This window comes from Lytechinus variegatus, chromosome 1, assembly GCF_018143015.1.
Source record: "Lytechinus variegatus isolate NC3 chromosome 1, Lvar_3.0, whole genome shotgun sequence".
NCBI lineage: Eukaryota > Metazoa > Echinodermata > Echinoidea > Temnopleuroida > Toxopneustidae > Lytechinus > Lytechinus variegatus.
The window spans coordinates 80,965,047-81,083,686 of record NC_054740.1 but is presented as its reverse complement, the minus strand read 5'-3'; the positions used below and the strand labels follow the sequence as shown (position 1 = coordinate 81,083,686).

At 35.8% G+C, this 118,640-nt stretch overlaps 7 protein-coding genes across 8 annotated transcripts; 5 read left to right on the top strand and 2 right to left on the bottom strand.

Annotated features, from left to right (window-relative positions):
• Positions 1-2,279: 2,279 nt before the first annotated feature.
• Positions 2,280-15,996, bottom strand: LOC121406572. Its single transcript, XM_041597580.1, has 4 exons — positions 15,749-15,996; positions 5,774-5,922; positions 3,899-4,096; positions 2,280-2,728 (listed from the first exon to the last, which is right to left on the bottom strand). Exons 1-4 carry the CDS (start codon positions 15,819-15,821, stop codon positions 2,501-2,503), a joined length of 648 nt encoding a protein of 215 aa, XP_041453514.1. The 5' UTR covers positions 15,822-15,996; the 3' UTR covers positions 2,280-2,500.
• A 160-nt stretch (positions 15,997-16,156) lies between these two features.
• Positions 16,157-17,698, top strand: LOC121406571. Its single transcript, XM_041597579.1, has 2 exons — positions 16,157-16,902; positions 17,008-17,698. The coding sequence occupies exons 1-2, from the start codon at positions 16,490-16,492 to the stop codon at positions 17,216-17,218; spliced, it is 624 nt and encodes a 207-aa protein (XP_041453513.1). The 5' UTR covers positions 16,157-16,489; the 3' UTR covers positions 17,219-17,698.
• Positions 17,699-23,492: 5,794 nt separating this feature from the next.
• Positions 23,493-29,454, bottom strand: LOC121424850 (COP9 signalosome complex subunit 8-like). The gene is made up of 7 exons (XM_041620671.1): positions 29,377-29,454; positions 28,023-28,093; positions 27,505-27,553; positions 26,377-26,512; positions 25,812-25,919; positions 25,438-25,500; positions 23,493-24,754 (listed from the first exon to the last, which is right to left on the bottom strand). The coding sequence occupies exons 1-7, from the start codon at positions 29,431-29,433 to the stop codon at positions 24,675-24,677; spliced, it is 564 nt and encodes a 187-aa protein (XP_041476605.1). The 5' UTR covers positions 29,434-29,454; the 3' UTR covers positions 23,493-24,674.
• Positions 29,455-29,702: 248 nt separating this feature from the next.
• LOC121424841 (MPN domain-containing protein-like) lies at positions 29,703-47,247 on the top strand. 2 transcript variants are annotated; one of them, XM_041620657.1, is made up of 14 exons: positions 29,703-29,854; positions 31,789-31,976; positions 32,629-32,775; positions 33,068-33,139; positions 33,678-33,861; positions 37,949-38,033; positions 39,505-39,601; positions 40,604-40,676; positions 41,396-41,641; positions 42,232-42,302; positions 43,094-43,183; positions 44,344-44,436; positions 45,435-45,558; positions 46,421-47,247. In XM_041620657.1, exons 1-13 carry the CDS (start codon positions 29,851-29,853, stop codon positions 45,510-45,512), a joined length of 1,428 nt encoding a protein of 475 aa, XP_041476591.1. In that variant the 5' UTR covers positions 29,703-29,850; the 3' UTR covers positions 45,513-45,558; positions 46,421-47,247. The 2 variants fall into 2 exon arrangements, with proteins under 2 accessions (XP_041476591.1, XP_041476582.1); XM_041620648.1 differs by lacking the exon at positions 46,421-47,247 and having other exon boundaries at positions 45,435-45,588.
• A 6,422-nt stretch (positions 47,248-53,669) lies between these two features.
• On the top strand, positions 53,670-76,869 carry LOC121424833 (cell division cycle protein 27 homolog). Its single transcript, XM_041620638.1, has 20 exons — positions 53,670-53,851; positions 58,563-58,638; positions 58,891-59,038; positions 59,508-59,633; positions 60,724-60,821; positions 61,258-61,436; positions 62,034-62,242; positions 62,744-62,846; positions 63,771-63,889; positions 64,510-64,591; positions 65,294-65,528; positions 65,759-65,931; positions 66,269-66,421; positions 67,013-67,093; positions 68,672-68,799; positions 69,213-69,330; positions 70,620-70,748; positions 71,257-71,331; positions 71,693-71,867; positions 74,207-76,869. Exons 1-20 carry the CDS (start codon positions 53,828-53,830, stop codon positions 74,308-74,310), a joined length of 2,535 nt encoding a protein of 844 aa, XP_041476572.1. The 5' UTR covers positions 53,670-53,827; the 3' UTR covers positions 74,311-76,869.
• A 2,069-nt stretch (positions 76,870-78,938) lies between these two features.
• LOC121424825 (zinc finger BED domain-containing protein RICESLEEPER 3-like) lies at positions 78,939-88,448 on the top strand. Its single transcript, XM_041620626.1, has 5 exons — positions 78,939-79,263; positions 83,753-84,133; positions 85,322-85,864; positions 86,524-86,787; positions 87,783-88,448. Exons 1-5 carry the CDS (start codon positions 79,054-79,056, stop codon positions 88,296-88,298), a joined length of 1,914 nt encoding a protein of 637 aa, XP_041476560.1. The 5' UTR covers positions 78,939-79,053; the 3' UTR covers positions 88,299-88,448.
• A 5,840-nt stretch (positions 88,449-94,288) lies between these two features.
• Positions 94,289-108,504, top strand: LOC121424814. Its single transcript, XM_041620614.1, has 11 exons — positions 94,289-94,455; positions 96,392-96,752; positions 98,806-98,989; positions 99,871-99,990; positions 101,126-101,285; positions 101,832-102,030; positions 102,639-102,711; positions 104,268-104,312; positions 104,824-104,987; positions 105,897-106,008; positions 107,115-108,504. The coding sequence occupies exons 1-11, from the start codon at positions 94,428-94,430 to the stop codon at positions 107,538-107,540; spliced, it is 1,872 nt and encodes a 623-aa protein (XP_041476548.1). The 5' UTR covers positions 94,289-94,427; the 3' UTR covers positions 107,541-108,504.
• Positions 108,505-118,640: the final 10,136 nt, after the last annotated feature.

Here is a 118,640-nt window from a genome sequence, read left to right as displayed (position 1 = left end):
CGAGATATATAATCCTGAAGTACTAAAACATCCCGTTTTCAAGTCAATATAAACCAAATATATTTCCTAGCACTTGAGTTATCATTGTTTTATGTAGTGACATATGCTTCTTTTATATGACTCAAGTGATTGCCCCATGTTTAGGTCTTCGTATATATGAAACATTTCCTGTCCGTGATTACGTTCTCATTATTCGATTGGTGAGATATGTTTGCTCTTCATGAATTCCTAAAATCAGTCCTTAAAATGTCCCTTCTTCTGATCTGAATATCAAAAATTTTCAGCTCGCGCTTCGCGCTCGCATCATTTGACTAATGGAATACGTATGGTCCCAGTTATTTAGAACAAAGAAACCTTAGAATGCCCCACTTCAAGTCTAAATTGTCTAAATTGATTAGTGAGATGCGTATGAATCATGATTGCAATGACTACAAAAAAATGTTTCATGTGTTCAGATGTAATTCTAATAAAATCAGCAAGCGCTTGGCACTCGCATTAGATGACTATGGTGAGATATGCATACTCTTAATGGATTCCTAAAATATATTCCTTAAAATCTCGCTGTTTGAGGTCGAAATATGCGTAAATTTCAGCTCGCGTTCGCGCTCGCTTTATTTAGCAAGACAGGTACCTATCGTGATTACACAAATTTGATTATAATGTCCCTTTTTAGGTGTGAATATAAAAAAAAATTCAGCTCGCGCTTCGCGCTCGCATTATTTGATCAGTGAGATACATATCCGTTTAATGAAATTGTCCTTAAAATTTTTCAATTAGGTCAGTATAACTGTCAAATGATCGCCCTTCGCGCGCTCACTCAGTGATTCAAAAATTTTGCTGGTGCCCCCATAATGCCGTGACCCACGGTACACCACTTTGGACATATCAATGACAATTCCTTGTATATCTAAATACGTGATTGCAAAAAATGCCAAAATATTTCAGTCATCCCCCCACCCATCAACACGGATTTACGCCAGTGATACCCAATGGCATTATCTGTTATAAAGTCTGTTCTTAGATTATGGAATCATATCATCGAAGCCCCAGACACAAGTATTATCAGAATGACCTATATGGATGGATTTGAAAATAAAACAACTCTCACAAAAAAATAATGAAAAACTTTTTGGTATAACAGGTTTCCCACATGTATGGGAAATCAGAATACATTCTCGGTAAAATGTCTAAAAAAAGCATTAGTTGATAAATTCAAAGAGAGATGTATAAAATATTGGAAAGAAAGTCTTAAAGAAAATAGTAATGAATGCAAGAAAAAAAACTCGGCGTACACACTCTAAAAATTATTAGGTAAAAATGCTCCAATGGGTAATTATGTGTCCAACCAACATCGGGCATTTTTATTTATCCAGTGTGATGAAAATTTTGCCTATTCTAAAGTAATAGCAGCTTGTTTATAACCTTACTGGACAATATGCTTCCATCATTGGGTAAAATACTGCCCAAAATTGGTTTGACACATAATTACCCTCGTGCTGGTTAAAATTTTACCCAATATTTTTGACAGTGCATTAAATTATAATTATGAATTTGAAAAGTATTTACTCTTGGATACTGATAAAAAGGAAATTACAACGTTCATCAAACTCAGAATAAGCGACAATGAATTAATGATCGAACGAGGGAGATACTGAGATTCCAGTAGAAAATAGGCTCTGTCCTCTTTGTCATCTTGATGTTGAAGATGAATATCACTTTATTACCAAATGCAGAATTCTCGATAATACCCGTACCAATTTGATTGACAAGATAAAAGACGTAATACCATATTTCATTAAATACAATGATGTTGAAAATTTTAAGAAACGGATAAAACTGAAATATGCATCACTGGAATGAATAAAATGTATGATTTACCATCCAAGTATATCAATAGCATGGCATCAAATTAACGCAGTTATAGTAATTCACAAATAATATGATATGCAGTTGGATAGTTAGAACGATAATAGCATTGGCGGTGGAAGCCAAAAAATTTAAGGGGGGTCCACCTGAAATTTTGTGATGGACACATGTAAAAACAAATTGACAAGCAAAAAAAAAAAAAAAGGTCATCAACTAAAAATTCAGGGGGATCGCCCCCCACCTCAAATTTAGGGGGGCCTGTCCCCCCCCCCGCTTCCGCCTATGCATGATAGTACCTGATGATTATTGTTTCGTTATGAATAATTATGCCCTGTAAATTGACAGACAAAACTAAAACAGAAAAAACCTAAGCTATATGCTGTTAGGTACTGCTTGGCTCGGCTATAGTCGAGCCAAGCAGTACCTGACAGCATATAGCTTAGGTTTTTTCTGTTTTAGTTTTGTTATGTTTTTCGTTTTGTTTATTTTTAGAAATGTTGATTTATCTATGTAAATTTGTTTGATAATTTGTAAACATTGTTTATTTTTATTTAATTGTAGTTATTTATGTTTGGATTTGAAATCAATTGAATAAACTTGAAACTTATTTAATGAAAGAAAATGGCTGCTAATGTCATCTCAAATCAACTATCCATTCGTCTGCTCGTTCTGTTTGTGTAACAGTCGTTATATAGGAAGAGCTGAAGTAGTGATGATATTGTTCCACTTCGCAATTACTTGTGGTAGTGAATACTAATTTTGTTGACTTTGCCGACACGTCACTGCAGTCAAGTTGTACAATTTGAGGAGTTGTTGTACTACTTGTAACAGACACACTGCTTCTTATCTTCCAGGATGTGATCTGATGTGGAAAAAAGCAAGAAATAGATATAGTATAAACTTGGGGAAAGTTGCAGAGACAAATTGTGGCGTACAGGACCCCCTCCCCCTCCTTAAAAAAAGAGAAAATGGAGTAAGAATCGAACGTAACATAGAAGGTTGGGCCCCGACGTTTTCCATTGTGACGATTAGTAGCTATGTAAGAAGAAGGAACAATCGGAGTTTTACAGATTATTTGCCCATTTGGGAGTTATTTCAAAGTCGTATACAAGATTTACACAGCAAAAACTGTGGTGTTAACCGGTGTACATAGAGGACCACATCAGTTATTTTACACCGGTGTTAAATTGGTGGTGTTAGTTTTACACCACCAATTTAACACCGGTGTAAAATACCTAGTGTTAAATTGGTGTTAGTTTTACACATATACGTGTTATTACAACACCTATGGTTGTTACATTTACACTCTTTGGTGTTATGTTCAATCTCTAGGGTGTTATTTTAACACCTCAGGGTGTGGTCCACTATTAACACCAATTGGTGTCAGTTTTAACACTACAGTTTTAACAGTGTAGCGAACTTCGCACCCATCTCCTGGTATCGTTTTGTCAAAATTTAATAGAATCATAGCAATGTACTATAAAATCGGGCCGAGTGTTCCTTTTGTCCGATGATCTAGTCATTGTAGTTGAATAGAACAGTCATTTGACTAAACTAAAGTCGATTCTCCCGAAAAATGACGATACTTCTCAGGGATTCTTGTCATGTTATAGGTTAAGATTCTTAACGACAATCGTATGATTTTTTTTTCCAACATGATATTTGTTGACTGTAACTCCGTCATGTCCGTGTTCTAACATTCACATGAGAATAATGGGAAATGGAAATCTGGGGCCCGTCTTATAAAGAATTGCAATTGATCCGATCAATCGCAATTATGGAAAGCCAGCAAAGTCAACATATATTTGTTCCCAAACCCTTTCTAGATATGATGTACATTCATAACTTCAACGATTTCTTGACAATTTGGTGTGTTCTCTTTTGTTTACAAAGGGAGTTTTTACAAATTTTCTTTAGAAAAAAATTATTACACTGATGGATTTCCATAGAGTTACATGTACGATTTATTGGATCATCCATAACTCTTTGTAAGACGATGCCCTGAAGTTTGATCATATTCGTACAACTTTACCAGGAATACTTTACTAAGGGTACCGTCCCCTTCCACGAATACGTCTAGATTAACAGCATGTGTTGCTACAACGAATGCGATTTCCAAAGGAGATGAATTGTAACTTGTTCTAATGATAGCAGTCATAACGCCAGTACCATCCGCAAGAGCTAGATCGTTGCTTTTGTGTATCGTCTCATCCACTTCAAAAACATGGAGCTGAAATTTAAAAAAAAATAGGAAAAATAAACAAAAATTATTTTTTAGGAATGGTAATAACTAATTGATTGGGATATCATAAATGAACACGAGAATATTTTTACTAAACTTTGTCCAAAGCTATAGACCAAAGAGGTGGGGGGATCCAGGGATGTAATATTTCAAGGAATCAAGATAAAAGGCAATAGTGATTTTTTTTTTGTAAAAAAAATAAGTATTTCTATTATAAGGTAGAAAGAAAAATAGATTTCAGTATTTGCCTATTTGTGACATAAAATACATAGTTCTTGAATTATGTTGAAAGATGTTCATACATCAGCCGCGGGTCCACGGTTTGAAATAGGATGGGCATGATGGGGTGAACTTATCCTTACCCCCCCCCCAAAAAAAAAAAGATTATCCCAATTCAGGGGATATATTCTAATCATCAAAAGATAAAAGAAGAATAATTACTTTTATCAAATATTCAAATAGGGGTAGGGACAAGCACCCCCCCCCCCCATCAGCGACAGCATACACAAATTACTCATGTTATATTTGTAAGGAGGATGTGAAGATCCGTGGAAATAGGGAATCCATGAAATAATATAATTATGACGATGATAATTATGTTAATGGTCGTGAAAGATGGAGATTGCGTTGATGATGTACTTGTTATTTATTTATTTATTACGTCTTATTTTACCAGGGTGACTCTGTCAGTGGTTTAAACACTGTAATATTTATAGGCCCTGGAATACAGTAACAAAAATACATTAGAAAACAATTACAAAACATGAACATAAAACTTATTGTATATTATAGTTCAGTGGAGTGGATTCAGCAACCACATGGATTAAGGCTCATGAAATTGTTTATTGGTATACTAAAATTGGTTAGAAATATAGATATGAGATATGTAAGATATATTTTACCGTATTTGGTGAGTGAGTCATTTACTAGAGGAATTTTATGAGGGGTGTTAACTAGTTTTGGGTCATTTCCAGAATCTTGCAGAAAATTAGTATTTGGAAGGTGCCTGCCTTACATCATGTGGTGAACGATTCCACTCCACTGTTAACAGGTTAAACTATGATAATGACGATTATGATGATGGTGGGGGTGGTGATGATGATGATGATGATGATGACGGTGGTGGTGGTGATGATGAAGTAAGTACTAAAATCCAGAAAATAGACAAAGAATCATAAAATACAAACCAAACCCAACCATACCTTTTTTTATTCAATATTTCTTCGACTGTTCTTTCATGACATATCGTCAGTGGTTGTTCCTATAATGAAGATTATGATGATGGTGGGGGTGGTGATGATGATGATGATGATGATGACGGTGGTGGTGGTGGTGATGATGGATATGATGATGATGATGATGATGATGATGTAGTAAGTACTAAAATCCAGAAAATAGACAAAGAATCATAAAATACATACCAAACCCAACCATACCTTATTTTTATTCAATATTTCTTCGGCTGTTCTTTCATGCCATATCGTCAGTGGTTGTTCCTGTAATGAAGATTATGATGATGGTGGGGTTGGTGGTGATGATGATGATGATGATAATGACGATGGTGGTGGACGTGGTGATGATGGATATGATGATGATGATGAAGTAAGTACTAAAATCCAGAAAATAGACAAAGAATCATAAAATACATTCCAAACCCAACCATACCTTATTTTTATTCAATATTTCTTCGACTGTTCTTTCATGACATATCGTCAGTGGTTGTTCCTCCTCATCATAGTACGCCGTCGTCGTCGTGGTCGTCGACGTTCTGCCATGATGGGAATCACAAATAAGCGCCTCAACTCCAAGACATGCTAGAGAAGGAAATACATCAGAAAGTATATGAAGGAAGGAACATTTTTGAAATTACCAATCAATTCCGCAAATTATTCACAATTCTTTTATTTTATTTCATTTTCTTCCTCATTAAAAACCGTCTAAATCACAGAAATAACAAGTTGTTACATAAGAACTGTACATACAGAACATAACAAAAACAGGTAAAAAATTTGGCCGGGTCTACCATGGATTCAAAGGACAAGTCCACCTAGCGGCGTACCCAGGATTTAAAAAAAAAAGGATTTCGTACCGGAAAAAAAAATTACAAGCGAAAAAAGGGTCAAGTTCAAAAGAGTGGGCATATGTCTGTTTTTATCGCATTTTTACATTACGTCTTCTCAAGGGGGGCACGTCCCCTGGATCAGTTGTAACTCGTCAGGGGGGCAGGGGTCTGTCCTTTACATTAGTTGTGGCTCGTCAGGGGGGGCAGACTGCACCCCCCCCCTCCCCCCAGGTACGCTAGTGAGTCCACCCCAACACAAAGTTGATTTAAACAAAAAGAAAAAATCCAACAAGCACAACACTTGCAATTTCATTAAAATCGGATGTAAAATAAGAAAGTTATGGCATTTTTAAGTTTCGCTTTATTTGACGAAAAAGTTATATGCACACCTTGGTCGGTATGCAAATAAGGGAACTGATTGTGTCATCCACTATATCTTTTGTATTTCATTATATGAAATGTGAAATATTCGAAATTTCTCGTCACTACCAAGGGCGCCGGAAGCGGGGGGGCAGGGGGGGCACTTGCCCCCCCAAATAAAATTTTGGGGGGGCAAAACGAGATTTTGCCCCCCCAACGTGCCCCCCTGAAAGATGAAAAATGATAAATTATTTAATGACAAAAGTAAATGAAGGCACTTTTCTGCCTGAAAATTGTCATTTCCATTGTCAAAAATGAAAAAATTTTGCCCCTGACGGGGCAAATACATTATCATAGTAAGCCTCGCATTTTTGACGAACAGTTCCTCTGTGAAACATAGCTTTGATAAGCACCTTTTCCATCTTATTACAGTGTGATAACGTTTAACATTTTAATGAATACTTTTCAGACTAAAAGCGAATGGCAAATTGATAGTGGTCCACCAATGATATAGGTTTATAATTCTATGATGCTGGCTGTGTCGTCTAACAAACGCGCGGTCGCCCAGAAACGCTCAGACCGTACCGGACACGATATCACTAACGCGCGTGAACACTAGTTACTCGAGCAAGATATGGAATCTATGTCATAGCTGTCAAGCCCAGAAACCATAACATCTCGAGAAACTTGTTTCAATTATTTCATTTTCAACTAAATATAAATTGAGTTAATACAGTGATAACAAGAGAGCGGTGATTGCTCAGTCGATAACGCGTCTGCCCGTCGAAGTCGAACCAAAGATCGTAGGTTCGAGTCCACCCTGGGCGGATGACTGAAGTCAGTGCGTTGTGTGTAAACGTCTCTCCCATGTTTCATAGATGCAGGCTATGTTTCAATGGAAAACACTCCGTCCCTCGGATAGGACGTTAAATGGAGGCCCCGTGTAGAGGAAAGTCACCACCTTTGCACGTTAAGAACCCACTGCACTATTCGTATAAGAGTAGGGGGAAACCCCGGTGTCGAGGTCCACCTGTATCCCCCCCCCCCCAATCAGTTATATCGGGAGGAGAGACCTGTGGATCATAGTGATTCAGTTCGCTTTTCGCCTCCCAGGCACAGGTGACGCCAAACAAATGATAATAACAATTCAGTGCCCTAAAGAAACTACCAAGGTTATTTCAACTCAATATAGACATGTTATCAGAAAATTACACTCAGAATAATCATGTGTAGAGGATTATAATTTATGATTTGTAAAAATGGTGAATCCCACTCGAAAGCAACTTAGAGATAATGTTTAGCATGTAAACAATAAAATCATCGGTGAAAGTGTCTTCTTGACCGGACTCATATTATCCGAGATATGAATAAAAATGTAAAGAATATAAAAGAAAAAAATAAGCGTCACAGTATACTGCTCTACTATAAAAACAAATCTTAAGATATTTTCACAGCCCCGTATTTTCCTCTATTCCTTTTCATTGGCATGATTGGAAGGCGTTTTGTCTGATACTATTTCAGCTCATATATAGCACTTATGTATTTTAGATTCCAAAACTTCTTCCCATTACCTGTTACTAATCAGATCGAGATGGCAGCTATGTTCTCTGGTTCATCCCAGCTTTTGTTATTCATGGACGTTTGCAAATATAAAAAATAAAAAACCCGGGAGTGGGTGGGGCTGCAAGACCTAAGTTTTCGAAGAAACGTAAGAGCGAGGGGATTTGTGATGGGGGAGCTTTTGCATTTTCTAGAATAAAATTGAAGGATTTCATGCACACTTCTGGTGAATTTTGTGAATTTTGCCCTCTCGATCGGCGGCCCCGGCTGCGTACGGTCATGTTTGTCATCTTAAAGTCTTTAAAAGACCGATATTACATTGGTTTGAAACAATTTCGTTTGCAATAAGGCTCGTAATTTTGCTGGAACTGCGACCCTGCATGGTCATGAAGAAACACCAGGCTGGATCAGAAGGGAGGAAACAGGAGCAAAAAGAAATCCAAGACTGTTTAATTCTCAAGACATTTATTTTTTAATGCACTTAGAAACGCAACTTTTATACTCCATTTTTACACAAAATCCTTACCGTGGGGGGGGGCCATAGCCTCTCCCGCTCGATCGCTTCGGTATCTCACGCTGTCAAAAATATTGTGCCCCCTTCAGGATTTTGCCCCCCCCAAAACTGAAAGTGTTCCGGCGCGCCTGGTCACTACCCTGTTAAACAAAGTTGTATTTCTTCCTTAAATGTGGAAGTACTATTGTTTGAACATTTTATGGTTCAGTCAAGTTGGTCCTTACTGCCAAATCTGTAAAATAGGAAATATTGTGCAATTCAAGCAAAAAATAGTGAGTGGCGGACATCATCGACTCTCTCATTTGCATGTTGCTGAGTTGTGCATATATAACTGTTTTGTAAAAAGTAATCGAAAGTTCAAAATGTTATAACTTTCTTATTTTACATCCAATCTTAATGACATTTTCAGCACTTTGCTCGTTTGATTTTTCTCTATTGATTAAAATCAACACTTTTCTTGGGTGGACTTGACCTTTGAATACTTTTAGAGGTATGTTGGTTCCATTTTAGACTTTTGTTTCTATTTTAAATGAACTGCATAAAACTAAGAATAAAATTACTGGGAATAAAGGTCTGTAGCAAAAAAAAATTGTTCATAACATGCTGTTTTCAATATTTTGGTATGGATATAACCAAGAGTATCAAAATTAAAATAAACGAAATCAACATGTCCGAACTAATTATTAAAAGGAGATTAGGACAAAATCCTATACCAGTAACTGCTGAATGTGCATTCAATTTTCATGGAACGCCAGTGCAGGGTCTTTCTCAGAATTCATATCTCATTTCATGAGGGAGATGGGAGATGGGTAAATTTTCAAGAAATGTAATCTAATGAATGAGGCGATCGATCTGACAAATCACACTAATGTTTGTGGAGGGGGATAATTTTGAAAGATAGTTCCATAATCATGATAATTCGACTGTTTTAGTGTGTTTTTTTTAACTTTTCAATGGAAAATGAGGTTTAATATTCCATTCACCCCATTCATAAGACCAAACCTAACAAACTCCAAATAATTGGGTCAAAACAATAATGATGACGAATTGACGATGGTGCACAGCATTTGTATAGCGCCATATCTCAAAGACATTCGAAGGCGCATTGGAGGAGCCAGCCAGTCTGGGTGCCAAGAAGGGCGTGCGCACAGAACAGCGAACCGATAACTGGTTGGAGGAATGCAGGTGGACCACTACACCGGGGTTTCCCCCCTACTCTTATTCGAATAGTGCAGTGGGTTCTTAATGATTCTCTTCCACGGGGCCTCCATTTAACGTCTTATCCGAGGGACGGAGTGTTTTCCACTGTAATATAGCCTATACGTATATGAAACAGGGGATAACCGTTTATACACAACGCACTGGCTTCAGTCATCCGCCCGGGGTGACGGCAGATGCTTTACCGACTGAGCCAACTTCGCTTTCTAATATATAATAATATATAATATATAACATTATATAATATTGATGATGTAGAAAATAAAGCTTCTCGCTCAGACGATAGATTGATTAAATCATAAAATGACACATACTCACAACATAATCATAAATAAATAAAGAAAGAAATATATTCTACTAGGATTAAGACGGATTGCTCCTTTTATAATAAAAACATAATCTTGGTAGTTGGTGGATTATTTTTCCAAATCAAGCCGGTGCCTACGCAAAAATTAAAAGAAGATTTCCTCGTTTTTGTTTGTCATAGTTTTGAAAAGGAATTTCTAAACACAGTTTAGGGAACCAACTTTTTTATTTCACGATGATTTAGGGGGAGGGAAAATACGAAAAAGCAACATAAAATTCAACGATTTTCTGCCCCTCCTCAATATTAAGATCCGGATCAGATCCTGAGGAAATTGCCCAACCCAAATTAAATAAGGTTTCAACGTTCAATGTTTTATTCATATCCGACATGCCACATTTTCAACAATGTCGACAACTCAGTACAAACAATATCATACAAGACAAACAATATTATACAATACAAATTATCATAGATAAGCATAAATAAATATCGTAAAATATGAAAAGTGTACTTAACAATAAAAAGAAAAGTACTATAATGCATTCTTGTAAATGGTTGTAATATAATGACAGAGGAAGAAAATATGAGGTGTGAATATAGGGAGCCAAAGGTAAAAGCAGAGCTTGTTGGTTAAAGGCTCCAAAGAATATGCAGTGAGAGTCCCGTAAAAATATCAATACGACAAGAGAAATAGAGGAATAAATAAAAGGGCAAACAAAAAGTAAACAAAAACTTGGGATACACAAATACATAAATGATGAGTAGAAAAAAAAGTGTAGAAAGCAACAAATTGAATTCGAGCCTGTAGGAGAATGGAAATAAACATTGCTAACTAATGAACAACAAAGAAATAAAGATTGCAGAAGAAAAGGTGGGGATTAAAAAAAGATGAAATTATAGACTTCAGAAAAAATCGCAACACTTCGTTCATATTATTTTCTCAAATAACCCTCAATAGCTCCAAGCTACCTGGCTCTGCTCATGACGTGCGCTCCATAATGACAATGACAAAATATGGAGATACAAACTTTATAATAAAACAGAATCATTTGAAGAATCGAACATTTGTCATTTTCGAGGACGTTGTTAAATATCGCCAAACGGTTGACAAATATTTGCATTCATCTGGCTTTTCCCCAAAACTGTGCAGCCTCAATAAATGAGTCTGGATAGTATATGTCTGTGTGAACGTGAATGGGATATTTTAGAATTGTTATACGTGTATTATGGTGACAATTATGAATAATATAAAGTTGGTCATTAATGATATTCATTGTTAAAAATGGGAGAGGAAATTTATTTAAGAGCCAGTGGTGCATAAAGAGGACATTCACGAAACATGCATTTGGACAAAAACAATTATTATATATCTGTAACTGGCACTAAACTTGGCTGGATAGTAACTCCATGTACTGACATACCCATTCCCGTTAGGTTTAAAACTGAGGACAAGATTTATATACAAATTAGCAAATTAGAGATATTACCCCCAATCCTGATACAAAATGAGATATATGTTTCATTTCTTACTCTCCACCCCCCCCCCCCCCCTTCTCTTTCATTTTTTTTTGTTGAGATTTTTAGAAACCCTTGCACGACAGTGAAACTTCAGCCCCATTATTCATTCTGCAAACACAGGCCCTGATTGAAAATATGATTAACAAGTGGGTCTTCATACAAGACTAGCACATATAAACTTTGCTGTTTCAATTTGGGCGTTCTTGTAGGTTGTGCATTCAGACCACTTGACTCGAGTGACGGGGTTGCACAGCAGACTATACTCAAAACGTGTAGCTAATCCTCTATGAACTAATTTCACCTAGTCTGTTGTGCAAGCCCTTCACTCGAAGTGGACTGCAATTAAAAGCTTATACAGTGAGTTGTAGATGTGTTAGTCTTGTCTGAAGACACAATCTGTTGATAAAAGTTTCAATCAAGGTATGCGCCTGCACACACCGCTGTTGGGAATAATTTTGATTCGAGTGACTACATTCCTAACATCACATCGTCGACTTAATTTATACTGGACAATATCGAGAAGCCCTCGTTCCTCCTATAGATAGATCGAATACAATCAGCAGGCCATACTGACCGGGGTATTATGGGGGCGTCGGTTGTCATTGTCAATGGCTCGCTGAATAAACTTTCGCCCATTCCGCCGATATTTTATACTATTATATATACTATTTATACTATTATAATATTATATATAGAAATATAATTAAAACTCCCGAGTTGAGTACCTTTCTTCTTTTTTTTTCTGGTGAAGTGACCCTTAAAATGACACACCCTGCATAGTTAAAGGATCTGAGACACCCCCCCCCTTCCTTTATATCCGGCCAACAGCCAAGTACATATAGGATGCCAGATTGATCACAAAATTTTATATTGGTAGATGAATCAGCATGGTTGAATTCATCATATTCATTTTCAATAAATCAGACAATGTCATGTGATCAGCTTCATAATGGTATATTCTTTATGGAAATATAATGCAACATGTGCAAAGGATCATTCTTTTTAAAGCACGCCTATATTATGAAAATAAGTTTGGATGGTGATGAAACAAACGCATGCACTATATGGATATTATTCATCTTGTGTAAATATATATATATTCCCAATCATGAATTATTTAACACCACCATGACCACGCAAACCATGCAGAGCTGTACTTATTGCACGTTGAGACCGATCGAATGTTGATGATTACCGAATAGGAAAAATTTTTATCTCAAAGAAATTATTGATAAGATTACAATTCTGAAAGGATGCACCTGTCGGGCCTTCAGACATATCATATCAATATGGGATGGCTTCCATGATTATATACTTTAAAGAAGTCTTTTAATCCAGAGACCACATTATTTTTTTTTCTTGGGTTGGCTTGCATACTATTATTGCATTTGCTTATCTCTGTTTGTTTTCGCCAATTTAGAATCTTTTACTCATCTGGTTAATATTTCCGTTTTTTATTGAAACATAATTGTTTATGCTTCAACGACGTGTCCATGATAGTGCCATGTAATTTCAATACTATATTATATGTATTCATGTATTTATTAATAATCCGTGTCATCGTAAGAACGATGTTTGCATCATTATTACCTTGTGAATACCTTGAAGATCGGCCTTAGCCCCAATGATATTTTGATTTTCATTAATAACCATCAAAGTACACCTGCATTCTTAAAATGTTGGGCAACATACTGTCCACACAACAATTGGTTAAAACAATTATCCAACTCTGGGTAGTTTCCAACCAATACTGTGTAGTTTCCACCCAAAGCACACATTATTGGTTTAAAACTACCAAGAATTGCATAAAGTTGTAACCAATTGTTGTATGGACAGTATATTGCCCAATATTTTTAAGAGTGTACCTTCTTATCTACATATTTATCTATCAATCTATCCACATATCTGTCTATCCACATATCCATCTATCCACACACACACCCGCACACACACACACACATATATATATATATATATATATATATATATATATATATATATATATATATATATATATATATACACGTATCTATCTATCTACCTATCTATCTATCTATCTATCTATCTATCTATCTATATATCTCTAAATTTATCTACCTATCCATCCATCCATACACGGAAGACTGCAAATCAAGTATTATACCAGTGGTATAAACCTATACTGCTCACTCTACAAGAGGAACTGCATGGTATCAAACTTGATTTTTCCATATATAGGTCTCAAGGAAGCATTTTTATTTACATGCAAAACAATTTGAGGAATAATAATAAGAGTCAGTTCTTGTATAGCGCATAACATGTCTTTATGCGCTTTCAAAGAACTTGGAAATTATTATCCTGGCTGTCATGGCTGTAGCTCAAGCAGCGCTCGGCATTTCAAGGAATGAATTTCTGCAAGGTACCCAATCACCTCACTTTGGTTGAGTGCAGCACAATGTGGATTAATTCCTTGCTGAATGAAACTACGCCGTGGCTGGGATTTGAACCCAGGACCTTCTGTTTCAAAGTCCGGAGACTAATCCACTGGGCCACAACGCTCCAGAATTGGTGCGGGATCATAAATAATATAAAAACAATATTACCTGCAAACAGTGACGTACCGTGGGTCGCGGCATTAGAGGGGGGCACCAGCAAAAATTTTGAGTCACTTAGCGCACGCGCAAAGCTCGCTAAGTTGCCAAGTATACTGACCTAATAGAGAGATTTTAAGGACAGTGTCATTAAACGGAGGATACTAGTATTTATCTCACTGATCAAATTATGCGAGCGCGAAGCGCTAGCTGAAAATGTTTTATATTCAGACCAAAAAGGGACATTATAAGCAAATTTTTGTAAGCATGATACGTACCTGTCTCGCTTAATAAACAATACAAGCGCGAAGCGCGAGTTGAAATTTTTGTATAGACCCCCAACAGGGGCATTTTAATGACTATATATTAGAAATTCATTAAGAGTATACATATATTACCATATGTTATATATAAGAATTGTAAGAGCAATTACATTAATTTCATTTAGTTATTTTCTCTTTAAGGATATTCATAGCATAGTATGATTAAGAATATTTCAGAATGCCTACACATATTTAAAGGATGAGGAATGTTGTTATTTCTTGAATTTTTAAAGGGATACAATACAGACTGCTAAATAATAGATTGCTATACAATAGAATAGTAGCAGTAAAAAGAACAATTTAGGCTTAGCTGTTTTATTGACGTTGTTAATTTCTCTGAGGTCATTCAAGAGTCTCCTAGATTTGACTGCCCAAGAAAGAAGGAGAATGTCTTTTTAATGACAATACCAGAAGCGTCCAGAATAGTGAATACTAGAAACTTCTAGAGTAGAGAATTATTTGTATATAAGCTGGCATTCTCTTCAGGGAGATCATTACATCAGATCAAGTCACAATCTTATCAGATCAGAACTCATGAGTTTCACGCCAGATTATTACCAACTGGAATATTTATCTTCTGTGGAATATTTGCATGCCATCATTGAACTGTTTGCAGTTACTTTGAGAGAGGAATTCTTAGTTCTCATCGATATCATCAACCTGTTATAATGAACGCTTTTCAAATTTTTGAAATTGACTGTTAATCGTCATCAACATCGTCTTCACACGGCGGAGCAGAGGATTATGTTTTGTGTTTGGGGGACATCTATTGCTGCGTCCCCCCCCCCCAAAAAAAAAAAAAAAACACACACACACACAAAAGATAATCCTCTGCTCCGCCGCCAATGAAAGCTAGGAAAAATAAAATCCATTAAACTTAATATTCAAAAATAAATTAACATTAAATCATAAGTTCCTATTTCTATACAAATATTTGTTCCTGGAAAATGTTAAAGTCACTGAATACTTTGGACACGGTAAGAGTAAAAGGGAGGGGGAGGGGTTGGCGAAAACGGGAGAGAAGTGGAAAGCGCATAGTTGAGTTTTTAGAGAAAATTATGACATGAATTGAAAATACTTTTGCAATGGAAAACAGTAATAAGCCGGATTGATCCGCGGTAGCTCTCTATGTGGTTACAACTTTTTAAAAAATATATTAGGGACGGCGCATTTCTCTTTAACGAAAAAATGATTGATCATATACTTACAGTTTGTAGCAAACCTGATGATGGTGAATATTGTAGTATAAACATAACATGCATGCAGGCTTAACGGTGGCATGATGGTTCTTCATGTATGACACAATTTATACCTTTACTAGCTTTCTATGATATACCAAGTGAAGCCGACTAATAAGTATTACGCGAATAATATATACAAGACGACGATCTGCAACGTGTGCTTATAGTAGATATTCACTCAACTGAAACATCCCCCTGTATGCCGTTTGGCATGTTTGTTGGTTAGATTAATATGCAAAATATGAATATCTCGTGTGACGGCAGCTGTAGTGAAAAAAAAATTATAATGGCATGAACACAATCATGACAATGGGACGGAAGGTTCATCAGTGTTTGGCACAGAGTAAAATATCAGCCACAACTGTGGGAAAGCCTAGGTCACATAGCCCGGCCGGTGTCCGGCATCGGTGGAGCTCGGTGGATTTTTGAGGTGTCGCCGAGCTCCCCTCATCGGTGGCATAGCTCGGTGACGTGACCGGGCTCCGTCCGGAAATCTACAGGCGACCGACCAAACACCGGCCGATGACCGTCCGGAGTCTGTCTCAAAAGTGGAGATTTTTTTCGGCCGATGTGGCAGCAACTACCGGCCGATGTCCGGCCGATGGTCGGCCGGACATCGGGGGGTATACGGCCGGTACCCGAGCAGGTTAAAGGACACCGTGCGATCACCGGCCGGGTTGTTAACGGGCTTCGAACACTGCCCGGCCGATGTTCGGCCGGTGTACCTCGGACTTGGGGGGCCGATGGTCAGCTATTCCATACCTGTATATATATGTCCACCCTACTTGGAATGGTCAGTTCATCACTATGGCTGCACCGAGAAGACTACGAATGGCGTTGTTAGAACACGAGCTAGCTCAGGCGAGGTTCCAGTACAACTTGGTCCTGGCAGCACTGCTCGAAGAAGCCGAGAGGGAGCGACAGAGGGCCGGCAGAAGAATAAGACGTTGGTGGGTGCGCGAGTGGATCCTACGCAGACCTCGTTTCGGCCAGTATGAGACGCTCATGAGGGAACTCGAGGCCGAGCACGCTGCCGACTTCAAATCCTACCTCCGCATGGTGCCACAGATGTTCTATGAGTTGCTTGACCGAGTTGGCCCCCGCATTGCCAAGACCACAACGTAAGTTTACACTTTATGAACCTACTGTCAAATTGTGCTGAAATGTCTTCCATCCATATTTATTCTAGTTTGATTTTATTCATATTTCACCCTCTTCTGTTGCAGGCATCGAACCCCCTTGGATCCTGGGCTGAAGCTGGCGATCACCTTGAGGTTCTTGGCGACCGGAAGCAGCTATCATGATCTGGCGTTCGCGTTTCGTGTCCCACACAACACCATCTCTCTGTTCGTCCCCGAGGTCTGTCAGGCCATCTACGACGAATACGAGGACGAGATGTGGCCACTCCCCAGACAGAAGATGAGTGGCGCCCGGTAGCCGAGGGATTCGGAGATAGATGGAACTTTCCCCACTGTTGTGGCGCGATCGATGGGAAACATGTCGCCATCAAGAAGCCCCCCAAGAGCGGCTCACTTTACTACAACTACAAAGGCTTCTTTTCCATCGTCATGCTTGCAGTGGTAAACTCTGACTACAAGTTCATCTGGGCGATGTGGGGTCACCAGGGTCGTATTCCGACGCCGGCATCTTTAACCGGTCGCGACTGGAGCCAGGTCTGCGTGAGGGAACGATCGGACTACCCCAGCCGGATCCCCTACCAAATGACGACCAGGACACACCCTACTACATGGTCGGAGACGACGCCTTCCCCCTACGGCCATACATGATGAAGCCTTACCCTCATCGGCACCTGAAACGGGACGAGCGGATCTACAACTACCGGTGTTCCAGGGCACGCCGTGTGGTTGAAAACGCGTTTGGTATATTCGCCAATCGCTTCAGATGTCTGCTAACAACCCTGGATTGAGACCGTCGAAAGTTACCAAGATCGTCAAGGCCTGCATGACCCTTCACAACCTCATGAGGACTCGTTACCACCCCAACCTTCAGAATGCTGACCTCGACCGGGAAGATGAGCAGGGTCAGATCATCGCGGGTGCATGGCGAGACCAAGCCGTGCTCGAAGATGTGCAAGCAGCAGGGCACGGGCCAAGATTGACCCGACCAGGCAAAGAACTGCGCGCATACCTCAAGAATTACTTTTGCAGTCCTGCCGGGAGTGTGCCATGGCAAGATGTGGCAATAAACCAGCAGTAACTTGTGTCTAATATTGTTACAGTATACCGGATGCAGCCACAGACATTCCATTATTCTTCTCAGGACTTAACGCATTTTTGATGTGTTATACTTTCCATTATTCAGTATGTTGTTTGCAAATAAATCTGTTATTGGGTAATCTTAAAACATTGCCTTTGCTCTTTTTAATTTGAACACTAGTAATAAATGCCAAAAGAAATCAAACCTGTTTGAAAGAATAAATCAATATTAAAATACACCAGTATGAATAAGATGAGATGTGTGTAAATAATACAACAGCAACACATTCATTGTGATTGAATTATTTTTAATCAAAGAATAATCGTCATTGTATCTTTTCTTTCACCTTTAAAAACTAACCTTTCATAAAGAAAAACACTTGTATCAACCAATATGATTAGCTTTGTAATTTTGTAATAGGCTTCAAATGATTGCCCATTAATATGTTTTCACCTTTTAAAAAGTATGTGTTTTTTCATAATGAGAAGGATCTCCATTGTTTACATATCAGATAAAGTCTTACGAAATATTAATTTTTACTTGAGTACTGTTTAACTTTTGATCTATGCAACTTTGTTAAAATTAACCAATTTTTATGGTGTGTTCTATAAAACCTTCTAAATGACATTTTCTTTCCTTCTAAATTAACTTTGTTTTACCTTTTGAGTTCTCAGTTTATTGCTCTAAGATGTTAAAAAGATAAAAACAATAAAGACAACGACAGAACTTTAGTTTTCATACCTTGGATGTTACCACATACACAATAAATATGGTAATAAACATAAACTGGCACGGGACACCGGCCGATACTCGGTCGTACACCGGCCGATGCGTATTCCGATGTGGTAAGGATGGGGCTGCGATGAGGGAGCTCGGTGAGAGCCCGTCGAATTTTTAACTCCGAAGTTAAATTTCGCCGAGCTGCCACCGATGCGGTTTTTAGCCCCAAACGCCGGCCGGTGACCACGGGAGTCCGGCCGGTGTCCGGCTAAAATCGCATCGCTGGCTCATCCGAACCTCATCGGCCGGGCTATGTGACCTAGGCACTAGGTTCTTGTTTCAAGGTACGTGCGTGGGGTCGTATCATAGGGGGGGGGGGATGTTGTAACTTCCTCGATGTACATTGCTTATGATAACGTACATCAAATCACTGACCTTTGGCTGTTTTCAAGTGCAAACTTGTTTCCTTTATAATGGGGCGGCGGAACGGTTTTCAAAGTGTGTGTGTGGGGGGGGCTAACCATGCAAAAAATCACAATCATATGGTCATTTTTTACGTTTTTGTACACCCTTTCGGAAAAAAGTGGGGCTTAAGCCCATATCACCCCCCCCCTGCGGAACCCACTTTTGCTATATTGAGAGTCAGTCAACCGATGTATTGACCTTCCAAATAAATCACACCCCTTTTCTCACTATGATATTTTCTCTTCTTTTTTAAAGGAGAAACGTACGGTGTATAGGTTCATTACGTCTGTTTCTCATACAATATTGATAATTGTGCATCAAGGTAGCCGCTGCTGCCGAAGTTTACACCAAGGTAAAATAGTGAATGAATTTATCCCGCGGGCACAGACGAGTGGATACCATGCGTCAGGGGCGGAAATCTCTCCTAAAAGGTAGGGGGGACACAGGGGCGGATCTAGCCTTCGCCAATAGGGGGGGGGGGCGGAAATTGTTTCAGCAATATTTCCCCGATCGGGCGTTCGAAGATGATTTTGTTTCTTTGAAGGGGTAGTCCTAATTAGTCACTTTTAGCTTTATTCTTATGAATTGATATAAAATATCATAATCCTTATATTTATGATTCGAGCGCGAAGCGCGAGCTATTTTATTTTGGAAATTTTATGTTATTTTTCCTAAAATTTGAACTGATTCTGGGCAATGTTTGTTATCCTGAAAAAGATGTGTATGTAACTTAATAATTACTACAAACGCAAAGCGGGAGCAGAAATGAACTGATCGAAAAGATACCTGTTAAAGTAGTATTTAACAATCAAATAATGCGAGCGCGAAGCGCGAGCTGATTTTTGTCTTTTGGGGGGGACATTTTCACCTAAAGAACGGAAATTCTAAGCACTTTTTGTAACTCAAGCAGAATAGGTATATAAGTAAACAATTAATGCGAGCGGAAAATTTCGAGATTTAGTCCTATAATATTTACTGAACGAGACACTCTATTCATGTTTTGTAAATCCTGAAAAGTAGTATTAATAATGCGAGCGCAAAGCGCGAGCAGAAAATTTTTTTATATACGTTTTGAACTGGTACCTGTTAAAAAGATACCTGTTAAGTACTGCTTGCACTTAGCCATGTAGGCGTTACACATTTTAACAATCAAAAAATGCGAGCGCGAAGCGCGAGCTGAAAAATTTTGAACTTTCTAAAGAAAGAATGGAAAATTTTAATCCGTTTTTGTAATCGTGAACAGGATAGCTATATAACTTAACGACTGATGCGAGCGCGAAGCGCAAGCAGAAAAAAAAATATTGAGACTTAGACCTAAAAATGGGCCACTCTGTTCATGTTTTGTAAATTATCAAGAGGATGAGTAATATGGGGTCTTCCTACATTAATAATGCGAGTACAAAGCGCGGGCAGAAAAAAAAATCGATATTGTGATCTGAAACTGGAAAATGATTTAAATTAGAGAACAAGTTGAGTATCTGAATAAACATGCGCGAGCGTATTTCATATTTAGACCTAGAATCTAGGCATTCTAAATACAACTTTAATCATGAAAATCATGAAACTTTGATATTCCGATCTGAAAAAAGAGTCAATTTCAGCTTTATATTTCAAGCACTTTGTAGAAAAATTGTAAGGTGGATATGGATCGCACTTAAAAAAAGAGCTGATATTATTATTACTTTAAATTTTGACATAGGACCGGGACATCCTTACGGAATGTCATCATATGAAAATGATGACTATCTTCCTATTCCTCTTGCTAAGCGCGAGATTAAACAAAAGGGACAATTTAGTTATTAAATTAATATCATATTTATTAATGCCTAATGAGGGCGCGAAATCTGATGATATCATGGCATAAAAATGGACATTTCACTTTTGTGATTATCAATAGGATGCATCAGTTATCATATTTTTAACCATTAATGCGAGCACAAATTGCGAGCTAAAATTTTTGATAAACTGTCATGAAAAGGGGATTTTAAGTAGTTTGTTGTATAATCAATATTGAAACATTTATATAACTCGACAGTCAAAATGCGAGCGCGCGGCGCGCTAGCTGATACGTCTTGACAATCAGACCTAAAAAGGGATATTTTGAAAAGTTTATGGAATACACGATAATAATAGGTACCTGATAAAACAAAATTTGCGAGCACGCAGCGCAAGCAGCAAATGTTAACATTCAGACCATAAAACTGACATTTTTACAGAGCACTTTTTAAAAAACAATTTGTAAATTACACAAAATAATGAAATTTCGATTTCCGAGGTGAAATATGTTTTGTATATTGACTTCCAAACTTGATATTCAAACTCCATATTGAACAAGCTATGTTAATCACCCAACAGGCAATGCGAGCGCGAGCGAAAATTTTATACAGTGGCACGAAAGATTCTTTTTATTTTCCAAGTCTCCGCTAAGAGGGGGGGGGGCGGGCCTCTTGGCCCCCTGGATCCGCCTATGGGGACAAGGGGCGGGAAAATTTGACAAGCAATAAAAATAAGGTTATCATCGCCAAAGTAAGGTCACCTCGTCCCAAAATACATGTTTTATTTCGATTTAGAATGATGTATTTCTTACCATCATAAAAGACCTAAAATAGTAGGGGGGACATTTGATATTGTGTCCCCCCTACTATTTTGAGTAGGGGAACATGACCCCCCTTGGATTTCCGCCCATGCCATGCGTGACCCCAAAACACGTAAAAGGGATGTTTTTCAAGATAGGGCACGTTACGTACGTAAATAATGGTGTCAAAAACATTAAAATAATGAAAAAATTGTACATATTTCGCCAGGAAAATTACGTGTTTACGGTCAAATTTACGAGGGTAAAAAAACTAAACAATAAGGATTTACATTTTGCCCCAACACTACGTGTTTAGGGTCCGATTTGAGCGGGGTGTGGGAGGTGGGGTACACTACTAAATCCAATGAAAGCAAAGGTAAAACCGACGTCCGTGACATAACAATTGTTATCGCTGTACATGTTTAGGGGGTCAATTCAGGGAATACTTGTCCAGGGTACCGTTTTGTTTCCAATACTTGTTAAGGATAGGGTTTCACACGCCAATACTTGTTAAGGGGTGCATTTTCAGAACAGAACATGGAAAATACGTGTTTAGAGTGCTTTGCGAAACCCCATGATCATGCATGGTATCCACTCGTCAATTGAAGTCCCCCCCTTCCCCCTGGGGAATCAATGAAGCATATTCACAATGGTGAAACACGGCCATGTGAAGCAGGGATGCTGGGGTCTTCAGCACCCCATGATTTTTCTTGGAGAGGGGTGGGAGGGGTATACACAATAGGTATCACCTCCTGGAATCTAGGTCAGTAGCTAGGTAATTTGACCACATTATTTGTATCCCTCTACCCCTCCTGTAATAGTTCCGGTATAGCCCTAGATTCCCCGAAGAATTTGTAACACAAGCCCCATGGGAAACCCCCCCCCCTTCCCCATCCAGATTTGCTCTCGACACGCCAGTATAGACAAATTTTAATAATGGGAGGGGAGATTTTGGGTGATTTTTCACGTCCCTGTGTAGCGGGGTGTTGAAGCACCGGCCTTCACGATTTTCTGGGGGGGGGGGGGGTGCTGCGTGTTTTGTTCTCCATAGGCAGCACACCCCAAGACTTCTGGTAGGTATGAACAAATTGATAAATGTAACAAATATGGCCTTCATTTCTTAAATGAAACCTTATTTGCAATTCCTCTAATCTTCTTACAAACACAATTATCTTCCAATGATCAAATGGCCCATATCATGCACAATGTAGTTTCTGAAAGTTATCGGCTTACCAAAAACATCAGCATACAAACATAAAACCATTTACAATTACAAGCTTAAACATATGTTTAACATATTTTAATAAATTTCAATAACATAAAATATATTTACAACTCCATTTCTTCAGAGTGCATAACAATGTCTGAAAATAATTCTCTTAGCAGTCAAAGGGTTAGGAACATGTACATTACAATTCTGATTATTAAGTCCAGCCTTGGTGCTTTTATTGGTGTTGGATGCACAATTTTGATTGCCTTCCAAAGCTCGCTCACCTAATATGAGTTTACAAAAATGGTCCAAATTACATTATCGATAGGTCAACACCAAGTAAGACTTCTTTCAAGACCAGTCTTATTTAAAAATAATAATAATAATAATAAAGGTATATTTACCCAGGGAAGCCACATCAGTGCCAAAAACTGTTCTCCCAGCGGGCCCTGCTATTATTACCGGTACCCCGCTATACTAAGCTAGGCTACCTATTCGGTGCACACAGCTTTTTGAGGAATTACTTCCTTTAATTTGGTGCTAAGCTGATACAAAAATCTTTCCAACACCAAAGGGTCAACACAGAAACAGAAAGAACAAAATCACCACATAAACATTTAGCTTAAAATTACCAGATAACGTTGAAGTGAGAAAAATATCACTGATTATCAGTTCCAAGGCAACAGTACATTCCCCAAACAGTCTTGATCATTATTCAAAAATCCATTCTTTGATATTTCTGATACAAGAGATGAGTTAAATCCTAAAGTCTATCATTGCTTATGATTAAACTATCAAACTACACATTAAAATCCTTTCACTTGAAAATGAAGATGACTCAGCTCAAAAGTTCTGCTAGCAAATGAGTTATCTGTTACTTCTGTCACCCTTCAAAAATTTATTACATGACTGCAGTTTACTCACCTGACTGGCTCTTTGCTTAGAGAATTAAGGGCACACTTTTGAATGAGCAAATACCAACCAGTTCAGAAATCACCATATGAATTAAATTTGATAATACTAGATGCAGAGGTGCCAGAACACTTTGGCCAAACAAAGGTTAGGAAGGTGAGTCATTGTGGGCCATTGATTACTTGCACATTCACTGAAAATGACTGTCAAAGCTTTGACATTTGACTTGTCAAATAATATTGAATGTACTGACTGAATATGCTTAAGCGGGTAGCACAATTTATTGAAAAAATATTGGGGAAAAAACTGTTGGGGATGGGAAACATTTCATATAAAGCATCTTGCAAGCAGATCACTGACAGCTATTTATAATGTACTGAAATCCTTGCACCTGAATGGATTGAATGCAAAAGATGCTTCATAAAACTATCACCAGGTTCCTGTTTCCATAAAGATTTACAAATTATGGTCATATTGTAATTTTAGTATTGAACACAGCTATCTTGATTCTGTTATCGTTGTTAGCACAATGGCAAAGCTTCCATACAGGTCATGTTTTTCAATGTTCTTTATGAAATAGACTCCTGGTCTCCTTGATTTGGTCACTGGATGAACGACATGTCTTCCAGGAACAGCAAAACACATCTCCAAGTAGACGTTGGCTGACTTTGAGGTCTATTAGTCTTTAAATTCAGTACATTCAATGAGTAGAACACTGGGCAAGCCTACCATGCATCCACATGATACATGGTAAGCATCCGATTCTTGCCTCTGGTGTATCCATCTAGGTCCTTTCAATTTTCTAAGAAGGCTACAAACTCTGTTAGTTGAGCTATCTGTTGTTCACTGGGTACTGGGGCTTCTCTTGAGGAAACTGCACATCAGCCAGGGAAAGAGAAGCAAAGGAAAAGGAGAATTAACACAGTGAGCACTATGCCAAGGGCAAGGGCTAGGGATTATGCAAAAAAGTTTGAATCAATCAGATTTCCTGAGAATCAAACAAACTCTTCCATCTGACTTTAACTTGGGAAAATTGTTACAGTTTGAATTTAGAGTTAGTGCAAGGAGCTGTGCATCTTCTATTACAGAAAAGACTTTCTATTGCAATCATTACAAGATCAATCAACAAAGCCATTTTTAACAGTCATAAATATTTATATAAAAGAAATCGCTCAGTTAAATTTCTTTTCCGGACCCAGACTTAAGGTTACAATCTTAACTCATGACAGAGACCTGATTTGAACAGAAGTTATTTTTTGTAATAGCCTGGGGCTTGTTTTTCTACATTACAATTCCTACAACACCCAGCACCAAATTAAGGAGGGGGGAAGTCTTGAAAAATGCTGGGAAATTTAAGGGGCACTTGGTAACAAATCAGCCTTACATATTACATATTTTAAATAATAAAAACAAGAATGGATTATTCTGTCAATATTTGCGGGTCCTCTTGTCATTTTTTTTAATTATGTCCCTAAAGTGCCAAGACAATCATAAAATGATAGATACAAACGGCCATTATTTATCGATTCCAAATTCTGTTCACCATTAACAACTTACCTGGTTTAATGGGTAAAATCATTTGAGTAGTAGAGTTGTATGACCAACCTTCTTCTTGAACAGCTGTTGACAGTTAATCATAAACCAAAATACAAAAAGGTATTCAACAAAAGTTTCACTGAGAATTTTCCTTGTATAAATTAATTTAATACAGACCTTTACATTTCAATATTGATCATCTTTCATAAGTCAGCCAAAGCAAAACCAAAAATTCTTAATAAGCATATGTTGCATTGTTATTACATAACCATTATGTTGCATTTTTTATTTTTAATGAAGAAACCATGAATTATTGTGAAACTTCCTGGCTGGATAATCGAGAAAGCTTTGGCAGTGTCCCCAACTGGCCTTCTGAACTACATCCACATGCTTACCATTAATGGCTTGCTCCTTGGACATTCCTAGATACGATGCAAACTGATCGGCTTCTATTGAGGTGTATGCATTCCCTACAAGTTGGAAAAGTCTCTGTTTGACAGAATCTGGGATCATAAGATAAATTGCAGACACAAATGTAATCAGGTGTTGCATTTCATTGATCTTTATTGTGTGATTTTGGAAGAAAAAAATTGTATTGTACAGTCTTTCTCCTACTCAGACTATAAATATCACTCAAAAGGTGGATTTAGAAATATATCCCTCTTTAATAGACCAAAAAGGCAAAAAAAATCAATTCTACAGACTTCTTGCAACAGGCTCACTTTCGAGTGATGATAATGATAATTCTTCAAAAAAACAAGACATGGGTACCATCTCCAAAGAGAGGTGGGCCTGTGACATAAGTGGTTGCAAGGAAGACTTTTACGAAGTACCGGTAATCATTATGCTCCTTCTTAATAAAAAAATAATTAAAAAAAAAAATTCTCAAATGCAGGTTTGCTTACATTGCATCCTACCCAGACTTCATGTCAGAAACTAAAGGTGGAAAAAATGTCTTACCTGAAAGTGCAGAAACTATTTCCTTGATGCCATCAGACCATTCTCTATTGAGGGCGCTGTACAGCTTTGACGATGAGAAATCCCTCTGCCACATGTTCTGACCAATATCCCATATAAATCCAAGCTCTGGGTCACCCTAGTTGGGAGTAAATAATAACAACCATACCAGGGACCCGTTTCATAAAGGACTTGCAACTGTTGTAACTTTGCCATAATGGCAACTACCATGGTAACAGGGCTCAGCAGCCAATCAGAATCAAGGTTTCCATGGTAGTTGCCATAATGGCAAAGTTACAACAGTTGCAAGTCTTTTGTGAAACGGGGCCCAGGGACGTGAGAGGGCGTCCCTGATCATACTATGAATTACCAAGAGAAAGCCGTATATTGCAAAGCTCCTCTTATTAACTAATTCAGGGCATATTTAAACTAGTTTTGACCTGGTCGGTCTAGCTCAGCAAGTCCAATCAGGTTCAAACTACCTTGATAGAGGTCAGTCTACATTATTTTGATCAAAATTGCTAAGGAATATCCAGTATTATCTACATGTAGGAAACTAATCAAGGGCAAGCGAGACAGACCCTTATTATATAGATAAGCTAGACCAATAGTACATATAGCTTGATCTGGCCAGATTAAGTTAAAGTATTAGCATATTTCCCATATTCTGGATTTATCAGTTTGTCTAGCATGACCAGTACAAATTTCTTCTAGAAGTAACAACCATAACTTCAATCTGAATTTGAAAGCAACAAAAATTTATATCAATCATTGTTGTTTGGAATAGATACAATTAAAAAAATAAAACTCTAAGTAAAATCATATGGATGTCATCTGTTCATTTTTAAACTTTAATGTAGATCATCTTCAGGTATAAATTCTGAACAAGAAAACAGGTCATTATAAAAAAACACAAATTTTAGTTAGTTACTTATCACCAGTTTTCTAGAACTTAGTTCTCGAAGATGATCTAACTCAAACACACACACACACAAGAAAGAAGGTTAAATGGACTCTAGTAACATTCCTCTACTTGGACTACTTCATTACATGTGGTAATAATGGATTTTGGCATATAAATGTAGTGCATGAAAGAACAAAACAAAACAAAAACCCGGAAGACTGACTTACTGTTTTAACTGAGGCTGGAATTCTCTTCCACAAGAATTTGGCATTGTTTCTGAAGGAATCAAAACAAAGATACCAGGAAGCGTTGGTAACAACTAGGTTGTGTACATTTAGCAACTATAACATGTCTTCAGATGTAATGTTGGTCCTCTTTAGCATGTTCCCAGTCTATCTGGATATGGCAGGTGATTCAATTATTGTTAATAATCAAAATATTTATGTTCCTGTAGTGTAATAATGGATCTTTCTTTCAGCCAAAGAGAGAAAAGTAAAATGGGAACTTCCAGTTAAAAAGACAAGCAAAATCATATTTTAAAAAATCATCACCAATTTGAATTAGAGGTTAATTTGAGTACAAATGCTACCTGAATTAGGTATCACTAGCAATATTTCCTGACAAAAATAAAGAATACATTGATTCTAAAGACTAAAGAGGAATTTACATAACACAATGAAAAGTTGAACATCATACATGTACGTCTATGGGCATACAGTAAAGCTTTAAGAATATGCATACTCACAGATCATTTTGCAAAAGGTAAAGAGCAAGCAACTTCTTGTAGAGCTCTGAAGTAGCAACACCTCCTGGGGCCTAAACATATAAAGTTTAGAATTCAGATCGACGAGGGAGGAAGAAAAAATGGAGAAACAAGAAAAAGCAGACAAAAGAAACAAGTGAGAAAATTGACAACAATATTAATCATATGTATTGCCAGGTTGAGGAGTTGAAAATCAGCTGTAAATGTACATGTACTTGTACACAGAAAAATAGAATTTGAAACTTGATTATAAATAATTATTATTACAATAATAATTACTTATAATCAATTTTCATTATGTGTTAAATAATAATTTTTATCTATAAATTGTTCTTCAAAACATCATTTTCTAACATCGTTTATCGAAGCTACGTCATAACGAAGCAGTTCAAGCATATTATATGCTGTGATTCTCATAAGGGAGGTGGGGGCACATAACTTTGTATGAACGACATATTTTTTTACATCTAAAATATTGACTATGAATCTCAAAAGGTGGAACAGGCCAGAAATGCTCACCCCCCCCCCCCCGGATCTGCCACTGATTCCAGTCTATAATGACTTTTCTCTGCAATAGTGATGGCAACACTGTCACTGATGCTTTGAAATCAAGATACTGAAGATTGATATATTGTAATATAAATTATAAACGTCTGACAAAAAGATCACCAAGAATTCAAGAAAAAAGACTGAAAATGTAAGTTTAACCTAAATCCATATTTTAAACGGCATAAAAGTTTACTTATGATGTTCAGAACTAATTTACATGTATACCAAAATTGTTACCATCCAATTTGTATTTAGGCGTACATTTGCCAAAGTCCTTGGTTGCAAATAGAAACGGCAATGTCTAACCAGTTTTATAATTTATGTCGCCTATGAGGTCCATACATGTAATGTTTGGACCTCATTGGTACTCGGAATAGGATAGGAGTGATTTTTATGACATTAAAAACTAAAGTAAAGAAAAGTTATGACATTTTATTTTTTTAATGACATCCACAAACCAATTTTGTAATACCTCAAAAAAAATATGGAAAAAAGACAATGTTCTGAATACTGCCATAGGATTACTGTTCTTTTTTTCTTTTATTAATCATTGTGCCTAAAAAGTAAAAAAGGTTACATGATGTCATTGATGATATAGAAAATATCTAAATCCAGGCGAGGGCTTACACAATTTTTAATAATGTGGGACTACACTCATCACGACTACGTCTACGGTACAATTCAAGAATTTAAGAACCGAACAACTCAAAAAGGTTATTACATCAATAATTTTATTTCATACTCTTCAACTACATTCTTATCTGGAAATTAAATAGTGGAATCCTACCTCTAATTCTTGCTGCTCACACTGTTCAACTAGCGAAATCGCATCAAAAGAAGCCATTCTTGGTGAGTGGTGGGTCGGTAGCTTAATGGGGGTACTGGTAGGACTCTCGGGATCAGTTGATTTTAGGACAGGGGGTAAACATATTAACAAACTCGGCTCAGGGACCTCCTTAGAAACTCTATACACTAAGTCATATTACATGAATTAAACGAAAATATATCGTAATTTTCAATATTGTTTGAATCGATTTCATGTGTTTTAAATATTCTTTATTCACTTTTATATTTTCCAATTAAAACTTAACCCCCTAAGCGATTGAAAGAAATGGAATGAGCCAATTCACATGAAAGAAAACAAAGAGAAGAGATAGCATGCGGCTCATCCTCATTCCACAGAATTGACTGAAAACGGCTACTTAGTTGACTCTCATTGATTTATTTTGGTGATACATATCATTATTCGGCAAATGAATTAATGGGTAATTTGAACTATTTAACTATCATGACTGCTATGCAATTACAATTTTCTGACAATGATAATTGATTTTGTACTTTTAACTTGTCTTGTCTTTCTTGTGAAGTTACGTTCCACAAATATTGCGTGCGACTCTCACGCACACATATCGAACATTAATTTCACGGTTCTGTGTAAGAGAGTATATAAATTGCACAGGAGCTGAATCGCCTGGTATACGTGTAGTGCATGCCCGGGGAATTGGTATGAATGGTCGGTCATACTTGACCATTGTGTGTTCTGGTGGGGGGGGGGGGATACTCAGAGTCTCAGTATAAATGTATGATATTTTTTTAGACAGCCATCTGTTTCTAGGAGTTTTTTGTCATGCCAGTTTTTTTAACATTTATTTTTTTATTTCTTGTACACACTCAACTTCAAGGAACAATTCTCAGTTACATCTCCATGTGCATGATGTGTGGCATTCTATTCTGGCAAAATAAGGGTGGCAAATATTTGGCTTATTTTCTCTTTTTCTATGGGACAAATGCATGATTTTCTTACGCTGTCAGTTAATACAGCCTTTCATCATAATATAACTTGGCTCTTATGTAAATTTAATTCATTAAATTAAATTATTTCTGAATTAAAAACACTCATTCAATGAACAAGGTTATGAGTATAGACAGGATAATTGCAGTGGACAAGTGGTGATACACAACGGCTCGCGATTGTGCAGCTGTGCTGCCATAGGGGGTAAATGATGCAAAATCCCCCTGACGGGGCTCATCGACTTTTGTCCTTATTTCATAAAATTTATGAAAAGAACTAGGCCAAAATATTCCTTTTTGGCCTGAAATGCACAAAAACAGGATAAAATGAACTTAAAAGTGGAAAAGCAGTGACTTCGGCTGTTGCGCAACTCCCACGGCCACGGCCAGGTTTATCCAAACTTAATACATAAACATATAGCTATTGAGTCTAGCTTTGAGGACTCCCATGTCTGAATATTTTTTTATATTTTAAAATATACTTCTTCAGACATGGAGCCTTGAACTGCCGGCCATATATGTATAAGAGACACATGTAAACAAAGATGGATTTAGTTAAAGGGTGAAATCAGTTTGTAGGGGTGAATTTTATTTATCTATGAACCGTCATGCGCCTGATGCGTATAAAGGGATACAAATTATTTCACTTTAAATGGTAAAAATTAGACTTTTCTTACCAGGCCGATGTCTTGTAGATCACTCGATCCGTTTGTCAACAAAGCAAATACAATACAGCCTGACCCTTGAACCGCTTCGTTATGACATACATCCGATTAGCGATGCCGTTTTAAAGAACAATTTATAGATAAAAATTACTATTTCACAAATACTAAAATTTAATACATGATTATAAATAATTAGTAGTATTATAAATCCACATTTACCAATGGTAACCTGTTCGTACAAGTCCCTATTGGGTAAACCTTCCACTAATTTGGTGGAAAAAACTTCGTCAGGATTTTTAGCATTTTACTACATGTAGGTCCAAACAATGGCCCACAATTTTCCTTAGGTTATATGCTTTTTATATTAAAGATTATTGGATCAAATACTGAAAAATAATCAGATACATGTACATGTAGTAGATATAACTAATGTTTATTTGAATATGTCACCGTAAAATATTATCTAAAGAGGTTTCAGGTCAGTTTGAATCTCTACTAAGTTTTAGAAAAAGAATGCATGAGGTATTTAGGTAAGTCTTCCATGTTACATGAAAGATAGAAGAAATTGGTAAACAGACAAATCTAGCTTTTTAAATACCAATCAAATCTACTACACTTTGCAGAAATTTGTGATAGTAATGATACATGCACCAGAGTCCTCTAATAGGAGAGTCTCCAATATTGAGTGTTCACCGGAAGGGACTAAGCATGATCATTAAATCGTGATATTTCTTTGTTCAAAGACCGCAGGGATGTGCTGAAGGATGATGAGGCAGCAGAGACCATGTCTGAAGCTGAGAGTCTAGACTCTTCTACTACAAGTCCACCCAAGAAAGAGAAAATACTAACAGGAAGAGGGGTCACACTGAGTATGCTCATGAGTGATGGGGTAGTTGAGGCTGGCAAAGATTGTCTCTCCATTGAATACCTTGTAAGTATATAGCCTAAATAGGATACTCTGAAATCCCTTTATCCAAGGCAACACAGTATGATTTTGTTTATTTTTATCTCATTAAATTGTGAGACACTAGCTTTTATGGAGGTATCATGGTCTCGTGGTTAGACTCTCGTCTTTCAATCTGAGGGACGCGTGTTCAATTCCCAAGAAATTTACCCACATTGTGCTGCACACAGCTCAGCCCAGGTGAGGTGAATAGGTACCCGGTAGGAAGAAATTCCTTGAATGCTTGAGCACCTATATGGTGGCTTGGCTACAGCCAGGGTAATAATATTATGATACCAAATGTAAAGCACAGTAGAGTATATTAATATAGTAGCTGCGCTATATAAATGGTCCAAATTATTATTTTTTTTAATTTACAATGAATTCGTGGGATTGCATGCTAGGCTCCAGTGAAAGAGCTTAGAAATGACAATCCACTACCAGTATTATAACTACCAAATCACTTGAAGATTATATCTTCCAAATTTGTATGTAAATAGTAAGACAAGCTAAAATATTAATTCATTTTATTTGGAAAAAAAGGAATTAATGATATAGATGAATAGTAACTGAATCTTGATTAGTTCCAGTGACTCATACCTGGTTTCCACTTCTTTCCTCCAACCCCTTTGAAAATAAGGGGAGTAAGTTTACTGCTGACCTGATGACTGATGGTAGAATATTCTGGAGCAAAGAAAAACAGATCTTCAACTCACCAAGTGCCTGGGCAATTCACATCAAATCTATCCTCAATCCTGGCAAGAGATCTGGATGTGGTTGGGCTTCGGTAAGCTTATTTACAAAATACTGCATGGACAATTGCACCATATTATATACAGATTGTATTACTGTAGCTCTTATTGCAAATAAATGAATAAATAAAATTATGCTACATAAAAAACTTGATTATTTCAAGATGCACAGTATCCATGAACTTATTCTATGATAGTCAGTTGAAAGTGTTGCAAAAAAACAATAAAAAAAATATTCAGTGTAATGAGAATGTACTCACTTGTAACAATCAAAATGTCTCATCAGATTCAAATGTTATTTGTTTCATTATCTATTCATTGGAACAGGTTAAATACAATGGCAAGAAACTTGATGTTGTCAAGTCACAATGGTTTAGAAACATGAAGATTCCTTACTTGGTAAGAATAATACTAAGTTAGTACATCAGATATTAATTGGATAAGTCTCTGTATAGTATTTTCAGTAGCCTTGGTAATTGATTAGATGTTTAATGTGTTCAGTTTCTTTGAAAAGTTTGAGACTGATAATTCATTTTCCCAATTTTTGACGAGTTTCGTTTAATATCGTTCATTGAATTTGCTCAAGTTAAAGACGAGCTTTCTTCTTTTCTCCAAACTGAATTTTTGACAAAAAGCTAGTGCAATAAAGTTCATTAAAGTCTGTCAAAACACTTCCTATATCAGTAATGCGATAAAGAAAACAGGACTTACAGAAAATATATATATTTAAAAAAGAAAAAAAATCATAGTGATCCTTTCATAATTTCTTCAGCAAAACAAAGAATTCTTTTTGCGTGTACGATCCCAAGGATATTTAGTTAAATTGAGTAACAGTATTGTATTGTATTCATCTATTGGGTAAATATCAATTTATTCACCTCCCAAGGTGATGCACATGTATGTTTCATGTATTTAATTTGTTAATTTTTATAAATAGGATGATGACAATGGTTCCAATGACAACTCGAGCATGCTGGAGAATGGTAACCAATCTCCTGGTTGGCCAGGTGATGACGTCGATGAGGAGGTTTCAGAAGATAACAGACCCTGTCCACCGATGTCAAAGGTCACCAAAAATCTTAAGAGGAAACTTGGGGATGAAAATGATAATCATAGAATAGGTGGGTATTGTAACATCCCTTGGATTTCCTTTTTAATTCATTCATAACTTTAACCAAAGCTTTATGAAACAGCCTACCTTTGCCATTATTTCCATTCAATAATTGCATTGAGGAAAACTGTCACCAATCGTTTTCTCATTAAGGAATTTACTTCTAAATGTTACAATCCAGTACTGATATTTACAATTCAGTACTGGCATTTTAAAAGTGTACCAAAATCAAATGCGATTTCTCATAGATAATAATTTTATTGTTACTTGTCAGTGAAGAAAAAAACTCCAAGAAAATTGTTTATTTTGCTGAAGTATTGATTTGAAATCATTTTCGCAGATCTCCCTTTATTCTGTACACACTCTTTTATGAATTTGTGGGGGGAAAACTCAGGTAAAAATCTTGTGGTTTGAGCTTCTATGAAATTTGACTCACACATTGGTATTGGGCTAAAGAAGGGCAAGACATATTTTTTTGCATTGTCAGAAATTTTGTTGCATTGGTAACCACATATTATGACCAAAAGTCAAGCAAAACTCTTTTTGGATATAACTACTTCCCAGGTTTTAGGCAGTGCTCATGGAAGTTGGCACAAAAATTCATCGTGGTAAAAGCTTGCAAGATTCTTTTTCTACATGTGTTGGAAACTGCATTACCATATTAACAGCATAGGGTGGAGTACCTCAGGCTGAAAATAATATGATAAGAACAGATAAAGCAAAATCAGACAACAGTGAGAATGTGATTAAAATTGGACAAGGAATAACAAAGTTTTGACAAGGATTTTGATTATATCAGTTAATTTGTTTTCATGAATGCATGTCTTCATGAATATTCAATGGGTGATTTCAAGTTCAGTGTTGACCTTTTGGTGTTGGTGTTAGGTCAATTTTATACAATTATAACACCAAACATAAAAGAAAGATGTTTCCCAAAAAGTCACTCACTAGTTGTTGAGATGTCAAGAACGTGATCTGGATCAGTTTTACAAACTCTAAATAAGTTTTGGAGCTAGGGGAAGCAATCAAAATTTCAACACCAACACTGAGGCCAACACCGTACTTGAAATCACCCAATGGCAATATGATTTTTTTTTTAATTGAAACTTTATTTACCACAATCTTAAAAAACATACAAATCAAGAAGTATAAATATTTCAATAAAATACATAACAAAAGTGAGTATATTCAAGAATAGTGGAAGGATCACTGAGAAGTTACAAGGAACTTATAAGTTAGTGATCCTGAAATTAACACAAAACAACACAATAAAAAAAATGCATCAGGAAATACAAAACAACAAACATAACAAAAGTATACAATTGTATCTATATCAGTATTACTATTAGACTTTCTGCATGAAATGTATTTTTAAATGTCTTTTAAAGCTTTGAAGGGTTTTGCACTGCTTGATATTTTGAGGGATCTTATTCCAAATAATGGGACCCCTACATAAAAATATGTTGTTTGAGAAAGAATAATGGCCATATATTGCACGAGTATCAGCTGAGTTTCTAGTATTATATGTATGTATATCTCTACTGGTTTGAAAAATGTTGTCAAAATTATTAGGCAAAAGGTTATTATAATAGGAATACATAAAAACAGATAATTTAAAATCATGTAGTAAAGAAATTGGGAGTATATTTAATTTCAAGAAAAGAGGTCTGCTATGACTTAAAAAGGGTTTATGGCATATTATACGAACTGCTCTCTTTTGAAGAAGAAAGATGCGGTTCAGTAAGTATTGCTTGCAGGATCCCCAAACAATATTGCAATAAGATATGTAAGGTAAAATCAATGAATTATACAATGTAAGAAGAATATTTGTGGTAAAATGTCTTTAAGTTTACTCATTACTCCTATTGTTTTGGAAACTTTCCTTAAGACCTCATAAACATGAGTCTTCCATTTTAAATCCTTATCTATACTAATTCCTAAAAATTGTGTAGTATTTACATGTTGAATTAAGTTGCCATTAATATATATATTTACTTCTTTTGCACTATTTTTTGGAGCATTGAACAGCATTACATGGGTCTTTTCATAATTAAGTTGTAATTTATTTGCTTCAACCCATTTGCTAACCTTTGAAAGTTCAGAGTTAAAGTTTTGAGTAAGACATTCCACATCACTATGTTTATAAAATATATTGGTGTCGTCTGCAAATAACAAACAATTTAATAGTGGAGATACTGAATTTAAATCATTAATGTAAATCAAAAAAAGTATGGGACCGAGGATTGATCCTTGCGGAATACCGCAAGAAACAGTTTGATAATTAGAGTTTATAGAATTGAACACTGTAAATTGTTTACGGTTACTCAAATAACTGTGAAATAAATTTAAAGTAACACCACGGATTCCATAATGAGAAAGTTTTTTTAATAGTATTTTGTGATTAATGGAGTCAAATGCTTTTTTAAAGTCTAAGAACAGTCCAATAATAATATCTTTGTTTTCAATTGCTTTAGACACACTCATTAAAAAATCTAAGATAGCATGATGAGTGGAATGTCCAGCTCTGAAACCAAACTGTTTATTAAAAAGAATTTTGTTTTTATCAAGAAATTTTTGAAGTCGTGTATAGATGCATCTTTCAAAAATTTCGAAAATAGTGGTAGTAAGGAAATAGGTCTATAATTTTTAAATAAATCTTTTGGTCCTTTTTTATGTATAGGAATAACTTTAGCAACTTTCAGACCTTGAGGTACAATACCCTTTTCAATACATAAATTAAAAATACTGCAAAGTGGTTTAGAAATAATATGTATAACTCTTTTGACAACAGTGCAATCAATAGAGTCAAAACCAGGCTTTTTTCTATTTTTGAAAGATAAAACAATATTAACTATTTCTTTTTCTGTAATAGGTAAAAAATAAGCTGTATAGGGACAACTTTTACCCAAGAATGATTCAAAGTTGTTGCAAGTATTACTATTATTCATTCCAGCTATTTCATGACCAATATTCTTAAAATAATCATTGAAACCTTCAGCAATATTCTTAGATTCACTAATAAGTGAACCGTTACATTGAAATACAGAGGTGTTTTTATGGAGTCTTTTTCTTTGTAACAGATCATTAATTGTTTTCCATGTTTTATTAATGTTTCCTTTAAACATATGAAACTTAGAAAAGTAGTAATCTCTTTTTGCATCACGTATTTGTTTTGTATAAGAATTTCGAAATTTAGTATAACATTCTTTTCTGTAAGACGTAGGATTTTTAATATACCTTTTATATAAATTATTTTTTTTAGAACACATCTGTTTAAGGTTTTTGTTAAACCATGGTTTATGATTTTTCTTTATTTTTAATCTTCTGAGAGGAAAACATTATAAGTCTCAGAAAAAAACTCCATAAATTGTTTATACATATAATTTGGCTCTTCCTGATATCTGCAAAGCAGATTATCAAAATCAGTTGAAGATAATACATTCAGAAAACAGTAAATATTGATATCATTAATTTGATGTTTATATGTAACAGGTTCATCTCCATATATACCTTTAAAATCAAACATGGCAAATATTGGCAAATGATCAGATATGTATCACCTCTTGTTCTTTTGTATTTTATATTGCATGAAATTATCCTCCAAGAACTTTTTAGAAATATTCATTGACCACCGATCTAAAGCATTATTCATTGCTGCAACTTATTTCATTATAAGAAAGACATATACACGCATGTATGAAAATTTGAGATAGATATGATTTCATGTAATATCATAAGAAAAAGGAAAGTGGGGATGTTATATCATTAGCCCACCTGAAGAATATTTATGATGACATGCATATAACTATTTTCATAAAATATTGCTAAACTCTGCAATCCAATAACTTTGTCATTTGTTATCAGATTTTGATGAAATTATCAGCATTTTTTTATCAGCATGAAATTTACTCGATTCAAATATCTTTATTTTCAGCCTGTAGTACCCTTTCAGTGATATATTTTTAGTTTCTTTTACAAGTAAATGTGGCTTCTATACATTAAAAAAAATACCTGAAATTTTGAATGAATTATTTGGGATAAATATGGGAAGTTATATCATTCATTTGATGTGCTTTCATTAACATACTTTCTTGAAGATCTTCAGAGGATGAAACTTGACAGCAGTCCTCCTAATACCAAAGTCATTCCATATTCATCATTAGGAAAGAAAAGTGCAAATAAGTAAGTATATATGGTTATTGCCTTTGTGACATTTTGACCTGTAACATGTGTAGGTATAATCTTGTCACACTCATTCACCAACTATTTATATACTATTTATCTTGTTCATGCCCATGAATTAAATGTCTCTACAACGACACATGCAGTGTAGAGCACTAACAGTGATTGCATATCTATGCTACATGCTTATAGAAATGTCCCAATTTTGTGCATTCTTAACAGTATAATTAAACAACTACATGTATATAAATTGTCTGAACTTTTTGGTTAGTCATAATCCAAGCTTCTGTTTCATGTTTTCATTATTATTATTATTGAAAACTAGAACAAGTTTGCTGCAATAATGATATAAATAGATTGTAATATTAGCTAATCTTGGAAGCTGGGCTGGGCTGGAACTTGGAAACCGGCGAACTGTGGGTATTTCCCCCTGGCCAAGATCCAAGTTGCTTAAACAGAAAAAAATCAGAAGCTGTCAGGTCTTAGAAAAATTGCAAATAAACAACAAAATAATGTGAATCATTTACCTCCATGTGTGAACTGAGCTCAAAAGTATTCCCAAATATCTTAAACTTAATCCTTAACCTGGATTTCAGCCATATCGTGCATCTAAAACTGCCGTACATATTAGCTTTGATCTCAACGTCATTGTTTGAGTTGTCAGTCAGACTTCACGTTGCTGTAGTTTTTATATGATTTGAAGTAAGCGACCGAATTTATGCGAAGAGGCGGGGCAGGACTTTTAGTTGATAATATCATCCCATATGAAAACTAGTATATGGCAGAGCGGAGTGAAGGTGTCTGACTGAGAATTTGAACAATGATATCATTAAGATGGAAGCCAAAATAAAGCCGTTCCTGATGCCTGATGTGGCTGAAAATCTGGTTTAGAATGGATTAGATGCTTGGGAATAAATAGGGACAAAAATTGAGGTAAAGCTAGTTTGCTAATATCACCAAGTGCGAAATTGCCCTAGCACTGCAGATGAAAGGGTAGATAAAGGCAGCATAGCTACTGTAGCTTGCACCAAGCAAGGTCAGACTTTGATGCATCTCTAGTGCTAGGAACAGTTGCAGCAGCAGTGTTGTACTGTTGCTCCGAAATCCAGGCCGATCCAAAACCTGACAACAAATTTCGTTAGACCTTCCAGTTCCGATTCAAGCCGTGTTTTCCTTCTGAGCCCTAACATTGATATTAGCATCAGAAATTGACTTTTGTCTGTTGGTAACTGGTATGCACTGTCCTAGGGCACACATTTAAGCACAAATATCTTCTTTGCTTTGCCGAATTTAGCTACGGTGTGCCCATCTTGTTAATAGGAAATATCTGATGAACTATATTCACTAATGGAAAGACATTGATTTACAGATATGTACTGTAAAAAATACATGTAATACATTTTCTAAATGAGAATGGTAATGAATTTGTAAAGATTATCAGCAAGTCATTTCTTTATCTTGTGTTTTTCAGAGATCCACATAAATTGGTCAGATGTCTGTCTTTCAAAGAAATGGGCAAGCTCCAGCCTTTTACAGTCTCCATCACTACTAATTGCCTTCTTATTGTTGTAAGTTTTTTTCTAAAATTGGAATTTTGTAAGTTTTTTTTAAGGGCAAAATATTAATAAGCCCAGTAACTCAAATACTAGCAATCAATTTCCAAATTCAACCAGTGACTCAGGTTGATGAAACCACACATTTATGGAACTGCAAATTTTGTTAGCAGTTCCAAGTTTTTGCATCTATAGTCATTTTTGTGTTACATGTCATGTGCAGTCCTACATCATTTGCCCCTGGGTTATTTCCTTACAGCTTTTCAACCAAAGATTTTAGGATAGGAGTTACCACAAGGTGTTTTTTTGGGGGGGGGGGTGGTGGGGAGTTGTAGTATCTCTAGGAATTAGCTTCATTGTGTTTAAATTGCAGTTGATTCAATGGCCCATATTCTAAACTAGGGTTTGATTTAAACTCTGGTCTAAAGTTGTGGCTTTACTATGGATAGCAAATTGTGACAGGTATCTCTAACAGTACAGGTTCAATTTGTAAGCTCAATTGACACTCAAATCATTCATAAATGACTTGGAATAATTACTGATATATTTATCCTCATTTTCGAAACATGAGGAAAATAACCAAGTTAAATTGGGGGAAATGTAATATAAATGCAATTTTGATATTTTTGGCTTCCCATAATTTTAGAACGGAGATAGACAATGGCCTATTAAAGTTAAAGTGGACTTCAGAATAAAAGCCAATATGTTTTATCCAACTGGTAACCCAATGTGAGCTGACAAATGGTCTTGGTTAGGTGAATTATTTCCCTTTTATGTGGGGTTTGTATTCATAAAAAAGGATTCACCTTCAGTCATTGACAGTCTTTTTATTGCTGTAAGTAAATTCAGTTCAATAAGCCATAAAAATGCATTTTGAGTCAATTATGTAGGATTTCAAAGTTATCTTAATACCAGATATTTTGATATAATTTCAATGCTATCACCTTTTCTCTTGACATATTGTTTGTGACTTTGTTTTGTTTATTTTGTGTTTTTTTTCTTCTCTTTATTTGGCAGGACTTCCATTGTCATCTCACTACTAGTGAGGTCATAGGCTATTTAGCTGGAAAGTGGGATCCAGAAACACAGCGTAAGTCTTATAACTGTGAAGGGTGTCGGAACAAGGGGCTATGTATTCTATATTCTGAACTTCCATTAGGGGGATGACAAATATCTACCCAGGTTACAAAAACATGATTTGACACCAAAATCAGATTAGTTGTTTTTATATATAGATGATTCTGTTCAATTCAAGTGACAAAAATGTGTCAAAAATGTACATGTAACCACAATTGCCAAGAAACCCCTTTTCTCAACCATTGAATCCTTGTAAAAATTAATTTTGGAAATGTCTTCTGATGCACATTCACTCTTTTTCTCCATGATCTTTGATAAGATCTTGCTTATATTCCTGCTTTCCTTATTTCTGATATTGGATAGGAATTATTTAATTTACCAAGCTCTTGCTTCTGCTATGTGGAGTGCTCAAGATGCTAATTATTATCAATACTCATAATCCAGGTTTCAACCCAGTCACCTTCCCAGTGCATAATCATGGTAGGAGTGAATATCTTTCCAGGTACTTTTACTTAACCTATAGAGTGAATGAAAATCCGGATGAATTTCTTACTGAATGAATTCAATGCAATGGCTTGCATTTGAATCTGAAACCCACTGATTGAGACAAAAGCGAGAGTATGTAACCACTGGACCACAATTCATGTTGATTTATTTGTGGTTTTACTTGGGTCACTTTTTCTCCCTTTCTTTTTTGTCCAATGGAAATTTCACTTTTTCATGATTTCATAGATATGAGCATTCTGCAGGCTTTCCCTTGCCGTTGTCGACTGGGTGAGAAGCAGAATGGTGCTAGCGTTGAAATGGAGATCCGTCAGTCGATGAACAGTAGAGGGCTCCAGCTCGTTGGTTGGTATCACAGTCATCCATGTAGCCCCGCCCACCCGTCACTCAGTGATATAGAATGTCAGATGAACTATCAACTCAAATTGAAAGGAGATGGGATGTCGTATCAACCTTGCGTGGCTTTTATCTGTGGTAGGTTCATCTCTATTTGGTGGTGATTTCATCATATGTTACCATATTCATCACCAAGTTTGTACCACCACCACCATACTACCTACAGTTGGAAGCAAAGTAATGACATTAATTCATAAAAGTGAGCTCTTGATTGGGCTCCTAGAAACAATACATTACCCTTCAAGACAGAGACCATGACCTAGATGATATCAAGACACCCTATGCTTCAAGTATGCCTAAATTTGCTGTTTATTTACTTTATTTATGCATTTATGTCCCATTGTCTAGCTTGAACATTTTAAAAAATGATATCAAAAGCTGAGTTTGAGTCACTTATTTATTTTCTGATATCACTGGATCAGAAATTATGATATTGTGAACATAGACTTTACTACTGTTGAACATGAGAATGACCTTGTTTTTAATACTGAACATACCTGGAAACCTAGTTGTCCAACAAAAAATGGAACTTCCTTAATTAAGCCATTCATTACTGAAGGATTTTATTCCAATAGGCTATGAACAGTTATCCACAGGGTTCAGTAAGTGACATGTTATTTTTTGTGTAACCAATGTTAATGTCACATGTCTATGTTTTGTTGTCACAGCTCCATATAACACACACAAGGCCATTAAAGACTCACAGTTGAAAGCTGTTTGGGTTATGCCACCCGAAGAGGTAAGCAGGACTATTAGTTGTTGTAATGGATTAAGTTAATTCAACCAAAATAGGGTCAGTTCTCATTTCACAGTACACTATGTAGTGTATTCTTTCGTGGGGTAAACGTTTCGACAGGTGTGTTCTTGTCGTCTTCAGGAATACATGATATGATGTGAAATCCACTACACTCATCTTTGCTGCCATGGAAATCTTCAGAAGTTACATCAATTCTCATTTATAATGTCAATGTCACTTCAAAATGTTTTCTGAATTTATAAGCTCTCGTACATTCAATATTATTATTATGTCAACTAATAAGTATGCTCTTCTGATGTTAACCAATCAATGTACGTATACATAGGAATACCAATATCTTACTATTTTCCACTATAGTTAATATCGATAGCCTTCTTTCATTGAGACTGATCAAATCAAGCTATATATAAGTCAGGCCATGGTATAACAGTAAATCTTACATATGTTGACCTTTCATAAGTCAAATCATTGCCAAGGTAGAACCAGACATCTAGATAATCGGCGCAATTTTCATTACAAAAATGTGTAGGTTTCCTATATGAAATTAAATTTCTTCAAAGTCAAAATAGATTTCTTTTTTCCCTGTGCCTTTTACTTGGGCAAAGTTACTCGTATTTGTGGATTACTATTGGGCCGTTGCAAGAAACCTACATTCAGTTGTAAGTCAAGTTCAAGGAAAGAGGTCAAGCAGTGTTGACATTATATACTTTTCTCAATCTGGTATTCAGTATTGACAATTTAGCAACCCTTTTCTCACTTGTTATTCCTATTAGGAGAAAGCCAGTCTGTATGGTATGCCAATGGACATGACTTTCACAAGACAACAGGATATATTCCTCACTCAAGAAGTATTAGCCGAGATGGTAAGACTGCTAAGGGCAATGCTCATTATATCATTTTTTTTATTATTTTTTTGTGTACATTTCCCCAAAGCTACTTTAATACTGAGTCCAGTTTTTATAAGACCTTAAAATGAATGTACAGTTCTTTCATTTTAGTCAGTGAGTAGAAAAAATATGAGGCAGAACTAACGTACTTTAAATTGTTTTATCAAGATGAATTAAAAAACAAAGGAGATGTGAGAATTGGATAAATCCATTTGGATAAATTGGATAAACAAGTTTTCAGACTAACATTGTCCAGGAGAGTCCAAATTTCAATTTAATTTCTTGTTCTATTTCTTTTTAATTATTGTTGATATGTTTATTCCTTTCCTTGAAGTGCCATGAGCACTGAAAAGGTGAACCTGTGTGCTATATAAGTAACCACTATTATTAAAAAGACATGGATTCACCAAAATTCTTTTTTGTTTGTAAAATTGTAATTCATGTTTTAAACAAAGGTTTAAACATTGTTAATGGGGGTAGGGTTCAACTTTTGTAGTCAAAGAAAAATGTGACAGTTCCAAATTGCTTCTGAAATAAAGTGGAAAATCAATTAAAATCATGAGTGAAATGTCTGATACACATATCTTTCATCTGATATATGATCTGAACACTTTTCTGATCAGTTTTTTTTTTTTTTGGGGGGGGGGAGTTGGTGCTGACTATGTAATGATTAGCTTTAAATAGAGCGTGTACTCTATTTGTATCAATGGATTTTTTTTTATAGGTTATTTATCTTCTATTCATTTTTAACTTCATTAAGAATATCCTAATCTTATATCCACATCCTTATTCATATTAAATAATTGAAATCCCCCAAATGTGATCATAAGACGAGCAGGAGAAAATAACTTTGCTGTATGAATTGGTGTGCTGCTTGATCAAAACAGGGGCCGCTGGAACCGGGGGGGGGGGGGGGGGCTGGAGGGGCTTCAGCCCCCCACTTTTTTCCAAAACCGTGTACAAAAACGTAAAAATGACCATATAATTGTGATTTTTAGCACGGTCAGGCCCCCCCCCCCCCCCACTTTGAAAACCGTTCCGCGGCCCCTGCAAAAGGGTATGGCATTTCCTACTTCTTACTTTTACTTTGTAAAATTGTGTTGTATTTTGCTTTCAAAACACCCCTCTGTTTTCAGAAATACCTAGTAGAATATTATAAGGACAGTTCTGATATGGTGCTTTTGAATGAAACATGGTTTGAGACGGAGACCTTTCTGGACAAAATGAAGGTTAGTATATGAATGTGACTGCCCAGCTTAACCCTAAAGCTGCCGGGGGAGGGGGGTGACCATTCTGCTGTGCGATATTTTTTTTTACTGCGCCACTAGATGAATTTTTACTTTGAAGTCTTGCCCATCTTTTGAGACCAAATTTACGATGCCTGGGTATATGGTTCGAAAATTATGCAACATTATGTAAGTGCATGTCGGACCCAAAATTGCTCTTGAACGTGATTTTGTGTACAAAGGCAATGTAAATTGAGTTATCTCATCTTATTCACAAAGATATTATTTTTACCTTCACCAGCTGAAATTAATTGATTTTAGCATATTTGTGCTTCAAAAAGGTTCTGCAATAAATTTAGTAAAAAAACTAGGAAAAACAAAAGTTAAAAACATAGAAATACATAAGAAATTCATAAAACAATAAAATACATAATAAATTAATTTTCAAACCAGGATTTTTTCATTTGTAATTGGTATAAAGAATTTGTACACCAAAAATTAGCATTCTAAGAGTTTTTATAGCAAATTATAGCAAAAAGAATGATTTACACATAAATTAGCATGATTAATTCATATACAAGAATGATTTCGGAAAAAAAGATCCCACACAATTATCATGCCAATTTTCACGGCCTTCGCACGATCGGCAGAGTCAAGAGATTCTGTTGCTCTCCAGGGGCCAGTTGCAGAAAGAGTTGCGTTTAAACGCAAGTCAAAAAATCAATCGCAAGTCCCAAATGCGCGCTCTCGATTGGTTGAAAATCAAGTTGCGCATGATTTTTAGAGTTGCGATTGATTGCAACTCTTTCTGCAACGGGCCCCTGGTCCACCAACTTTCGTAAAAAGCCTGTTAGCTCTCCATTGTGATTTGACTTGCATTTTCAAACGATTTGGTGCGTTGTAGAGAGTTTCCCCATAGTAAATGTGAAAAGTTCGGAATTGTTGAATTCAGTAGCCAATGAGTTAATTGTCTTGTGTTTTTCCCTACCTTGCCTCTTTAGGGATCACTCTCCAAGAAGTTTCCCAAGGACAGATCAGACAAGAGGTTGCTGGATTTCATTGACAGCATTCTTACATAGCAAATCTGGACAGGATACAATACAATCTTTCTCTACACAGTTCCAAGTCAGTATAGTGTATGATTAGAGTACTATTGTTAGTATATTGGGTTTGTCAATGGAATATCTGAGAAAAGGGTTGATAAAGCAAAAGCCAAGGCATGTTTGGGAGTTCACATGTAAGCTTTAATCCCATCTTTGATGTTATGTCAAGTGTAGAGCTATCAGACGAAGTTGATCTGTAGACGAATTTGTCCTATCTGCATGTGATGTGTAAGACCTTTGACTACTCTCATGATTGTAGGTTTTCAAATTTCAAGACAATTGATAAACATGCATGAATTTCATTTTCTGTCTCAGCTATTAATAAAAAAGCCATAAGATATGCACTAAAAAGGGAATAGGAAATTAGGAATGTTTCAAGAAACAGGCATTTCCACATTATTTTGCGTGGTATAATGAGTGCACAAATATAAATCCATACAAAACCTCCAACTGATTTTGCATGTGAATATGTCATTCTGATTGAGGATGATTACGCTGAGTTTATTGCCCTGCGATGATGTGTAATATAGCTAGGTTAGATAAATTAATTACATGAAAGTTACTTCATCTTGATGAAAGGCAGTGCGGTAGTGTGATTTGTTTTTAACTTTTAATAACTTGAATCCTGTAGAGAAGACTATGCTTTAATAGTGGATCAGCATATAAAAATCTATAAATTGATCACCCGCTCTGTTCGTGCATTTGAAATCATCCCATGTTTAACACAGATCCACTTATTTTACAACTGCACCAGGTTTGCCCTCTCCCAACATCATAGTCCCCAACTCCATGGAATAACTCATTGTATTCATTAATTTCAATGATAGAAAAATGGACAAAACACAATAAGTCAGGTTCTTTGTGTTAAATTTCCTCATTGTTAGATGTCTCCATAGCCAGACTGCCCAGACACGTATTACAGTGCAGAAGACTTATGAAATGGTGCAAGATACATGTACATGTATGATGAGAGTAGCAGATTTTATAATTTGTATTGAAATGAGACTTTGAGAAAAGTCAGAAAGAGATGTTTGTCTGAAATACCTAATGAAGCAGAAATTTAGATTAACTTATGAAGGATGGTAGTAGTATGTATATGGTGTAAGATATTGTGTAAATATGGAGTATATTGAAACCATTCATCTATTCTAATACTTGTGAAGTGTGTGTCTTTTAAAAATAGTACTAATTTTTTGATGTTTCATATCTAATTGTTGATTCCATTCCAAGTTGCCTTTGTAACAAAAGAATAAATCTATTTATCTTCCTAGATGCGATATTTTCACCACCATTTCAAGCACAGAGTGCAACATTTTTAGAGATCAAATATTCATCCGTATACATGCATTGATTTGATATTCAATTGAGACATCAAATCAATTTGCATGTACATGTAATTGTAAAATCAGTGTTTATCTAGATGCTCAGGCTACCTGTTGAGGCAATATTTCTGACAGTTGTATTTCAGTAGTTACGGTAATACAGTTTATCTGGTTGATTGATATGCAGGCGAGTCTACCAAATTCAATTCTCTTGGAACCACAGCAATCTGCTTGACTTAGACAAGTGAAATTTGACTTAGAAGTGGTAACTAACAGTATTGCACAGTCTAGTCTGAAAAAATTCTTCCATTCAGTTGCTTACTTGACTTTTAGAAGGTTGACTTTTGCTGACTCCCCTATATTTGACAGGCACATGAACCTATGAGATATGCAAGGCTCGACATTAGCGGTGGCCCGGGGCCACCAAAAATTCATCTCGGGCAACCATTATTGAAAAAATGTTAAGTTTTGGTGGCCCGAATCGGGCAACCAATAATTTTCAAAGTAGCGCAATTTTTCTCCCGATTTTGCATGCATTTATCAACCTTCTACAGTTAAAATTGCAAGCCAATTCGTCATGCGCCTTTTTTGTTAATCTACACACAAAGAGTGCATAGTCATGACAGTATGTAGGCCTACCGCTAGCATACAGTAACTATTATTCAGCCGGCCGCAACGGCTGTCTGGCTGAGCTTTGCATGCATGAAAACAATCCAGCTAGCTGTGCACGAGCAGACTATTCAGACTCAGGGAGCTGCGATACGAAATGTTACTGCTAAGAAATCTTCCCCAGAACTTTGGAAATCTACGTCAAAGTCACATTTTACACCAATGAAATGCCCTTCTACAGTCCATATAACTGAAACCTGATTAATTGCAAGCATTAAAAGGAGGAATTATGACCTCTCTTTTGACTCAAAAAGACCGATTTCCAAATGCATTAATACACATAAAACATAGGTGAGTACATCACAGTCCCATATGTGCATTTGTATGTATGTTGATATTTGGTTTATTTTGAAGCTGTGTCTCTTTGAGCCAAAAATAAATAGGCCGCTCATTCTTTTTTGTTTACAAATGACTTCTTAAACCACTCTTAAGGAAGTAAATACTTTGGGAAGGCATTTCATTGATATGACATGTGATTTTTTTTCCATCATTTTCAAATATAGGGAAGGAATTTTCTCACTGTTTTTTCCAGATAACTTTTGCCATTTCATTTTTTTCAGTGATTAAACCATTTATACCCCTTCCCATTGAAAATGCCTGATCAAAGAACATGTTTCTACTGAATAATAATAATTTTCCCCATTTTTTGATAATTTTGTTTTATCTATTTTTCTTAAATTTTCTTTTGTTTTTTCTCAAATTTTTTTTTATGACCTGTTCTTTGTTTTTTTCTTTCTTCATTTTTTCTTTTGTTTTATTTCACTTACCGTATTCATTTTTACAATTTTTGTTTTCTTTTTTCAATATACTATTCTAAAAATTATTTTTGTTTATTTGATTATTTCCCCCTGTTACACATTGTTCTAATTCTGCAGCATGTGATTTTCTCCTGCTATAATATGCTGGAAAAGAGAAAATAAACTGGATTGGGGCCTGCATAATCTAGGTTTTACAATCAAAAAGGAAGAAAGGAAAAATCATTGTTTTGTAAATCTATCTGAGTTTGATATATGCACTATTTATTTACTTTACCATTATGAGTATGTGTCTATACGGAGATTAAAAATCTACACAACCTGGGAACAATACAATTCTTTTATCTCTTTCAATCATTTCATATTTACAATGATAGACAATATATATATTACCACAAAATAAGCAAAGTAAAATAACAGCAAGCACGATTTACATACGAGATGTACAAAGAATAGTGGTACGTGTTAGTGATTGCAGAATATTTCAGTTTGTTTTATTCATTTTTAATTAATGTTTTTCTTTATATTTTTCGGGCCACCAAACCTTATTAGTGGGCCACCAAAAAAAATTATTTGAAGGTTTTGGTGGCCCGAACGGGCCACCACCAAAAAAAGTTAATGTGGAGCTATGAGATATACATGTATTTTGCTGTAGAAAATGGGGTTTTGCAATGTGTCAGACCACAAAACCACTTCAAACTGTAAAAGTCCTTATGAAAAAATATGTCATACAACTCGGATATCGTTCCTGTTATCCTACTCACCAAAGCCTAGGGGAAGGGGTCTTGAAAGTTTGTTGGCCTTTTCTAGAGAAACAAATATTACTGTATATGAATATTGTTTGACAATTATTTACTGGGGATTTATTGCCTTATATTGGTATAACAGAATGGGATGATCAATAGCCCAATTATGCAGCCCTTGTTTTGCTGACAGTAAAGTCAAGTAGCAATCTATGATTACTCTGCTTTTGTTCAGATACACTTTATTTCTGTGAAGTACATCATGTAAATACTGTCTGGATCCCAACTTACAAAGAGATGCGATTGATCTAATCAATTTCGACTGTGGAAAGCCTGAGAGATCATTATTTTGAATGATCATCTCCATTCAAGTTTTTCTCTTTTGAACTAATACATGTTCTTTTTTACCAATGTACCTGTTCATTTTGGTGCATAATGGGATGGTGGGAACACATTATGACAAAAATTGTTTTCTATAGTTGAGATTGATTGAGTAGATCCTTTGCAATTAATTCAGTTTCACATAGAGTTAAGTGTGACTCAATTGCATTTGAATTTCTAAAAGTGTGCAGTTTAATTGAGCTACAAGATTACGCTTTAATCAAATTCATCCATCCATTAAAATATGGTTTGAAAAAATATAATGAATGGTGCCTGATTTGGCTATATATATTCTTTACATTTTCAGAAAGCAATCTTTCAAAGGATTTTATATGCGTCAGGTTATTAGAACTGAATAAATTTGTAGGTAATGATCAGTTTCTGTAATTCACCTCATTGTACATTTGACTGTATTCATTTGCAATATCATATTGTCGGTACATTTTTTTTTGTAATTCACATAATTGTGCATTTGACTATTCATATTCAACATCATATCAAAGTACAAAATTAATGTTTTTCAACCTAACGCAGCATGCCAATAAGAAGTGTCCTATTTTGATTGTTTATTGTGAAATGGGAATATTAGAAGGGAAACGGTTATGAGAGGGATCAAAAGTGGCTTTTCATTTTGGTGTGCTAACTCAAATAATTATGGCTTGACAAAAGAGATTCCATCTGCTGTAAGACCTTGAGGAAATTGAGCCGAGTGCTGTGAACCAAAATCAGAACTAATAATGCCATACAATTCAGGAATGTCATAAAACTGAATGTTTTGTGTAGTTTACGTTGTACAATACACTCATACAATGTACAGTACTGGATGAAATGGACTTAGTTATAGGGTACTTTTTGCCAGATGATACCAAGCACAACCATTATCATCCCATCTGTAGCTCTATCCATCCCCTTGTCTGTATGATTCGCACCCATTAACATACATTTTGTACACAGGTTTCCATAGATGTACAACTATGCTTATTGTACAGTTAATTGTAGATTTTTTGGTTAATATTACAGGGCCTTGATTACTTGATGTCTGAACGTTGAGTTTCAAACTTTCTGATCAATTCATTCTACCTTGAATCTTTAGTGTGTGATTTATCCAAACATTCATTTGTTTTCTGAGTATGTATTCATCAAACTTGATCGCCATTCAAATTTCATTTTACCAAAATGCTTCTTTTTTTTTAGTGCATAGGGACCAAGTTTTTTTTTTTTTTTTTTAAAGGATTTTATGAATAATAAACAAATGAATAAATATAACAACCTTGTATGCAACCTAGTATGCTTCTCGATATCAAGAGCAAGCTATGATTCAATATGTACCGGTAGGAAAAATGTCAAGTGAGTAAGTGGGTCATAAATATGTGGCATGATGGGTAGATATCATAAAAGGGGGTAACCCTACCTGGTGTAATTGTCCTTATGAGGATTACTTTCTTGGGGTAATTTAGAGTCCCAAGTTTCCTAAAATAAATTCTGTGTTTTTCATTAATGTCCTATCTTACCCTCAAAGTTTGTGGCCTTCGGTGATATGTACGAAACATTAATGTAGTAAAGCAATGGTAATGAGTGAAAATCTACGAAAAATTGTTTAAACAGTCTCCATCATATATTAATATTGTCCTCACAGGGTTATTGCCCTAGATCATGTAAATTTAGGATGGTTATTGTCCGAAGGGGCTATCGTCCTGCGGTTGTTGTCCTTGAGGGATTACTGTGATTCTTGTTTTGATCATTTGAAGGGGGCGTTGTCATTATTTGGGACAGTTATCTTATTTTTCCAAAGAGTGATTTTGTCATTTGGTAAATTTTCCTTACACTTACATTACCTCACACCCACTCTTATTTTCTGACCAAGTACAAGTAAACTATGTAACTCTGGTTCATACTTTAATTTTAACTAGGAACCAGGCTACTTGCAAGCTTTTCAGCCATGATTTAATGTGTATTCATGATTGTGAACAGTATTTACCTTTCATATTCAAGAACTGATGTCGGAATGGTTGTATGATAGCTAGCAAAATTCATATTCTATGTTACACCAGCATGTTTAAAAATATCACACTGTTTCTTTTTATTCATGAAATAATATTTCTCCCAGTCATGGTTGTGCCAAAGATTTTCTGTTAAAGTTCCATGTCGGAAGAATAAGATTAATGAATTTGTTGTAATGAAGATTTTGTTACAACTATGAAACAAGGTTGTTAAGTCTCTAAACATCTTATCTAATATACTTTCAATTTTGAAAAGTGATGTGTCTTGTTGACTAAATATATATTTTTCTTTCTTTTCTCATGGATTGATCTTTTTTTTCTGAGTGATTTTGTAGTATTTTATAAACTTCTCAAGTTGTGTAATTTGTATATTTTGTATGAATATTAATGCATTCCATTGAAATTACTGTCAAACAGTACTAAATTTTGAATTTTGTGTGTTTCTATGCAAAGGATGTTTAAAAAATAAAGATGTCAAACTTCTACTTTTCTTTGTGTAGTGTCATTTTTTGTGTGTATAGGCTTAGTGTAATTGAAATATTCACAGTGCATGCATGGGGGTGGGGGCATTAAGCTGTTCAATAATTTGTGTATGGGTTCCTTCATCAACATTTCAGCATCATTTCAGAAGCGATATTACTCAGTTTCCCTTCATCTTAATTCGTCTGCAATTTTGACTAGCTGGGGCTTCCATCTGCAAAATTCAAAGTTATGCATAAGTAAATTGGAGTATGAATTTCCACATTTATGAGTTAATGGTTGTTCCTGATTCAAGGTTGCCTTATCAAATGAATTCATCCAACTTATAACATACTTTGCTAATTGCAACACCACAGTAAGAATGTTTATATCAGTAGCGGAACCAGGCAGGGGGCACATTCGGCCCATCCACCCCCTTCCACCCATAACAAATATTTGTTAGGAGACTTTGTCATGCATACACAAGTGAAGACCCCTTTTTGCTTGTAAAATTTTCCATTAGGAGTGAAGGCCTTTTGGGCGGCTTTTTATTTTTTTTGTACAAAATGCCCCCCTTTTGGGAAATCCTGGATCTGTCCCTGGTTAGTATATATCTTCACAAGTTAAAAATGCTCATGAAAAGAGAAACCAGTTTATATCTATTTCTCAGTCAATGTAAATTCATTTTTTTTTATGTGCCCCCCCCCCAAAAAAAAAGGATGAAAATCAAATACATGTAGGCATATAGGCCAAATAAGTGTTGTTCTGAATGCAATTTTATGAGACTTTAAAATATATTTGCCAGAATACTCGCCTCAGATTTTTCTCATTTGATTGAATTCAATTTAATTCATGTCTTCAAACCTTTCTTCATATACTTTTTAAAATTGAATTTCAGGAGGGAGTTATACCACTTGCCCCCCTCCCCAAAATCCAACAAAGTAGGCCTATAGAGTTGACCAAAATGATTTGTGATATGTTCTGGGCTCCGTAACACAAAGGTTTGCAATCAATCGCTAAATACCAATGACCAATCAAGATCATCGTTGCATGCACACTCTATTTAAAATACTGACCGGGAACCAATCAGCGCGGCTCTTTCATATTTGCAATTCATCGCAAACCTTTGTGTTATGGAGCCCAGATGTGTTACAACCATGCAGCTTCTCGATATGTTAAAAAAAACTTAAGTGATAAATTGCAATTATTTGACGGTCCATCAGGAGAATATATATATGGTTATCCCAGTCCTGACAAAGTTTTCTCGGTACAGTACACCACTGCTTCCATCCCCCTATCCTCTTCAGTCATGTAAGATTTTTTTCTTTTTTTAGGCACACTCCCCCCCCCCCCCCCCCCCCCCCCCCCCGCCTAAATTTCTTTTTAACTTATAAGCAGCTACAGAGACAGACAACTTTTTTTTGTTCATGATGTTATCTCATTGTTTTCACTTTTTCTACTCAGTTTTTCTTTTTTTCTCACATTCACATTCACAATCATTAACAAGAGAAAACAGGATATAATTAACCAAAATGAAACAAGTAAAGCTGACAAGGCCCTAACAGCTTGAGTTGGACCTTGCATTGATGTGGATCGATATCTCCAGCCACGGGCCGTACAAACCCTTTATTTGAGTTTAGGGTCTGAATGTGCAGCCTACTCATGCCATGTGTACTGAAGGCCCTACTTGCTCAAACAGCAAGTTTTGTATTTGCTAGTCTTTGCGTGGAGACACAGTTTTGTTGATCAGTTTCTTTTGGGGTCTGTGCCTGCAGACTACATACCATGCTCAGCAAATTCAATTTATGCGCATGCGCTGCTATTGCAGAATCCAAAATGGCGGAATACACTGTGATTTTAGACTGCGACTAAATTTGTAAAAAGGACATTTACAACAACTAATACTCACGTTAACGTCATTTGATAAGATAATAGCTGCGTAGAAATTAATTCGCCTTCATAATGGTAATTCAAGAGCCCGTTCAGGTAACTATTTTTCCCACCGTAATCATAAAATAACAAAATTTTGTAGTTCTTCCGTTGGCGTTTGTGCAGTGAATGTACCAGACTCCAGTGCAGTGTCTGTGACATTTATTTTCAGTGAACTGTCTGAATGACCGGTATCGTAACGAATCATTGTTGATGAGATGACTTGAGTCTGAGAGTGAGAATTGAGTTGAGATGATGAGTTGAATGAATAATGGATGTATATTGATGGATTAATGCATGGATGCAAAAAGCCGAAACCAAATGAACTGAGTGGTGCTGTCAGTGATGGGGTGTCCAAACTTGGACTTTTCAAAATTATTCATCAGGCTTAAAGGGGAAGTTCACCCTGACAAAAAGTTTATTGTAAAAATAGCAGAAAAAATAATAAAAAATATTGCCGAAGGTTTGAGAAAAATTTATCAAATAATTAAAAAGTTATTAGAATTTCAATTATTTGATTTGTGACGTCATATGCGAGCAGCATTCCTACATAGCGAATGGTAAAAAATCAACGAAATGTCATTTTCTCAGAAAATTGAAAATGGTTTTCACTGTAACTTTTGTATATCAATAGACAAATCGTTTCACACCCGATCATAAAAAGAAAGCAAAATTAAGTCACCAGGAACCATACAAAATTTGAAATTCATACATTTTATATTACATAACACATGGGGCAGCTGCTCGTTTATGACGTCACAAATCAAAAACTTTGAACTCTAATAACTTTCTTACTCTTTAACGGATTTTCCTCAAACCTTCACCAATATTTTTTACTATTTTTTCTGCTACTTTTACAACAAAGTTTTCTTCAGGGTGAACTTCCCCTTTAAGTTGAATTTGTTCACGTTCACATAGTCATAGACCCTAGTCATAATAAAAAAAAATCAATTCAAGAAATAGTTGCCATATTGACGGCAAGATCCTAAACTATAATCATGGACAAAAAGGAAATGTAGGTCAACTCAAGGAAATAAGTTAGGTACCAAATAAGTTTTAGGTACCAACGTTTGGATACAGAGGGGCAAATAAGTTGTGTATAACTTTATGCCTACTTCCAAGGTAAATTCCAAGGGGTTTTGCCGGTATCGCGATCTCAAAATTCTATTCTGTTCGGCACGCGGCAAATGTGCGCTGTGATGGAAAACCGTTCTGAAAAACTGTGACCGAACTTCACGGACCAAAGTTTTTGTGGAGATTTAAACAAAAACTCAAGCTCAAAAGTAGACCAAAGGCAAAAGCTCCAGTCTCTGTATTTTGGTTGTTCCGCTGAACTGTGTTGGCTCACTCACCAATACATACTGTAGACTGAAGAGCTTGGAGGCCCGTACGTATGGTAGGGGGTCCTAAAGCTACGCACCACTCATCGCGCATGCAGTTTTTATGGCAAATGCGCACTCTGTGTGTGGAACTGTGACTGCAGAATGACGAACGATTCCTATTCAATTTTTTCTACAGAGGCTGCCGTAAATCTTTAAATGCAGAGAAAACCAACAACTGTTTGGAATTTTGGAGTTATATTCGCTTTAATTTCATTTTATCCTATAATAATTTGAATTTATTTTAGAAACTGAGGCACAGGAAATACTATTTTTTTGCATGATAAATCGAGTGCGTAGCTTTATGACTCCTTCTACATCGGGCGGCAAAATCAAGAGGTGTTCGGAAAACACGGCGGGATTTTCGTATTAGTGAGTTTTGCGATATTTTCCTCTTGGTTAATGATCTTTAGAATGTTTGCCACAAATAAGTGAAATATAATTTGTTGAAATATGAAAATTGGGACAGTTTTTATTGTTTGAAAACAAAGTGCGTAGCTTTAGGTCCCCCCATCATACAGAAAACATTACGGTACTTTGAACGTACTGTATAGCAGTAACGTTAGATCTAACAGAAACAAAAGGCGGAAACCTGATTTTCCGAAATCTTGTTTTTTTTGCACATAAAATATTACATTATGAGAAAATTGCATCCATATTTACGAAAAAATGTATAAAATTCAGAAATATCTTACCTTCGACCGCAGTTACCGCTAATTCCTTTCAAACGATCCTTTCATTGGTCAACATACGTTGCCATCTTGTATGACATCATCATCCTTACAGACGTATGTACCAGTCACTATATCGCGATTTGTGCTGCTGCTTTGCTCTTGTAATCTACATGTACGTGCGTGCGTTCAGAACTTGTCGCTCGAATTGATTCGCCAGGATATCGAAAATTCTAATTGGAAAGCCTTGATAAAAGCACAACTCATTGAACGTAGGGGGAAGCAACAAACGGCTGCCATTCGTTCAAGATGATCTAATGTCATTTAGAATAAAAATGAATAAAAATCTATAAACCCGGTCACCCAAATTGGAAGAAATGATTACACATGCAGGCTCACACTAACACACTACCGTCAGTGAATGGGGATGATAGTAAAATGTCAGAAATTGATGAATAAATCCCTAGAAACTACGGTTATTCCTGTCTAGCTCAAAAAGTGACATATCATTTTATATCAGATTGATGGCAAAATGCTATAGAATCGGTTAGTACCACATTTAACTCACATTTTTGATAATTTCTGCTTGCAAAATGGTGATATCGTAATGCTTGTTGAGAATATCAGATTTCTTTCAAACGGGCGCTAACGGTGACAAATTTGCCGATCTTTAATCAATATTTTCAGGAATACTGAACTCATCCTAAACAAACTTACACCAAAGGGTAATTGCAGGTTGCTTTTCATGTTGAAGATGTCAGATTTTAAGGATATCGGATCGGCCATTTTTTTAGATAATGACTGTCTGCAAAGTATGGACACGCACAAAGTTTGGACTCACTGCCATAATATTCTGAATATGAGGCAGTTTTATCTTAATGATGAGGCAACCATAATTTGTGCACATTTTAAAATCATCTTGAAGTTGATTTTCAATTGTAAAAAAATTCCTAATTCACACAAAATTAATCAAAATCATAAATAACATCCAAAAGGCAAGATCCCAAAGTCAAATTCGCTTGACGGAATTATAAAATACATGTAGGTCAAGGGTTTTGCTGGTGTCGCGATCTCAAAATTCCATGGCGATCGACTAGGGCGTGGTCAGCTGTAAAGTGTCATACAAATGTGTGACCTACATGTAAATTTGCTCATGATCGTTTTGCAAAGCTTTAGAAACGAATTCAAGCAAAGTCAAGTTATATCAGATGGAGGTTAAAAAGCCATAAATTCAGTTGGTATCACATTTTACAATTACATGTACTTTTATTTAGAGATCTCTGCTTGCAAACTGGTCATTTCTTGATGCTTGTACATATGTAGAGAAGATCAAATTTTCCTTAAGCAGATGCAAAAGGTAACAAAATTTGCCAATGTTTTGCCAATATTTTCACAAACTGAGACATTACCTTCAAGAGAATTACTATACTGAGTAATTTTGGGCCCCTTTTTCTGATGTCAGTCTTTGTCTATAGATCTGCATAGCAGAGTGAGACTAAAGACCACGGCGGCGTCAACATCAAATCTTAACCTAAGGTTAAGTTTTTGAAATGACATCATAACTTAGAAAGTATATGGACCTAGTTCATAAAACTTGGGCATAAGGTTAATCAAGTATTACTGAACATCCTATTAGAGTTTCATGTCACATGTCCAAGGTCAACGGTCATTTAGGGTCAGTGAACTTAGACCATGTTGGAGGAATCAGCATCAAACTCTTAACCTGAGGTTAAGTTTTTGAAATGTCATCATAACTTAGAAAATATATGGACCTAGTTCATGAAACTTGGACATAAGTTAATCAAGTATCACCAAACATCCTGCATGAGTTTCATGTCACATGACCAAGGTCAAAGGTCATTTAGGGTCAATGAACTTTGGCCAATTTGGGGGTATCTGTTGAATTACAATAAAAATTTAGTTTTTGGATCTGATTCATGAAACTTGGACATAATAGTAATCAAGTATCACCGAACATCCTGTGCAAGTTTCAGGTCACATGATCAAGGTCTAAGGTTATTTAGGGTCAATGAACTTTGGCCGAATTGGGGATATTTGTTGAATTACCATCATAACTTTGAAAGTATGTTTGTCTAGTTCATAAAACGTGGAAATAAGAGTAACCAATTATCACTAAACATCTTGTACGAGTTATAGTAGTTTTCAAAGTCAGCACTGCTGCTATGTTGAATGTTGTCTGCGCACCTAATAATGAGTGAAGATTTATGAATTTCTTTTTACTTCACAAAATCTTTCAGTTAATTATGTTCCTTACATTATTAGGAGTATTAAGGTGTACCAAATATCTCATAAAAATTTGAAAGAAATATACAGTGTAGGATAATTATGATTTTCTTTGAAAAAAACCTTGGGCAGTCATTTTTAGATTGAAAAAAAATGGTACCCCATGTCTGCGCACCCATTCGCTTTACACACAATTCAGGGATTTCAATGAGAAAGCCTGCTCATTATAATTTCATGTATTATATTCATTCTCATTTCTGTCTCAAAAGGGAGGGGGGTGGGTGATTGACTTTTTTTGTACAGGCCATCCTCCCCTCTCCCCGGTCCCCCTGGGATTTACAGAAGCGAATGGTCACTGCAACTTCTTGTCTTGGTTGCATACATACATTTTGCGCAGTGCAGTGCAAGTCTGTGACTCTCACACGCAGCACATCTTAATTTTCATGTCCTATTCACGTTTCTTTCCTTATTCAGGCGGCCATCTGGCAGTGTTTAAATCATTATGCCTACGAAGATGCTACCTTTCTGGCAGAGAGACTGTATGCTGAAGGTATGTGTGTTGAAATACAATTTGTCTAGATGTAAGGGCAGTTTATCCCCTGAAATGTAAAAAAAAAAAAAAATGAAAAAGACTCAGTAAGTTGCAAAATGGTCCAGGTAAATTATCTGTAAGTACCTATTTCATTGATTTTTTTTTTCATGCAATTTATATTGAGAAATAGATATTCCTGAAGTGTATTATGTACACCCATTGTTTTTTACCCCCTAACCATACATGTATATGACATTTTGTTTGTTTTAGTTGGGTCAGATGAGGGTCTATTCCTCCTTGCCACCTGTTATTACCGGTCAGGCCATCCAATGAGTGCCTATACCTTGCTACAGACCAAAGGCTGTCCGACTCCAGCTTGCAGATTCCTCATGGCCAGATGCTGCCTGGATTTAGAGAAGTAAGTATATATTAAAAAACTAGAAATTTAGGTATTATATTTAAGAAAGAGTTAAGAAAGAATAATACAGAAATTCACACATTATTAGTTGTAGTCATTTGTCAGATTACCTATTTTTATATATATATATATCATTACTGTCCATTACCAGTGTAGTACACTGTATAGCAAGTTAATTTTTACATAATGAGGGTTTGTGTGTTTCATTTAGACTTATTTGCTCAGTCATGTTGTGATTCCACATAATATTTTACAACTTTAGTCATTCATTCTGATTCAGTGGTGAACATGCCTTATTTTATGGTTAATCATATTGTTTATAAACATGCACAACTCTGAAGTACACATTTTACCAATTGTGGGAATGCAGATATGGAGATTATTAATATGCATATTTCATTGTAATATTGCCAATTATTTTTGCCTTGTTTCTATTATCACTATTATTAAATTCTTTTTTTTTTTTTAGGCTATCTGACTGTGAAACAGCATTATCGGGGTCACCAATAATGAAGCCTAATACGTGTGATGATGTTGTATCATTTTTTAAAGAATCAGCACCTTATGCACTCTCAGTACTAGGAAAATTATGCAGGTAATATGCGGCCCCTGGTAGCACAAAGCTTATTAAGGGTTTTAGTGCTGATTTTCATGATTTATTGCATTGATCATTATGTGCAATCATCAAGTGTATGATTAATTACTACTAAGCTTTGTGTTATGGGCTTTTTAATTCCAACCCAGGTTCCAATGCCAAACTTGAAACCACCTGTTGTGGTAATTGTACCGGTGATATGCTGAAAAATCACTGAAAACAAGTTACCATTTTCATCAGGTCCCAGTATATTTTCCCAGCTTTGTTTAATTATTGAGTTTGAAATGGAAAGTGATTACATATATGCCTTGTGTGAAACCTGCCTACCATTTAAAAAAAAATGTAATGAATAATTAACTACAGTTTTATTGTATTTAGACCGTATTAGAATGTACAGTGGTAATTTTCGATGGAATATTCACTTATGAAATGATATTTTATGAATATTTAAATTATAGTGCATATATTTTTAGAGTATCATATTCAGCGAACAAGAAGGTCAATAAGGGTGTGTTGAATGTTGATTTTTTCAAAACGCAGAACTTAATCATGATCATCGGTGCACCATACATGTACACAGTCAAAAATTTAAAGCTAATTTATACGTTGATTGTCTGAATATCCCCGTCCTCATCAGCGCAGCGTATAGCGCAGTTTGACTCGTCACAAGTATGGTCAATTCTTGCACATGCTTTTCAAAATAATGTGTGAGCTTTCACTGCAAGAGCACATTTAAAAAGACGTTTGAAAACTCAATTGATTCAGTGTCGCATTTTGTTGCATTCGCAATGCTGATCCTCTTTCAAAACACACCTTTTTGGCTTTTAAATTTCCTCTGAATCTTATGTTTAGGACAGTGAATATTGAGCAATGATCACACCCTTTGTATCTCATTATATCCGTGTTGTGTAATTGCCTTTTGAATAATGATTTATGTTGCTGTTGAATTTGAAAATCAACACTGAACACACTGTAAGTCAGTCAGGGGAAGACATTGCTTCTTTTCTTTTGAATACTGTTTATATTTTTGATAGTGCAGTTATTACTTTGCTTGTGGTCATAAACATTTTACTTCCTTGTATTAATGCAGTGAAACAGAAAGGTTATCTAAATCAATAGAGGCACACAAGCTAGCTCTGAAGCACAACCCTTTCCTGTGGAGTTCCTTTGAGGCAATCTGTGATTTAGGTAAGGCACTTTTACAAGTCTCCCAGCCACTTTTGGCTTCATCTTTTAACAGGAAGTGACTTTTTCTTCTGACTTCATTTCTTATAATAAAAAACAATCAGGAAAGTCATGCATGTGGTGATGCTACAAAATGAATAACAACTCTTATGCTCTAGTCTAATAATTTACCCTCCTATTCTTGCGGCTGTCAATATTTCCAGCAAGTTGATAATGCTGGATTGCTAGTATCATGGAAAGGACAAAGTTATATAGAAGGACAGTAGCTGCAATAGCTTTCCCCAATCATCTTCTAAGATTGACTTTTTGAAAAGGATGAGTGAAATCGATAAATATCTCTTTTATGTGACAGGTTTCTGTAGCATAAACATTGGGTAATAAGTGTTAACTTTATGTAGCTATTTAATCTTTTTTTTCTTCCACCCAAATCAACCTAAAGGTGAGAAGGTCGATCCCGAAAAGACGTTTCACTTCGTTTCCACACCGACTGTTACAACGACACCCAATCAGCAAGATTCCTACCCCATCTTGGACACAGAGAACATGGGTGGGACCGGGCACCTCAACACATCAGCAACTGAAGTACATGTAACACCAGTACCATCAGAAACACCTCAGGTAGTACCATGAACCATTAAGAATGCTTGTTATCCTATAAATAGGTTTTGTTGATGAAGATACTTTTTAAACAAGATAGGTGAATGTTGTGATCTCAGTTCAATTTCTAAAAATGCAGCATTTCAGAGGAAAGACTATCTTATTTGATACAGCACTTTAGTAGCCTTTTTTCCCCTTTACATTTAATTTTCATGAGTAATAGCAGCATTATTATTCCAATATTACTAATCAGATCGGGTGTTAAGAACTTTTAGATTGTTTTAGCACACCAAAAGTGAAAGCAGAGGTTGTTTACTCTGTTTTTAAGGTACGACTTTTGGTAATAGATTTTTTTTGGATAAATCAACTTTATGGCCTCTCATCATCGTTGATGAGTAACATTATGTGTTAAGCAAAATAAATGCCTTTTCACTTGTGTTCATCATCTTAAACCTTTTTTTAAAATCCTGTATATGTTGTTCTCTGCACTTACTTGACAAAAATAAAAGAATATTTTATGAAAGCCTAAAGAACTCCTTAAACCATGATCTACGTATAGGCTCAATCAAATGAATGCGGATGTTGAAATAACAATGTTCTTTTTCTTCTCTGGATTAGGACCAACTGATTACCCATCTCTCTGGTATCAAGCCTCTACCATTGACCGCTCCCGATTTCAATAGTGACCCTGGTGTTACCCCTGACAGCATGATAACACCCTTCACTATACCCAATGCACCCCTGTCTTCCAGGCAATCTCAAGCCAGGATAAGTAGACTACACCTCTCTTCCACCTCATCATCACCATATAGTCCTCTTACGCCAAGGTGTGTGAAAAATGTTTAAATTCCCCTTAACTAGTTTGAATATTATGTTGAGGAAATTAATATGTTGCATGTCATGTTTACTTTTTGGTTAGGTAGAGGTGCTTTGTGACAGCTTGGTCAGTGATTGGACATGATGTTTTATTGAGTAACCTATAAAATTAGAGAAGATGTAATCATGTAGCATATTTCAGGGAAAATATGTCAACAATCAATATGCTGTTTCAATGAACAAGGAAATGTATCCTTACATGTATTTGCACTATATATATACAAGTAACTCTACCTATAAAGTATTGGGAACCCTGATATATTTTTTTCAAATTTGACTGAAAGTAAATAATGCATGCTTTCAATACTGTGGTCTGAAATATTTTACTACATTTATGTGGTTATTCCAATTTGGAATGTTAACCTACAGAAATGTAACTGTATCTTCATATCTAGGTATTGACTTTATACTACAATCAACTAATTTTCTGTGCTTCATATTTTTTATTGCAGCTTTGGTGTTTTACCTCTAGATACACCCAGTCCTACCCCTGCCAATCAAACATCATTTACAGGAGATAGTAATCTACCTGATGCCAAGGCGCCCATCAGGAGAGTGAGTATAACACATATCCCTCCACCAAACTGTTAAGACTCATTGTTGATTTTGTGGAGCAAGGTATGAATTTGACATAACTCTTTCCTTGTGTCGGTATTGTGGCTAATCTTATTTTGGTCGCTACAATTTTGGTGCACATCTTACAATTTGGTAATGTACAAAGTTAATAGGATATACTTGCATTGCAGTGCAAATCAGTTTATGAGACTTTCTCACGAGGTCTATAACTAATCATGGGGTGTATTATAGACAGACCTGCCAACCAGTACGTTTTAGGCATATATTAGTTTTTTTTTTTTTTTTTTTTTTTTTTTTTCAAAATCATAATTTATTGAAAAAAATAATCTCTATATGCCTCTGTTCATAAAACCTACACAAATATGGTTATTAGATCAATGTAATTTCAGGTAACTTGTTTTTTTTTTTTCAATCATTTTGTTAAAACCAGGGTGAAGATGTCCACATGTTTCAATGTTTTTTTTTTCATCTGCAAGAGCAGTGCACATTTTAGCTTGCATGCAGCTTGAGCGCCGCGATGAGCGAGTGCGCCAAGCATTTTATTATGAAATACACTTTTTTGGGGGAAAATACTTTTTTTTCTATCACAGAAGACAGTTTTTCATTCCCAGAGGTTGGCAGGTCTGTATAAAAATGATTGTTCAATGTGAATTCTTCAAAATGCTTGTGGTAGACAACAGTCATCCCAAAGATTAAGGATTGACAAAATTTGGATGCAAATTAGGCTGCAAAATGGGTAGAATCACCCCTCATTATGGGTCATGTTCTATGCTGTTGTGGAGTATTGTTCAAACTTTTAGACAAATCCTTTAAAAACATTGATGTATGATCTTCCCACAACTCTTTAATGTGTTCTAAGAAAGTATAATCCATATTGATTTGAATATATTTTTCTTTTCCAAGGTGATAACGAGAAGAGGCCCACAAGGTATCAAACCTCCTGTATTCAGCCAATCGGGTAACAGCAGTAATACCAAAGACCCCGCCCTCACCTCACTCCAGCAAAGTCCTGCCCCGGCTGGGTAAGAACACACAAATCACCGTAAATGACCCTCAAGAATTTATCAAAATTCTTGATGCAAATTCTAAATATGAATCCCCAACCATCGATCAAAGATTCCCAGACAAATTTTGTTATATATTTTTTTTCAGTGTTTTCCATGTCTTTCAGTAACTTATCCATTATGTAACACTTCATTGTATGGCATATAAGAGAATTTATTTCACAGGGGCAGACAGCCTTATTTTCCCTTTTTTTTTCAACTGATAAATTGGTATGTTTTACCCTTTCTTTTTTAATTGAAAGGCATTGCAGTGATATTCTGTGATTTCTATCGATGTATTTTATTTGTATGAACAGGTATATGATTGCATGCATTTTATTAACATTGTAATGACCTGTTTTTATATGAATATGAAAATAAATGATCAAACAAAAATACAATTAAAAAATCTGTCTCCCTATAATTTCTCTGTTGTGAGACTGTATGTCTATTATGCCTAACATAATCATTTTATATACATTGTTATTTTAGCAAGTTACAATCAATCAATTGTGTAATATGCTATTTGAAACACTCCTCTGCATATCACAGTGTGAATGGCTGAAGAACCTCTATTTTATTTTTCTATTCATATACAGATCTGCAGTACAACTACTCTTTCCATCAGCTCATGGGGTCAGAAGAAGTTCTCGTCTGTTCAGCAATGCTAACTCAGTTAAGGTGAGTTTATCTTGCATCTCAACCAAATTGTTACATTTGTGCATGTTCTGTTAATGCTTCAGTTCTATCGTGTGAAGTTCATAAGGGAAAGTGAAAACAAATAGACAATGACATTGGTTGGTAGGGTATGACTGACAGTGCTAAGCCCCTCAATTATCGCCATTGATGCTAATATCTTGGAAAGAAAGCATTTGAGGTGATATCTAAATTTGTAAGGTTTTAGTGCACATTACATGCCATGCATGTGAAGATACCCATGTGAATTCAATTAAGGTAGAGAAATCATAACATTTTCGTCAATTTATTTTACTGAAAATGAAAAGTGACTCTCACTGTGTAATCTTAAGCAGCCATGTTAGGCTCTCTTAAATAATTGAGTTGCGAGATTCAATCCAGTCCTGTTCATTTTAGGAATTCATCTATTACTAATAAGACTGAAAAACTACCATATTTGAGTCGAGTGTTAAAAGGTGTTATGCAAATGCTCCTGAAGATTTTCTAAAAAAGAAGCATTTCAGGTTTGAGTACCTTTTCACGACCTTTCTTTATTATGAAAGACGAAAGATGTACCATGAAGCCTCTTCAACAGTTCTACCATGAAAATCTTCAGAAGTCACACAGATGTTGTGTATGTCTGTCGGGAGTTGTTTATTTGAATTCACTATAAAGTTTGGTTGTTTTCGCCTTCTTCTAACTTGACAGGAAAATACAAGTGCAACAACCAAGACCACCGCCAATAGAACGAAAACGGGTGTTAGTAAAGTGCAGAAGGGAAAGACGAGAGCAAGAACAACAAGAAGTTCAACAATTACGAAGCCTCCAGATACAGATGATATAACAAAGCTAGAAAATCAGAAATCAAATGAACTCAATAAAGCCAATAATGCTGCTGCTAATTTGCAGCTCCAGATCGCTGACATGCAGAAGACATCAGCAGGTAACAATGTCACACGCTTTGTACACTCTTCGTCTTTGTGTAGTACTTGTATTTATACATAATTCTAACCAAAATGCTCTCTACAACTGCAGGCAAAAGCAAGATTATAGATAAATCTTGTATAAAATTTGATGATTTTGATAAATCACACCCCTCTTGAAGATTTGTTATATAATAATGATGAAGTCAAAGTTTGAAGGTGTTCATGATATTGTTTTTTCCATGTGCAGAGGGTCTTCTTCGCTTATTACGGGACGTTGGCAAAGCATACCAGGCTCTTAGTCGGTATGACTTGAAGAAAGCAGTAGAGCTCTTTAAATCCCTTCCACCTCAACACTACAATACAGCATGGGTGCTATGTCATGTTGGCAAGGCATTGTTTGAGATGGCTCAATATCATAAGGTAAACTATTTTCATATAGAGAGAAAACATCTCATTCTGACAGTAAATTCGTTATCTAATGTGATTTTTTTTTCTTTACCACCCACCTCTTTCTCAAATAGTAAAAAAAAAATATGATAAAAATGTGGTGATTCAGTTTTCAGTGATCTTGCTCCATTCATGGTAAGAATGTGCTATACTTTTCTCTTTTTTTTAGACAATTAACATATTAATTGATAATCCCTTTAATGTCATCAGAAAACTCATTTATAACTTATGTAATTTTCCATAGTTGAAACACTTCTTCAGCCAATTATAGAATTCATATTTTGTTTGTTTTTCTTGTTTTGTGTTTTAGGCAGAGGCAATATTTTCAGAAGTACGGAAACTAGAACCCCACCATCTAGGTTATATGGAGATCTACTCAACAACGTTATGGCACTTACAGAAGGAGACTGCACTGTCTGCCCTTGCACAAGACCTTACCGATTTCAATCCAGAGTCTCCTCAGGTGAGATGAAATTCAATATAGATTATTGTTGCATAACGTTTATGATGAATCAGCTTGTATGTCAGGCTTGATGCATCATGTCTGTATTTACCGACATTAGTTCCCTGGTCATATTGTAGCTTGTGTGTATACAATTATATGCACTTCTGGAATTCCCTCGGAAGCGTTCCAGCAATCGCTACTGTTTGTTTTATTTCACATTATACTGGATACTTCCCATTTAACACGTGGCTTAAGAGTGGCAAAGTGTAAATTAATCATGTCTTGCCAAAGGGGGTAATGCTGCATTGTGATTTCAACACATGACCCAGTCTTAGGGGAGATTTTCAGAAGAATCTTTCATTGGTTTTCGTTGACAACTGTTCAAAACTAATGCAATTCTTGTGCTGATCAGCTTAGAACAATATTTTCTCTGAAAATCACAGGCATGATACTACAATTATGTGGTGCTGACTATATTGGCTTTCTGAGTATAATTGCTATCATTAATACTAAAATTTTATATTGATGTGACAGGTCTATCTTATGGAAATCTTGATGTTACAAATTTGCTGTGGTTACACTTTCTTCTTTTATCAAAAACATATTTAGGCCTGGTGTGCAGCTGGTAATTGCTTCAGTTTACAAAAGGAGCATGAATCTGCTATCAAGTTTTTCCAAAGAGCAATACAGGTAGGTCATCAAGCAATATTCATCTTGTAAATTAGGCCCGTTTGAAAGTCCATTTTTGATGCACGTGTACACGGCGTGTTTTTCGGTCGTGTACACGTGTACACGTTGTAAACACTGAGTGAGAGTGAGTTACAGTATGTTTTCAGTGTTTCCTACATGTAGCCTAAGTCACGGTTTTAAAGCTTACCTGAGAAGTTAGAAGTATCAATCCACAAAAATTGGTGCAATTAAAAAGTTTACTCAGCGTAGCAGCGCATTAAATTAATAAAGAATGCAAAAGTAAATCAGTGCAGGGCCCTAGTTAACGCCGACGTTCGTTGCATGCGCATTTTGCATACTGTACCGTACATGCATGCACAGATCGCTGCAGAATTAAGTGTAACTGAAGTTATCGATTGATTTTCATTATTTTATTGCCAATTTGAGGAGCGTGTGTTTGTAGGCTTGTAGCATATGTTTATGAGCGTATAACACAGTAACTGGAGCAATGATCGCTGTCGCAATTGGTGATCCTCAAATTGGCTCTAAAAGTGATTGAAGAACGCTTTCGAGAGTCTCGTTAGGTGTAATACGCTCATACACCTGTGCTACAAGCCTACAAACACACGCTCCTCAAATCGGCAATAAAATAATGAAAATCAATCGGTAACTTCAGTTACACTCAATTCTGCAGCGATCTGTGCATGTATGTACGGTACAGTATGCAAAATGCGCATCCAACGAACGTCGGCGCTAACTAGGGCCCTGCACTGACCGGAGCATACCCATTTCGTGTGGTACAAAAACTTGAGTCTCCACAATAAATGTGGATTAAATCGGCGATTTTGGAAGGTTAATTGAAATATATTGACATATTAGTGATTAAAACATGTGCAGTGTCTTAGAACTAAGAATTAATGTGAGGCTGTGAGCTTGTTCACTGACTTTACAGTCCCACGCAAGCTTTATGCAGATGCTACCGTGTACACGGTGATGGAATTTTGTACACGTGCACTGACTTGACCGTGCGTGTACACGTGTACCCGAAACAGGGCCTATTGTAAATATGCAGAGAGATTATTTGGTGTTCATTCAGGCCTTGCCATTGCCGTCCATATATGACTATCAACTTATTACTGAGAGATAATCCTTGCCCACTTTACAATGAGAAGGATTTTCACACCCTTTGAAATTTACATTTGAGAAATGAGGGATTAAAGTTTGTCACCCTTTTGAAACACACAAACTTTCACCCAATTACAAAGGTGAAGAAAAAAATAGAATATACAAACTCTGTACAGGAAGGCAATGCCCCCCCCCCCTGCACATCCAAACCACATCTTTTTAATTGTTAACATTACAAGAGCGAGCTTACTTTATTGAAGATCAAAATGAGAGCAATTTAGGGGTCATTAGAAAAAAGATTTTTTTTTTTAAAGTAAATTGATTGCTGCACCTTATTTTACTGTAAAATATAGAAGGAAAGTATACCTGTAGGTCTACTCTTTCAGAAAGTACCTTTCAAAAATACATACAATTAGAAGTCTCCTTGTACTCCTTGTTTCCAACTTTCAAAACCATTTTCTGTCCATTATCCAGGTTGATCCCAAGTTCGCCTATGCGTACACGTTATTAGGACATGAATATGTAGCTACAGAGGAGTTGGACAGGGCCATGGCATGCTTCAGAAATGCTATAAGGATAAACCCTAGGCATTATAATGCATGGTGAGTTATCAAATTCTATACATATACGATGGGGTTGCTGTCTTTAACACAATATCCTATTTACATATATGTTATTTTTTGCTTTGTAACTATATTGTATTTCAATTTTGTACATTGACCTTTTCACGCTTTCCTGCTGGACAATATTTTCATGTATATTTATTAATTAAAAAAATTGGAAAAGAAAAAAAAAATAGAAAAAAGTAATCTTAATTTTTCAACATATTTCACCCTTTAGGCTTTTGTTTTGTGTACTGGTACAAAAAGTAAAACTGTTGAATTTTTTTTAGCCTGAATATGCAATGTGGAGCCATTTACTTGCTGTGTAGTCAAGGCTGTGAATCATCTATGTAATGTTATTTCACTCAAGATTCATATATGAATCCTGGTTTTTAAAATCTTTCTGTCTCCAGGTATGGTACTGGTATGATATATTATAAGCAGGAGAAGTTTGCCCTTGCTGAGATGCATTACTGTAAAGCACTTGCCATTAATCCTCAGAGTTCTGTACTACTCGTTCATATAAGTGTGGTAAGTATTATTTACTTTACTTGGATTACTTTATTATATTAGTAAGCTTTTGTCAGTAATTCATATCATCAAGTTCATTTGATTTGGGAATAATTTTAAGGTTTGTTTATTTTTCATTTTTTACCATTTTTTCTTATGTATCAACAGTAAAGAACAAAAGCTGACCATATTAACAGAAGAAATTCAATGTGCCAATCCAATAGTTCGTTCCATATTCCATCAAATAAACAATTTAGATTTAGAAGAGCAAAGAAAGAGGCAAATGAATGTATAAGAGGGAAAATAAATATAATGAAAGGAGTATGCTTTATATATGACCCTTGAATGATTTTATTAGACTTGTTCATGTTGTCTATATATAGCTGGGCCCTGTCTCACAAAGAGTTACGTTTGATCTGATCAACCTTAAAGGGGAAGTTCACCCTGACAAAAAGTTTATTGCAAAAATAGCAGAAAAATAATAAAAAATATTGCCGAAAGTTTGAGAAAAATTCATCAAATGATTAAAAAGTTATTAGAATTTCAATTATTTGATTTGTGACGTCATATGCGAGCAGCATTCCTACATAGCGAAGGGTAAAAAATCAATGAATTGTCATTTTCTCAGAAAATTGAAAATGTTTTTCACTGTACCTTTTGTATATCAATAGACAAATCCCTTCACACTCGATCATGAATAGAAAACAAAAATAAGTCATACAAAATTTGAAATTCATGCATTTTATATTACATAACACATGGGGCAGCTGCTCGTTTATGACGTCACAAATCCAAAACTTTGATCTCTAATGACTGTCTTACTCTTTAACGGATTTTCCTCAAACCTTCACCAATATTTTTGTTATTATTTATTTTTGTTATTATTTTTTCTGCTGTTTTTACAACAAAGTTTTCTTCAGGGAGAACTTCCCCTTTAAGTATATGGAACTCCATCAATGTCATTAATTTTTTTCTTCAGGAAATTTGCATAATGTCCTTTGTAAACAATAAGAAGCACACTGAATTTTCAAGAAAAATATGAATATATGAATATACATCATATCTAGAAAATATTCTAAAAACGTGTATTTTCCTAGATGATGGCATTGCTGGCTTTCCATAGTTTTGGTCGATCAATCGTAACTCTTTGTAAGACAGGGCCCTTTTGCTAAGATAAAAAGCCCTAAGCTGAACTGATTGTTTATCAGATTTCATTCCCATATTATTCCACATTAATCTGAATAGTACTTTAGTAGTTATGTTGAATAGACATTTGCTATTGTTTTTTTTCTCTCTCTCTGTAAAACCAGGTTCAACATGCCCTTCACAAGTCTGAACAGGCCCTTGCTACTCTAGCCAAAGCTGTACGCCTTGATTCAAACAACCCCCTTTGTAGGTTTCATCGTGCTTCAATATTATTTGCAACTGAGAAATACCAGGTATGATGCTTCATCTAACATTTTTATTATGAAATTTTTGAAAGTCTTAAAAAGATGATGGTCCACTCCAACCACTAGTATTAGCAGGTCATATGAAAGATGGAGATTGGCAAATAAAGGTTCAAGAGCATGCAGTGCGAATCAACTTTAATCTGTGTTCACACATGGAGGACAATTCTAAATTTGATGATGGTGGTGGTAGTGACGGTGGTGATGATTGCGATGATGATGGTGGTGATGGTGATGATAATGATGGTGGTGATGATGGTGGTGATGGTGATGATGATGATGGTGATGATGATGGTATTTCATGGTGAGGATGATAATATTTATGATATCAATGATGATCATGATTATCATGATGATATTGGTGATGATGATGATGAATATGATGATATTGTTGATGATGATGATGGTGATGATGATGATAATGATGATGTTGATGGTGACGATGATGTTGATGAGAATGTGAATGAGAATGATAATTTTGCAACTGCTATCTTTACAGGATGCCTTGAAAGAGCTAGAAGAAATGAAACAGATGACTCCATCAGAATCATTAGTCTACTTCCTTATAGGAAAGGTATGTGTCCAACAAAGCTCTCATACCAAAAAAAAATATTTGATATCTATATTTGTTTGATATTTTATCAATTTCTTTCACCTAAAAAGATAACAGTTGGGTGCGTTTCCACCTCATAGTAAGAAAAAAAAATCATAACAGTAAACCTCACCGTAATCTTTATCCTCACATTATTTTACTTCCCAAAACATGTACATGTAATATCTACTGAAAAATGAGATCAAGAGCAAATGTCTGGGATAATCCCTGCTAGCATGGAGTGTTTTCTTCTACAGGTCAAAAAATGTACTAGTTTATTACCAACACTCCAAAGCCTTAAATACTGTATTTACATGTAACAGCTATCTTCTTACATTTACAGGTATACAAGAAACTAGGTCAAACTCATCAAGCCTTGGCAAACTTCTCATGGGCCCTAGACCTAGATCCTAAAGGAGCCAACAGTCAGATCAAAGAAGCTCTGGACAAGCATTACCTTCCTGAGGATGACGAACCAGCAGTTGCTGCTCTAGCTCAAGCAGACACACCCAGTCAAGGTATGTTAACTCTCAATATAATACTTACATTACCAAAGCAATTACGTTACAGAAAACACTTTGGATTCTATTTTTTTAAGGAGCATGATGAAAAGCATCCATAGCCCAAACTTGTTGAGGAGTGATTCATCTGGACCCGTAAACTCGCCTTCTGAATACCTACTTAGCCGCATTGAAATCAGTGTAGATTGGCCTTCATGTGACCATACCTTTGGCCATTTTAAACCATTTCATGTCAGATTTGATATTTGGCAGTTTATTTTTTTTGTCATTTGCTACTGACTTAGGGTCATAAAAATGCTGAAATTTAAATGAAACATGATGAGGACATACTGAATTACTCTGTATGCTGGAGTAACACCATGTACATCAATTCTTTACATCTGCATTTTTTGGGGGGAGGGGGGGTATTCCATCCTTTAAAAAAAATTATTTCATCAAATTAATGCTGAAATTGATACATTAAAAATATCATTCAATTTTCCTTTCATCATTTCAATTATCTCACAAAAACAAAACACTTTGGGCTGCTTCTTAACCCTAAATAGACTGGGCTATTTTGACGCCTAAGAAGACTGGGGGGGGGGGGCTGATTCAGCCCCCCTTTATGATCTCGGCCGTTGATCGCCCAATCGCGACAATAATTGGAACACATGTTACCCATGGCATTATCTACAAAACTATAACATCAAATTCTGCAAAAAATCTCATGTCTCATTTATTATGCTAATTTATGCATAAAATCATAAGTTTGCTCTAATTAATAAAATAATGCTTCTGAAATGCTAATATTTGTTTCACATACTCTAGAAAGGCATCTGATCAAATTGATTGAAAAAAATTCAAAATCACATTTATTTTCTTATGTATTCTATTGTTTTCAAAATTTCTTATGTATTTCTTTGTTTTTCGACTTTTTGTTTTTTATTGTTTTTTCAATGGAAATTGTCGGGGACTTTATTATGACCATAAACAAGATAAAATTAATTGATTTTAAGCAGTAAAAGGAAAAATAATGATACATTTATGAATTTTGGCTGAGAACACTATTTGCATTGGATTTGTACACAAATTCACGTTTTTGAGTAATTTGGGGTCTGCATGCACTTACGAAATGTTGCGTAATTTTTTGAACCGCGTACTTGGGGGTCACAATTATGGTCTCAAAAGTTGCGTGAGACTTGAAAGTAAAAAGTCAGCGAGCGACGCTGTCAAAAAAATTTGCACGGCAGATTTATCATGAAAAATGTCGAGGGGGGCTGAATCAGCCCCCCCCCCAGTCTTTTTAGGGTTAATAATCATCAAACGATTTTCGAACTGGAACACCCTCTTGAGTTAAAACACAAGTCAGCTGCTACAAAAGAAATCAGTCTTATCATGCATTGGCTTCAGTCACTCAATGACCTTGTTCAATCATTCTGCAAGATATGGGTGTGGAAGGTTTTTTAGAAAGGTCCAGTTGCCTCTTGTCCAATAGTAGATACATTATATCAATGCTTCTTTGAACAAACTGCAAGTTTTACACATCTTACCATTGGGATAAGCAGTAGCTGCAGTGAAGTCCTGCTCTGGCACTCAAGTCTAGTGTTTGTTGTCGTGTCAATTCATTGTTTTTTTTATGTGCGGTATATAACCATTTCTGCCGAGTTGGATGCATCCATCTTCCATTCTTTTATTGACAAGAATATTGCTGAGATGTATTCAGAGGTATTGGGTCATGTTTTTGGAAATGAGAAGATTCAATGCGAAGGCAGAATTTTTTATCTCGATATCCAATGGTTCACCATGGCGTTATGTAATTTCTTGTATGAAAACTTTTCCAAATGTCTTTTCTTTTTTTTTAAGAAGCGTATATGTGGGGTCAAACATGATGAGCATTTTACAGAGCCCATTTCTAAATGTTATAGATAGGTTTCATATCTTGGTTGAGATGGTTAGCAACAATTCTTGTCAATTATTTAGAATAGGCACTGCTGGGAATGGAAGCCATTAATCTTTTGAACATCTCCTGAGAAATTAAAAAGAGATGAAAAAAGGCATTCATTACATCACCTTAAAATATTTATGTTTACACTTACACACACACACCCAATTTTTTTTTTAAATGAGTCCTTGGTAATGTGTAACAAAACATGAAAATTAAATGTATAATTTGACAATTTCACTCTAGGATCATTATTGTATGTTTTTGGTGAATTGCTTGGAAATGGGCACTCCATACCCTGTCTTGATTGATCTAGGGTTGATGTAATCATTGGTATGAAAATATCCACCTTTCAGTTGAATATTATGTCTTACCAGGTTCTTTTTTACATCTCTTTTGATTCCAACATACATAGGAGGTGTTGAAGATTCTGATCCTACAGAAGACACGTCAAGGGATAGTATACTGGATGGAGAGGACATGCAACTCCAAGCTAATGAGAGTGATGAGAGTTTATGATCATCAACAAACATCTAAATGCATGCATGGGACCCGTGAAATTGAATATTAATGAGAATGCCCAACTTTGAATGGTTTTATGCAAGGACACAAACTGATGTAGCAATGATTTATGCAAACACGCCGATCATGCATGAAAATACCCACATTTGAAATGGGACGTGCAAGGCTAAATTGTCATGGGAGTCTCTGTGTGATCCTGCTCAAGCATTACTCATGAAAATATTAGTCAGATGGTAATCCAAACTTTTGAATGTGGTATTGTCCACCGTTGACTAGGGTAGCTGGATTTAACTCATACTTACTGCAATTGCCCATAGCCCCTCCTCCAATGTCCCTGCTTTCAGAAGGCCGATACCCCATTCTGCCACTATGCCCAGTTTGGTAGGTCCTCCTCTTCAAACCAATCCACCTCTATGAAATAGCATCCCCCTCATGCCTGGAGTGATAGCGTCAGATTGCCATGTATGACACCAACATGGCATCAGAAGTAATTAAGGTTGGAATTACATGAAGCATGCATAAAGAATCCAAACTAGGAATTCAACGTCAAGTTATCTCTCATTTCACTTGTGAAGCAGCCATATCATACCCAGAAGGAACTCAACCACACCCCTTTCACATCCACTTCCCTTGGAGCGTACCTGGGTGGGATTCTGAGATTCAGAGCTGCCCAGTCTTGCATATTGTCTGATCGATTTATTGTAAATGTGATGATTTCAACCTGAAAAACTACATGTACCAACTGTTCAGCATCTACCCAATTTCTCGTTAAATACCCTCGGAAAATTGAATACAGGTAATTTTGCTCAAGTTGAATCTATTGGGACCAAACAAATCTGTTCGACTTCAGACAAATTTGATTTCGAACACGCGTATAACAAGTTTTGCATTATCTGGTTGAAGAAATTGCTTGGACTCTGGTAAATATTTGACTTACAGAGGGTTGATTTATGCAAATTTACCTGTGTTTCTGTTTCTTGCTCTGTTCTGTGATTTCTCTTGGGTGGCATGGGTGTCATGGAGTTGAAAAAGTAGTGTCTTATGATACACATGTTTAGCAATTCTAGTGAGAGACTCATGTTCAAAATATAACTACTTATTTTAGATATCATTTAGGTGATATAACATTTAAGAAGTTGCATTATGTATCCGCTAAAAGATGGGGGACAAATAACATAGTTATAAAGGTGTATGACTCTGATATTTTTACAGTAACTGGTGTTATAATCTTGCTCTGATGGGGGTCTGTATACACAGACTATGTCATGAGTAAAAGAATAATCATGTTTTCATTGATTGAATAAGTTGGGTTGAGTTGTTTTGTCTCAGTTAACACTGACTTATGGAACTTGTGAATTTGATAAAGAAGAATTTGATAGAATATTTTTTGTTTTAATGACACTTTTGACATTGAGAAAGTGATAAATTTGCCTTTGATGTGACACAGAAGTTAGTAAGGGTAGAAACAGTCTATGTGAATTTGCTCGAAACCTCTCAGTTGAAATATTTAACTTTGAAGTTTTGAGCAAAATAACTTATGTCATCTTCATGTAAGATTATGTTCCTGTTTTTATTTCTTTGATATTCTTACTCTAATGAAATTATGACCTAATAAAATCAGCCTTCATTTCTATTTCCCCTGATGTATGAAATAAAATACTTGTATGGTCTACTGAGTCTGGTAGCCATCATGAATGTAATTTGGCCATAAGGAGAGTCTATTTTTCCATGTCCTATGAATATGTAAAACTTTTCTGAAATCCTATGAACAAGTTTTTGTTTAAAAAAAAACAAAAACATATTTTGGAGTTTACTGTTTCATAATTATTGTCAACCTGTTTTCCTTAAAAATTAACATATACATATAGTTTTTATAGGAACATTCATGGTGACTTCAAGAGGCAGGCATTCATTTGAAAATGATTGCCAGTCACTTTCCTATGTTTTAATATTTTGTGCTGTTACACTATTACCAGGTGCTACTTCCTTGGCTCTGTTAAGCTTCCATTCTTGACACTCAACAATATTTTTCTTCCTACATTTATCCATTTATCAGTTAATGAGACAGTTGATGATGTAGTTGAATGTTTTGTTAAATGACAAAGTTTCACTGTCACAGCAGGGATCAAGAACCCTTTTCTCTTTTGTCTTATATGTAGCTGTTAAACCAAACTCACAAGTTTGTGTCAAGTATGGATATTTTCTATCAATTTTTACCTTTGATTTGGGGGAAGGTTTTTGAGATATTCTCAGAAATAATTTTAAAGGTTTTGCAACATCTCTTTCACATAGTATGCCATTCAAGTATAATTTCCATTCTGTTAGGCATTCTCAGCCTAACAGGTTGTATAACATGGTATCGTTGTGGCAAGTAGCCTGGCAAAATAGGATAGTGTACATGTGTAAATATTGATGCTAATCGTATAGTAAACTTAATTGTACTGCAGAATATTATAAGTAGGATGATGGCAAAAGATTATTTACCATCAAATATATGTATCATCTATATGTGAAAATGTAATAAAAAATGAATCCATGGTAATGGTAAAATTTCATTTCCATACTTTGATTTTTATTTATGTGTGCTTAATCCTATCTCTTTTTACCTCACCTGGCAAAGTTGCAATCAATAATGAAAGTATATTGAAATCAATATTAGTTCAGGCTTCCTGAAATGACATGAGATTATTTTGATATTGAGTAGTACTAGTCAGATTTCATACTGTATCTCTCAAGATATTATTCAATATATTCCTTATAAAAATATTTATAGAGAATATCCTCCCATGGGTCATGTCATGCATCTAAATGGAGGGATAATAATCTGACAAGGTCAAAGGTCACAGATGTCACTGTATACCTAAAATGTTTCATTTTTGTAATAACCATAGAAACTTTCAAGGCGCCAACTTCAAACTTACTTCATGCATGCATTAAAATGGGCAGAATGCATAACAAAAAATAGCATTTGCTTGACAAGCAATCACATATTGAGCAACTGTTAAGCCAAAGGTAGACATCAAGTAAAAATGCATGTAAGCACTTTTTTGTTTGCCTTTTGCAGTCATGTGTACGGTACACAAAGAAAATATTGCTTAAAAGGGTAGAAATATTTTGCTAACATTCTCAAGGAACTGATAACAAAATAACAATATTAAAATATTGATAATTTGTTACCCCAGGCTGAAAGTAATATTACTTGAAGTTACAGGAAGACAAAACTCTGAATTTTCAATCACAATCAGAATAAAAAAGCGAAAAGATTTGGATTTGCATTATTTTGGTGAATCTGGGGACGTTTCAAGGAAGGACTTGTCAGATGTTTTATTTGACAAGTAATGTTTTATCCGACAGTTACTATGGTAATGGTGACTCTCGACCAATCATAATCAAGGAAAGTTGTCAGACCTGACAACTTGTCGGACAAAAACATTGATGAAACGCTTCCTAGTTCTATGCATGATGTGTCTTCATGAATATTCAATGAGGAATCTGATGTCATATCCCCATTCTTTTGTATTTTATTACATAAAATAATTGATTAAAAATTTATCTTCTAAGAACTAAAAATATGGATTTCCAACTGATTCAATGCATAAGATATTCATTGCTGTACCTTATTTTATTATAAGGGGGACATATATACACACATGTAAAAATATGACATGATTATGATTTCATGTAATAACATAAGAAAAAGGAAATGTCACATCAGAATATTCATGGTGACATGAATATAACTGTTTAGTTCGCAAAATATTGCTTGACTTTAAAATTCAATAACTTTATCATCAGATTTTGATGAAATTTCCAGCATTTTGCTCACTTAATTTTACTCTATTCAGATATAATTATTTTCAGCCCGGATTACCCATTTAATAATATCAATGATATGATGATAATGATCATAACTATGATAGGATGCCTAGAGAGAGAATGGCTACTGACAGCTAGGCCCGGCAGCCATATGAAGCCAAGGCCTATAAGAAGTCTACTTGGCTTGTAATTGTTTGGATTTCGTTCAGTGAAAAAGCCCATACTGAAATTCCCTAATCAGGAAAAAGGGGTAGATCAACAGCCTTTATTGCTCACATGATGAGGGGGGGGGGGGGATTTCACCCCCATCAAGATAGAATACTTCAACACATCACATCAACTTGTAATGACATATTTGCAATAATATTTTAAACCTATATACTTAAGTCATTTGATTCGGTTGATAAATTTGTGCAGGAATATTGCATACCAGTATGTTATACAAGCCTTTATTTAAAAAAAACGAAAAAACAGGCGGCCCTTATTGTCCTTCAATTTGCAGACGGTAACCTTAGCAGACATCCCTAGACTTTGTGCCAGTCTGAAATTGAATAAGAAAGCGTTTTGTGTTATCATGTAAATTGAATAATTCCCATTTTGTCTTTAGAAATATTTCACTTCCGTACATTTTTATTCAAATGAATTTATATATTATTAATAGACACGTGTTACCTACCGTATGTATTTTTAATACGAATTTTCGTTAAATTCCGTAGTCTCGATGAACTTTGATCCGGTTGCGCGCGCTGCGCTGCGCTGCGCTGCATGCACTGATTGTGTTGTCGTTTAGACTGCTCCTCTCGATCATACGTTATCACGCACGTACTACGTGTCTCCGATATCAGATCGTGAGCAAGCGGGAAGCCGACACATCGAAAATTTGATCGATATTTTTGACCGAACAAATTTCACTAAAGTTCTAAGATGGAAGAGACCAAAATCTCCACGATTATTCCGAAGACACCGGGGAAAAGAAACACCCCAACCAGGTCTCAGGTCTGGCAGTATATTACCTGCGATATAGATGCGAAAGTTGCTCGATGTAATATTTGCAACAAAACAATGAAGTACACAGGCGGCACTACAAACTTGCGTTATCATCTGACTGCGTCCCATCAAATGCAAGAATTTGAGGTACGTACTTGATGTGTATTATATCGCGTGTAGTCGTCCTATCGACACGATCGACATGTGAATTCCAAATCGGTAATTTATATCGGTTGCAATCAGAGATTTTATTTTTATATCAAGTTGAAGCTTGACAATTTTCTGAAGTGTTTTCAGTGTGTTTGGTGAGTGAAAAGTCGTAATTTGAGTTGCATGACGTACCGGTACTCTGGGTGAAGAATTAAGATGTCCACCGCATCCGCATGCAAGTGTAATCGTGTGCACATCTAACGAGTATGCCCTAGTATCAGATCGAGTCGAGTCTCGGCGCGGCCTCAACAGATTTCTCGTTGTCTTCAATGCAAGTTCAGGCTCAGCTCGGCTCGGGCCCAGCCCCCGGTGTCGTGGCGCCCGAGCGTTCGGAAGCTAGCTGGCAGCCGTCTGTTTCGAGGAGTTTTTTAACATTTTTTTTTTAATCCTCGTACACAGACGGCTCGCTATCGTGCAGCCATCATTAGGGGCTCTTCAATTTTTGTCTTTAATGAATAAAAATTTTGAAAATTAACGCGACCAAGGCAAAATGCAAATTTTTTTTCCCTCTTGGCATTAATTGCCAAAAAAAAGAGAAAAATGAAGTTGAAAGGGACAAAAACAGTGACTTACCTTGGCTGTCGCGCAAATTCACTTCCCCGTTTTATCGGATCTTAAGTATGATGGGGGGACCTAAAGCTACGCACTTTGTTTACAAGCGATGTAAAATATGCCAACTTTTATATTTGAACAAATCATCTTTTACTAATTTGTGGCAAATATTCTAAAGATCCTTAACCAAAAAGAAAATATCACAAAACTCACTAATACGAAAATCCCGTCATGTTTTCCGAACACCTCTTGAACTCGCCGCCCGATGTAGAAGGGGTCCTAAAGCTACGCACTCGATTTATCATGCAAAAAAATAATATTTTCTGTGCCTCAATTTTTAAAATTTGCTCAAATTATGATAGTATAATATGAAATTAAATCGAATGTAACTCAAAAATTCTAAACAATTGTGGGTTTTCTCTGCATTTAGAGATTTACTGCAGCCCATGTAGAAAAAATTGAAAAGGAATCGTTCGTCACACTGCAGTCACAGTTCCACACACAGAGTGCGCATTTGCCATTAAAAACTGCATGCGCGATGAGTGGTGCGTAGCTTTAGGACCCGCGTAGCTTTAGGACCCCCGACCATACATAAACATGGCCATTGAGTCCCCTTTACAGATCGCGCTAGAACTTCCGTCTCTGACTCTGTATTTGGTGAGTGAAGCCAACGGAGTTCAGCTGAACAACCAACAAAACAGAGACCGAAGCTTTTGGTCTAGGACTGTGGGAGCAAATCCCTGTCCCTGCTTACAGTGCTGTCCTCTCGTAATTTTGCCTTGGGAAACACTTTCAAGTCTTATCTTGATAAATTGATAGTATTGCAGAAAAGGGCAATACGGTACGACTTATAACAACAAATTCTAATTAGATATCTAGGCCTAGATCTAGACATCCAATTCCAAGATGATGGGGTGTCCAAACTTTGCGCACTTTTCAAAAATATTCATCACATCAGGCTTACATTTTTTCACAAAATATTCATAATCTATACAAAACCAATTCAAGAAATAGTTACCACATTGACGGCAAGATTGTAAACTATGAAATCATAGACGAAAATGTTAAGTAGGTCAAGGAATCTCAAAATTCCATTCCGGTCGGCGAATGCTGGAAAACCGTTCAGAAAAAGTGTGACCCAACTTCAGGGACCAAAGTTTTTGTGGAGATTTAAACAAAAACTCAAGCTTAAAAAGTGAAATATTTGTATCGGATTGATGGCAAAATGGTATAGAATTGGTTATAGTACCACATTCAACTCACATTTTTGATGGATGATTTCTGCTTGCAAAATGGTGATATCGTGATGCTTGTTGAGAATATCAGATTTCTTCAAAACGGGCGCTAACGGTGACAAATTTGCCAATCTTTTGTCAATATTTTCATGAATACTGAACTCGTCCTGAAGAAAATTAAACCAAAGGGTAATTTTTCATGTTGGTGATGCCAGATTTTAAGGATATTGGCTAGTTTTTGAGATAATGAGTAACCCTCCACGAAGTATGGACATGCGCGAAGTTTGGACTCACAGCCATACTCCGTTATTTGTTTGTCTGAAAATGCTACCACTTGACTTAGTGACCTTGTCCTTGTGTCGAATTGTGAATTGTTCATGTTCAAACTACAATCAATGCCCCAAGAATGTACCTTAAATTTTGAAAAATTATTTCTTCAGAATTCACAAATACATAATTATAATGATACACGTCAAAAGGGTCTTATTCATCAGCCATTTGCGAGAACAAATGCCACCCTGACCTCCTTTCATGGAACAACTTGCCTGTTTATATAAAAAATAGTAAAATCATTTTCATGTTCTTTCTTGACAGATTTTGATTATTTTCCATGTATTTTAAGTTGATGTATTTGCATTAAGTTAATCATAATAACCTACTCAGAATTGATGTTTATACATATGTGCATACGAGGGTGTGCGTGTATATATGTGTGTTTGTAATAGTTTTCCATTCTATTTTAGCATCTTAACCTTATATATATTTTTCTCTCCTTTTGTATCTTGTAGATTAGTATATCCTATGTTTTATATTAATATTAATCCAGGGCCCTAATCACAAGCTTTGCTTTTAAAAGGGTCCTAAAACCAATTTGTCTATGCTATAATCTAATTGATGTATGTTTATTTACTCATTTATGTTGTATGTATATCTATTTTGATTATGATGTGATGGTTTTGCTGTTGAATAAATAAACTTGACTCGACTAACTTGACTCGTGTTATTTAACTTAGCCTATATTACTCACTTTTTTAGTATCAGTCTCAAAATTGGTGATTTTTTTAGAGCCAACATGGTACCTCACACGTATAAATAATTTGCTGCCGATACGCGCAAGGGTCCGAGCTCAGACTCAGAATTGTTGCAATATTTTGATGTTCTTTGAAATCATAGAAAGCTTATGATAAATATAACTGAGAAATACTGTCATGGTTCACTTTTGCAAAAATAAGAAAGTTTGATTTCCGGAGGGATTGGGTACCCAGCATCTCACTGTCCACATTTCATTTCTTATTAATCTTAGTCATGAAATAAATTAGATCTATTCATGATTTTGTTCTGAGCACTAGAATGTAGATTGTCTCCATGGTTGAGTACACATCCGCATATTTTGCCTCTGCTATTGGTTTTAAATATGAAGTCTATTTTCCAGTTCATCACAATAATTGAAGTTTTATAGAGGTAATCTTGTGACTTTCTGCTCAAGTATCGATATCAAGATAATCTTTTTTTTTTCTAGTTTGAACTGAGGTCCTGAGGGTCATAAATAGATTGTGAAAAAGTGGAAGGGGTTATTTATGACCCTATTAAACTCTTGGTGGACACTGGTGAGACAGGTTGGATGGGGAGTCTTTGGGGACATTGTCATGTTTTTATAATTAAAAGAGTTAAGGCAGATTTCTTGACTGGCACATATAAAGCCTATTTTTTTGTTTATAATATGAGTGGTGATTGTATATTATGCACCTAATATATCAGCTTTTCATTGAAGTATTTATAATGTTATGTTATTGCCAGCTTCAGCCTTAGCCTATTTAGGGCTGAGCAAGACTGAATTGTGATATTGTATCATATTTCATACATGTACATTGAGATACATTGAGCTTAGCTTATAATTGCCTTACTTTAAATTCTTAGATTTTTTATTGCTGCTGGGACTTTGGGATGGCACTAATCACAGTTTATCGGTGCCAACCTTGGGGGCTTCTCAATAAAAATGCCAATCCAGTTTTCAAGTATTACACTTTTCATGTATTTCCATTTGCTTTCTTTGAAGGCCTATTACCCCTATACCCCCCCCCCATGAAACGAGTTTAAAGTAGAAAATTCCCTTATCATTTTTTTTTCTTCTCATTGTTGCCACATGCTATATAATCACAACCAGAAAAGGATACCCATTTTTATGCACTTGTTCAGTGGGGCATCTTTACAACAATATACATGTATTTAAACACCAGTCATGACATTTGATGATGAAGTCCTTTGTAATTTTCTGTAACTCCATTCCTCAAATTTACCTGATATCCAAAATGTATAATTAATAAATAGAATTTTCAGACTGATGATGTTTGAAACTTGACACGTATTCACTTCTTTGAAAGAAATATGTTCTGTTCATTTTTTTGTCTTCAAGTCATAATCATTTACTGTTGAGTTGAGTTTCATTAGGATTAGAAAGAAATATATAATAGAACATTTATAGAATTTGACTGATGATTCTTACAGATAACGGAAAATAAACAAAAAAGTCATTCGAAAAATATGAGATCCGGACAGATATGTTTTATGCAGAAATAAAGTTCATAATTGGTGAAAGTTTAATATAGATTTTTTTTGTTTTCACTGTCTTGGTCATGAAGGTTAGTGGGCCATCTGCGAGAGTTTACAAAGAAGGGGGAGAATGGAAGACAGGAAGAAGGGTTCGTACAATCAAGTCTGGTCCAACATTCCGTGTGAGCGTAGGTGGATCCCCATCAAGCAAAAGCTCTTCACGCGGGCACAATGTAGCACTGCAGTCCACCTCAGCATCCAGCACCATAGCGAAAATTACCTGTGGCCCAGAGAGATCCAAATTTATCCACTCGCATGTTGTGATGCTCCTGGCTCAGAGCCTTCTACCAGTGAGCATGGTTGAAGACGAAGGGTTCATCCGGTTTATCCAAGAGATGGAACCTGATTATCCCATGCTTGGCAAAAAGGTAGCACAGTCAATGTTGATGGGAAAATATGAAGAGGCACAGGTAAGTCATGCATTGTCTTGGAAAAAATGATTTAAAGGAAACCAAAACCTAAGAAGAGAAGCAATCTTATTGGAATGAGTAAAATGAGAGGAACAATTTAAACAAAAGTTTCATCAAAATTGGTAATGAAATAAGCAAGTTATGGACGATTAAAAAGTCTTGTACTTTCTATGTGGATCCTCAAATTGGCAAACGTGCTTCAAAATGGCTGATTTTGTGGACAACTCTCCATTTGTTTGGTACACAAATTTTCAGGTTTTCCTCATCTTTCAAATTGCATCTTGCCTCCTTCAGATCACAACATATGGGAAAATATAATCCACACCATATATGTCAAGGTCAGGAGGTGATAATGTGAAATATGTAAAATAAAGGGGAAAATTTGAGAATATGTGTACAAAACAAATGGAGAGTTGTCCACAAAATCAGCCATTTTGAAGCACGTTTGCCAATTTGAGGATCCACATAGAAGGTACAACAAGACTTTTTAATCGTCCATAACTTGCTTATTTCATAACCGATTTTGATAAAACTTTTTTTTAAAAGGTCCATCTTGGTTTTGTCTTCATGTGATTAATCAAAGGATATCATGTTCAAACATTGTCTTACATGTACATCTCGGAAGAAAAGCCCCCGTGATAGAATCTAATGAAAGACTATTCAGTTTGATTTGGTGATTTTTGGTGGGTATGGCAGTCATCATATTTTTCACTCTTCTGAACATATTTTGTCTTCTTGGTGGCACTATGTATGCCCAAGAAGAGTGAGGTAAATGCAGGTATTGCCTTCAACTGTATCTGGGTTGTTAATTCATCAAATCACCTCGAAGCAGAAAAAGTAAACATCTTTTCTTTGGTGGACAAATCTATACAGCTAAACACACATTTAACCTTTACCAAACACAGCAACATTTTGTGCATTATAAACATCTTGTTGTTATCATAGCTATTTAAAAACATACTAAAATGTGTTATATAATCCATCCTAATCTAATTTGTTAACAGTTCAAAAGAGAGTAAGATTGTAATAAATTTGTGAATAAAACAGTGTTCATCTGTGATGATCTGTCTATAGTTGAACATTACATGTATGTCATTTCCATTTTATTGTACTATGGACAATACAAAGATCTATGTTCAAAGATTTTTTTAAAAAGGCTCATAAGAATATTTTTACTCCTCATACCAGGAGAAGCTGAAGATCTGCCTCAACAAGGATGCCAAAAACTTTGGTCTCGTGTACGAGATATGGACTGGTCATGACAAGAACAATTACCTTACTGTCACTATCCACTACCTGACACATCAGTGGAATCGGGAGTCTTGGGTGCTGGGAACAGACAGGGTTTCCACCAAGCCCTCCACCACAGAGATAAACATGTGCATCCGTAACTTGATCAGTCAATACCAACTCTCCCTGGAGAGCATAACCGCTGTGGTCAACCGGCAAGGGATACTCAAGGTTACACAAATCAACAAGGTTGGGGAAGCTCTGCTCTGTGACAGCATGAGCTGTGCAACGGAGAAGCTGGAGCATTGTGTCTCGATGGCATTGCTGTTGCCTAGTGTGAAGGTAGTATTGGAGGGTGCAGCCAAGATGATCAACTATTTCTTGCATAATGAGGAACCCAATGAGAAGCTGAATAAGGCAAAAGCAGAGAGCAAACTGAACATAGAGCTACAAGACTACAACAAGTCATCATGGTTGGGCATTGCAGATATGCTACAGAAGGTGAGAATTTTCTCATGTTGGATCTGTCAATTGTTTAAACTTATGATACTAATTTAACTCTCTGAAACACACACTAATAGTGCGTAATCAACCGGAAATACTTTCTACCAGTATCACAGGATCTTCAGGAATTCCAAGAATGTATTATTTATTAAAGGTGGTAACTTTTGAAAGGGGAGGTTAGACACATAGAATAATCTCTCTTTAAAATAGATACTTTCTTTGATACTCTGGAAACTTTGTCTAATTCAAATATGTCTGGACCACAGAGATCATTTTGTGTTTTACTCGTAAATGAAAACATTTTGCATATTGTGTGTTTTGAATGGCAGATTGACTTGGGAAATTTTTAAATTATGGAGAGTTTAACTACATTTATTCACAGCCCAATATTCCCCCATAGTTTGCACAAGTGATGGATGATTTATAGCCAGAGATATCCTCTATACACAAGGTTGATGAAATCCTGAATGGTTGTCATTTGTAGAGTCCCATGATTTCAATGTTTTGAAGATATTTGGAGATTGAACTATTTTTGGTTGGACCCAACCATTCAGATCATACGAACATTTGATTAGGCTTACTGGTACAAATTACAGGACCATCAATTCTCAGCGTAGTCTGACATAATTATTTATTCATATTTCTTCTCATTCTAGGTCCTTGCTTTGCAAGACGAGATTGAATCTGTGAAAGCCCAGGATGAGAAGAACCAGCTGATGTACCTCAATGATTGGGAGGGTGTCGCTCAGTTGGTCCATTCACTTCAAATCTTGAAGGCAGCCTTGACAGTCTTGGGTGATCAGAAGAGTGGTTCCGTTGCCTGTGTCTTGCCAGTGGTTCACAGCATGCTGCAGCATTGTGAGGGTCGAGAAGATGATGGCTCTATGCTTTCTGAATTTCTCACAGTAATTGCCAAGGAGGTAAATTTAAACCATTGTTCAAATGGCCATCTTCAGTCAGAAAACAGTGCAAAATTCTTGATTTGAAAAGATGTAATCATTGTGAAATGCAGTGTGTTCTATGTGTTCTTTGCCTGTTAGTGAGAAGCTATAAAGGAAAATGTGTTATGATTGTGCATAAATTTTAAAGCTGATTTCCACGGGGAAAATGAACCCGTGATGTGGTATTTGGTATTATTATGATTAAATAAAGAAAGTTCATAATTGATGGATCCACCAAGGCGCCCCCCCCCCCCATTCCTTTGTTGACTTTACTGTGAATGCGGGAATTTTTGCGTTGGTTTTATTTTTTCTTGGCTCTATCCATCAGTTATCAATAAATTGGCCCTTATTTGATTTGGTTACACTTTGTAATTCCGAAGGTTCATAATTCCAAAGGTCTTATATTCCGAAGGTTCGTAATTCTGAAACACGTAAATTGCCTATACCTCGATGTTCGTTAATCCGAAAACGTAAAAGGGATCGTTAATCCGAACATTTGTGGCGATAATCCGAAAAACGAAATAAGGTTCGATGTTCTGAATGTTCGTTAGTCCAAAAACGAAATAAGGTTCGTTAATCTTTACGTTTTCGGACTAACGAACCTTTGGAATTAGGAACCTCATTTCTTTTACGGACTAACGAACCTTCGGAATTTCGAACCTCACTTTGTTTTTCGGACTAACGAACCATCGGAATTACGAACCTTTGGAATATCCGAAAGTTCGGAATAACGAAGCTTCGGAATTACGAATGTATGAGATTTGATTTTACTACTCATGTAAATAACACAGGTACATGTATTGTGAAAATAAGAACTTATGAGTCTGTTGACCGAGTCAAAAATCATTTGAAAAAAAAATAGCACACCAATATATAAATTGCTTTATTAAGTGTATGTGTTATTTTTTGACAGATTCTAAGTGAGTCATGGCCAAGTCTTGTATTAAGTCTTGTATGATTGCACCTTATTACAGGTTCGGGAGAAATGGGATTTAAATGCCATCATGCCTTCTTCAGTCACAATGCTTTCGGCACTCCTAGACCCACGTTTTAAGCAACTCAAGTTCATTGCAGATGATGATAAATTGGATGTCATCGATGCACTCAAGCAGCTGGTAGTGGCAAATGCCACTGCAAATCATGACTCTGAGGACTCTGCTACCAACAGTGTCTCACCATTTTTGTGTCTGTTCGGTGAAGATGAGTTCAACAGCAAGCCAGAGACTACTGATGCAGAGGTCACAACTTACCTGTCCTATCCACCCCTTTCAAGAGACATGTGCCCATTGGACTGGTGGAGAATGAACCAGGGTAAATTTCCTGAGCTGTCGAAAATTGCACGATGTTATCTTGCCGTACCTGCTGTTATCCAGTCTGGGAGTGATATCGTAACAGGAACATCCAAGATGGATATGAAAAGGGCCCTTCTGGATGTGGACACTGCTGGGCCAATCATCTTCTTAAACAAGAATTGGTCCATCCTTTCATAGGCCAACTGCTTAGGACATAGAAAGGGCACTTTCTGCGTAAACAGACACTGCTGGATCACATATCTACTTGAACAATAAATGGTTCATTTCACCAAATAATGAAAACATACAGACACTGCTGGGTCACTCATCACTCTGAAACAAGAACCAGTCCATCTTTCTACCGGCCAAGTAATTATAGAAAAGCTGAGTGAACTCATTGCAATCATTTTGACTTTTTGTGAATAATGTATTGAGTCAGTCATTGCAGTTAAGTGCAATTAATGCATGAAATTTTAATCAGCACAATCCATGTTTTCAGACCATGGATTTAAATCCACCTAAGCTGTGAAGCAGAATATACTAAAGGATCACTATAACCAAAAGACAATACGAGTGTGTAGTTCTGAGAACGTTGCAAGCAATATCAATTCTGATTTTTGTTGCAACAAGCCCCATCCCTCTCCCCAGTAAGTGAGATGACCAAAATAGCCTTGTACAGTGAAGTCAGTACAATGCATATCATGTAAATATGTTGTGTACATGTTCATACATTTATTATCTTGTCTTCATTCAAAGGAGATGTATGTATATATATGTTTTATTGCCGTACGTTAAAGAAATGTGCCTTTTATTTACACTCATTCAATTTCACCTATTTGTCAAAAACTTTTACTTTTTAACTTTGCTTATGTGTAAATGTGCAGACCATCCCATACGAATATTGAATGCAGTTAAACTGATTGCTGTCATTATGGTCCATGCTGTCATTAACCTCATTTTATTGGCTTATGGAAAACCCGTTTTCTTTTTCATAACTTTCTTATATAATTTTAAACAACAAAGTGTTGGGGATTTTTACCCATTAGCATTTCGACTTCGATCGTTGTATAAAATACTACTCTACAGATTTTGTTGATGTGAACAGAAAGGACAAATTCACCCCAACGAAAAGTTGATTTGAATAAAGAGAGAAAAATCCAACAAACATAACAAGAGGGGGCGTCATGGTCTAGTGGTTACAACTCTCATCATTCAATCAGAGGGACGTGGGTTCAAATCCCACTTATGGTGTGTTTTCCTTCAGCAAGAAATTTTTATTTTTCCCACATTGTGCTGCACTCGATCCAGGTGAGGTGAATGGGTACCTGAGTGGTAGGATTTATTCCTTGAATGCTTTAGCGCCTATGTGGTAGCTTAGCTACAGCCGGGGTAATAATATGATACCAAGAATCAAGCGCGGTAAAATATACATGTATCTGCAATTATATTAGCTGTATTAACATAGAACATAGTATTATTATTATAATGCTAAAAATTTCATCAGAATCAGATGTAAAATAAGAAAGTCATGATATTCTGAAGTTTTTGTTTAATCTCACAAAACAGTTATATGCACATCCTGTTCATTATGCAAATGAGGTGGATGATGACATCATCCACTCACTATTTCTTTGTCACGATAATCCCTGAATATGTAGGATTACAGTTATGAAAGTTTTATGTTCAGTCAAGTTGGTCCTTATTGTCACATCAGAAAAAATTGAAGATATTGTATAATTTGTATAATTCAAACAATAAGACACAAAAATAATGAGGGACATCACCGACTCGTTTATTTGCGTATCACCGAGTTGTGCATATACATTGTGCATATACATATGTTTTGTGAAAAATATATACAGTGCGCCCACAAAAACGAAACCGAGATTTATCGATGATTTATCATAACTTAGTCACAAAGACAATCAACAAATGACCTACCATTGTAAAGCTTAGAATCTCCTCTTTTATCTGAAATTACTTAGATTATTTCTCATTCACGCATGAGTGAGCAAAAACAATTTGAAGAGGGGATACCCAAAACTCATTTGGCGGGGGGTATCTGGGTTTCAGAAGGAAAACCACATATTTTAAAAGTTCATTATCTCCCCTTTAATTTGATACCTCGATTACAGAAAATGGTCAAAAAATAACAAATTTCTGGTTATTTGTAATAAGGCTTGAATTTCAGTAATTTCAGAAAATGAAGAGGTTCTCCAGGCTTTCGTTCAAACTCACTTGACACTCCGTTTTGTTGACGATCAGCCATGCATTAAGTCTTTTGTTCACCATGAAATAGCTTGTGTGGGAAACCGGTGAAAACACGCTTATTTAATGAAATTATGGAAATACAAACCTTATTTCAAATAACCAGAACTTATTATTTCTTTACCATTTTCTGTAATTGAAGTATCAAATTAAAGAGCAGATATTGATCTTTTTAGAAATGTGGTTTTCCTTTTGAAACCCAGATACCCCCTGCCAAATGAGTTTTTGGCATCCTTTTTTTCAAATTGTTTTGCTCACTCATGCGTGAATGAGGAATAATCTAATTAATATCAGATAAAAGAGGAGATTCTAAACTTTACAATGGTAGGTCATTTGTCTATTGTATTTGTGATTAAGTTCTGATAAATCATCGATAAATCTCGGTTTCGTTTTTTCTGGGACGCACTGTACATATGTTTTGTGAAAAATAGGCAAAACTTTAAAAATGTCATAACTTTATAATTTTTCTCTATTAATTCAAATCAACATTTTCTGGGGTGGATTTGACCTAGAACTAGCAATATGAAGCATCAGTTCATACTTTATCTTCTATGGAGGCTGCTTTGATATATTTACCTACAAGTGCATGGAATAGAATACAATATAATCATTTGCAATACTTCAGGGTTTTATATTTCCGCATGATAACAAGTTTGTGCAACTATATTGCAGATCCAATTTTGAGTTGTTTCTAGGGATGGTAGTAAAATCTTACAAAATGTTAAAGAAATCCCCAGAAAGTGATGGTTATTCCTGTATCATTACTCTTAAAATCTTTGTGAAATAACCCTCTCTCCTTTACCTTCATATTTATGTTATCAATCTACATTTAAGGCCCAAAATTGCTCATAAACTTGATTTCATGTACAAATCCAATGAAAATTGTGTATTTAGCCAAAATTCATAAATGCCCCCCCCCCCCAGGAATGACAAGAATAAAAATAACCTGGGAGATTTAGGGTTAAAATTGTGTGTAAAAGAAGTCATAACATCATAATGATTTCAGTGATACCATGAGTTACATTTCTGATTTGTCAACACTGTTTTGGACAGAACTTACTTTACATTAGTTTGTTAGTAAACAGTCTTTGCAACAAGAAGGGAAGAAAATCATCTGCAACTTTTTTGTTGATTCATGCTCCTTTGACTTAGCTTTGTTTTGCCAGATATGAATAAGCATTAGTTGCATGAGATATTTTAACAGTTTACATTGTTTTTATTATTTTATTGCATCAGAATTATGATAATTGGTGCTACATGTATGAAACTTTGAATGTGAATACATGTGAAATGTATTAAAAAGATACTTTTATTGAAACACTTTCTCATGATTATTCATTTTGAATTATTATTTTTTTCTTCTCAAGGAAGGTTGCTGTTTGTATACTTTTAATTTTACATTTATATTAAAGGACAAGTCCACCTACCAAAAAAGTTTGTTTGAATAAAAAGAGAAAAATCCAACAAGCATAACACTAAAAATTTCATCAAAATCGGATGTAATAAGAAATATATGGCATTTTAAAGTTTTGCTTAATTTCACAAAACAGTTATATGCACACCCAGGTCAGTATGCAAATAAGGAGACTGATGACATCATACACTCACTATTTCTTTTGTATTTTATTATATGAAATATGAAGTATTCTCATTTTCTCTTCATTGTCGGGTGAAAGAACAATTCCTCATTGAACATGTGGAATTAGCATTGACTAATACTATATGGTACAGTCAAGTTCAATTTTGGTCCTTATTTTCAAATGTGTAAAAAAATGAAATATTGTTTAATTCAAACAATAAAAAACAAAAGAAAGGTTAATGAAGGATATCATTGACTGTCACATCTGCATGTCACTAAATTGTGCATATCACTGTTTTGTAAAAAAGTAAGCGAAACTTTACAAAGGCATAACTTATTTTACATCCTATTTCAATGAAATTTTCAGTTTTGTACATTTGTTCTCTCTTTATTCAATTCAACATTTTGCTTGGGTGGACTTGACCTGTTAAAATAAACTTCAGGTTGATTGAAAAGAAAAAAAATATAACCTGAATTTGTTATCTACATTGTTTCATTAAAAAGACAGACTTAAGCTAAGACTCAAATTGACAAATGGAAAATATGTAAGCTACTTAGTACAACAATGTAAGTTTTATGAATATGTACTGCTTGACAGCTGATATGAGTATTTTGCTACAGAAAAAACAGAATTAATGGGTTTCATGGGGGATTCAGAGAAACTGCTTCCCAGTGCTTTTCACTGGCCTACACTACAGACTGACATCATGTTGTGTTAGAAGCGTTGTGATTTCCAAGTCTTCCCCTCAACTTATTTTGTTCACTCGTCTTTATCGTCTCATTTTCCTTTTCTCTTCTCTTTTCCCTTCTTTCTGTTTCCTTTTTTTTCTTCTTTCTTTCCCCCTTTTTTGTTACTCTGCCAACAGGGGGGGGGTCCTGGATCTGCCTATGTATATATCTTTAATGATTATATAAAAATAAAGTAAAATTCACCTAGCAAAACACTGAAAATTTCATCAAAATCTGATTACAAAGAACAGTTTTGCAAATGTAAATTTGATATATAGTTGATTGATTGAATTGATTTTCATATTTCACAAGGTAAATAAAAGGTCACCACAAGACAATTTGATTATTACAAAAAAAATACATTGTGGCAAAATTATTCAGTATATAGCAAATAGTGACAGTAGATTATAACAATGACAAAGGAGTGTGAAATATGAAGGAACCTGCATAAAAAGCAGACCTTGTAAAGTCTGTAGGTTCCTTTAAGGTTAGCAATATTTTGCAAATACAGTATATACACACCATCATGAATATTCAATATGTTGGTGATGTCATAGATAGATTTAGATCAATGAATTTTATTGAAAACAGCATGTCTAGCAGAAAATGAACATGAATTATAAATCAGAACATTCACAAGAAATTAGACAATAAAGAGAATAAAACATAGGGCATTAAGATGTCATTCCCGCAGTGCACTTGAGAAAGAACTAGAAAAGGCTGGACAAGGAGTACAAAGTGGAGTATATATCTATAGCACAAGTTTACAGTTTTAGACCTTAACAGACGTCCCATAAGAGGTACTCGGAGAAACCTACAGCGCACCACGAAAATGACCAACTATACTTAACATGAAATTATAAACTTAGCGATTATCATAATTAAACTAATAAGACTGATGTAATTAGATCATGCATTCAACACCCAGATCGAAATCCTACAAAAAAAGAGAAACAACAACATAACACCTTAGCAACTGAGCAAATTTTGATACTTTTTCTTATGTTATTACACAAGTTTTTTAATGTTTCATGTTTCATAATTTTTCAGATAGGCCTATGTCTCGCCTAATAAAAAAAAAGTTGCAGCAGTGATGATTATCCCTCCTGGATTATCTTGCATAACCTGATATGATATTTTCACGGCTTGCTTATTGCATATATGATGTGCATAGAACTGTTTCACCGCACTTCACTGAAGACGTTAATTGTAATTTTGATGAAATTCTGAACGTTTAATAAGTGGTGATATAATATTTTCACAGCTTGCTTATTGCTTATTCATGAGGATGCGCATAGAATTGTTTCCATATGTAAAACTTCACTGAAGACGTTGATTGTAACTTGCTTTTGCAATTTTGATGAAATTTTCAACGTCTGATTTCACCGTATCCATATCTTCAGCCGTCAGAGCAAAGGGGAGCAAAGGTACCTCTTTAAAATACCCAATTGAAATGTAGTGAATGTTTGCAATGTTTCTTTCCCGGGTTTCTTACTTCAAATAACTAATTAGTAATCGTTCCTGTATACCCATAAGAAAAAGCGCCTTTGCAGATCCCGGTTGCAGATTTCAGAGCTCCGGATCGGAGAGGTACGAAATTTACCCCCGCTCTGCCAGTCGTGACCACGCCCTCTTATCCAAAGACAAATATTTTACGGTTACACGTGTGAAAAGTTCAAAGTTGGAGCCGAATTTTGAGTAGATCACGATCTTGTTATTGTTTTGAATCTGAATTAAAGTGATTTCCTGTGATGTGGCATGCACGTATTGGAAGCGCAGGTATGAGAAATTTCTTATTTCATGTCATGATGTATTTCATTTCGAATGTCATTTAGTTCTTTTTTTAAAAAAATGCATTAACGATGACGATTCTCAATCGAAATTTTGTTCCGAGCCGGACCGGAGCCTAGCCTGAGAATGAGCCACACTACCGCTATCGCTAAGCTGGAGTCGGCCTGCGAATCTACTAGATCTAAGTACATACTGCAATGCAACTCGTCATTGCAGGAAGTGTCTTGACTCGACTCTTGACCGACGATGTTGACATTGACGAATGAAAAATGACGAGAGTGCATTTGGGTTGATTTTTATTTTCAATACGTTTCTGTCATTTTCTGCTGTAATTTAAAAGTCGCCAGTCGTTAATTAGTTTAGAATGTAGACAGCTGGCACCTAAGCCCAGATCGTACGTGCAATTGGCATACTCATCTGACAAGTGTGAAGTATGGTCAAAATAATTCTCCGAATAAATAGTTAAAACAGAAATCAAGCACTTACCATGATTAAATGGATGAAGGTCTAACGAGTGGCAGTTTTTCTGACATCTGGGCACAGACTGGAACTTCAAAAAACAAAAAGTTCTCTCCTTCTACCCCCGTCTCGATCGGCCATTTTGTTACAATTCATAACAAAAATGGCCGATCCCTGGGTTAGCTGGCACCGGGAACTGGCAGCCGTCTAATTCGAGGAGTTTTTTAAACTTTTTTTTTCTCATACACAGACGGCTCGCTATCGTGCAGCCACCAGTGGTTAACAATGCAAAATCCCCCGACAGGGTTCATCGATGTTTGTTTATTTCATAAAATATATAAAAAGAACTGTACCAAAATAAAGATTATTATTCTGTTATGGCCTGAAATGCACCAAAATTGGGAAAAATAATTTAAAGGGATAAAAACAGTGACTTACTTCGGCTGTTGAGCAACCCCTGTTTATTCGGAACTTAATACATATGGCCATTGAGATCGAGCTACACGTAGATCTTCGGTCTCTGTATTTGGTGAGTGGAGCCAATGGAGTTCAGCGGAACAACCAACATAACAGAGACCGAAGCTTTTGGACTAGTTTAGATGACCTGGGCTTTATAGTCTTATAAAGTAAGCAACTTAAAAGATGCCTTCATAATGACCATGGGTCCAGCATATAACCCAATAATATGAGTTGATTTTTGTTCATTGATGTTAATAACCTCGTACTTAGGATGAGTGATATGCAGTACAACTTGTATGTCACACATCCAATGAAGCTAAAAAGGCAGAATGCTTAGTTTAACCTTGTCCTCGGTTAAATCTCATCCCAAGTGGTGAAAGTAAGGTTTGCAATATTTGGACAATTTTTTTGCTTATTTTCTCCTGATCTAACAGATAAGTGCTCTGTTTTGTTTTATTTTATTTGTGTTTGTTGGGGGGCACAGCTCGGCTCAGCAAGGCTAAAGAAAATTGATCTCTTCAAATGACATTCACAATTATAGATAATCATGAGCCTAATTCTGTATTTTCCCTCTCTTTCTCCTTCTTTTATGTGGGTGACTCAAATAATATTTCAGCACTTATTGTGACAAAAAAATATACCAGAATCATATTGACAGACATTATTGAATGTATTTTTTGTTTTTATTTTAGGGGGTAGCAATAATAATGTTTCTAAGAGTAAGACAAAGACTTTTTTGGAGAATATGTTGTAGAAGTACTATGTTGCATTAGGCTCCCAACACAGACAAGGTGGTTGCAGACAAAGAGTCATCTATATTTAAGTAATTAAATAGGTTTCATTGATTTGTGAAATAGCTTTTTGAAGGAAACATGTTATTGACCTAAAGCAGGATAATGGTATGTAGCTTTGCCTGAGCTGATGAACTTGAATCGAAAATCTCCATTAGCTCATCATGGAATCAAATAAATTTAGGAAAAATTCAATCTCTATTTTTCTCCTTCAGAATTTGTCATAATGAAGCTGGCTCACTTCTTCATATTCCTGTCCGCCGTGAACGTCTTCCATTTTGTGAAGCCAGAAATAGATTTCAGTGTCCCTGATCTTGACCCTAGGAATCCATTTTATAAGGGCCGGCCTGCCAATGTCTTTGGCAAGCATGCAGAGCCGACACCTTACGTTGAAGAAATACAGGCAAGTCCAGAAGACCAGTTCCCTACACCGGTAGAGTTCCATGAGAGGTATATCAAAGAGTACAAACCTGTTGTGTTGCGAGGAGCAGCAATGCACTCTGCTGCCTATCATCTCTGGACAGAAGAATACTTGAAGGAAATGTATGGAGGTCTTTCAGTCAGGCTTGAAGCCAGGTAATACAGAGAGGGCAGGTTTTATAAAAGACATTATATTTTCTGTGATAAATATTTGTGATGGCAACTTATGGTAACTCCCGTAGGAATGCAGAAAGATAGCCTTTTGCTGGTATAACGCCAAGCTGGTATAACCAGTTGCATAGAAAACATTTGATAATATATATCTAAGTTAATCAGGCATAGTGGGTGGAGCTTGAGCTTTCACCATTACATGATGATTATGGAGGAACAGGGAAGAGTATGTAAAAGAGAAATCCACCCTGAAACCTGATGATATTTTGTTCAATATTTTTGTATCAGAATAGCAATGAGCCGTTTGACCACAAAGATACTCTCTGCTTTAGAAATTAGAAAATGTTTTTGTAGTTACTCTCTTACAATCATTCATACTTCAAGTTTGTTTTGAATTCGCAGTACATGTACTAGGAATAATTCATGAATAGAAGACAATTTTACTGCAGTTCATCTCTACATGTGGTACTTTGATATCTACTCTTTCTAAAATTTAATTGAGAAAATTAAGTCACTGAAGATACAATTTTATTGGCGTAATTCATTTCATTTTCACTTATTTGATGTCCATGTTCATTTTTATTTTATTTAACTACCGTATCATAAAAACAAAGAAAATAAATAAAAATATTACCGGTAATCTGTTATTCTTCCATGATTGAGCACTACACGTACAGTTGTGCTCAGAAGTATTCATACCCAGGCTTGGAAAATCACAGTTTTTTGCATTTTTAACAAAAATAAGAGTAGAACTGGAGTCAGTTACAATTCATTCAAATACATAGGTATCATGTACAAAAGCACGCCATTTTATTTTCACCTCATTTGCATATGAAAAGAATAGATAACTTTCCTGGATTTTCTGATGTCCAAAAGTATTCATACCCCTGTCATGAACCAAAAAGTAATAATCAATTGAATAGCCTTTATTTGCAATGAATGCCTCCAGAGGTCTCTTATAGACTGTTACTACATGTAAGTTCTTGCATCTCTCTACAGGGATTTTAGCCCATTCCTCCTTTGCAATCCTCTCCAAGTCCTTCAGGTTGCTGGGATTCCTTGCGTTGACCTTCACCTTGGGCTCTTTCCAAAGGTTTTTGATTGGATTCAAGTCAGGATTTAGGCTCGGCCACTCCATTTTTAGACCTTCTTGGCAGTGTGCTTTGGATCGTTGTCTTGTTGGAAGATCCAATCGGGGCCAAGTTGAAGTGTGTCAGCGGACTCTTCCTGAAAGAAAGCCCCCCAAAATTATGGTCCCTCCACAATGTTTTACTGTGGGCACCGTGTTCTTTGGGTTAAAGGCTTTCCCTTTCCTCCTCCAGACGTAGGGGATTTCTCTGTGTCAGAACACCTCCATCTTCATTTCATCAGACCAAAGAATAAACCTCCAAAACGTTTCATCCTTTCCCAGATGTCTTCTAGCAAATTCCAAACATGATCTTGTGTGGTTGGGTTTTAGGAGTGGAGTCTTCTGTGGCCGATGTCCAATTCAATCCTGCCTTATTCAAGGTCCTTTCTCAACAAAATTTAATTCTAAAAATGCAAAATGCCCCCCCCCATCTTGAATTTGATTGATTTTAAATTAATTTCATCAACGTGGCTACTAACAACTGGATAAATCCAGAAGAGAGAAGATTTCTGAGATCTCAGGAACTTCCTCTACCTGGATACCATGCAACATGGCTTAGATTATTTTGTATTCATGCCTGACATTATAGGGTCCAGCTAGAAACCATATGGGGATGGTAAAATATTTGAATTATGAAAAATAAGGTGTCTTATACTTGAGCAAGACAGGGGTATGAATACTTTTGAACATCAGAAAATTCAAATGAGTTGAAAATAATATCAGCATGCTTTTGGAGATAAAATCTAGTACAGTGTAGTATTTAACTACTATGTAAGTAATCCTAGTCAAGCTTTCATTTTTATGAAAAATGCAAAAAATACATATTTTCTTAGGGGTATGAATACTTCTGAGCGCAACTTTATAATCAGTGTGAATAGTATTAATCATTCTTTTGAATTTCTGTTGTAGGAGTGAGGACAACTCTAGGATACCAAGTGGTGTGGGAGGGATGGGACGAGATACCATCAGCAACTTCCTGGATCGCTACCAGACCCTAGATGGTTACATCATATCACAAATACCAACTCCCATGGAGAAAGACATTGCCTTTCCTCCCTTCCTAACCTGTGGATCCCTGGCACAGGGTGTTCAGGTAGGGACAGGATTTTACGTGTGCCCGGTGACACAAAGTTTAGCAATTGATCGTGTGGATGATTTGTACAATTGAAAGCACATCATAGCCAATGCAATCAGACGTAAATATCAACCTTATGATCGATTGCTATGCTATGCTTTGTACTTTGGGGCTTGGGTATTTCTAGGTAACATGGTCCACCCCTCTTTCATGCAAATTACTGGGAAAGCAAAGCAAAGCTCACGTGTTTGAGTTTAACCCATTTCCTATCTCACATTCTTTAACAGATTTTAAGAAAATGGTCCTGAGGAGAAATCTGTTTCTTGATACAAAACCGACACTTGAAACCATTTATAGAATAATTTGTTTTATAAGCTTGTCTATTTAAGTCTCTAGAATTGTGCAATGTGTGCTGATTTGATTGAAGAACTTTGCCTGAAGTCTTTGTGTTGAGCTTTGTTGCACAAAGCTTTGACAGAATTTTTATAACTAGGATGTTTCCAGCCTAGTGACATAATTTCCTCCCTATTCTCTTCAAATTCACTGCTTATCTAAAGTAAGCCTTTAAACCTGGTGAAGAGAAATTTGAACAGGCTATAAAAATATTTATGTTTGCTTCTAAAAATAGATCATACTTCTTTTAAAGTTGAATGATACAGAAAACAGCATGTATGCCAGTGCTGTGCCAATACCTCAGTCACATTTGCTCTATGGCGAGTTGAAAACAGTCGTTTTTACATTTGTCTTGTACCAGCTACATATAGGTGGTTTGAATAGAATTGAATAAAACGGCTGCTTTCGACTCGCCCTACGGCCGACGTTGGGGAATCATGTGACTGAAACATCTCTATGATCAACAATCCTTGATTTCTTTGATTGTGTTGTGTTTGAATCCTTAGGAAGTCCACCTGTTTCTGAGTTCTCGAGGAGGGAAGACTCTGCTTCACCGCGATCCATACAGCTCCATCCACTGTGTATTCAATGGGACCAAGCAATGGCTTATTGCAGATCCTATCCAGGTAAGCACACTGGTGTGGTTTGGGGTGGGGTGTTTGGTGATACTTTTGACTATAAACCTTATGTTTATGTTATTTAACATTGTAATAATCAAGTTTCCTTGAATATTTTGAACTGATATATTTTTTTGGGGGGAAGGAGAATTTTTGCTCGCCTTGCCCCTTCCATTTTCTCAAAAATAGTGCCACATATCCAAAACTCCACTCCCTTTAAACATTTGCTTCTTTTCACTGGTCTGTAAGAAGTGATAGTTCCAATTACTTTGTACACTAGGTCTCATCTAGTGTCAATAATATTACCATTTGTCTGTGAGCTTTCCTTTCCCGCTATTATCTTGAACACCTTGTGTGCCAAATTATTGTTTAGGGGAATACTGATAGTTGTTGTGAATATATTCATTTTTCCTTTGCATATTTGTATTTTTACAGGTAGAAAATTTTCATAACGGGCATAAAAAACCTGTGTTATTTATATGATCATGGTAGTTTGTTGATTGACAAATTACATCATCTTTAGTAGGCACCTTAGCAAAGTCGATGTTATCTGTTACGCAGGAATCCAATAATATTGCTTTCTCATCACATTAATCATAGACAAAACAGTGGAGATTAAAGATAAATGAAAGTACTGCAGTAAACACTGATTTCACGAGAAACCAAGCTTAATTGTCACTCTATCATTGAGGATCTAGATCTGGTACAGTAACATAAACTGAACTTCGTGAAATCTTGAAATCTACGCTGAAAAATGTTCACACTTAAGATCACCAACACAGATAAGTGCACGTGGGACAGTGTATTATTATTGCTTTGAATGTCGGCCGACGCTTGACCCGAATCCCGTGCTTATTTACTAATTTCTCAGAAATTACACAATTTCTTCTAGAATCCTTTTGCACAATGAATACAAACACACACTTTGGTGGTCATTTCAATGGATTCTGTTCGAACTCATTTTGAAATCGTTACCACAACTGGAATTTATCTTTAAATATAAGAAAGCCGCTATGAAAAAACATCAATATTGAATCCCGGTATGAAAGTGGTTGTTTTTTTTCCTTCATGAAAATGCGCATCTTGCTTCTGGTAAAGGTACTTTATACCTATCAATCCCCCCCATACACCTGTTTTATATCAGAAAGAACGGCTTTACATGTCTGAGGACTCTCGCTTTGAGTTTGGAGGATACTCGGGTGTCAATGTAGATGACGTAGACTATGACATACATCGTAACGTCAAGGACCTGGTGTTTGACAGGGTGATTCTGGAGAAAGGGGATTGTATCTACATGCCTAGCGGTAAGTTTCTAGTATGCAAACAATACACATTAATTATGCACATAAGTGATAATTATACATGTGATGTACCTTTGGAATAGTTCTAAAAAGCTCCAGCATGATCCTGTCAGATTTTGTTACACACTGATGAAAGTTGCTAGCACAGTAAACTGCCACCTCCTGATAATTAAGGGAAATCCTTGTCTGTCATTGTCTGGAACGCATTTTTTTTTCTGACAACTACTATTGTAATTGTAAAAAAATTACTAATTGTCAATGCTGACAATCTTCTTGAACAATTGCACTTTACTTGGTTTAGGGCAACCATTATTTGTACATGTATATCACAAACCTTTTGTACTTCAAGACCTATTCTTATTCTAAATTCCCACATTTCACACACTTTGACAAGAAATACCGGTATACATAAATATATAGAATGAGATTGCGAATTTAAATGTTGACATATACAACCTGGGTAACATAATATTACAGTGCCAAATAAGACAAATAATAGATGAAATGTATAATCTACTTCCCTTTCTTATTGATATTTAAATATTCTAGGCTATACACATCAGGTGAGATCAAGAGGGTACATGAACAGCGCTGTATCCATCTGGTTCTCTCACTATTTGACCTTTGACCCTACGGGCTGTGAAGAGTCGGGCAATACTTTCCAACCCATGAGTGAGTCATCCGTTCTGTGGCGCTACAGCGGTCAAGGAGAGCTCTCACAAGGCCATATGGATGTGCATATGCTAAGGTATTTGTTCTTATGTATGCATTGGTCAATGTGTCTTCAAGATGACATTCACACTAAGAATGATGTCACAGGGATTCATATCGTTTAGGCCGTCACCTCATTCCATACAAGCATTGCGGCTAATTGTTGCAACAAATGTTTGAGCATGTTTAAAACTTGTCTGGGTGCTAATCGTAGCTGTGTGCACTCCTGGGGGAAACTGTGTGTGAAATATATGCAAGGTACTGTCAATGTGTCTGACTTAAGGGTAGCACAAAAAGTCACTCGCAAGTCAAACACAAGGCTTGCATGGAACGATCTGACCGGGCTTTTAACAATCTGAAAATGATAAACATATTGGCACAAAATCACAAATTTTGACATCAATTTAAATTTTTTTTTTGGTGACAGATACCCCTCCCCCCACCGTACCTTCTACTCTCCTGTCTGTGGCATCCTTGCCGCTTACCCATCAATTATTGATTGAATTTTTATGCTGGCTTATGCAGCCGCCAGCATCTTATCTAATCAAACCTTATAACTATATCAATTGATTTCTGAGCTTTCAAGGATGTATTTTCTCATTCTTCGTATTAACAAATAATTCACTAAACTGTTTTCTATTTCAGAATTGTCATGAAAACTATAGCTGACACAACTGGCAAGATTTGGTTGGGAGAATTCACAGATAACTTTATACAGGTATAGTTTATCACATTTGTAATGCACTTTAGATTATTATTCGACATGTCCCCCCCCCATGAAAGAAACCTAATAAAAAAATCAAAATATAGCCATGGTGGTTTGCTTTATTGGTGCGTTGTTGTAATTAAGAAGAGGTAGTGACTAAGACAGCGTAATTTTGTTTTAATGTCGTACCTATTTCAAAAATTCTATTAGTCTACAATGAATGTTTTAATCATGCAATGAAGACTTGATAACCTTTCTATTTCAAAAGTATGTATATTTTGTACATGCTCTCCATCTTTGCAGTTTAACCCTGTATATTTCGGGCAATTTTTAATTGTATTGCAAATTTCAACACTATTCCAGTCATAAATAACATGAAATCTATTGCTTTGATGAATGATGAATTTGTAAATTTTGGCAACATAGTGAATTTGCATTGGATTTGTACAGTGCGTCCCACAAAAAACGAAACCGAGATTTAGTGATCATTTATCATAACTTAATCATAAATAAAATAGAATAATGTCTTTCCAATTTAAAGCTTAGAATCGCCTCTTTCATCTGATATTACTTAGATTATTTCTCATTCACGCATGAGCGAGCAAAAACAATTTGAAGAAAGGATACCAAAAACTCATTTGGCGGGGGGTATCTGGGTTTCAATAAGAAAACCACATTTTTGAAAAGTTCAATATCTGCTCTTTAATTTGATACCCCAATTACAGAAAATAACAAAGTTCTGGTCATTTGAAATAAGGCTCGAATTTCAATAATTTCATAAAATGGTTCTCCAGGCTAGCGTTGAAACTCACTTGACACTCCGTTTTGTTGACGATCAGCCATGCATTAAATCTTTTGTTCACCATGCGATAGCTTCTGTGGGGAAACTGGTGAAAACACGTTTATCTAATGAAATTATGGAAATACAAGCCTCATTTCAAATGACCAGAACTTTTTTATTTCTTGACCATTTTCTGTAATTGAGGTATCAAATTAAAGAGCAGATATTGAACTTTTCAAAATTGTGGTTTTCTTTTTGAAACCCACATACAACCCGCCAAATGAGTTTTTGGTATCCTTTCTTCAAATTGTTTTTGCTCACTCATGCGTGAATGAGAAATAATCTAAGTAATATCAAATGAAAGAGGAGATTCTAAGCTTTAAATTGGTAGGTCATTTGTCTATTCTAATTATGGTTAAGTTATGATAAATGATCGCTAAATCTCGGTTTCGTTTTTTTCTGGGACGCACTGTATATGAAATCACGTTTATGAGTAATTTGGGGTCTGGCGTGCATGTACAAAATGTAATGTAACTTCGGAACCGCATACCCCCGTGTTGCGAATTTGGTCTAAAGTTGCTCGAGACTTAAAGGAAAAAGTCATGAAATGTTGCAACGCGATCTTTTTGTGTTTCAGATTTATTAATAATCGTATTTATTTTATTTATTCAAAGAGATTATGCTTTAAGGTGACTGATCTGATAAGCATTGCACATTACATCAAACAATTTGAAAACAATGCAGTATTTCAAATATTGCTATCTCACCTTATTGTTCTTTTCTACAGGGAGAACTAAATGATGAAGAATTACTTGTAAAACAACGTTTAGAGGTAAGATCTCTGAGCTACATGTATGAAGATTAAATATCTGTCCTCTGTTAAGCCCATCACAGACCTTATGATAAAGTTTGCAATAAGTGAAAGCTGTGAAGTTGCAGTTGCTAGTCCCATGAGATTGTAATGTGTGTGATGTTACTCTCATGCTTTTCCTAATCCAACACGTTTTTTTAAAGGACAATGTTACGTCAAGGAATATAGGGTCAATTCACCATCTCAGAAATCTCAATAGAATGTTATTATATATTACACTGATTTCTTCGAACTGCACATTTTTTTCTAGGAATTATTCCTTACTCTAAATCTGTTGAAATAGGGTGTTCAGAAGGGAATATATATGATATTTATGAATCAAAATAAATTTCCCATATATCTCGTAAAGAGTAAAATGGATACCAATGAAAGTACATTACTGTCAAATGTCTCAATTTGTACAAAGAGATCTTATGAAGAAACATAGATATTACTGGTAATAAGTATTGTTTACTTCCATTTCATTGTGCAGTTTATGGAGATTTTGGATACCAATGGAAAGGGTTACATCACAGTAGAAGAGTTAGATTCATTACCCCTACAAACTTTGAAGAATCTAGTAGAGGTCATTGACCCTTCAGATGCATCCAACAAGGGAGATTTTGAATATCACCACATTGACAAGGATGCTATTTGGTAAGCTATTTTGTTTGCAACATAAGTTACATTTTGTTTACAGCATGGTATACGTGACATTGTGGAAAAGCGAACAAAAAGCTAACTAAGGGCCCTCGTACAGATATAAAATACAAAAAAAATCCTACCATTGGAGGATAGCTCCCCTTCACACAGCTCTCTCGCAATGTTGCAAAAAAAAACATACTATTTTGGGGGATGGTATGAGATGCATGCCTCACAGATGCAATTACTTAATAAGCCAGGACAATGATGCTGCATATATTGTGTTGAAAGATTATCATGAAATAAGTGTAAGATATTGTATTCATAAGTATATATATTAGATAGCCAAGACAGATAGCCAAGCGCGATTGGTCCATAACGCGTCACGTGATATGATCGAAATCTATGTATTTTCCCAGCCGGTCCACCTTCGATGAATATACATGTATTGACCAACAATGAATATATATATGGCGCCCTCTTGTGGATTAGATGTTACCATGCATTATCGGCCTGCCTTGGGTCCTGGACCTGGACTGGGCTCGAACTTAGATTTAGATCTAGGGCTAGGCCTAAACAAAGTTGATTTGAATAGAAAAGGGTCATTCACTGCGTAAGACTAACGTTACTTAGATATCTATAAATCAAGATCTAACGTTAGATCTATACCAGTTCAATCAATCACTGTGAATGTCATGAACATGCTGCACGCATCGTTACGCCTAACTTTATCTTCATCATTAGAGGCTATCTAATATAACAGATATTGATCAATGGGATGTGTAAAAAAAAAAATCTTTGGACCACCTAAAGGATTAATATTTTCCCTCGTGATCAAATACAAATCCGGCAGTCCAAAGAATGTTTATATTACACACCCCATTAGTCAATATCTATATATTATTGCATTTTAATTTGCTGTAGGGGCGCTCTGACAATGCTCCGAGGTCACAATCCATCCCAACCATTCAGTGGATCTGATTTCATTAAGATTTACACCTTCTACTTGGGAGGTAGTAAAGAAGTTGCAAAGGAGGTGAGTATTTGATTGGACCCCTTTTCCATGAGAAAACTGTTTTTAGTAAAAAAATTTTACAACAGCTGTTATTTGAGCATATGAAAATTGTAATATTTAAATGAATTAGAGCAAATGGACTGGCATACTAGTGAGGGTGAAGACAACCCACTCCCCAATAAGGAGATGTTGCAAAATTGGGACTTTGCAACAGCAACAACAAAATTAACCATTTTGTTCTCTATTTTGTATGATATACCCTAATTTTTCATAAGCAAGCAATCCGAACTGAAATCACCTTCCAAATATATCACAGAAATGATATTCTTTTGAGGAAATCATTAATTTTGTATGCTTGTTGTTATTCTTACCAACTTTGTACTGTATTAAAGCATCAGCTTCCCCATACAGTGTAGCTATTTTAGTTCAGTGGAACTGTGCGATGATAGCATGGATAGTGATTTATTTTTTAAAGAATGGATTCTAAATTCTACCTCAGATGGTTCCGGTAATGCTATCTACTTTTCAAAGAGGTCTAAGGGGATGTTGCAGAAAAATATTTTGCAATCAATTGGAAATATTCTGTTGCAATTTTACAATTAATTGATCACTTTTAACTGTAGATAATCAGATAACCCTTCATGTTTCAAGGGGCAGATTGGCAATCTCAATCATGAATTTGCAATTTATTGCAAGATATCTGATTGATTTAGGGACCAAAAATAGACTTGCAATTGATTGCAAGTTTCTTGCAACACCCCATAAGTAATCTTGCAATAGATGAAGAACCTTTTAAGGGTTAAACTTCAAATTTGGCTGATAGTGCTTATGGTAGTGTCATGTGATTCTATCTGATTGGGGTTTCTAAAGATCAAAGTCCTTGAATGTCACTGATCATCACATTAACTTATCTCTAATAGATTAATACAGGATTCAATATGGTTCATGAATGAATATAGAATGTTCAGATTATGAATGTTTTCAAAAATAATAGAAGTTAAATATGCAATATGTTTTTTATTTGGCTGTGGTTGATGTATGATATTTGACTGCGTGCAACTAGTCAGATTGAAGGATCCATCTGGTTTTATCTTCTTTTGTCCATCTCCAAACTCTCCATGAAACAGATTCTCGCTGTTTTAGATCCAGAAGGTACCAATCAGATCGATTCCCGCATGATCATGCAGTATGGTGACAAGGCCTTTGAGAAGTTCGGCAAAGGGTACCGACATGACCCAACCATCGAAAAGCTCTGGTACAAGCAGTTCGTAGCCAAGGGAATCTTCCAGGAATTTGGTGTGAACCATTTTGACAACCCAGAGGAGAGATGGATAACGGCAGAGAGTGACGTGGGAGGAGAGTGTGACAGTGTGGAGGACGTAGGGCATAACGAAATTGTGTATGTAAATGATCCGGAGAGCATCCACGTTTGTGACAAGAAATCACGGTTGGAAAAGGAGGAGGGAAGGAAAGAAGAGCTGAATCAAGTGGAAGAAAAAGAGATGGAGCAGAAGGTTCAGGACAGTGGAGATGATAGGCATGATGAGTTATGATGTCAAGTTGATTGGTTTTGAAGATGGCCAGAGGTTGCAAGGTTACATTGATCATATATCATCACTGTATCACTGTAAGACATTCAAATTGCATTCTAGGGGTGATCTAACATTTGCTTGAACCGAGACACTTGCTCCTGCATTAATTTTGCTGAAGGTATAGGGTTAGAGTTAGCGGTGTGATTGGGTTTTTGGTTAAGAATATAGTGAAATTAGGATAATACTTTGATTTGAGCGTAGTGTTTATGTTTGGGTTAATGCAGCATTTCCATAGGAGCAATTGTCGCAGGAGCAGATGTCATGGAATATAATTTGGGGAAGAAAGGTCAAGTTTCTTTTGCATATGTATTCATTCTGGTATTCCTTTGCTTTGTGTATGTTTTTGTTTCATCGGTGTGAAGATTTCTTATTGTGGGGCCATATACTGCTTGTGAGATTACTATTCTTTGTGCACAGAACAGTTTTATTAAATTGGAATATTCTTATTGTGTGTAAACATGTAGTTCGCAATCAATCTGAAATAGAATATTTGTATTATATTGGATGGCTCAGAATGAGATACCAGAGATATTCCAAGAGTTGGGGGCATTATTGCACGATTGGCCTCAACGAGCGGATTATTTCTGGTATTCCATGAAATTGGTTAAGCAAATTATATCACTTACTTCAATCAGTTAATGTGGTCTCACTTCATGAGATCAATTTGATCATAGGAATATGACATACCTGTAGCTCTTTTGACGTCTTTAGTTTCAATTCGCTCTAAGCTGTGCATCACAATAAATTAATTATTGTGTGTGTTGTATATTTCGCATTTGACTGTTCAATATGGTAACATATTGAACATCAAGTTTTATACAGTAGTCTATTGGATATATATTCATCAGTGGGCGCGTCGTGGTCTAGTGGTTCCGACTCTCGCCTTTCAAACAGAGGGTTTGAATCCTAGCCATTGCGTGTTTTCCTTCAGCAAGAAATTTATCCACACTGTGCTGCACTCGGCCCAGGTGAGGTGATGGGTACCTGGCAGGATTAATTCCTTGAATGCACCAAGCGCCTTTAGCAGCTGGAGCTACAGCCGGAGTGATATATAGTGCGCCACTGAATAGGCAACTAGATAGATTGGCGCCTCATAAATGCTATGTATTATTATTATTGTCAAATATTTGGTGCTTTGTGCAATATGCTCGCATACTGCACAGGTGAATCATGCGAACCAAATACACATTTTAATTGATAGGTAAAAACACCCTTCTTTTAATATTTGAATATATAGTTAAAAGCATGTATACCTATGATATGAGACAAAAGTTCCATTATTTGACTTGCAATAGAAGACTATATTTAACAAAAAGTTTTCATGTCAATCTTGTAATGGGAATAGCTCTTTCTTTGCCAAGAAGCACTAAATAGAAATATTTGAAAGTAATTAAATTTGATGAAATTATATGTTTACCTTTTCAATAGTGACATCTCAATATCAAATTTAGCAGTCATTCCCATGCCTGAATTATTCATTACCCAAGATTATGAGCGAAGATTGGATTTTTTTCTGTGGGGATGGTATTTGAAAATTTGCAGCTACATGTACCAGAGACTTCTATATACCCCTTCAAATTATGGCCTTTCACAAAGGATGAATTCTCATTGTGTAATTAATGGACATTACTACCACTATACCTGCTTGCTCTCATGGTTACTGTTTTTTTTTTTGGGGGGGGGGTGGTCCATGAACATTTTGAGATTCCATGGTCAGGCTGCGTGGTCACCGTATAAGTTGGGTGAGCAGAGGCGGTTGGAGAGTGTCCAACGTAGAGCTACTAAATTGATCCCAGGTATTAAGCACCTATCATACTTGGAACGTCTTCACCTCCTGAAACTTCCATCATTCATTCCCGACGTAAAAGAGGTGACATGACTGACGTGTAAAAATATCTGCATGGTTACTATGATTCAAGTTCGGAGCTTTTCTTTTTGAGACGTGGTGGTAAAACACGTGGTCATTCCTTAAAGCTAGAGTAAAGATATTCGTGTCTTGATGTGCGTAAGTTTTTCTTTGCTAACCGAGTGATAGATGTGTGGAACAGTCTCCCAGAAGATGTAGGTACTGCTTGTTCAGTGATTGCTTTTAAGAATAGACTGGATAAGCATTGGGAGAAGATTGCCTATGACTTTGAGTAATTTTCGTTTCTTGTGTGTTTCCATAGAATATTTCACTGTCTACCATACCCCTGCCACCCCTCCATGCCAACATAAGTAGCGCATCTAATTTTGTCTGAAGGAGAGCAGCAATGTTATTTTGGGCCATCCAAACAAGCCTGATGAGCTTTCATTTGGTCCACCACTATTTTAAAATGTATTTGTATATTGCTTTGTACATTTTTAATTTTGTGGAAATAAATGAAATGAAATGAAATAGACATTTCTATTTTGATCGATGAACAGGCTTCGTCCTACAACATCGTTGGAGTAAACTAAACTAAACTTAAAGGTATTGTTTAACTTTGTGAGCAGCCGATTTAAAAAATTCTCAAACCAGAATGAAACATGTGTACAAGTGCATGTATTAGAACTAATAAACCCTGAAAACAACCATTATTGAGAATGAAAAGCTAAAACTACAAGGCAAACCCTGATTTGTAAATAGGCGTCTGTAAAATAGTTCACATAAGTGTATGGGATGAAATTAAGATGGTGTTTCCGGTCACTTTATATTTCAATTTTTGAAGCACTAAATAATCATTTTTGAATGCAATTATGTCTGGGTTTCTTTTTTCTAACATATCACAGACACAGGTGACAAGTGTGACCTAGCTCAGATTTTTTAAAAGTCAAACCAATGTTAATCACTTTAATACAATCATTTATCAGCCACTATGACATCATTTTATGCAATGTGGAGAAACATCTTTTGAATGGTGAATTCTGTAATTGGCAGGCTTTGCACAGGGTCTTTGCCCTGTTCTACAGTGCGTATCAAAAAAAAAGTTTACACTTTGAAAAAGCCCTGGGAATTAAAAAATATACAACATGTGGGTAATTTTTTCACATATAATTATGGGTTTGGGTCTCGTCTATCCAATGAAAGTAAAAGTTTTGATAGAATGTTACACTTGAGTGAGCACTGTCCATTTTTGTAAAGCTCGCAGAAATCTGTTTGCGCAGAAATGCTTGTTTTCACGCTGTGTCAAGGGGAAAGGGCGAAATCAAACTTACCCTGCGAAGCATTTCTCATAAATTTCCCTTGCACTTTTAGCCAATTGAAATCAAATGGATACATTCAAGCATTTTGTAACAATTTTGCCGCCCAAATTGAAATTTCAACACTTAGTAAGCACAACCTTTACCCTTTTGCGCCAGCTGGATCTGAGGACATAACTGAATCTGTACAAAAGTTTATATCATACATCTTCCACATGTTTCACTAAGTTTTTATCGTTTAAAGTTGGTTTACATTTCATTTTTCATTTAATACTTGTTTCTCCACACTTTTCCTAAGCTTGACAATGATTAACAAAATGAAAATCAAGCCTAAGCCATTTCATGTAAATCACAGCTCAGTGTAAAGCAAATATCGTCACGATGGCCCCAGTGTGTGGGGGAGTGGGGTGGGGCGCAATGCACTCTTCGAAGTGTTTTGTGCAAGGAAACAAGTTTAAAAAGGTAAAAGATATCTTCAAATCGATTTTACTAGCTAAATTCCACGTGTTCTTCATGATTAAGGTCTACTTTCATTCGCATAACTATTTCAAAGTTCTGCGCAAATAATTTTTCACCAACTTTTCAAAATTAAGTGGTGCTCACTCAAGCGGAAATTATTTTTTGACAGTTATATCGTCATTTGCTTAAATGGATCTGTACCAATGCTAAAATGTGGAAAAATCGTCAGGATATTACAAATACATAATTTTACAGGATCTTTTCTAAGTGTAAACTTTTTTTTGATACGCACTGTAGTTGGCTATGGGTTAAGATGTGTCTGGCTTTCTTCCTCATACTTGCTTTGAGTTAAGACTCACTTCCTTGTTTTGTTACATGCAATGATTTGTACTTCCCTACATGTATGACTAACTTACAATTAAAAATTCCATTTGCATTATGCTTGTCTGGACAATGATGTCAATCTTATAACTAAGCCATATACAGGCTTTTCTTTGAAATTCACTTGTTCCCTTAACCTTATATTTCAACTTAAAGGGGAAATTCTCCCTGACAAAAAGTTTATTATAAAAAAACAGAAAAAAATATCTAGAAATATTGCTGAAGGTTTGAGAGAAATTTGTCGAAGAATAAATAGTTATTTGAATTTTAATCATTTGATTTGTGATGTCATATGTGAGTAGCTTTCATACATATCAAATGGTAAAAAAAATAAAATCAATGAAATGTCATTTTCTCAGAAAATTGAGAATGGTTTTTACTGTGACATTCAGTATATCAATGCACAAATCATTCCGCACCCATTCCTAATAAGAAAACAAAAATAAAGTCTTTACAAATTATTTTAAAAAAAATCATGCATTTTATATTACATAAGTTATGGGGCAGCTGCTCGATTATGATGTCACAAATCCAGAACTTATAATTCTAATAACTTCCTTAATTTTTACTGGATTTTACTCAAACCTTCACCAGTATTTGTTTTTTCTTTCTTTTTTTTACAACAAACTTTTCTTCAGGGTGATCTTCCCCTGAACCCACTTTAAGCATTCCGTGGGAAGTTCTCTGTATTCTGCTAAAGCAAAATTGAGCTTTGCTCAAGTTTGCTGTGAACAAAAAAAATATATGCATACTGTTTATTAATATATGAACAACTCAGAAGAATTCTTTTCTCCATGAATTGGTCTTCCAGTTTAGTTCAATAGCAATCTTAATGCCGCAATATATAATTATTGATTTTCATATACTGTGCATACATGTAGCTCATGCATATTATGTTGAATTTATAGGCTTCTCAAACAAGTTTGATCTATGCAAAATTTCTGTGTGACTTAGCTGAAAGACAGTTTAATGAAAGGGGGGGGGGGTTAACTTGCGATAAACTTTTTGACTACATTTATTTGTTTACAATTTGAGATTATGGTGTATACAGTATGCAATTTTCTTTATTTTTAATGAGTCACTGGTTCCATATTGATTAAGTACAGGCCTATACGCAAGAGTTTTTATTTGTATAAATTGTTCAATGCATTATGTATGTTTATCCCACCATGGTGTGACTGTATATATTGTTTATATTCGCTTTAAATGCATGTTGCCAAACATATGCAATCAGTACTACTTTCTCTTTCAACTGCCAGCATTCCAAGAAAAACAATTAAACATGATATTGTAAGCTAACTTTGTATTCACTCTTGAGCAGGTTTTCTATGATAATGATGAATGACTGCCAAATTGAGTCTTTCACATGAAGAATTGCATATTCTGCTACAGTACGTATTCTATTACATAAAAGTATGTATACATGTCTGACTCCTTTATCTGGGACGATCCTAAAAGTGATTTTTTTTTCTAGTTCAAATGAAAAGTTGTCATGCTCTAAAATGATGATGGTTTAAGTCGTGTGTAAAGTGAAGTAAGAATGGAGATATTGGCAGTCGGTCTTACTAAAAGGGTTGATTATTTGATGAAATTGCCATATATAATGTAAGTATGATGAAATCATATATATTCATGTTTAAAGCATGCTAAATAAAAAAAAATACTTTTGGTGAACTACTGTATCAATTGGTGCTGTTGACACTCTGAGTAAATCTGGTTATGTTTATTTTGCCCTGTGTGCAGTCAAGAATTCATCAAGTATTTACATATATCAAGGGCTGAAAAGACTTAATTGCAGCTCCTTCATTACAGCATCAATATGAATATGTCCTTGAAATTTTAACCCCAGAATGTCATTGTCATGGTCACTGGTAAGCACTGGCGTTTTATGGAATTTCCCTGTACATGCATTTCATATAATCAAGATGTGTGAATGGCGAATTTCATTTTAATTATGAATCACTGATTCTGAAAGTTATGTCACTTATGCCTGTAAACATCATAATTGTACAGTGTACAATAACTTTAATCATAGACTTTCATTTTTATGGCAATAATGACACAAATATACATCAATTGTATGTGTCCCATATTCTTGATACAATTTATCCAGCTATAGCACACGCTTACAAAAAAAGATGAAATACTATGTAATATAATCTCATCATAACTTTGAAAATGTAGATTTTCCCATCGGGAGTGGTAAGAAAATTTGTACTTAGAGTTCACTGTGTCATACTTTTTCTTAAACTCATTGTTCAATTTTAAGCAGTTTTGAAACAAAAATGAAATTGTATTTTGATAAAATCAGTACTATTTTTTTCTATTAAAACAAAGGAAAACAAAAATTTTATAGTAATTGATGTTTGTATTATGGATTTTTTTGCAGAAAGTGCCCTCTTGAATGTTATTTTTACCAATGGAAAAAAAAGTCAGTTTGTGGGTTGATGGTTGAATTGAATGAGGTGGTTGATAAGTGACCAAATATTATGATCGATTGATTAACTGAGTTGCTCCTTTATTGATTGATTTGATTGGCTTTTGAATGTTCAATTAATTGATTTTTGTCTCGCCCACCAGAGGTGAAGGCGAGACTTAGGGATCCAAATGTCGTCTGTCTGTCACAAACCTGTAATGACATATAACTCCACAACCATAAGTCCCTTTTCAACCAAACTTGGATGGTAGATGGACTTGGGGAACCTGCATGTTATGCTGCAGTCGGAGGTCACATGGTAAGGTCAAAGGTCATTTTCAGGTCAACGTTAAAGTTTACATGCAAGACTCTCGTATGACACCTAACTTCACAACCGTAAGTCGCTTTTCAACCAAACTTGGATAGTAGATGGATTTAGGGGACCTGCATGTTATGCTAGAGTGTGAGGTCACATGATAAGGTCAAAGGTCATTTTCAGGTCAACGTTAAAGTTTACATGCAAGACTTTCTCATGACACCTAACTCCGCAACCGTATGACGCTTTTCAATCAAACTTGGATGGTAGATGGACTTCGGGGACCTGCATGTTATGCTGCAGTCAGAGGTCACATGGTAAGGTCAAAGGTCATTTTCAGGTCAACGTTAAAGTTTACATGCAGGACACCTAACTCCGCAACCGTAAGTCGCTTTTCAACCAAACTTGGATGGTAGATGGACTTGGGGAACCTGCATGTTATGCTAGAGTGGGAGGTCACATGATAAGGTCAAAGGTCATTTTCAGGTCAACGTTAAAGTTTACATGCAGGACACCTAACTCCGCAACCGAAGTCGCTTTTCAACCAAACTTGGATGGTAGATGGACTTGGGGAACCTGCATGTTATGCTGGAGTGGGAGGTCACATGATAAGGTCAAAGGTCATTTTCAGGTCAACGTTAAAGTTTACATGCAAGACTCTCTCAAGACATCTAACTCTACAACCGTATGTCGCTTTTCAATCAAACTTGGATGGCAGATGTACTTTGGCGACCTGCATGTTATGCTGCAGTCGGAGGTCACATGGTAAGGTCAAAGGTCACTTTCAGGTCAACATTAAAGTTTACATGCAAGGCTTTTATGACAAGTGTTATTCCATCCCAGTCATTTCACAATGAAGTTTTAATATAATTCTCTTGCGTGCCCTCGCAAATCACGATATATCTGGTTATTTTTCATAAGTGGGCGAGACACAAAATTGCTTTTGCCTTGTTCTATTTATTCAACATCTAAGTGATTGCTTAAATGCCTTAATTTTTGTCTCACCTGCATAGCAGAGTGAGACTATATGCGCCGCTTTTCCGACGGCGGCGGCGGCGTCAACATCAAATCTTAACCTGAGGTTAAGTTTTTGAAATGTCATCATAACTTAGAAAATATATGGACCTAGTTCATTAAACTTGGACATAAGTTTAATCAAGTATCACCAAACATCCTGCATGAGTTTCACGTCACATGACCAAGGTCAAAGGTCATTTAGGGTCAATGAACTTTGGCCAATTGGGGGTATCTGTTGAATTACAATCAAAACTGTAAAAGTTTTTGGATCTGATTCATGAAACTTGGACATAATAGTAATCAAGTATCACTGAACATCCTGTGCAAGTTTCAGGTCACATGATCAAGGTCAAAGGTCATTTAGGGTCAATGAACTTTGGCCGAATTGGGTATTTGTTGAATTACCATCATAACTTTAAAAGCATGTTGGTCTAGTTCATAAAACTTGGACATAAGAGTAATCAAGTATCACTGAACATCCTGTGCGCACTTTAGGTCACATGACCAAGGTCAAAGGTCATGTGAGGTCAATGAACTTTGGCCACATTGGGGATATTTGTTGAATTACCATCCTATCTCTGTAAAGTGTATTGGTCTAGTTCATTAAACTTGGACATAAGGTTAATCAAGTATCACCAAACATCCTGCATGAGTTTCACGTCACATGACCAAGGTCAAAGGTCATTTAGGGTCAATGAACTTTGGCCATAATGGGGGTATCTTTTGAATTACCATCATAACTTCGCAAGTTTATTGATCTGACTTTTGAAACTTGGACATAAGAGTAATCAAGTATCACCAAACATCCTGCATGAGTTTCACGTCACATGACCAAGGTCAAAGGTCATTTAGGGTCAATGAACTTTGGCCGATTGGGGGTATCTGTTGAATTACACTCAAAACTTTAAAAGTTTTTGGATCTGATTCATTTAACTTGGACATAATAGTAATCAAGTATCACTGAATATCCCCTGCAAGTTTCAGGTCACATGATCAAGGTCAAAGGTCATGTGAGGTCAATAAACTTTGGCCACATTGGGGATATTTGTTGAATTACCATCCTATCTCTGTCAAGTGTATTGGTCTAGTTCATAAAACGTGGAAATAAGAGTAACCAAGTATCACTGAACATCTTGTGCGCGTTATAGTAGTTTTCAAAGTCAGCACTGCTGCTATGTTGAATCGCATGATGCAGGTGAGACAGCCAGAGGCATTCCACTTGTTCTCAACTGAGAAGCACTGTTACTGTGGTAACTGTCGTATAAAACAAGACTTGACAAAAATCCGACAAGTCATTTCACGAAACACCCCTGGTATATATACACTCTTAATGATAGTATGATTTTAGTTTTAATATTTCATTTCATTTATTGGTGTCCATTAAAATGTTGTACATAATATTAATGAACATGACACAACAAAGTGATATTACAAAGATAATATCATATATAACGTAATTATAGATTTGATGACAAAAAATGAAGCTTGCTCAGATTGATTTTGTAATTAACGGAGGGGCTAACCACCCTTTCACACGGTAGAAAAATCGTAATTTGAACGGTGATTTTAGTGAAGGCAAATGACGATTTTCTAGCACGTGTGAAACCAAACCAGGGGAGCGTTTCATGAAAGGACTTGTCGGATGTTTTATCTGACAAGTCTCATTTTATCCGACAGTTACCATAGTAACAGTACATCTCAGCCAATTATAGGCGGCGGGGACGAGGGGGACGTGTCCCCCCCCTAAATTTGAGGAGGGGGGGACGGTCCCCCCCCCCCCTAAATTTGTAGTTGATGACCTTTTTTTTTTTTTTTTTTTTTTTTTGCTTGTCAATTTATTTTCCTACGCTTCCCCCTAAAATTTATTGCTTGTCAAATTTTTTTTTGGGTTGTCCCCTCCTAAAACTTTGGGCTTCCGCCGCCAATGCAGCCAATCAACATCAGAGAAAGATGTCAGATCTGACAACTTGTCGGATGAAAATGTTGATGAAACACTCCCCAGAACATGATTAGAATCACAAACGCCAATCAAAATCACGAATTCAAATTCTACTCCGGAGGTGAATTCACTCAAATCACAGTTGTCGAATGGACGTGTGAAAGGTCCGATCGATGATTCTAAAGACAAATTGCAATCGTCATTACAATGATGATTGAAGAGTCACGTGTGAAAAGGCCCTAAATTAACGGCATATGTGTAGGTATAATTTATTCTATGTAGTCATGGTAATACAATTATATTTCATAGCATTCGCTCAACGGGAAATTAAGGTTCAAAATATTGCCAACAGGAAATAGAAAAAGATACGAAAACAAAAATGATTCAGCAAATGATGGCATGAATGAAACCGAAATTGTATTTATATACAGCTACATTCCTTTTTAAGTGTATTTGATCATGTGTATACTTTCAACGTTATCTCTACATTTTCCTTTTTGTCTCGCCTGAACGAAGTTTGGTAGAGACTCTGTAAATCTGTTTAGAAAATAAAAAAGTTTTTGTTCAACTTGCTCTCATTTCTTTATTTCTGCATCAATTATGTTGACATTTGGTACATATGATCTTTGGGTAATACCACCATGAGGGTGATGGGGTAAAGGTCTTCTAGGGATCAAAAGGTCAAGTTTTTGTTCAAATTGCTCTCATTTCTTTATTTCTGTATCATTTATGTTAACACTTGGTAAAATAACTATTGGGTAAAACCACACGTGTGTCCATGACGATGATAAGTTCAAAAGATCAGGTTTTTCAGTTTATTTTTTTTAAACAAGTGCTCATTTAGTTACCAATAATGCTTATAGGATTTCCATTTATTGAAAGCAAAATAAAAGAGCATTATAGATTAAATGCTTTGCTCACAGGCATAGGTGCCGCGGCCGGGGATCGAACCCCGGACTTTCCATGTATAGCCAGGAAGACCACTCGGCCACGGCACAAAGTTATAAAATATTGCATATTTTATCGCTATAGCGATATCAGGCGAGACTTGCGGTTCGTGAACCCCCCTTGTTGTCTCTAGTGTCCTCTTTTCTCCATTTTTTCTTAACCTTTTTCGTTGGAGTCAAATAAGACTTGTATCGGGGTCAGGCAGTTGCAGTCACTTCTATGTTTTATTAGGGAAAGAAGTAGCTTCAAGTAATCAATAGTTTGTGTAAGTACAGTTGCGCAATTCATCTTTAAATGCCGATGAAAAAAGGAAATCTTACATATTTTTTAAAACGGGAAGCTCTCCCCCGGTCGCTCAGAAATTTCGACATTTTGCCCTTACAAATTCCGACGAATATAGCTTTCGTGCAAATCTTTTGCATC

Bases quoted from the DNA above. Each gene is read 5' to 3' on its own strand.
- LOC121406572 (XM_041597580.1), bottom strand. From the start codon at position 15,821: ATGCCACCGTTAAGCCTGCATGCATGTTATGTTTATACTACAATATTC. The intron at 4,097-5,773 runs GTATGGTTGGGT...TTTAAATTTCAG, and splicing joins AAATATTGAATAAAAATAAG to CTCCATGTTTTTGAAGTGGA. The intron at 2,729-3,898 runs GTAAAGTTGTAC...TTTCCACATCAG, and splicing joins CCCTTAGTAAAGTATTCCTG to ATCACATCCTGGAAGATAAG.
- LOC121424833 (XM_041620638.1), top strand. From the start codon at position 53,828: ATGGTAATTCAAGAGCCCGTTCAG. The intron at 65,932-66,268 runs GTAAACTATTTT...TTTGTGTTTTAG, and splicing joins AGATGGCTCAATATCATAAG to GCAGAGGCAATATTTTCAGA. The intron at 70,749-71,256 runs GTATGATGCTTC...CTATCTTTACAG, and splicing joins TTGCAACTGAGAAATACCAG to GATGCCTTGAAAGAGCTAGA.
- LOC121424850 (XM_041620671.1), bottom strand. From the start codon at position 29,433: ATGGCTTCTTTTGATGCGATTTCGCTAGTTGAACAGTGTGAGCAGCAA. The intron at 28,094-29,376 runs GTAGGATTCCAC...TTATATGTTTAG, and splicing joins GTGAGCAGCAAGAATTAGAG to GCCCCAGGAGGTGTTGCTAC. The intron at 26,513-27,504 runs GTAAGTCAGTCT...ACTCCCAACTAG, and splicing joins TTCCAGCCTCAGTTAAAACA to GGTGACCCAGAGCTTGGATT.
- LOC121424841 (XM_041620657.1), top strand. The intron at 31,977-32,628 runs GTAAGTATATAG...TTTGAAAATAAG, and splicing joins GTCTCTCCATTGAATACCTT to GGGAGTAAGTTTACTGCTGA. The intron at 32,776-33,067 runs GTAAGCTTATTT...TCATTGGAACAG, and splicing joins CTGGATGTGGTTGGGCTTCG to GTTAAATACAATGGCAAGAA.
- LOC121406571 (XM_041597579.1), top strand. From the start codon at position 16,490: ATGTTCGGCCGGTGTACCTCGGACTTGGGGGGCCGATGGTCAGCTATT. The intron at 16,903-17,007 runs GTAAGTTTACAC...CTTCTGTTGCAG, and splicing joins CGCATTGCCAAGACCACAAC to GCATCGAACCCCCTTGGATC.
- LOC121424825 (XM_041620626.1), top strand. From the start codon at position 79,054: ATGGAAGAGACCAAAATCTCCACGATTATTCCGAAGACACCGGGGAAA. The intron at 79,264-83,752 runs GTACGTACTTGA...TTGGTCATGAAG, and splicing joins ATCAAATGCAAGAATTTGAG to GTTAGTGGGCCATCTGCGAG. The intron at 85,865-86,523 runs GTGAGAATTTTC...TTCTCATTCTAG, and splicing joins TTGCAGATATGCTACAGAAG to GTCCTTGCTTTGCAAGACGA.
- LOC121424814 (XM_041620614.1), top strand. From the start codon at position 94,428: ATGTGGCATGCACGTATTGGAAGCGCAG. The intron at 94,456-96,391 runs GTATGAGAAATT...TTTCTCCTTCAG, and splicing joins TGCACGTATTGGAAGCGCAG to AATTTGTCATAATGAAGCTG. The intron at 101,286-101,831 runs GTAAGTTTCTAG...TAAATATTCTAG, and splicing joins TTGTATCTACATGCCTAGCG to GCTATACACATCAGGTGAGA.